The 144179-nt window shown below is 45.9% G+C and overlaps 1 long non-coding RNA gene across 1 annotated transcript; it reads right to left on the reverse strand.

Annotated features, from left to right (window-relative positions):
• Positions 1-24430: 24430 nt before the first annotated feature.
• Positions 24431-99145, reverse strand: LOC135178423 (uncharacterized). Its single transcript, XR_010303521.1, has 3 exons — positions 98935-99145; positions 89596-90270; positions 24431-24568 (listed from the first exon to the last, which is right to left on the reverse strand). It is a non-coding gene; the product is annotated as an uncharacterized LOC135178423 (long non-coding RNA).
• Positions 99146-144179: the final 45034 nt, after the last annotated feature.

A 144179-nucleotide genomic window follows, 5' to 3' on the forward strand; every position in this document is an offset into this window, starting at 1 on the left:
GGATGATCTCATTGCTGTCTACAACTACCTGAAGGGAGGTCAGTCTCAAGTTGTGCCAGGGGAAGTGTAGGCTGGGTGTTAGGAGGAAGTTCTTCACAGAGAGAGTGATTGGCATTGGAATGGGCTGCCCAGGGAGGTGGTGGAGTCACCATCCCTGGAGGTGTTCAGGAAAAGCCTGGCTGAGGCACTTAGTGCCATGGTCTAGCTGACTGGCTAGGGCTGGGTGCCAGGTTGGACTGGATGATCTTAGAGGTCTCTTCCAACTTGGTTGATTCTACTATTTAGTTCTTTTTTTATCTGCTATTGAGCAGTTTTGGTCTCTTTCAATACTGAAAGACACATCAGCAGAGACCTGGAATAGATGTTCCACCAACCTCACAGCAAAAACTTCTTTAGAAGAAGACAGAGGTACTGTTACAAAGTCAAGAAGGCTCTTTACAGAAAATATCAAATATACTTTTACCCCAAATAGCCCCACTGGCAGAAGATAGCCCAAACCTCTACAAGGGGGCTGGGTGAACAGGATGATTTCAGGTGCAGCTAATTTAAAATAAAATCATTCTGAGTGGCAGGACTCCAGCTCAGCTCTTCCAAATTATCAGAGGGAGATTTTGAAGGGAAAATGTTTGAGATTCAGGATGCAAATAAACAAATAAATCCAACATCTTTGCATCAGTAGAAAGAGCAGAGAGCCCCTTCACAGCCTTTACAATTCCAAGAGCTGTGCAACTTTTTCCTCAGGAAAAGCAGGAGGTAGTAAAATCACATTAAGCTTGTTCCTGGTAAATACCAAGATGGAAGCAATGCTTGAAGAATTGCTAAGTGAATACTGGCACAGAACACATTTTCTGACCCCTAAAACCTGCCTATGGTTGATGCTGCAGGTATCTAGTGGTAGCTAGGGAAAACACAGAAAATCAGAATGGTGGCACTGGAAGAGACCTCTACAGACCATCCAGTCTAACCTTCCTGCTAAATTAGAGTGTGATGATTTGTGTTCCCCCCCCACACACACTTTGGAAATCACCCAGACTAGACTCAGCCAGCTCTGGGAATGTGAATGAAGCTTATATTTACAGCTAGCACAATATACAAGCAGATATTTACAGTATATGCAGTTATAGACAGAAATATACAAGGTAAAAGGTAATACAGGAACACAACAGCCCTCCCAGAAACCTGAGTCTCCCCAGGAGGGGCTCCCAACTGCCCTTCCACCTTCTCCCACCCCTCTCAACCCTACCCCAGTCCCAAGGAAGAATGGAGGTTCAGCCAGGGGGTTAGGAAGCAAAGAGGATTAATCAGAGAGATGGCAGAGAGGCTGGAGAGAGGAAAAAAAATGCAGCTTCGAGCCCCCCAGCAGAAGCAGCAGTAGTGCCTTATCTGTGTTTGGATTCTTGTTCTTATACATCTCAGCAAGGCTATGAGTGAAGTAGACATCATTCTGTTTCCTTTTCACAGCCTATGATTTAATCCTTCTCACCAAAACATTCTAACTAGCTTCATATCAGCACATAGGGCCACCCACAGCAGGCTGCCAAGGATCACAATGGCCAGGTGGGTTCTGAAAGTATCCAGAGGAGAAGACTCCACAACCTTTCTGGGCAAACAGCTCCAAGCAAATAATTTTCTCCTTAAGTTCAAGTGACACCTTCTGCATTCCAGTTTGTACTTGCTGGCCCTTGTTCTATCACTGAGCATCACAGAAAAGAGCCCAGCCCCATATTCCTGACCTCCACCCTTTATATATTGATCAGCAGTGAGAAGATCCCTTTTCAAGTGTTCTGCCCTCCAAGTTCAACAGTCCCATGTCTCTCACTGCCTCCTCATCAGAGCACTGTTCCAGTCCCCTCAATATCATAATGGACCTCCACTGCACTCTCTCCAGTAGTTCCCTATTCTCCTTGAACTTGAAATCCAGATACAGCCTCAGCAGGGTAGAGGAGACAAGGAGAAGAACCTCTCCCTCCAGCTGCTGGTCACCTTCTCCCTAATGCAGCCCAGAACACCACTGGCTTTCTTGGCTATGGAGGAACATTGCTGGCCCATGGTGAAACTGTTATCCAGCAGCACAAAGAGTCAGAAGTTACTGAAGGCTTAGGAACTGCGCTTAACACATCTCCTGCTTCAGCTCTGCAGGTCAGATTATATGGACAGAGGAACTTCAGCTTCAGTTCTTATCTTTGAGCTTTTGATGCACTTTATAATGTCAAGATAAAAGTGCCCTGTGCACAGAGTGATTCTTTTCTGTCAGATCTGGGAATTAGTGATAAATTTGGATGCAACACTGTAAATAACTGTTTCTATTTAATGATGCTGAGCATGTTAGGCTATGTCCATCATCCCTTGGAAATGAAGAGGAGATGTGATTGGAAAAGGCAAGCTGTGGGTGTCTAATCAATAATCCCATTATGTGTCAAGCAAACCAAATTTGATTATCACACAGCAGCTCCAGTCCCTCTCAGTGGAGTTGGAATGAAAACAGAGTTGCAGCTTCACAGTCATAAAACCAGCAGGTGAAAAGAGTGGAAGGTTATTTAGCTGCCAAATGTGGAGATATCTAGGAAGGTTTGTGAGACAGCAGTCTTGCAACTGCTTCAAATCACAGGAGGCTGTACATTCTAGTGGGAAAAAGGCAAGAATGCCTGTTTCCCTTCCCCCAAAGACCCCTCACTTCACATGACTCCTTGAGACAACTTATCCATGCCCCTTCCTGGCTCCTTATACTCTGAAGCCTCTGAAGTCCAAGTAGGTACAGCCTTTTTGCAGCCTCTTCCCTTGTCCTGTAAAACCAACAGGCTTATTCAGTCCTTCTGTTTTCACTCTAACTCTGCACAGTTCATCTCAGATTGTTCCTCATCGCTGATCAGCTCACAAAGTGTCATACTCTGCCCTGCCCTACAACCTTGCAACACAGCTACAGGATCTGCACAGGAGGCAAGCTCTAAATCAAAAGATCTTCTGAGAAATGTCTTGCTCTGCACAACTACCTGAAAGAAGCTGGAGCAAGGTGGTGGTTTGGTCCTTCTGCCTAGTAACAAGGAATAGCAAGAGAAGAAATGGCCTCAAATTTCACCAGGGAAGGTTCAGGTTGGCTATTAGAAGAAAACTTATGACCCATTCTTGACCTCCTTCATGTTTATAAAGATGTGAAGAGCAATTGTTGGGAGGATGAAGCCAGTCTCTGCTCAGTGATGTCCAGTGAGAAGATAAGGGGTAATAGGTGCAAGCTGGAACACAAGAGGATCCATGGGAACATAAGGAAAAACTTTTTCACTGTGAAGGTGCTGGATCCCTGGAACAGGCTGCCCAGTGAGGTTGTGGAGTCTCCTTCTCTGGAGACTTTCAAAACTCACCTGGATGCATTCCTGTGTGACTTGCCCTAGGTGATCCTGCTCTGACAGGAGGGTTGGACTAGATGATCTTTTGAGGTCCCTCCTAGCCCCTAACATTCTGTAATGCTGTGTGACTGAAAGGGTTCTCAAAGCCTGCACTGGACTCCTCAGGGAGGTGTTTGAAGCCCCATCCCTGGAGGAGATTCAAAGACACAGAGATACAGAACCGAGGGGCTGGGTTTAGCACCAGACTTGATAGAGTTAGACAATGGTTGGACTCAAAGATGTTAGAGGGTTTTTCCAACCAAAATGATTCTGTGATTCTATGGAGCAGTATATTCCTACTGAGAATATGCAAGACTGTGGCATCAACCAGGACACTCAGCTGTTTCCTTGGTTTGCTCTCCACATTTGCAAGTTCAGAGCTGCATTCTGCTTACTCAGTATCTAAATACATGATAACAACAGTGGATTCTTTCCCAGGTGGACATTAACCAGTTGTGCTCACTCCCCTGTGAAGCATCCATGTACAAGTAGCAGCTCAAACTCATGATCACAGAATCACAGAGTGGTTTGGTTTGGAAGGGACCTTAAAAATCATCTAGCTTCAACCCCTATGACATGGGCAGGGACACCTCCCACTAGACCAGGTTGCTCAAGGCCTCATCCAACCTGGCCTTGAACACTTCCAGGCAGGGGCCATCCACAACCTCCTGGGCAACCTGTTCCAGTGTCTCACCACCCTCACTGTAAAGATCTTCTTCCTAATCTCCAGTCCCAATCTTGCCTCTTCCAGCTCAAAGCCAATGTCCCTATCCTATGACAACAAGCAAGCCCTTGTAAAAAGTCCCATGATGATTCCAAGTCAGTATAAAACCAGGTTCTGCTGCAAGCCATCCTTTGTGGTTGTTCTATAGCTAGAGATACACTTCAAACTGCAGTGAAGAGGACGCCAGTGCTTAGCTGCAGGCTGCTCCCTGTGAACACATGGTCTCTTTGGAAGTGATACTGGAATTATTTTTCTCTTCTGTAGTGGCAACATGGTGAGAGGTTTGTGAAGATCAAGGGATAAAATGGGCTCATTTACATTTCAGAGACTCCAGCTGGAAGTGTTTCCTGTCTGTTTAACAGCAACGCTGTTTACTGCCCTGAGATTAAGTTTTCTTATGCAATATGCAAAGCCTTAAAAAAGGTCTCACCTTGATTTACTAAAATTAATATTCTAATCAACACCAAAAGTTTTAGCCCAAGATAAGGAACTGTCTATTGAATCAGGATTAAGATTTTAAACAGGTGATCATAAAGTCACAGAATAGTTTGGATTGGAAGGATCCTTAAAGATCATCTTAGTTCCAAAATCCTGCTATGGACAGGGACACCTCCTACTAAACTAGCTTGCCCCATCCAACCTGACTCTAGGCCCATTCAGTCTTGGAGCCTCTGCAACTTCTCTGGGCAACCTGTTCCAGTGCCTCATCACCCTCACGGAGAACTTCTTCCTAACGTCTAATCTAAATCCAGCTTCCTCCAGTTTGAAGTAATTATCCCTTCTCCTATCACTCCACACCTTTGTCAAAAGTCCCTCTCCAGGTCTCTTAGAAGTCTCTTCAAATACTGGAATGCTGCTAGAAAGTCTCCCCAGAGCTTTTTCTTCTGCAGGCTGAACAGCCACAACTCTCTCAGCCTCATCATAGGAAAGGTGCTCCAGCCCTCTGACCATTTTTCGTGGCACTCCTCTGGACCTGCTCTAACAGTTCTATATCCTTCTTGAACTGAGGACTCAAGAGTTGGACCAGATACTCCAGATGGAGTCTCCTCACATGATGACTAACAGTACTTTGGGGTACAACAAAGCAATGTTTTTTTCAGTGACAGGTACTAAAGGCTGCTCCATGCTGGATTTTTGTAAACACCATCTGACAGACAATGCTGTAAAGCATCTGCCTTGGGTTAGTATGCAACAGAGGTTGAAGTCAGACTTCACACATTCGCCATACACCAGACAAACCTTTTAGGGAACTCCAGTCCTGGTTAGGTACCTACAAACAAGGTGCAAAGTGTCCAACAGGCAGCAGCTTCTCTGTCTCTTCTCTTTTCAAGGAACAATATTCATAGAATCAACCAGGTTGGAAAAGACCTCCAAGATCATCCAGTCCAATCTAGCACCCAGCCCTATCCACTCATCTAGACCATGGCACTAAGTGATTCATCCAGGCTTTTCTTGAACACCTCCAGGAACAGCGACTCCACCACCTCCCTGGGCAGCCCATTCCAATGCCAATCACTCTCTCTGCCAACAACTTCCTCCTAACATCCAGCCTAGACCTCCCCCGGCACAACTTGAGACTGTGTCCCCTTGTTCTGTTGCTGGTTGCCTGGGAGAAGAGACCAACCCCCACCTGGCTACAGCCTCCCTTCAGGTAGTTGTAGACAGCAGTGAGGTCTGCCCTAAGCCTCCTCTTCTCCAGGCTAAACACCCCCAGCTCCCTCAGCCTCTCCTCATAGGCTTTGTGTTCCAGGCCCCTCACCAGCTTTGTCACCCTTCTCTGGACATGCTCCAGCACCTCAATATCTCTCTTGAATTGAGGGGCCCAGAACTGGACACAGCACTCAAGATGTGGCTTGACCAGTTCTGAGTACAGGGGAAGAAGAACCTCCCTTGTCCTACTGGCCACACTGTTCCTGATCCAGGCCAGGATGCCATTGGCTCTCTTGGCCACCTGGGCACACTGCTGGTTCATCTTCAGCTACTATCCACCAGTACCCCCAGGTCCCTTTCTTTCTGGCTGCTCTCCAGCCACTCTGTCCCCAGCCTGTAGTGCTGCTTGGGGTTGTTGTGGCCAAAGTGCAGAACCCTGCACTTGGCCTTGTTCACTCTCATCCTCTTGGCCTCTGCCCACCCATCCAGCCTGTCCAGGTCCCTCTGCAGGGCTCTCCTACCCTCCAACAGATCAACACCTGCTCCTAGCTTGGTGTCACCTGCAAACTTAGTGACGCTGGACTCAATCCCCTCGTCCAGATCATCAATAAAGATGTTGAACAGAACTGGATCCAGCACTGATCCTTGGGGAACACCATTAGCAACTGGCTGCCAACTGGATGCAGCACCATTCACTACCACTCTCTGCGCTGGGCTTTCCAAACAGTTCTTGACCCATGTCAGAGTGAATCTGTCCAAGCCACGAGCTTCCAGCTTGGCTAGGAGCTTGTTGTGGCAGAGGGTGCCACCATTGCTCATGGATGTGGCTGAAACAGGAACCCTCTGGCACCTTGTAATGGTGTGCAGCCATCCTTCAACAATGATGTGGCCATGGTACCCTTCTTCAGAACCCTCACACACAAATCTCAGAACTACAGCTCTTTTTGTGGCAAGGTGTCAGCCAAAATACCCCTCAGAAAAGACCTCAGGATCTTTTCTCCTCATTTAAATGGACACTTGTTTTCATTACTTGCTGAAATAAGACTCAAGTTTTGCAGAAACTTTAAGTTTCTGGAGGAATCAGCTGCCCTCAGGGAAGTTTTATGACTGTGGGAGGTGATACTGCTTTTATAATGAGGGGTTTATAGAAGGGGTAGGATGTGTTTGTTGCTTCATTCCACAGTTTTCCCTGTAACCCCAGTGGAATTCTGTGCATGTTTCCATTATCCCTTGGCTTAGTTCTACTCCCTAACAGCCTGGCAACAACAGTCACAGTTAAAATCTAGGAGACCAGAGTAGGATGACATTCCTGTGCTTCCAGTTTTGTGACACTGGTGAGGAGAAGAGAGCACACACTGATATGAGACAGGTGAGAGCTTAAGGAGCTATATGTTGTTGTGCACAATCCAAAGAACACTGGTTCTGCTGTGCTTTTTACACTAAATACCCCAGGTACTGGCTTTAGAGAGCCCATGGACATGGCACTTCACAGATGTCCAGGGTCAGGGCTGGGCTGGCCACTAACCAAGTGCCAGAGGCTCTTCTACCAGGTCCTCTCCCTTCCCAAAGGGAGGAGAAAGAGGACAAGGGAGAGACTGATGGGTTTGGAAAGAAACTAAAGCTGCTTTAATGAAAACAATGTCAACAAAAAGAAATAGATACAAATAGATAGGAACAAATGTCAAACCCAAGCCCTGTTGATGGCAGTTGATCACCATCACCACTGATGGTGGCATAGTCCCAGACTGGACTCAGTGGCAGATGAGAACCAAATTCAAAAGCTGGATTCTGGGAGTGGATTCAAGAGCTCACAGATTAGTATCAAAGGCAAAATGGACAGAATTCTCCTTGGACACTAGTCACTGAACAGAAGGAAGAAGCTGACTTGGAGATCCCTCAGTTTTACATCAAGTATGATGTCCAGGGATGGACAATTTAAGGTCACCTGAATTGTCCAATCCTCTCTCCAGGTGTGGCCTTTGACTCTGCAGCCCCGTGTAGCACACAAGACGTAGCAGTGCCCTTTGCACCCCAACTCTTGGAACTAACTGCCCATCAGTGTTCTCACTGCTAGGAGGAGCACTATCTGCAAGAACATTCCTGGAGCTGTAGAAAGGGACTGAGCAGATCCTGAGCTGGGAAGTCACAGCACTGACCAGAATCAGTTCTAATCTAGGTCAGACTAGGACAGAGGCATGTCCATGTCACTCTCTGAGAAAAGCATGTTAGAAAGGACATAGAATCATAGAATCAACCAAGTTGGAAGAGACCTCAAAGATCATCCAGTCCAATCTATCCCCCAGCCCTATCCAGTCAACTAGACCATGGCACTAAGTGCCTCATCCAGTCTTTTCTTGACATGTATGTGCCCTGTAAGGGGTTAGCTCCTTTGCTCTGAAGCCTGTAAAGTTAGGTGAGATGATTCTTCTATGTCATGCACCATAAAAACCCCAAGAAAGCTCTTAAACACCAGCTGCTCCAACTCCCAGTCAGCTCCCATATGTTTGGGTTCTTTACAGTTTTGCCTGGCATGGCAAGACACTGGAGAACCTCTCCAGAATGACTCCAGTTGCATACAGAATCTGTCACATACTCAGCTTGTACCAGCAACTTCAGAACTACCTGCTGTTCTTCAAGAAAACAGAGCCTGAAGCATCAGAAGGGCTAAGCTCAAACCCTGCAGTGCTTCTCCCTGAGCTCTGATCCTATCAGCACCTTCCTCTTGTGTCTCAGCATCAAGCAGATGAGGATAAGGCTGTGAAGTCTTTGCTGAATGCTCTAGGGTAAAGATTATTTTCTGATTGCTCCTTAGCCCATTTCTCTAAGTCAAGGTGCAAGAGAAGTGCTGTACTTCAGGCATGAGGCTCTCTGAGTGCTGGAAAGTGGTTGATGTAAGGTCTGACATCACCTCCCAAGCTAGTAGAGGATTTCAATTGTCAGTTTCCAGGAAAAAATAAATTAAAAATCCAGCACTGGGCAATAAATCATTCTACATCAGTCTTTGAGAAGGGAAATGAAGCTGGTGAAGAGCCTGGAGAATAAGTCTTATGAGGAGCAGCCGAGGGATCTGGAGTTGTTTAGTCTGAAGTAGAGGCTGAGAGGAGACCTCATAGCTCTCTATGACTCCCCTGAAAGGAGGCTGGAATGAAGTGGGAGTTTGTCTCTTATCCCTAATACCAAGTGATAGGGTGAAAGAAAATGCCCTCAAGTTGTGCCAGGGGAGGTTTAGGTTGGGTATCGCAGAAAAATTCTTTTCTGCAAGAATGGTCAGGCATTGGAACAGGCTGCTCAGGGATGTGGTGGAGTCACCATGCCTGGAGGCGTTCAAGAAATGTGTGGACACAGCACTGTGCAATACGAGTCAACATTAACACCACGGCCATCAAACCAAAGATCCTGGAAGTCTTTTTCAGCAGGAACAGTTCTTTCATTCTCTTTTTTTCCCCATTTTTTTCCCCGTGGTGTTTTCCACTCAGCTCTGCCAAAAGGTGCTGGCAACCTTGATTTCCAACAGGACAAGAGTTAACTATTAATATCCTTCTATAATTTAACAGTTCTCTGCTTTTTAAATGCCCATTCTGATACTTCCAAGTGGGAATTAAAATGTGTTCTCAGGCATTTTCATCAAGAGCACTGCAGGTGTAAAGTTTTTACAGCACTGTCTTCAGCACACTTCAGGAACAGAGAATCTCATTCACCTAACTTCCCCTTATTAACTTAAAGATGTTCTCAGGTGTCTTCAGGATTTTAATACTGAAATTACAAAGCACATAAATTATTATTGCTCCTAGGAATAGACTTTCTTAAAGAAGAAGGTGTAAGGTTTCAAGGTGGTGGCACAACTTGCTTTGTACAGCAGCTGAAAAATCTACCAAGGAATCTAAAGGAGGTTGATGCTCCACTGAATAAGCAAAATAGTAAGCTAAAGTTCACAGGACATGGTGGCATCCCAAACCACACTTCACTAAAGCAGCTGCTTTGTAGAGAACTCTGTTAGTCACATCCAAACAAATTGTAGAGGAGCCAGAAGCATGGATGAAACCTCCTCACTCAGATACCTGCTGTTACCTTACACTGGCTAAATCCCACATCCACAAATCTTAACTCTAGCCTACTCTCCAGTGTGAGGGAAGACATCTCCTAAGTGGACATCAAGGCTTGCTGTTGTGCCAGTGGAAAGAAGCTTGGAGCATCTTGACAGCCCCTTATGAAATCGATAGAGGAAGTGGAGTAACAAATTTCTCTTGGAGTCCAAGGCAAGAGCTTCTCATACCTGATGACCTTTGTAACAACAACCAACCCAGTAATTCATTTGATGTTGTAATTCCATCTAACATTGTCACCCACTGTGACTTTGCTGGTCATACAGAATCACAGAATGTTGGAGGTGGGAAAAGACCTCAAAAGATCATCCAGTCCAACCCTCCTGCCAGAGCAGGATCACCTAGAGCAGGTCACACAGGAACGCATACAGGCAGGTTTTGAGTGTCCCCAGAGAAGGAGACTCCACAGATTCTCTGGGCAGTCTGTTCCAGGGTTTTGCCACCCTTACAGTGAAAAAGATTTTTCTTATGTTCCCCTGGCACCATTTCTACTCCAGCTTGCACCCACTACCCCATGTCCTATTATTGGACATCACTAAGCAGAGCCTGGCTCCATCATCCTGACACTCACCCTTCACATCTTTATAAACATGAATGAAGTCACCCCTCAGTCTCCTCTCCTCCAAGCTAAAGTGCCCCAACTCCCTCAGCCTTTCCTCAGCAGGAAGATGTTCCACTGCCTTCAGTACCTCTGTGTCTGTGCAGCCTAAACAAGCTGTTCAGTGAGCAGTGAAAACAGTGAAGGTGGCATCCTGCACCTCAAGGACTGGTGCCTCACACAGAATTACAGAATCACCATAGTTGGAAAAGACCTCTAAGATATTCAAGTCCAACCACTTTCTAGCTCTTTCAGAGCTGCTACTACACCATAAATGATATGCCAAATGATAGTGACTCCTGCACATCCCCTGTATCTCCTTTCCTCTTGGAAAATCCCTCCTGGCAGAAGCTCTTGCACAGTGTGGTTAATGTAGAGCACAGCTTGTGCAGGTGACAATACTCACTCCAAACAAGCCAGCAGTTCAGCTACTTACTGCCTAACAATTTCTAAGTGCTAGGTTTGGTGTCCTGCCTTTAGCAAGGCCACTGATTTGCAGAGCTCACCTGCTCTAGCCATCAGCTCTCATGAATCACTTTGGTTAAATAAGCCTCTTTTCAACTGGGACAGTAGTGTTTAAAAAATTACTGAAGAAATTGTCTAACCACATCATTGCCTGAGTCTCCTTCCCTGGAAAACAGCTTAAAAAAAAGATTACTGAAGAACTAGATTCTATAAATGGGGAGTGACTTTTTACAAGGGCTTGCAGTGATATGGTGAGGAGCAATGGCTTTGAGCTGGAAGAGGGCAGATTTAAACTGGAAATTAGGAAGAAGTTCTTTGCAGTGGGGGTGGTGAGGGGGGTGACCTCATTGCTGTCTACAACTACCTGAAGGGAGGCTGTAGCCAGATGGGGTTGGTCTCTTCTGCCAGGCAACCAGCAACAGAACAAGGGGACACAGTCTCAAGTTGTGCCAGGGTAAGTCTAGGCTGGGTGTTAGGAGGAAGTTCTTCACAGAGAGAGTGATTGGCATTGGAATGGGCTGCCCAGGGAGGTGGTGGAGTCACCATCCCTGGAGGTGTTGAAGAAAAGCCTGGATGAGGCACTTAGTGCCATGGTCTAGATGACTGGATAGGGCTGGGGAATAGCTTGGCCTGGATGATCTTGGAGGTCTCTTCCAACCTGGTTGATTCTATGATTCAAACAAGATGGTTTTTTTTATTATGAGATTGCTTCTGTTATGTTGTTTTTTATTTGGGGTTAGGGCTGCAGGCTAGTGTAGATACACAGAATCATAGAACAGTAAGAGTTGGAAGAGACCTCCTGAGATCACCTAGTCCCACCTTACATGCTAGTCCAACATTCCCTACTAAACCAAGTTCACTTAAATCACAGGAACATGATCAGGTGACTTTTGAAAATACCCAGAGATGGAGACTCCACAACCTCTCTGGGCAGCCTGCTCCAGGATTCCAACACCATTAAACTAAGAAAGTTTTTCCCTAAGTTCAAGTGAAACTTCCTTCATTCTAGTTTATGTTCATTGTCCCTTGTCCTGTGCTGGGCACCACTGAAAAGAGCCCAGCCCCATCCTCTTTACCCCCACCCTTTAGCACTGAGCAGATCCCCCTCTCAGGCTGCTCTTCTCCAGGCTAAACAGCTCCACGTTTCTCAGCCATTCCTATTCACAGAGATGCTTCAGGACCCCAGCACCTCTGTGGCCCTCTGTTGGATGCTCTCCAGTAGCTTTCTTGGACTGAGGATCCTAGAACTTGGCATGAGTGGGAATACAGCAGGATTTTCCAAAGCATCCCACCCACCTCTGTACCTTCCATGTATCCCTTTAGCCATTCATCTGCATCATTTATTTACAAATCTTTCCTTCCAGACTCTACTGGCAGAAGCGGGTCTGAACAGGCTCCCCAGGGAGGTCATGGAGTCTCCTTCTCTGGAGACTTTCAAGGCCTGTCTGGATGTGTTCCTCTGTGATCTGTGTTAGATAGTATTGTCCTGCTCTGGCAGGGGGGTGGGACTCTATGATCTCTTTAGGTCCCTTCCAACCCCTAACCATCCTATCCTATGAAAATAATGAACTCTTACCATGGAGCCAAACAGACTTTGAAATAGACAAATATGGACAAATTCTATCCAGCAAACTCTGGTTGGATTCGATTAGGTTTGGTTGGATTTGATTATGTTTCGTGTGTGTTGCTTGCAAGCAGGGGTTTAAGGAAGCTGGATAGCATCTGACACGCCAATAGCTGACAGCTGGCTCCTGGTTAAACAATCTATCAGGTCCTTGCTTGTGCCCATCTGCAAAAACTGAAGAGATGCTGATGAGTTTGCAAAACACAGCAGGTGTCTTAAAGCCATGAAATCTCCTCTCCTGCTGCACGCTCAGAGTGCTGCAGGCATACAGGTAAGGCAATTACTTACCCCAAGCAGCCTGTAAATCAAACTGTGACCCCTGAACCACTTCTGACACAGGACCTACATGACCCCACCATAGAGAGGGCAGCCAGGAGCATACTGTCACAGAATCATAATGAGGTTTGGGTTGGAAGGGACCTTAAAGATCATCTAGTTCCCACACTCCTGACATGGGCAGGGACACCTCCTACTCAACCAGGTTGCTCAAGGCTCTGTTCAAACTGACCTTCAACAGCTCCAGGGAGGAAGCATCCATCCACAGGCTCCTTGGGCAACCTGTTCCAGTATCTCACCACCTTCTCTGTAAAGAATTTCTTCCTAATCCCCAGTTTAAACCTGCCATCCTTAAGCTTCAATCCGTTCCTTCTTGTCTTGTCAGTAGAAGCTCATGTAAAATGTCCCTCCCCAGCTCTCCTGTAGCCCCCTTCCAGTACTAGAAAGCTGCTCTAAGGTCTCCCCAGAGCCTTCTCCTCTCCAGGCTGAATAGTTCTGACTCTCTCAGCCTGTTCCCACAGGGGAGGTTCTCCAGCCTTCTGATCATCTTTGTGGCTTCCTCTGGACCTGCTCAAACAGTTTCATGTCCTTTTTATTTTGTGTGGCCCAGAACTGTATGTTGTACTACAGCTGGGGTCTCTTGAGAGCAGAGTAGAGAGGGAGAATCCTCTCCCTCATCCTGTTGGTCACACTGCTTTGGATGCAGCCCAGGGTACTGCAAGTCACCTTCCTACACACTGGTTTATTTATAGCATAATTGGCAGAGAACAGCTACTGCAAGAATAAAAATCAAGTGTATGCAAATCAGCTTCTCCCCCCCATACCACCAAAATCTTTTCACAGGCATGGAGGTACCTGCAATGCATTAGATGGTAGATATTCTGAGTGGCACACACCAGTCCAGGGACAGAAACCCCAGTGTCATAATTAGGGATTTGAGAACAAAGAGTATCTGATGCCTGCCCTGCCCACCTGGGAACTAAAAAACACTTTTCCTGCCCCTCTACTCTGCCCTGTTGAGGCCACACCTGGATTATTACGTCTGGTTTTGGGCTCCCAGGTCAAGAAGGACAGGGAATTACTGGAAAGAGCCCAGTGGAGGGCCATGAGGATTGTGAGGGCTATGGAACATCTCTGTTATGAGGAGAGGCTGAGAGAGATGAGGCTGTTGAGGCTGGAGAACAGCAGACTGAGAGAGGGTCTTACCAATGCTGATCAATAGCTAAAGAATGGAGTGCATCAGGCTGTTTTCAGTGGTGGCCAGTGACAGGACAAGGGGCAGTGGGCACAAAGTGGAACACAGGAGGTTTCACTTAAGCATAAGTACAAAGTTCTTTGTAAGGAGGGTGCCAGAACACAGGACCAAGATGCCCAGAGAGGTTGTGGAGTATCTTTCTCTGGAGAGTTTCAAAACCCTCCTGGCTGTGTTCTTGTGCAACCTGCTCTAGGTGACCCTGCTTTAGCAGGGGGTTTAGAACAGATGATCTGCAGAGGTCCCTACCATTCAGTGATTCCATGATTTAAATCCTTGCTTTCTCTAACAAAGCAGACATGTTATGGAAGGGCAGGAGCTACATTACTAAGAATTTCTTTCAATAGCCATGTAACACATTATTTATGGACCTGTGTTTCTCAGGTAGTTTATAAGCAGGATTTAGCTTGTGCTTAAGCCTACAATCTTCAATGCTGTCCCAAAAGGCAAAGGAGCTTGGTCACAATAATGAGAATTTAATTAACAGTGGAGAAAAAACAGGCTGTGATGCCAAGACTTTGTGTAGTGCTCATAGAAGTGCTCTGTTCCAGTGAATTTTCCTCCTCTTGCAAGAGCTGATAAACATACAACAATGCACCATAAAAATGAGCAAATCTCCTTCCCTATCCACTCTGGCATCTACATACAGCTGCAAAGACAGATAGCAACAAGGCTTAGACCCAGCTGGCAGAAATGTCAGCTCTTTCAGCTCTCTATCTCTATTATCTCAAATACAAACAGCATTAGCTCCTAGCTGGGCCAGTCCTTGGGAATGCAAGCGTTTGGATGGAGAAAGACTGGATAAATCTAAGCCTGGACATGACTAGCAGTGGGACAAGGAAGCAGGACAAAAGGAGGACCCAGGAACAGCTTCCAAAGACTTGTATTTCCTACATATCACCAGCTATCAGTTTGTCTGTCCTTTTACATCTGCCTGGTCTCAAGATCACTAGAAGCTTCTTTCTCAGCTCTTTATTGACAAACCCTTCTGTCTGCAGAGAGTGAAAACAACATCCCTACCTTTATGCAAGAAAATCTGCCCACTTATTATCTAAGGGTAGTTTAAAACCAAAAAATTGTGTGATGTTTTTGTTCTTCACAGCTGGTGTTGGAGCCAACACCTTCCTACAGCAAATCATTGAACAGTTTGGGTTGGAAGGGAACACAAAGATCAGCTAGTTCCATCTGCCCTGCCATGTCCTCAGATGGGTCAGGGTGAATAATTTAGGAGGAAATGATCAGATTTTTGCCTTTGTGTTTGGAAGTAGAGTATGCAGGCTTTAACACTCCATTTAGGCCCAAAACTCTTTAGATACTTAACAATACAGGTCAACTCTTTCTTCTCTTGACTTGCCTGCAGTGGCTTCTCAATCAATACAGAAGCCAAGTGAAAACTGCTGTTCAAGAGACAAGTAGTTCAGGGGCTGCTGCTCCCTCAGGGGGACCACTTTACCCCTCATGACCAGAGCCAGTATGTTACCTAAAGAAACTGACACAAATTCTTCATGCACCCACTACTGTTAGGACATAGACTTGCTGAAAACACAAAAGAGCCCAGCCTCATCCTCCTGACTCCTGTCCTTTAGCTCTTGCTGAGCATTGAGAAGATCTGCTTTCATTCTGCTCTTCTCCAGGTTTAACAGCCCCAGCTCTCTCAGCCTCTCCTCCAGTCCCTTCATCATTATTGTGGCTCTCCACTGGACTCTCCCCAGTAGTTCCCTGTCTCTTGACCTGGAGAGTCCAGAGCTGGACACAATACTCCAGGTATGGCCAAACCAGGGCAGAGTAGAGGGGGAGGAGAACTTTCCTCAACTTCCTGGCCACACTCTTCTTAATGCACCCCATCTCAGAGAGTGTGATGCTATGACCAAGCAGCTCATGTTCAGTTCTCTTTTTGTGGCTGTGAAGAGCAGCCTCCTCAGCACAAAATGCCCAGGATGACTGGCTCTGTTTAGACTCACTTCAAAGACTATAAGAGACTCAGCTTTCTCCCACATATGGTCTTTCCAGATTGCAGAAAGGCATGTTCCTCAGATAGCACATGGAGGGTTGCTCATCTGCTGCTTGAGGTATTCTGTAAATTAGCAGTGAGCATCACTGCTCAGAGTAGTAGGAAACTGCTTGGAGAGCAACTTGCTGTTGGTCCAAATTCCTCATCTTGAATGACTGAGACCATGAATACTATGTCATTGCCTTTCAATACTAATTTAAACACTGAGAACCTAGATGCCTTAATAAATGCTCTGCATTCCTTCAACTATGCTGAGAGTAAAGAGACAGACAATAAAGCATCACTGTACTTTGTCATACAATTGTAAATCAAATAAATGAACAAAATTACTTTCTGGGAAGTCATATTGATCTATAAAGTTGCTTAAGGAGCTCCAAGGCATCTTTATCAAACCAATGTTATCAACAGAAGTTCTTTCTGATCCCAAACTTAGCACACAGAATTCCATGTTCTCCAACAAAAGCCATGTCTGACAAAACCACAAGCAGATGTCAATCACATGAGGCTCCAGGATTGGATGAGACCTTTAAAGATCACCAAGTCCAAACCCCACACAGTCAGCAGAGACATCTACAACTAACCCTGACTACCCTCACACTGAATATTTGTCAGGGATGGGCACCCCCCACCTCTCTGGGCAACATAGTCAAGCGTCTCACCAACCTCAGCACCAAAACTGTCTTCCTTCTATCTGGTCTAGATTGCTCTCTTTTAGTTTAAAACCATCACCCCTTGTCCTGTCACAACAGGTCATGCTAAATTAGTTATGCTCATTTTTTCCTGGGGTAGGCATTTCACAAACTAATAATCACAGAACCCATTTTGGTTGGAAAAGACCTTTAAGATCCACCAGTCCAACTATTCTCTAAGTCTGCCAAGGCTAGTGCTGAACAATGGCCCTCAGCACCACATCTCTGAGTCTTTAAAGCACCTCCAGGGTGACAAGCAAATTCTTCCTATCTATCATATCATCATACAGCAGTTTAGATTGGAAAGGACCTTAAAGTTCCAGCCTCCCTGCCACTGGACAAAGGTGCACAAGGCCAGTCCAGGCTGGCCTTGAATACCTCCAGGGAGGGAGCATCTACAACCTCCCTGGGCAACCTGTTCCAGTGTCTCACCATCCTCACTGGAAAAAATTTCTTCCTAGTCCCCAGTCAATATCTTCCCCACTCCAGCTCAAAGCCATTGCTCCTCATCATATCACTACAAGCCCTTGTAAAACAGTCCCTTCCCAGCTTTTTTGCACCTCCTTCGGGTACTGGAAGGCTGCTCTAAGGTCTCCCCAAAGACTTGTACTCTCCAAGCTGAACAGACCCAACCTTGTTCCAATCTACTGTGCTCTATTGAAACAAATGTTAAAGCAGGAGATCTCAAGGCTGTGGATGACTCCTCAGGCTCATTCTAAGGACACAACATAAATCTCATCAGCAGAATCCTTCATAGGCCTCCTGCAATTTACAGTCATCCTATTTTGGTTGGATTTATGGGAGAAACTTGGAATAAGCAGACCTGTGCAAGAAAAGAAGGTGGCCTGGGTCATCTCCATAGCACTTTTCTATTCTCCCCAACTTTTCAAAGCCGTCCCTCTGCATTCTTCAATATGCATTCCTGAAGGAGAGTGCCCAAGATGAATTTCCAATGTGAAATCTCAGATGGGATTAAGAGACTCACTTTGAGAAGTTTGATGAATTTTAAGGCTTTTCTGTAGGACACTCCAATAAGAACTCAGGTATCTCCTAAGTAAACTGCTAGCTTTGCTCTCACAGTATCACAGTATCATCAGGGTTGGAAGAGACCTCACAGATCATCAAGTCTAACCCTTTACCACAGAGCTCAAGGCTAGACCATGGCACCAAGTGCCACGTCCAATCTTGCCTTGAACAGCTCCAGGGATGGTGACTCCACCACCTCCCCGGGCAGCCCATTCCAGTGTCCAATGACTCTCTCAGTGAAGAACTTTCTCCTCACCTCAAGCCTAAATTTCCCCGATGTAGCTTGAGGCTGTGTCCTCTTGTTCTGGTGCTGGCCACCTGAGAGAAGAGAGCAACCTCCTCCTGGCCACAACCACCCTTAAGGTAGTTGCAGACAGCAATAAGGTCACCCCTGAGCCTCCTCTTCTCCAGGTTAAACAATCTCAGCTCCCTCAGCCTGTCCTCAAGGCCTCTCATCAGCCTTGTTGCCCTTCTCTCACTGGTGCTAGCTACTGAATCCCTATGTACATCAGCTTATTGAGAAGTTTCACCTAGGAATAACCTTATGCCAGCTCAGTATGACAGCCAAGGCTAAAGAAATGGCAAAGCCACCTTAGAGGAGTCAAAATAGTGTTCCAGAAGAAACAGAACCAAGTCACATAACCACAGAATCATAGAGTTAATCAGGGTGGAAAAGACCTCAGAGATCATTGAGTCAAATCTATCAACCAACACCATCTAATCAACTAAATCATGGCAACAGGTGCCACATCCAGTCTCTTTTTAAACACTCCCAGAGGCAATGACTCCACCACCTTCCAGGGCAGCCCATTCCACTGCCAATTGCTCTCTCTGTGAAGAACTTCTTCCTAACATCCAGCCTAAACCTCCCCTGGTGCAGCTTGAGACTGTGTCTTCTTGTTTTGTCACCAGTTGACTGGGAGAAGAGACCAACCCCACCTTTCAGATAGTTGTAGAAAGCAGTAGGGTCTGCCCAGAGCCTCCTCTCCTCCAGACCAAACAACCCCAGTTCCTTCAGCCTCTCTTCATAGGGCTTGTGTTCCAGTTTCCCCACCAGCCTTGTTACCCTTCTCTAGACACATTCAAGCATCTCAACAATATTTCTTAAACTGAGGGGCCCAGAACTGGACACAGTACTCAGAGTGTGGCCTTGAGTCCTTACAGCAACCCTCACACACTGTTTGCCAAAAGGACCATCCCTTTCTCATTTACTGAACAAGATGTACCCATCTACTGATCTGCAAACATACAAAAGACAAACCCCCTAATTCTATGTCTCTGGTTGCTCCCAACCCCTAGAAGATGAACTGCATTTCTCTCAATTACAGCTTCTGTGGATTCACAGACGGAAGAAATTTAACAATAAATCCACAATTTTGTGTTCCAATGGTGGTGTGAAACAAGAATTATACCCAAGGAGTCAGAGGTTGATATGAGATCAGACAGTGACTTGAGGTGGTCACTTGAAGAGGTCATGATGTGTTCTTCATCCTTCTATTTTCAACTGATCTGACAAATGCAGCCTTTCCTTCACATCTGTATTTCTAAATGCCTTTCCTTATCATTTGGAAGTCAGAAGACTTTACAGCCTCCCCTGTGGGGACAGGCTGTGACAATTGAGGCTGTTTAGCCTGGAGAAGAGAAGGTTCTGGGGAGACCTTAGAGCAGCCTTCCAGTGCCTGAAGGGGGACTGTAAGAAAGCTGGGGAGGGACTTTTGACAAGGACTTGTAGTGATGGGATGAGAAGCAATGGCTTTGAGTTGGAAGAGATGAGATTTAGACTGGAGATTAAGAAGAAATTCTTTCCAGTGAGGATGCTGAGACACTGGAATAGGTTGCCCAGGCAGGCTGCAGATGCTCCCTCCCTGGAGGTATTCAAGGCCAGAGGAGAAGGGTCCTTGAGCAATTTGGTCTAATGGAAGGCAACCCTGCTCACAGTGAGAGGGTTGGAAGGGATCTTTAAGGCCCCTTCCAAACCAAACCATTGAATGATTCTATGTTTCTATATCCTTAATAACATTCAAAGCAAGGCCTTTTTACAATAGGTGTGCATGTCTATATATAGAAAGGAGAGTTTGTTGTGAGGTGTTTTTCTCCACCACTTAAATGACAGCCTTTGAAGTAGAGATTTTTATCTCTTCTGGTAGAATGAAAGGCTCTCAGGACACATTCATCTCTACTATGTCCACATTTAACCTTCTAACACAAGAATTTTCAGGCTGAAAAGGCTTAAATATAAATGGGTTGAAATGTTTCAAACATCCCTTTCTTCATCTCTAGGCAAGAGGTCTCTGTCTTGATAGGCTACTCAGGCCTATTTTGGGAAGCACTAGAAGGCTCTAACATTGTGAAACATTCCTATTGCAACTGTTTTGGAGGCTTCACTCAGATACTTCAAAGAACAAACCCTTCAGTTCTACTGGGTTTGAAGCTGTCAACATTTTATACCATTGACCTTTCATTCCTTCCTTTTCTTAGTGAGTATTAAATGCTTCCCAAACAGATTTAAATTTACTTCCAATGTCATCTAGACTAGCAAAATTAGCTACCATTGCCTTAACTTGATATCCAAGGATGGAGCTATTCCAATAAATGTCAATGAGCAAATTAAATGTCTGAATTTTTGATCTTGGTTTCCAGAAGCAAAAAGGGATCTAATGCTCATCTAAAGAAATGCATCATTAGCATTCATGTCAGACCTAACCAACTAAACCTGCTGAGCCTTCAAGCTCTGGCACATTGCTAGTGACCTAGTCATAAGGCCTGTTTGCATATAAACAGATGAGACAAAACTGACAAGCCAATCATGTGCAATTTCAATATTTGCAGATGATTACAGCCTGGTTGTCACCCAAGTGGTGACATGAATGTAACTGCTATAGGAGTTGGATTGATGGTTGTATAATGCAGGAGGTATTTACCTACCCTACCATGGGTGAGGTTGTTTTCTAGTAGTCAAGGTTTATACTCATTTGTTTGGGTCAGATTCTGTCCAGGACACTGAAGAAAGCAAGGGTTGACCTCAGCTTGTCTTTGCTCCTCATATGGGCCTTGCAATAGTTTAGCATGGATGCTTGTCCAGTATATAGAATCATAGAATCAACCAGGTTGGAAGAGACCTCCAAGATCATCCAGTCCAAGCCATCACCCAGCCCTATCCGGTCAACCAGACCATGGCACTAAGTGCCTCAGCCAGGCTTTGCTTCAACACCCCCAGAGATGGTGGCTCCCCCACCTTCCTGGGCAGCCCATTACAATGCCAATCACTCTCTCTGCCAACAGCTTCCTCCTAACATTCAGCCCCTGGCACAACTTGAGACTGTGTCCCCTTGTTCTGTTGCTGGTTGCCTGGCAGAAGAGACCAACCCCCACCTGGCTACAGCCTCCCTTCAGGTAGTTGTAGACAGCAATGAGGTCACTCCTGAACCTCCTCTTCTCCAGGCTAAACACCCCCAGCTCCCCCTCAGCCTCTCCTCACAGGGTTTGTGTTCCAGGCCCCTCACCAGCTTCATTGCCCTTCTCCGGACACATTGCAGCACCTCAACATCTCTCTTGAATTGAGGAGTGCAGAACTGGACACAGGACTCAAGGTGTGTCCTGACCAGTGCTGAGTACCGGGGCAGAATAACCACATGGCAACATGTCCTATCCACAAGCTGTCTTTGGCAGTTCTGCTGATGGTATTTTGGCTTAACTGCACCCTCTGACGTCTGACAATGCAGCTACAGACTAGCTGTGTGCATAAATAGTGCCTGTGCTCGGGTTTTGGGAGGGCTGGTCACAAGAGGAGTGGATTGCTGACGTGGCAGAACGCAGGCATGTGCAACATGAAGACAATCTCTGCTGTGAGGGTGCTGGAGCACAGGAGCAAACTGCCCAGAGAGGCTGTGGAGTCATCTTCTCTGGAGAGTACCAAACCCACCTGGATGCACTGCTGTGCAACCTGTTCTAGACAAACCTATGTTAGCAGCAGTGTTGGACGTGAATACCCTCAGAGGTCCCTTCCAACCCCTACCAGTCTGTGATTCTGTGTTCAGCTGCACTGACCCATGCTACCTGCCCTTATTATCATGGACAACACTACAGCACAGAGCTGGCAGGAATGACTAATCCCTGCATGCCAGTGAGCACAGCAGGAAGAAGGGATTCAGCAAGACACTAGCAGAGACAACACGAGAGTCTTTACTTCCTCAAGTCCTATCCAGTAGGCCACCACTGCTCTGAGCAGGGCTCTGAAAATAGAAGTGGGAAAGGTGTGAATGGCTGAACAGGGAATGGCAGGACTTGGACAAAAGCATCTGGGGGAGGGAGTCCAAATCACTTTTGTGCATGCAAATTTCACAGAATGAGCAACCTTTCTACTGAGTTCTCCCACGTTAATCATCAAGCTACACAAAGAGATGCAAATTTTATCTGATCCTTGATTATCACTGATAGAAGAGTGCAAACAAACACACAAGCCCTGAGACAAGGCCAAACAAGGATGTGATTGATACTGTAAACAAACAAATAAGAGACAGTGCACTGCTGATGCAGAATCTCATCTGTGAAGAAGCAAACTAGCTAAAAGAAAGCACTTTTACCTGGAAACCTTCATGATCAAAGCACATAAAGAGAGTAATTTTCATGTTAATAAATTGCACTCTGAAAGTGAAAACCTAGAGAAAAAAGCTGAGTGCAAAATGAGTCCTCCCATCCAGAGGACCATTGTGCAATCCCACACCACCACTATGCCTCATCCTGTGCATCCCAAATTCACAGAAACACAGAATTAATGGTCTGGGGGCTTACTGTTGATTACTGTTGCTCCCTTGTAGTCACTTGGGGTGGCATCATAGAACAGTTTGAGTTGGAAGGAATATGAAAGATTGCCTAGTTCCAAGTCCCCTGCCGTGTGCAAGGATACCTCCCACTAGACCAGCATGCCCAAGGCCCCATCCAACCTGCCGTTGAATGCTTTCAGGCTTGGAGCATCCACGACTTCCCTAAGCAACCTGTTCCAGTGTCTTCCCATCCTCATGGGGAAGAACCACCTCACTGTCTAATCTAAATTCAGCTTCTTACAGCTTGAAGCCATTACCCCTCATCCTGGCACTACGAGCTCTTGTCAGAGGTCCTTCTCCAGCTCTCCTGTAGCTTCCTTCAAATACTGGAAGGCTGCTCTAAGTTCTTTTCAGAGCTTTCTCTTCTCCAGGCTTAACAAATTGAACTCTCTCAGCCTGCCATGGGCAGGGATATCTCCTACTAGACCAGGTTGTTTCAGGTCCCATCCAACTTGGCTTTCAACACTTCCAGGGCTAGAGCTTTGACAGCTTCCCTGGGCAGTTGATATTGTGGAAAGCAGTTTTGATGGTGAGAAGCCACCAGACAAGACACAGACAAGGCCTTGGAAAGACTAGTACTGAAAGAACAAAATAGTCCTGAACTTTGGCCAACATCTCCACTTGAAAGAGGAAAGAAATTAATTCCTTCCAGCAAAAGTACTGTTTTTGAATGCAGCCTCAGTGATGAACATGCTCACCCTGAATCTCAGCCCCTGTAATTTGCCATTGAAACAGATCAGATGTACCCTGAGGAGAAGGGAATGCTATGGCACAGCAAACATTTGCTTTCCATCCTCAGATAATCTGACCACTGTGTCATCGAATTCAGCGCACCAGAAATTCCTGCATTTCCCATTAGAGCTAATATTGTGAGCTCTGGGGTCAACTTGCACTCTCTGTTAAGAGACTGTAAATTCTCAGACTTCAGTGAAGTCATTTCAGATTTATAAAGGCACATTTGGCCTTCTGACTCCTTGAACTTAATGCCAATTGAGATAATTTTGTGCATTAAAAAAAAAGAGAGCGAGAGAGGAGCTATGTTATGATCATTCCAACACCAATTTATTTGAGAAGAAGCCTTGAAGAGGAGTCTTCATAGAAAACTACTTTTAAGAAAGAATTGAAGGAGATGAGAAATGGGGAAAAAGAAAGAAAATAAAGAGCTGAAGGATGCTCTGTTAAGACTTGTTCTGATGCAGGCCTTCTAAAAGCTGCCAGTGACAGAAGCTGTGGTATCTAACTAGTGAGGTGGGAAATGCTACAACCAGAAAATAAAGACAAAGATTTCAACCTCCCAGAGAGATTGTGAAATCTCCTTCTCTAGAGACTTTCAAGACCAGTTTGAGTGTGTTCCTGTGTAACCTGTCCTGGGTGACCCTGCTTTGGCAGGAGGGTTGGACTCAACAATCTCCAGATGTCTCTTTCAACCTCTTACTATTCTATGATTGATTTACTGTGAAGATTCCCAGGTGACTGCAAAGTATTAGCAACAGGGTCTGCTGGCCTTCCAGCAAGAGAACTATCCCAATGCTTCAACCTCACAAATAAATGGAAACAGAAGCTAAGAGAACAGAAAACTACTAAACAGCATGAAGAAAACATGGGCAACTTCTCACGTCACGTCTGATGGCATCAAATCTGTCCCCTCTGAGTAGTGTCACAAAGAGACTCCAACACAAAACTTTTCCTCCACGAAAAGAACAGGTGAAAATCTCTAAAACACAACCCCAGGCTAGGCAAGGAATGCCTTCAGAGCAGTAGAGAAGGAGGACTTGAGGGTGTCAGTTGATGACAAACTCACTGTGATCCAGGAATGTCGCTGGCGGCCCAGGAGGCAGCTGTGTGCTGGGCTGCATCTGAAGAAGTGAACAGCAGGACAGGGAGAGGATTCTGCCGCTCCGCTCTGCTGACACCCCACCTGGGGTACTGCCTCCAGTTTTGGTGCCCCTAAAACAAGAAGGACATGGAACTGTTGGGTGGAGCTCCATCTCTCTGAAGACAGGCAGAGAAAGTTGGGGCTGTTCAGCCTGGAGAAGAGAAGGCTCCAGGAAGACCTTAGAGAAGCCTTCTGATACCTGAAGGGTACCTACAAGAAAGCTAGGGAGGGACTTTTTACAAGGGCTTGTAGTGACAGGACAAGGGGAAAAGGTTTGGAGCTGAAAGAAGGGAGATTTAGATTGGAGATTAGGAAGAAATTCTCTTTAGTGAGGCTGGTGAGACACTGGAACAGGTTGCCCAGGGAGGTTGTGGATGCCCTCTCCTGGGAGTTGCTCAAGGCCAGGCAGAACAAGGCCTTGAGCAATCTGGTCTAGTGGTGGGCTTCCCTGCCCGGGTAGGTTTAGACTGGACATTAGGAAGCATTTTTTTCACAGCAAGAGTGGTCAGACTCCAGAATGAGCTGCCCAAGGAGGTGGTGGAGTCAGCAACCCTGGATGTGTTTAAAGTTCGTTTGGATGTGACACTTGAGGATATGGTTTAGGGTGAACCTTGCAGAGTAGGGATATCGTTTGGACTTGGTGATCCTGAGGGTCTTTTCCAACCAGAATGTTCCTGTGATTCTGTGAAAACACCTTTGCAAAGCTCCTTCCTGCCCATTTTCTCTATTTGGTACTGCACTGGAGACTCCTTGAAGCTCCTGTGTCTTCCCAAATGACTCCAGCACTATAATCACAGGCCAAACATGTCAGTAGCTGGGGAATCTCTGGATGGCCTTTCTATTTTTACTTCTTTTAGCATCCTCACTCATTTAAAATGCCATCATTCACAGTAACATGTTATTCAAATCCAAGCATGAAGAACTCCCTCAGAGGCCAGTATTTGGTACCAACCTGTCATATCCAATTCACTTTAACTGAACAGCAATAATGATTGCTTCCAGGACCAAGGATGTGACAAGCAGAAATTTGAAATGGAGCTCAGCATCCTTGCTGCTTTCATGTTACCAAACAACCATGACCTAGAGCTGGTTTATTTTTTAAACTCATCACATTAAAGTTTGCATCTGAATATTTTCTTGCCAGAGGGAAGCATCCCTGGGCAGCATGTTTAATACAATAGGGTGTGTTGATTTGTGATTTGTTTTCTCCTTCTCTGTCTTCTAAACTTCTCTGTCTGCTGATGCATTACCTCCCCGTGGACAATGCCCACCAAATAAACAAAGCTGTGATTCAAGGTATGTGATAAATATTAGTTTGATCCCAGGATGTTTGAGTGAAACACCTGCCACATGAAAAGCATTTGCATCTTTTGCTGCTGCCAGAATAAATTCTGTTGCTGAACTAGAGCCAGCCTAGATACATCTGCCTCAGATCAAGAAGAGAAAGAATAAGGTTAAAATAACAACTGCTCGCCAGAATTGAGAAGAAAGAAAGACTTAGGACCTACTTTTTCTTGAGTTCTTCTTAGCATATTGTATGTCCCAGATGTGGACAGCAACAGACCCATCCAGCAGACGGTAGCATGGTCTGATGCCAAGACACATTGCAAGGTTAATATTGATCCCTTTGGACTTTAAAATAATGCTAACGGCCCAGGGCAATGCTGTAAATTTAGTGCTTTGGGATAACAGAGTGAGGAGAGCAAATCTGAAGAAGTATTCTTAAATAGTCCATCTCATTCTGGCAGTGTTAGGGATGAGAGGCCAGATTTTAAATGCATCTGAGGAGTCTACAGATGGCATAGAATCATTTTGGTTGAGAAAGACCTCTAAGATTACCAAGTCCATCCACCATCTAACTTTACCAAGTCTAGTGCTAAATTATGACCCTCAGCACCATATCTCTGCTTCTCAGAAACCCCTTCAGGGGCGGGGATCCAACCACCTCCCTGGGGAGCCTGATTCCAGTCTCTGAGAAGCCCCTATGATTCCATTCCTCCAAGTATGAGGATAAGCCTTTGGAGCTTGAACCACATCAATGCACCTACATGGAAACATTATCACAATTCCCCTGCCCCAGTACACTCATCCTGGAAACAAACCTTCCAGGAGATGGTTCTGCCTTCTTCCTTGAGCACTATCTGTAGCACAAAATGTCATTAAAACAACTTAAGAGTTTTGATCTCCAGAGTGAAATTAGCTGTGAACGAATGATAAAGATGGAACACACCAACGCTGTGCTGCATGCAACAGAATTGATGCTGAGAGATGAAACTCAGCATCCCAGCACTTCTCTGTGTTACTAGGTCAGAGGTGTGTGTTTTTCTGATTTTCAGTTATTCCATCCAGCTCTGTCAGGGAGAAAATTCTCAACGTTTGGCACTGTGCATAGGTCAGCATTTACCCATTTCCTAAGGCAAAGCCAATGAATTTGTTTCCTTCCATCTACCTGAAACGCTCTTAGATATTTATTAGCTCAGGCATTAAAAAAAACCAACCACATTCATCACCAAAAAGAACTGCACTGCATAGAGGATGTGAAGAATTAACAGAAGACTGGAGCTGGGGAAGATCCTAGAAAACTTGGGGATTATTTCCTTTTTTCATGGACAGTTCCTAAGCTGAACTGAGATATGAAGGACATGCACCAGCTTCCACATGCCACACAAACTCTTTTTTTCAGCAGATGTTTATGCTGTGATTCTCTGATTCTCACACATCAAGTGGAAGAGCTGGACAGGGAGTAGCACCCACAGTGAAGCACTAGCACCTGATAAAATATTACTGTAAGATGCTGTTTCACTCTCAAGCTTTTTGTTTCAAGAAATTCAAGCACTTAAATCATGGAATCATAGAATCAACCAGGTTGGAAGAGACCTCTAAGATCATCCAGTCCAACCTAGCACCCAGCCCCATCCAATCAACCAGACCATGGCACTAAGTGCCTCATTCAGTCTTGAAAACTCCACCACCTCCCTGGGCAGCCCATTCCAATGCCAATCACTCTCTCTGCCAACAGCTTCCTCCAGACATCCAGCCTAGACCTCCCTCGGCACAACTTGAGACTGTGTCCCCTTGTTCTGTTGCTGGTTGCCTGGCACAAGAGACATGGAATAGTTTGGGTTGGGAGGGACCTTAAAGATCATCTAGTTTCAACCCCCTGCCAAAGACAGGTACATCTTCCACTAGACCAGCTGGCTCAAGGTCCCATCCAACCTGGCCTTGAACACCTTCAAAGAGGGAATATCCACAGCCTCCCTAGGTGACCTGTTCCACTGCCTCGCCACCCTAACTGGACAGAATTTCTTCCTAATCTTCAGTCTAAATCTCCCCTCCTCCAGCTCAAAGCCATTGCTCCTCATCCTCATCATCCATGCTGTGAAGCCCACATCTGATCCTGTGCCCAGCCCACTCAGTTTGCTGAAAAAAACCCAAAACAAACCCAAACCAATCAAATTCTTACAAATGCAAACAAAAATTGCCCCACTTTTCAGCTGGCTCAGCAACAGACTGGGTGTGTGGGAGGTGTCAGAACCATATGGTCAGGAAGAGTGGCTTTGATGTGATTGGACTGAGTTGAGCTGCTATGGATTTCCAGCTTTAGTACACTCTGGTGAATGAATCTTACTGAGGGAAGCAGAAACAGAGTCACTCTCACTACAGGAAAGCCACTAAGATGCTGGAGTGGATCCAGAGAAGGACAACAAAGCTGGTGAAGGGTCTGGAGAAAACATCTGGTGAGGAGCAGCTGAGAGAAATGAGTTGTTTATTGTAGAGAAGAGGTGGCTGAGAGACCTTCTCACTCTTTACAACGTCCTGAAGGAAGGTTGGAGCCCAGGTGGGTGTTGCCCTCTTCTCCCTAATATGCGACATGAGTAGAGGACATGGCCTCAAGTTGCACCAAGGGAGGTCTGATCTGAATATGAGAAGAAACGTCTTGACTGTAAGGGTCCTCAAAGACTGTCAGAGGCTGCTCAGGGAGGTGGCTGCATCCTCGTCTCTGGACATGTTTTGAAAAGGCAGAGACGCAGTGCAGTGGTGCTGAGGGCCCTGGAAGTGTTTCAAAGAGGGAGAGGTGTGGTGCTGAAGGCCATGGCTTAGCATCAGACTAGGTGGAGTTAGATAACAGCAGCAGATTTGGTAGAATTAGAGTATGGTTGGGAGAGATGATCTTAAATGTCTCTTCCAACCAAAGTGATTCTATGATTCTATATCAGGTATGAGACTTGGAGTCTGGTAGGGGAGCATTTGCATGGCTGAGCTGCAGGAATGGCTGTAAACAGACATGTAACCCCCTAGGAGTTTTGTGGACAAAAAAAGTATCACAGCAAACAACAGAAACCAAACAAATCCACTGCATGTCCCAGAAAACTCCTGGACTGGAATAAATGACCTGCCCTGAGAGGGCTCTGTGGACAAATCCGAGATTTACTTTCTGAAATTTCATTTACCTCATCCAACAGTTCTGAGAATTTTAGGGCCAAAGAGGGAAAAAGCATGGAGGAGATGACTAAATCCAAGGAGAATAATCAGTGAAAGAGGGGAAATGGAAAGTATAAGCTAGAGGAAAAAAAGAAAAAGCTCGATGCAAAGCAAGAAAAGAAGCAAGGGAAGGTTCTTGCTGAACTCTACTCAGTTTAGGGAGTCTTCTCTTCCCATTTCCATTCAGTATATCCCCAAATCTCTGTCAAGCATTGGTCAGTGCATGTGTCAGGGGCTCCTGCTGCATGTTATGGGGATCATCACCACCTCTGCAACGTGGCTGCACACCAACAAGTCAGGTGTGACAATGTGCATCCCTGCACCACACTGGCTGAGTTCTTCCTATTCCCACAAAACGCCTCGATATCAAGCTACCAAAATCCAGCTTATCCCAAGCTGCCCAACGGTCCAAGTCAAACAGCCACACATCTGCTGGCTGGGGCATTACTGTGGGATGCAATCACCTCAAACTCACATCACAGCTGAGCCAGAGCAGGAACTGAACCCACATCTCCTGTCCTTGTATGTTCTCCAGGCCCTGAACATGACTGCTTTAGAGTCAAGTCTCACCTTCCAGCCATACCACAAAGTATTCCTCACATTCCCTTTCTCTGCAAAGCATTTCTCCTGCAAAGCATTTCCTGAAAACACTTTAGTCACACGAATTATACACCTACCAAAAAAAAATAGTATCTAGTTGGTTGAGGTCTTCTCTAAGCAGAAATAAACACAGCAATATGATCTGGTCTGTCCAAATAATCAGGCCCCATCTTCTCACCTATTTCATACTGCTGATTTCTGAAAGTCTCTCCTTGTCAGTATTTCTCTTTTCCAGATGGTCAGTAAATAGCATACAAAGAAAATAACCTCTGAATTTCCATGTTTCCCTCTTCACTACACTATTTATCCACTGCATCAAGCCTGCCTTTGGTTACACTCTCAGGGGGACATCGAAAATATTGCAGCTTATTAGAATCTGATGATGCACACAGGAGGGGAAAGGTGACAACTGCACAGTCCAAGAGGAGTGACAAACTCATCTGTGAAGACTTCCAAACAGAGAAAACAATTTCTGAAGGTGGAAAACAGGTTGTAGGTTGCTCTTCAAAGCGTTGTGGCTTGCACCAAGCAGCCTTTATAAGAGTGGTAGGCTACTGAATGTTGATCTTCACCCACAGATTCTGACACTGTGTTCCATCTGGAGCAATAAATCCCTCTTGCCTCAAACACAAAACCATCCTTTAATCCTACAGCCTAAACAGCAGGTGGTAGATTAGTTTTCAGAATTAGCAGCCAACTGCTAGAGCAATTCTCAGCCCCATTACTTTGGCCTGATGTTTGAATTTCATGGCATAGTGGCAGCCTACATTTCTTACCAGTAGATACCTATGTCAATCTACCATCTTGGTATTCCTATTTCCCCAGAGCCTTCAAAGTGAAGACAACTTCATAATCTTACTCACTATAAAAAAAGACATTGAAATGCTGGAGCACATCCAGAGAATGGCAACAAAGCTGGTGAAGGGTCTGGAGAGCAGGTCTGGTGAGGAGCAGTTGAGTGAAAAGAGGGTTAGTGTGGAGACAAAGAGGCTGAGGTGTAACTTTCTCACTCTATACAACTTCCTGAAAGGAGTGAGGTGGGGTTTGGTCTTTTTTTCCTACTATCAGGCGTAAGATGAGAGGAAATGCCCTCAAGTTGCTTCATTCAGGTTGGCTGTAAGAAGAAACTTCTTGACTGAACAAATTTCTTGGCCAGAACAATCCACAGTATCAATACAGGCTGGGGGATGAGGTGATAGAAAGCAGCTCTGTGGAAAAGGACTCGAGGGTGCTGATGGATGACAAGCTGGACACGAGCAGACAGCGTGTGCACTGACCACATCCTGGGCTGCATCAAAAGCAGTGTGGCCAGCAGACCTAGAGAGATGATTCTGCCACTTTACTCTGCTCTGGTGAGACCTCAACTGCAGTACTGTGCCCAGGTCTGGAGCCCTCAACAGAGGAAGGACATGGACCTGACCAAGTGGGTCCACAAAAATGATCAGGGGATTGGAGCACCTCTGCTACAATGACAGGCTGAAGGAGCTGGGGTTGTTTAGCCTGGAGAAGGGGAGGCTTCAGGGAGCCTTCCAGTACCTGCAAGGGGCCTACAAGAAAGATGGAAAGAGACTATTTAGAAAGGCCTGCAGTGACAGGATGAGAGGCAATGGCTTCAAATCAGAGAAGAGCAGAATTAGATTGGATGGTAGGAACAAGTTCTTTACTATGAAATTGGTGGAACACTGGAACATGTTGCCCAGGGAGGTGGTTGGGGCCCCATCCCTGGAGATACTCAAGGTGAGGCTTGACAGAGCACTGGGTAACTTGATCTAGTTGAGGGTGCCCCTGCTGACTGCACAGGGGTTGGACTAGATGACCTTTGGAGGTCCTTTCCAGCCCAAACCATTCTATGATTCTAGGACTGAAGGGTTCTCAAAGCCTAGAACAGACTGTCTAACGAGATGGCTGAATCCCATCCCTGAAGGTGTTCAAACCTGCTGAAATTTGGCCCTGAGGACCATGGTTTCATACCAGGCTTGGCAAAGTTAGAGAATGGTTGAACTGGATTATCTTAAAGGCCCTTTCCAACCAAAACAATCCCATGTTTCTATGATTTTTCTAGGGAAATAAACCTCCTGGCATCAAATCTCCAAAAATAGCAGGAGTCCCATTGCAAAATATAGGAAAATTGCAAAATACAGGAGAGGTTTATCAAAAGCATTTTGGATTTTCCTAACCTGTTCTCTCACTGGCCCTCAAACAGAAATAAATAAAAAAAGAAATCCCCCTCTTTCCAAAATGGAACACATATCTCTGTTGATGATGTGGACCAGGGGATTGAGTCCAGCATCACTAAGTTTGCAGATGACACCAAGCTAGGGGCAGCTGTGGATCTGTTGGAGGGTAGGAGAGCCCTGCAAAGGGACCTTGACAGGCTGAATGGGTGGGCAGAGGCCAAGGGGATGAGAGTGAACAAGGCCAAGTGCAGGGTTCTGCACTTTGGCCACAACAACCCCAAGCAGCGCTACAGGCTGGGGACAGTTATGAGCCAGCAGTGTGCCCAGGTGGCCAAGCGAGCCAGTGGCATCCTGGCCTGAAGTTCTTCACAGAGAGAGTTATTTACCATTGGAATGGGCTGCCCAGGGAGGTGGTGGAGTCACTGTCCCTGGAGGTGTTCAAGAAAAGCCTGGATGAGGCACTTCATGCCATGGTCTAGTTGACTGGCTAGGGCTGGGTGCTAGGTTGGACAGGATGATCTTGGAGGCCTCTTCCAACCTGGTCAGTTCTGTGATTCTATGACTATTTTGTCCAGCAGTCCATAAAGACAGCTAGGATATTTTTACCTGTCTAGAAGAATCAACAAAATACAAAACCAAAATTCCCCCCATCAAGTAGACTCTAAAACTGAAATGGCAACCACACAAAAGCGCAGCTCAGAGCTAAATGCACATTGTCAGCTCGAGTCAGTTTGATGCACCGCCTGGCTTCAATTGTTGTGTTCTAAGTTTGATCAGTGATCAAAATAAAAATCAAGAAAGTCACACATGCTTGTAAAAATCATTTCAGGCTATAAGACAGGAACTTTGAAGCCAGCACATGTTGCCATGGAAAAACAACTTAATTCTGGACTGGTGTATTGGAAATGTTGTAGCTGCCTTCACAAAACCAGACTTTTGTCCCTAAATTTTGTGTGTCAATAAGCTGCCATTTTTCAACTACAAACACTGGAAGAAATCCTGATGAGCTCTAATGGCAACTGCTCCAGAAAAAAAAAAAAACATTCTGGAGTGATTTAAGCTGTTGCCCCAAGGTGTAGAGGTGTGTATTTTCAGAAGCAGCAGTTTCTACACCAACGGTCATTGCTGGTGCTGCCATGGGAACAGGCTAACAGCAGCCCTTCATTAGGGAGTTGAGAGCCCAGACAGCAGTTAAGCCACAGGCATCTTCCCACTTCCACTCGCCCTTTTGTAGCTGACCATTAGGTGACCTGTTAAAGGTAGCTGCCTTGTTCATCCCCAGGGAGAGCAAGCACCTCTGGAGGGCAATTCAGCTCAACTGTCAAACACAGATCTCACGATGGGGCTATTCAACCTCTTCCACATCACCTGGAGAAGGAGGGAAGCTGCCTGGATTTGAACAAAATGCTGTACCACCTCCACAGCTGGCAGCAGAGAGTGTGGATCTCTGTGTGGGTAGTCGGCAGAAGTATCTAATGAAGTCCAATGTAGAGTCATAGAATCATTAAGGTTGGGAAAGATCTCATCAAGTCCAACAATCAACTCAACACCACCATGTCCACTAAACTACATCCCAAAGTGTCACACCTACACTGTTCTTGAACACCTCCAGGGATGGTGGCTCCACCACCTCCCTCAGTAGCCTGTTCCAGTACCTGACCACTCTTGCAGTGAAGACATTTTTCCTATTATCCAACCTAAACCTCCTCTGGCCATTTCCTTTCCTCCTATCACTTGTTTCTAGTGAGAAGACACCAACATTCACCTCACTCCACCCTCCTTCCATGGAGTTTTAGAGAACAATACACCCTGCCCTCTGCCTTGGCTGCAGAGCAAACATCCTCAGTTCCCTCAGACCTGTTCCCCAGGGAACAGATGGGACCTTCTCCAGCACCTCAATATCTTTCATATAGGGAGAGGCCCAAAACTGAATACAGTACTCTAGATCCCTTGCAGACATATTGTCTTGCACAGCAGTTGAAAAGCCTGGATGAGGCACTTGGTGCCATGGTCTAGATGACTGGCTAGGGCTGGGTGCTAGGTTGGACTGGATGATCTTGGAGGTCTCTTCCAACCTGGTTGATTCTATGATTCTATGTTCCCATGGCTAACTAAAGGGCAAGGAGTTGCTTGAAAAAAGCTTGCCTGAGATTGAAGTGAAGAGAAACGGAAGACAGCAGGAAGAGCCAAAGTTATCCAAGACCAAAGTTTTTCAAACCATGATACATTTCCATGAAAATCTCCCTTCAATTTCAATTAAATCTACCTACAGCCTACTCTGGAAAACAGAACCATCTGCCTGGTGAAGTTCACCTCCAGACGTACAGATTTCTTCATGCTATAATTAGACACAAAACATAATTAATGCATCACTGTATATTGAGTGTGTTAATTGAAAAACCAGAGACTATGCACTTAACTAATTAGTAACTTGGGGGTGTTGGGTGATGAAAAAAATCAACATGAGCCAGCAATGGTGGCTTTCAGCCCAGAAGGTGATCACATCCTGGGCTGCATCAAAAGCAGGGGGACCAGCAAGACAGGGAGGTGATTCTGTCCCTCTGCTCTGCTCTCTTGAGACCTCACCTGGAGTACTGTGTGCAGTTCCAGTGAGCCCAGCTCAAGAAGGACATGGAACTGTGGGAGCAGGTCCACAGGAGGCCACTAAGATGATCAGAGGGTTGAAGAACCTCCTCTGTGGGAACATGATGCACAAGTTGAGGTTGTCCAGGCTGGACAAGAGAAGGCTCCAGCGAGATCTTGGAGAGGCCTTCCAGTACCTGAGGAGGCCTGCAAGAAACCTGGGGAGGGACTTTACCAGGGCTTGTAGTGACAGGATGAGAGTGAACAAACTGAAGATGGAAGAGGGGAGATTTAGACTGGAGATTAGGAAGAAATTCTTTCCTGTGAAGGTGGTGAGACATGGGAACAGGTTGCCCAGGGAGGCTGGTGGATGCCCTCTCCCTGCAGGTGTTCAAGGCTGGGTTGGATGAGGCCTTGAGTGACCTGGTCTAGTGGAAGGTTTCTGCTTTGACTCAAATAAATTCAGGTGGGGTGGAACTAGATGATCTTTAAGGTCCCTTCCAGCCCAAACCATTCTATGATTACTCAGGATTAGAACCATAAGAACCTCCACACTGTTAACACTCAGATTAGCAACTCAGGCCTGTATTTATCAGAGCTCTGCTTGTTCCTGTGTCTATAGAAGAGCTTTTTCCCTGCTCTTCAGGGAAAGAAGATGCAGACCTCATCTGATACGATTTCTACCATAATCCAGCAGATAAGACCTGCTTCCTACATAGCAAAGCAAGCTTTAGAAGAAAGAAGTCAGAGTGATTCCTCCCACTACCTGTTCTTGGCAAGGTTTTGCTGCTGAGGATACCAAGGAGCTGCCAATCAGTGGGGTACGACCTCAGGTGGATACCAGCAACGTAAACAGTGAGACCGGGGCCAGAGAATCTGCAGCTCTGCAAGTCAGGTGTGCTGAGCTGACCTCGGCTGGCTGCCAGGTGCCCACCAGAGCTGCTTTACTATTCTCCTTCCTTAGCTGCGCAGGAGTGAGCAAAACATGACTAAAAGCTTGGTGCCACCTGCAAATGCCCTTCTCTTAGGTACCCCGTGTGTACTGTTTACAACCAGAACTGCTGCCAACACACAAGTTACCACCCACTCCTTCAAAAGCCACTGCTTTGCCTCTGAATTTCCAGACAATAGCAATAAACAATTTGAATTTCAACCTTTCCAATAGCCAAAACCCCCACAATGTGCTGAAAATGAAATGCAGACAAAAAAACCCACCAGCACTATTTTCAATTAAATTAAGTGCCGCTTCATTTGTTTTCTTTTGAGTCTTGACAGCTCAGAACTCAATTTGGGGGGAAAGGTTTCTGGATGAACATTTTCAAGAGGTAAATACAATGTGGTAGCTTTTTTATTTATTCCTTTTCAAAGCACTGTTTTCTTACAGCCAGCCCTTGCAAGAGTCTAACTGCGAGCGCTTGCAGTTACTGATGTCTAAGATGGAGAAGGTGAATGCAAATTAAAATTGGTGTTTGCTCAAAAGCAAATAATTATAAAGGGATTTCTACACCTCCAGGAGTGCAAAGACAACAGTCCTTGAGTACAAAGAAGTTGAATGTGGTGTAGAATCATAGAATGTCAGGAGTTGGAAGGCACCTCTGGAGGTCATCAAGTCCAAATCCCTGCCAGAGCAGGATTACCTAGGGCAGCCTGCATCCAGGTGGGTCTTGAAAGTCTCCAGAATCTACAACCTCTCTGGGTGGTCTGCTCCAGTGCTTCTTCCTTAGAGCAAAGACATTTTTCTGCAGAGAAAATCTGGGTGTGGGTAAAATCTGCAGAGCAAAGGTGTGAGGAGAGACTTGCAATGTTTCCTCTTGATCTTTGTGCTCCCAGACATCTTTGCCTGAAGAGCTACTCAGTGCTTGGATGGCAGTCCAGAAAATGCCTCCATTGGGTGCTGTGGGTGAGCCATGACCATATCCAAGAAAAGGGCATGGAAGCCATTATTTACAGGAATGTTTGGAACACTATCTCATCAGGATTTCTCTTCATCTGGCTGCTCATGGCTTCGATGAGCAGACACTTTGCTGTACAAAAAATCTGCCTGGATTGTGGGAAATGGAGTTAACATAGGTGGTGGTAGGTGTGCCCCAGGGCTCAGTGCTGGGGCCAGTTCTCTTTATCAATGATATGGACAAGGGGATTGAGTTACTCTCAGTAAATCTGAAGAACTTGGATGGGAGTGTTGATCTGCTTGAGGGTTGAAAGGCACTGCAGAAGGATCTGGCCAGACTAGATCATGAGGCCAAGCCAATTGTAGGAGATGCAACATGGTCAAGTGCCAGGTCCTCTAGGCCAACTGTATCAGACACAACAGAGTCAGCTGCTGGGTCCTCCCTCTGGGTCACAACAATCCAATGAATAGCCCAGCATCACCTAGTGTCTAATCAATTTGGGTACATTCATTCCCAAAGGGCTACCACAAATCTGCCATACAGCTTAAGCTCTAATAAGCCTACTTAGGGCTCCACCTACCTGAGTACGATTTGCAGGCTTCCACTGCCCTCATGGCAAATAGTCTGTTTGCTACTCACTGCAATTGCCATCTGCATACATTCAGATGTGGGTTTGTAGTGTCATTATACATCTTTATGACAGGAGAAAAGGTATTGGACTTATAATTACCCATTACTGCTACCTGGATACATCTCTCCAGGGAAGCTTTCCACTAATTCCTACTCTTGTCATGTTTGCTACATCACATTTCATGCCATTTTTCTAAATTAGATAAATAAAATATTTATATTTGGTGACCTTGAAGAGGAATGCAGACCACTAGCTCAGAATGAATTTCTTTCAGTTCAATAAATATTAATAGAATACAACAAGCAGCAGAGCAAGAAAAAGAAAGGAACGACTGCTACCCCCCTAATGAATGGGGAAGCATTTATTATTTAAATGACCATTAGCAGCACTCTTAGCCTTTGGAGGAATTCAAGCAGGAGTAGCAGACAGATGCTCCTGTATGTGTGTATGTGGGGGATTAGTCATTCTCTCTGTGCACTGAAGGACCAATTAATTGTGGGGGTTTGTGTGTGTGTCATGGTTGGGTTTTTTCTTATGGATTGAAAAATAAAGAGGAAAAAGAAAGAGCAAATTAAAATTATAACCTGAATTTTCCTAGATGTCTTCTAGGTAGGAGACAACACTTCCTGCACAAACTACTGCACTTTACTTAAATCAATTTTGTTAATCTTTGCAAGCAAACCATAGTCTAAAGGGCAAGTAGACAGGCATATTGTCTTAGAATAAAACATGTTCTGACATGATTGTGTCAGAAATAGCAGTTCAGGTCAGGAATGGAAGCTGATGGGTTTTAGCAGCTCTCCTAAGATGGGTAACAGATCTAGAAGACTGGCTTTAAGACTCAAGTTTCATCATGGTGAGACCTGGATAACAGAAGTTGCCATCTTCTGATTAAAAATCCATAGATTGTAGTAATACACACCAAACAAGACCACAGCAGGCCACTGTAAGAGTTAATAATTACATTATATAGCACATTTTCCCCCTTTATGTCTACAGTGACTACACTCATCATGCAGAAAAGGAGCATCACAAACCAAGGGAAGCTCTGTCCCATCCTTTGGTCAACTTTCCTAGCCCTAGCATAGTCCTGTACCAGCACCAAAAGATAAGGCAAGTTTCTTACAGGAGCTGTGCAGAACTTGCAGGACAACATCAACTACTGTTCAATTGCAGGCTAGAGAAGGTGTGATGCTAGCAATGGCTTCCAAGTTCCATATGGTAGAATTGCTTCTGTTGGAAAAGACCTTTAATATTGAATCCAGACCTTTAATATTGAGTCCAACCATTCCCTAACTCTTCCAAGTGAGGTGCTAAGCCATGGCCCTCAGCCATCTCTGCCTCTGTGAAACACCTCCAGAAATGGGACTTCAACCACCTCTCTGGGGAGCCCTGTCCAGTCTTTGAGAACCCTTTCAGTCGAGTTTCTTCTAAAGTCAACCTAAATCTCCCCTGGTATAACTCAAGGCCATTTCCTCTCCTCCCATCACTTGCTTGTAAGGAGAAGAGACCAATCTTCATCTTGCTCCAATCTCTTTCTAGGTTGTAGAGAGTGTGAAGCTCTCCTCTCGGCCTCCTTTCCTCCAGGCTAAGGCTGAACGAGGAGAGGAGATTTGTCACAATGAAGTTCTGATGCTGGTTTCAATGCAATTCTGGCTATTTCCACAAAAATTTGGCCATTAAGCAGACAACTAAAATAAATCACATCAAATATTGTGCTTACTGTCTACAGAGGACAAACATGAAGGGAAAATAGGTAAATAAATGCACTCGGTTGATATCATCAGTACTGCTTGACATCTCAGAAAGATAGCTTCCAAATGAGACTGCTATTTAAGAGGCATCTCAAAAATCTGAGTGAAAACAGAAAAAAAAAACCCAACAATTTTGTGTATGTAAAGCTGCAGGATTAAAGGCTTAGTACCGCTTCTTCTGGTAAATCTTTGCAAAAGATAAGAGAAAGCTGAAGCTCTTTGTCATCCTTCTCTTGAAGATGAATGCACAACAGGCCCATTTATTATCTCTCTTGCTTCTGCACATCCTTACCTACACATCTTGATTTGCTGCCCTTTAAGCAAAGGCAGCTCTTGCTTTACGGCTGGCTTGGAAGGGCTTGCAAAGGTTGAGCAGTTTTGAGTAGCCTCAATCTGTTTAGATAAGGCCCAGACAAAGGCAGTTTCTCCACTTTCCCCTTCCTCTCTAGAGTTCTGATATGTAAGTACCTCTTTAAAGGTTAGAAACAGGAAAGCTTTTTGTTCCAAGTCTGACCTGAGCCCATGAATATCCACACTCAGGTGTGGACCCACAATCTGGTGAATAGGATTCCTAAGAAGGAAAGTGAGAAACTGATATCTTGATGGATTTTTGGAGTGTTTCTTTCTCTCGGGTAATGAAGGTAAGTTTGTTACAAGCTTCAGACGTTAAAAGGCAGAACTTGATTTGGTGTAAAGAAGCAAAGCAACTCTGGTTTCTGCTGAGCTATTTCAATGAGGATTACACAAAGAAATACAAGTGAGAGGTAGCCTGATTGCAGAGGGATGGAAGCCATAAAAAAAAGATGACATTCAGCTCTGAAGGTTGCTTTCTGTACAAGTCAGGTATCTACACAGTGGTACACTGCACCACACTGGTTAAGGATTAAGTTAGGTCACTACGACCTAGATAACGTCAGGTGCTTACTACAAGGCAGATGACACCAAGCTACTTGAATGTGATGGTGTGCCAGTATGAAGCTAGCTAGAATGTTTTAGTGGGAAGGATTAGATCACAGACTGTGAAAGAGAAACAAGGGTGATGTCTACTTCACTCGTAGGCTTGCTGAGAGGTATAAGAACAAGAATCAAAACATAGATAAGGAAGTTGCTCTTTGCCTGAGCTCTGGGCTGCATTTTTCTCTCTAACCTCACCCTCCAGCTCTCTGATTATTCCACCTGCTTCCTAACTCCCCTGGCTGACTTCCATTCTTCCTTGGGGCACAAGGCAACTTCTGGGGTAAGGTAGAGGGGTGGGAGAAGGTGGAAGGGCAGTTGGGAGCCCCTCCTGGGGATTCAGGTTTCTGGGAAGGCTGTTGTGTTTCTGTATTACCTTTTACCTTGTATATTTCTGTATCTAACTGTATATACTGTAAACATCTGCTTGGGTATTGAGCTAAGCTGTAAACATAAGCTTCATTCAAATTTCCAGAGTTGGCTGGGTCTAGTCTGGGTGATTTCCAAAAGGGGTGTGGGGGTGTGGGGAACACCCAAACCACCACGGATAGAAAAAAACTTACTGTGTGCTGATATATCCCTCAAACAGGAGACTGAATCTGAGATCATAGAATGGTTTGAGTTGAAAGGGACCTTAAAGATCATCTAGCTCCAACTATCACCTGCCAGGGGCAGGGACACCTTCCACTAATCAGACTGCCCAATGCATCATCTAATCTGACCTTGGATACCTCCAGAGGGAGGGAGAATCCACAACCTCCCTGGGAAAATTGTTCCAGTGTCTCACCACCCTCACTGGAAGAATTTCTTCCTAATCTCCAGTCTGTATCTCCCCTCTTCCAGATTAAAGCCATTGCCATTAGTCTCATCACTACAAGCCCTTGCAAAAAGTCCCTCCCCAGCTTTCTTGTTGGCCCACTTCAGGTCTTGCCTCTTCCTTCTCATCCACCCTTCTCCACAAAAGTTTAAGTGAACTTCCTGTTAAAGTTACACACTTAAAATTTCAGACTCATGATCATTAAGTTCATGATGACTGCAAAGAGTACAAATAGGAGCTGGACAGCTTGTCAAGCATACATTCTCAAACCATTCCTGAGAGCACAACACAGGCAAAGCTATGAACAAGAACAGAAAAGGCTGAGGGGAGACCTGATTGCTCACTACAACTCTGTGCAAGGAGGTGGGAGTAAAGTGCAGGTTGGTCTCTTCTCTCTACTATCAGAGGAAATGGTGTGAAATTATGCCAGGAGAGGTTCAGGTTGGAAATGAGGAAAAATTTCTTTGCTGCAAGAGTGGTCAGAGATTGGAACAGGCTGCTCAGGTAGGTGGTGGAGTCACCATCCCTGGAGGTGTTCGAGAAACATGTGGCTCAGGGCACTGGGGGACATGGTTTAATGGCCATAGTGGTGCTAAGTTCACAGTTGGACTCAATCTGGGAGGTCTACAATTCTACAAAACCAGTTACTCCTCCTGGTATTTAAACTTCTTTCTGGTAAGCACAACACTGGAACCTGGCAAGTTTTGCCACCACTCACTGCTGTGCAAGGATACGTTTAAATGCCATGGTTATCACTGAGCTCATGTTTCCCATCACCTGGTTTCATGGCTCACAACCTCCACACCTTCCAGTCAAGCACACTACAGGTTGTGTAGCACTGTGCACAAGAAGTGCACACTAGTCACTGGACAGATCCTCCAAGGCAAAGCAGCACTCCAAACTTTTAGCTATCATCCCCCAAAGAGTGTTGGCATGAGTTCAAGCTCTGCTCAGTCACTCACTTCCCAAGTGATACTGAACAAATGATGCAGAGCATATCTTTTCTTTCTGAATGTTACAAGAGGCATAGATGCAGTGGTGACTGGAGATCTTGCAGCCTCCTACGAAGAGGAGATAGATCATCTCTGCACCTGCAATTAAGAGCAATCCAGGGGGATGTAAGAACGTGAAAGGAAAACACAGCCAACTGCTATTTCCCACACCTAATCTTTTCATAGGATTGAATCACATTGCTATTTTTATGCATCACAAAAGAAAGGCTTGCCAAACACAGACCTATACCCCCATATGAATAGGAGATAAATTCAAATGCCATTCCTTCTGCTGCAAACCAGATGCTCATTTAGGAACTTCTCCATAGATTGGAAGGAGGAGAATTCCTGGCCAAGCATTTCTTTAACTATGAAGTTATGACAACCTCTACACAAGTATGAAGTACTTCCAGCCCACTATCACTGTTGGTAGTATCTTTTGTGTATAATGCACTCTGGTATTTGTGTGCCTTGCAGCAAAAATGTCTATGTATCTTTGTAAGGCCAATGGACCTTGTATCTGTTAACTACTAGTCCTGAAGTGCAACTATGCAGAAACGTGATACTCAGAGGGTAAGCTCTATCACATTCAGAGGTAGTCATTCAATTTGTTCCTCCACAAGTGGCTGGAGCAGATCTGTAGCAGGTTTTGTTTCCAGGCTGGCCTTTTAACTAGATAAGAAGGGACATTCAAGCCCTCTACAGCTCTCATTCAGTTTAGTCAGAGCTAGATGACTCAGAGGTTGAAGCATGTCCACATTAAGCATGATGTTCATTCAACACCAGCAAGCAATGCCCCTAAATTTCCCTGTGATCAAGTCAGAATTTCACTGTTAAGGATTCAGAACCACACAATTCAGTCTCTATACCAACAGCTTCAGCCAGGCAAGGACATATCTGTATATGGGAATTTTCTCTGTAGCATCTCTTGCAAATAAATGCAGGTCAAAATCTCATTCCAGTGAAGCTTATCTGGATGAGAGGATTGAGTGCACACTCAGTCAGTTTGCAGATGACACCAATCTGGGTGGCTGTGTTGATCTGCTGCAGACTTGGGATGTGTAGTTGGAAAGCTGCAGCTTGGAGACGGACCTGGGGGTATTGGTTGACAGTCAACTGAACTTGATTCAGCAGAATGCCAGGTGGGCAAGAAAGCAAATAGCATCCTGACTTTTATCAAAACACAGCAGGAACAGGGAGGTGATCATCCCCCTGTACACAGAACTGGTGAGGTCACAACTCGAGTTATGTGTTCAGTTCTGGGACCCTCATTACAAAAAAGACACTGAGGTGCTGGAGCATGTCCAGAGAAGGGCAATGAGGCCCATGAAAGGCCTGGAGCACATGGCCTGAGAGGAGCATTTGAGGGAGCTGGAGATGCTCAGTCTGGAGAAGAAGAGGCTAAGTGGAAACCTCATTGCTCTCTACAGCTACCTGAAGAGAGGTTGGAGTGAAGGGGAGGCCAGCATCTTCTTGCTGACGAGAGACAGGACCAGAGGAAATGGTTTCAAGCTGCACTGGGGGGATTCAGGATGAATGTTAGGAAATATTTCATCACTGAAATGATTCCAGACATAGAATTATGGAATGGTCTGGGTTGGAATGGACCTCCAAAGGTCATCTAGTCCAACCCCTGTGTGGTCAGCAGGGGCATCCTCAACTAGATCAGGTTGTCCAAAGCCCTGTTGAGCATGACCTTGAATATCTCCAGGGATGGGGCCCCAACCACCTCCCTGGGCAACCTGTTCCAGTGTTCCACTACCCTCATGGTAAAGAACTTGCTCCTAACATCCAACCTAAATCTGCTCTTCTCTAGTGTGAAGTCATTAGCCCTTGTCCTGTCACTGCAGGCCTTTGCAAACAGTCTCTCTCCCTCCTTTTTGTAGACCCTCTGTGGGTACATTAAGGCTGCTCTAAGGTTTCCCTGGAGCCTCTTCTTCTCCAGACTGAACAACCCCAGCTCCTTCAGCCTGTCCTTGTAGCAGATCCTACTCTGGACCCACTCCATGAGGTGCAGGTGCTTCCTCTATTGAGGGCTCCAGAGCTGGATGCAGTACTGCAGGTGAGGTGTCACCAGAGCAGAGCAAAGTGGCAGGATCACCTCTCTGGACCTGCTGGCCACACTGCTTTTGATGTAGCCCAGGAAGCCATTGGCCTCCTGGGCTGCAAGCACACACTGACTGCTCGTGTTCAGCTTCTCAGCCCTCAGCACCCTCAAGTCCTTCTCCACAGAGCTGCTTTCTATCACCTCATCCCCCAGTCTGTATTGACAGTGAAGATTGTCTCAGCCCAGGTGCAGAACCCTGCATTTGCTCTTGTTGAACCTCATGAGGTTCACCTGGGTCCATCTCTCCAGCTTGTCCATGGTCCCTCTGCATGACATCCTGTCCCTTTGGGCTATCAATGGCATCACTCATCTTGGTGTCATCTGCAAACTTGCTGATGGTGCACTGGATCCCACTGTCTATATCCTTGATAAAAACATTAAACAGCACAGGTTCCATCCCGTACAGACCCCTGAGGGACACCACTTGTCACTGCTCTCCATTTGGACTTCATGTGCTGGGGGCACCAGAAGTGGATGCAGTACAATAAACAAAGAGCAACTTCAAAACCCCAAAATAATATAAAGCCCAATTTTTACCTTCATTTAATCTGATTTAAATTAAAAAAGAAATGAAGAAATATACTCTACCTAGAGGGCAGGACAAAAAGTATCTGGAACCTGATTATCAGAATTAGAACAAGTGAAATATTGTTTAAATTCAGATGTTTTCAGTATTCTGTAAAAAAGTCAGGGAATTGTATGTGGATTTTTAATCTTCTCATCATTTCTACATTGCAGAAGCAGCTAATCCTTCTGACACTCCACTGGATAAGGCACTAAATTACAGACAGGCACGTGATTTTGCAGAGTAGGCAACGTAGAGACTTTCTTTCAACAGAGAAAAATCACCATTGACTGAAGATGTCTGTGATTTGGTTTATGCAGGTGATACTCAAGCCAATTTCCCCATGAAGACAGCTTCTGGCACAACTACTTCTTTCAAAGAAGCTGCATGTCTGAGTTGAGTTTCAAAAAGGATTGGGCAAAACCTTTGCCTCCTTTTTAAATGATCACAGAATCATAGAACTCTTTCTGTTGGAAGAGACTTTTAAAATCATTGAGTCCAACCCTCAACCTAACACCACCACAACCATTAAACCATGTCTCTAAGTGTCATGTCCACACGTTTCTTGCACACCTCTAGAACAATGACTCCACCACCTCCCCTGGGCAGCCTGTTCCAATGCCTGATCACTCTTGCAGTGAAAAAAACAACAACCTTTTCCTAATCTCCAGCCTAAGCCTCCCCGGCACAACTCAGGCTATTACCCCTTGTTCTGGAGAGAAGAGATCAGTCTCCACCTCCCTCCAACCTCCTTTCAGGGAGCTGTGGAGATCCAGGTCTCCTCTCAGCCTCCTTTTCTGCAGACTACACAGCCCCAGTTCCCTCAGCTGCTCCTCACCAGCCCTGTTCTCCAGACCCTTCATTAGCTTCACTGCCCTTTTTTAGCTGTAGTGTAGCATCTCAAAGTCTTTTTGACTGAGGGGACCAAAACTGAACCTAGTATTCAAGGCATGGCCTCATCAGTGCCCAGCACAAGGGCGTGATCACTTCCCACTTTCACCTACACTGAATTGAAATGAAGAGGACAAAAGGCATGACTCAATCTAGAAGCACATTGCCTGCTTTAAAGAGGAGAGCAGCAGATCTACTGCACCTCTCGTCTCAATAACTAATTAAGCATGTGTTTAAGTGCTTTGTTTAAAGCCATGCCTGCTTAGTAAAGGCACAAGTGTCCTACTGAATTCAGGAGTGGAATGCCAAGTGCACACTTCAGTGCTCTGCAGACCTTTTGATTTGATGGAAAAGAATTTCTGAGGGGTGTGAAGGGGGAAAGATGGACTCCTTGAGTTCTTATATCAAACTGTACACGTGATTTGGGATTTAGTGGGAAAGACTTTGTCTGCAGCACTTAATTTCTAATGAAGGAGCTCTGTAATTACCTCTTAGAGCTTGCCAGTGTAAACACAACAGAACCCAAGAAGCTGCTTTGCAAATGAAGGTTAACGCAGCACATGATATCTCATATAGGACCAGAGAGCATTAAACAAAGGTTAATCCTCAGCAGCAGAAGATATTAAATGGACTCTGATCTTGAATATCCCTAACAGCAAAGGAAAAGAGAAAGAAAAAACAAAAAAACAACACACCATTGGCTCTCAGATACTAAATTATCTGCAATGTATATGCAAATATCCAGAATTTGATGAGGTCTTTACTTTTCACCTTTAAACACTACATTAGGAATTCATGAAGCCACTACTAATGCTGTTGAGTATAAGCAGCAGTGAAAATTAAGCACTAATGACTTCAAAGGTAGGGTGTCCATAAAAGCAGTAGATACCACTGAGGTCAGCCATACTCTCTGAACATAAGTAATGGAAAACTGTGCACCGGCTCAACAATTCTTCAGCTGCACACTCTTAATAAAGCACCACTTACACCACTACACAGGCAGCAGGTGAGCTGCTACAAATAAAAGTTCACACCACCACTACTGAGAAGATCCTCACACATTTCCTGGCCTCAAAACCCACCAGCTTACAAAACAATTTCCATAAGGCCAGGAAAGCAAAAAAAACCAAACAAACCCAAAACCACACTGACAAGCCACTGTACTGGGAAATTGAGTTGGCAAGTATGAAAACTGTGATCACTTTAGGTTTATAACCTTTCCTGAGAGCAAGAAGATTCAAGAGAGCTGCAGAACTATGTGAATGGGATTTCCAGAGCCATTGATAAAGTCTGAACTCCAACTCTCAGAAGAGTAAATCTGTGACACACCACATTGTAGCAAGTCGGTTAAAAATGAGAATCATAGAATGAGAGAGGCTGGAAGGGACCTCTGGAGATCATCTAATCCAATCTCCTTGCCAGAACAGGTCCCACTCAAGCAGGTTGCACAGGACAGCATACAGGCAGGTTTTGAATGAGACTCCATCACTTCCCAGGGCAGCCTGTTGCAGTGCTCTGCCACCCTCACAGTGACAAAGCTCCTCATCTTGCTGGAACGTCCTGTGTTTCATTTTATGCCCATTACTTTATCCTCTTCTGATGAGTTGCGTTCTCTGGCTCTCTAATTTTGGTGTAGAAAAGTGATGTATCTTGGGTTTTGCTGCTTTGATTTGTGACAGCATCAAGACTTGTGGAAGATCTATTTAGAATCTATGAACTTGGGTCTAAGCATGGATGAGTGATAAAAGCACACAAGCATTAGACATGCACTAGGCATAGAATCACCATAGAATCACAAAGTGGTTTGACTTCAAAGGGACCTTAAAGATCTTCAATTTCCAGCCCCTTACCATGGGCAGAGACACCTTTCACTAGACCACATTGCTCAAGGCCTCATCCAACCTGGCTTCAAACACCTTCCTGGCCAACCTGTTCCAGTGCCTCACCACCCTCACTGAAATGAATTTCTTCATAATCTGCAGTCTAATCTCCCCTCTTCCAGCTCAAAGCCACTGCCCCTCATCCTATCACTACAAAGCCTTGTGAAGAGTCCTTTCCCAGACTTCTTGCAGGTCCCTTATAAGAAGGCTGGGGAAGTATTTGTTGTTTTTTTTCCTTAACATAGGTGAAATCAGCTCATTAAAATTAAAGAGGAACAACAGAGGGGAAATGGTGTTTTTCCAGAGTTGCAATACAGTTATTTAAGTGGCTTCACTATACAGAACAGATGAAATAGCCCAAAAAACATCCTAATTCAGACACTGCACCACTAGATCAAATGGCATATATTTTATCACAGGCAGAAGAAACTGGTAGCTGCACCCTAGCAGCACCCTGACATTAATCATTCATTATGGCTCTGGCAGCAAATGAGAAAGACTGGATAAAAGCCTGCTGCCATCAGTGGCGTTCCCTGAATTTAACAAGGCAAAGCTCCTGCTCAGCTGCAATGAAAAAAACAACTGAGGTCTGGGAAGCACAGGCCTGAGGAAGCAGAAATCATTTATAAGTGACTGAGGACTCCACCTTAGCATGTCTCTCAGAGCTATGTATTCCTCTGCCTCAAACAGGAGAGGAATTCCTAGCAGCAGGAACAGATTTCTTCCATCTCTCCCCAGACCAGGGAAGACATCAAAGGTACATGTCACTCTCAGGGAGGAACATAAACATGGTCCACAGCCAGTCCACTGGGCTTTTAGGGAGTCATTGCCTGCGCTTTCCAGGTGTACTTTTGAGCTGCAAAGACTTGTCTGTTCTCTGCATGAAGACTCCAAGTGCTCCCCACTGCTGCAGTGCCTGGATCTTGTGTATTTGCTACTGTGTCAGTCCAGCTTTCTGTTCCTCCCACAAATCACAGAACTGTAGAATCATTTTGGTTGGAAAAAACCTTTAAGATCATCAAAAGTCCATGGCCCTCAGCATCACATCTCTGAGTCTTTGAAACATCTCCAGGGATGGGGATTCAAAGATTGTCAAAGACTGGAACAGGCTCCCCAGGGAGGTGGTTGAATTGTTATCGCTGGAGGTGTTTCAAAGCTGCAGATACGTGGTGCTGAAGACCGTGGTTTAGCACCAGCCTTGGCAGAGTTAGAGTGGTTGGACTTGATGATCTTAAAGGTCTTTCCTACCTGAAATGATTCTGTGATTCTATGGGTTGTAAACTTGCATGCTACAAGGCTGTCACTTACACTGAGCCTCTTCTGAGCATGTGGACCAAGATTCTAGCTAACAAAACCAGAGTCAGGGGACAATGTTACAAAGACAGTGATATGCCTGGCATAGAAATGCTAGAAAAGAATACTAAGACAATTTGGCAAGGCTGAAATTCTCTGACTTAGCTGTATAAAAGCCAGTCCTTACTTTAAGGGATTGTTATAGGCTGTGCTGGTAGTTCCAGGATTTCTTTTTCTGAAGCAGGGGGCTCTGCCTAGTATCAGTCCCATGTTGTCACTTTGCTCCCAGGCAGCCTTGCTCAGCAGGCACAGGAAGGTGTTTGCCCCATGGATTACCCCACTGCTTTATGGATATTGCCATGCCCATGTGTTTGTTTCCTCACAGAGAGTTGTGACTACTTGCTATGAAAATGCAAACTACTTGCTTTAGGGGATCTTGAGTGAAGGAAAAGTAGTATACATTAACATACACGTTCTCCTTCACCTCTGCTCTGTCCTCATGATGCCAAACCTGGAGTATTGTGTCCAGCTCTGGGCTCCAAGAGAGATGGGAAACTACTGGAGAGTCCAAAGGAGGGCCACTAAAATGCTGAGGGAAATGGACAGCTCTCTTACAAGGAGAGGGTGAAAGATATGTGACTCTTCAGCCTAGAAAAGAGCAGACTGGGAGGGAATCTTCTTAGTGGTTATCAATATCTAAAGGCTGAAGATCACGAGGAGAAGCTTGGGCTCTTCTCAGTGGCACCCAGTGATACGACAAGAGGCAATGGATGCAAAGTAGTTTCACTGTGAGGGTGCTGGAGCACTGGAGCAGACTGCCTTGAGAGGCTGTGGAGTCTCCTTCTCTGGAGACTTTCCAAACCCACCAGGACACTGCGACCCTGGGCAACCTGCCCTAGGCAATCCTGCTTTAGCAGGAGGGTTGGGCTAGATGATCTCTGAAGGTCCCTTCCAAGCCCTACCATTCTGCAGTTCTGTGATATGTAAAACTGAAAGAAAAAGACCCTTTGAGAAATTCATGTAGCCAGTGGAGGAACAACTCTTGAGACAATGGTTATATAGATGTTAGTGAATTACCTTTTCCAGAGTGGCAGCAGCAGCTAAATTATCAATATCCATCAAGTGGCTGCCTTGATTACAGTAAATCCTAAAGGCAATAGAGCCTTTCCAATGGAAGAACCAGCTGCATTCCTATTAGCAGAATCAAATCACTTTATGTCAACCCCTTGATTTCTCTATACAACTTTTTGACAATGAAGGTGACTTTATGCATTAAAACCTGAGTTCCACAAAGTTTTCTCTGCCTTGGAAAGTGAAAGGAGTTTAAACTGTCACAGTAAAGGGGGAAATAATATGAAAATAGGTATGGAAAGTCCTGCAAAACAAGCTGCAACTTAGAATTCTAGGTTGATCTTGGGGACTCAGCAAGGTCAACTTTGTTTTTTATGTATTCAGTGGAATGAAGTACAGTTGGGAGAAGAAAAAGCAGCTAAAAATCCACCCTAACCCATAATGCTGAAGCATGTCATTGTCTACAAAGCTTCATTTAACCTGTTTCAGACATCACACCTAACCTTTTTGATTTATAAGGTTGTCTGCATATCATCATAGAATGGTTGAGTTGGAAGAGACCTTAAAGATCATCTAGTTCAAATCACCTTGCTGTGGGCAGAGACACCTTCCACTAGACAAAGTTGTGTAAGGCCCTATCCAGCTTGGCCTTGAAAAGCTCCAGGGTGGGGTATCTACAGCTTTGCTGGGCAACCTGTTCCAGTTGGAACAGTTTCTTTCCTCACTGGAAAGAATTTCTTCCTAATCTCCAGTCTAAATCTCCCTTCTTCCAGCTCAAAGCCATTGCCCCTCATTCTATCACTGAAAGCCCTTATGAAACAGTCCCTCCCCAGCTTTTTTGCATCCCCTTCAGGTACTGGAAGGCTGCTATAAGGTCTCCCCAGAGACTTCTGCTGTCCAGGCTGAACAGCCCAAATCTCGCTCCAATCTACTGTGTGCTATTGAAACAAATGTTAAAGCAGGAGATCTCAAGGCTGTGGATGACTCAGGTTCATTCCAAGGACACAACTTACATCTCAGCAGCAGCAGCCTTCATAGGCCCCCTACAATTTACAGTCATCCTATTTTGGTTGGATTTATGGGAGAAACTTTGAATAAGCAGACCTGTGCAAGAGAAGAAGGCAGCCTGGGTTTTTTCCATAGCACTTTTCTATTCTCCCCCACTTATAGAAGTCCTTAACTTTAAAGATGATGGTTTTAGATAGACAATAGTTAATAGCTTATAATTGGTCCTTCAGTCTTCTGTGAGACCAGGATGTCTGAGGGCAAATTGCACTTCCAGATTACAGTTCCTTTCCCTAGATGAATGCAGCTTCCTAAGAAACAGCCTACCTTTTGGGATGTGAATCTGAGGGACTCAGAGAGCCCTGTGGAAGCAAGGAGGTTGATGAAAGCAGTGGAACATCTGTCTGATGAGGAAAGGCTCAGAGACCTGGGGCTGGTTAGCCTGGAGAGGAGAAGGCTGGCAGAGGATCCAGTCAATACTTATACATATCTGAAAGGTGGGTGTCAAGAAAAAAGGCCAGGCTCTTCAGTGGTGCCCTGTGATAGGACAAGGGGCAATGGACACAAACTGGAGCACAGGAAGTTCCATCTCAACATGAGGAAAACTTTTGTCCTGTGACAGAGCCTTGGAGCAGGCTGCATAGAGGTTATGGAGTCTCCTTCTCTGGAGACTTTCAAGTCCCATATGGATATATACCTGTGTAACCTGCCATAGGTAATCCTGTTCTGGCCTAGAGGTTGGAGTAGATGATCTCTGGAGATCTCCTCCAACCCCTGCCACTTTGATTCTTTGATTTAGACACTTGGGGCAGCATCATGTGAACTCATGACTCCAAATAGATTTACACAAGGAAGCTAGAGACAAACAGGTCAGAGACCTCAGGACTATTTGGAACTAGATGTTCCTCTCTCCCCCAAAAAATGAAGTGGTAACTCTCCAGCATGGCTCCAGTAGATTCTAGCAGCATGTGGAGCCAGTGACAGATGTCCACAGTGGTCCATCTTTCCTGCACAAAGGCATTGAGATGTGTGCTAACAGAAAACCTGCAACACAGACCTCTGCTAAAAAAGGTAGCAGATGGCAATTCAAAGGAGGAATTACTGGAGAAAGAGAAACAATGAGAAGTAAATCACAAAGAGGCTGGCACAAGAGCTCCACTCCTGACCTTTCTAAAGCCCTCTGTGCTGAAAAAGTCCATATGTACCTTTTTGTTCAGACCAAGCAGTGTTTCCTTATGGCTTTCCTGCGGCTGCAGATGAGTAGACAGAATGCCAGGGACAGCAGCAGCACTCATGGAGTAACCAGAGACTGGTTAAAGCCTCTGACTGTTAACTTCACTTGATGTTTGTGCCTCACGTCATGCTTCCAGCTGTGTGTGGGAAACTCATTATGTAGAGCTGGAAGTCCAAAGCTGGGTGTTTCCAAAAGGTGGAAGGCAGAAGGGCTACGTGCTAGCCTAGTTCCAGCAGCTGAGAAGCCTTGGATAGGTGCCCACCACCTGTGAGCTACAGACCTCAGAGGTGGTGGCACCAGCCAGGTGGTTCTTTAAAAGGTCTGCTCAGAGCATACCTTCTATCCCTTTCAGCAGCCTCAGTCCTCAATCACTCAAAAGGTTTTTTGTAAGGGGCATATAGGTTCACACTGACCCCCTTCAAATCATCATCAAATAGCTGCAAAGGAAGGATTTCTCCTTTTCATCCACCAGACAGCTGCCTCTTCTCCTGGTTTCTCTGCATGCATAGACTGTTTAAGGTCCAAACTGCCTTTGCTCCTGCTTTACTTGCATGCATGGGGAATTTAAGGTTCAGGCTGCCTCTGCTCTTGCTTTGCTTGCTTGCATGCACAGACAGTTTAAGGTTCAAGATGCCTCTGCTCTTGCTTTGCTTGCTTGCATGCATGGATAGTTAAAGTCTCAGAACAAAAATCCAAAGCATGTGGGAAGGACTTGACAATCTTTTGTCACTGCACATGCAGAAATGGCCCTTAAAATTCTGAGCACCAAACCAGCTGGGAAATACTTTCACTTCCCCTTGGAATTGCAAAACAGTCCTTTTCTGACCTGAAGAAAACAGAACAACTCAGCTTTCCTCCTCTCCACCCCCACTCAAACATGCACAGTAGAGCTACAATTACCCAAATGCTTCCCAGGAGACCCGAAATGCCAAGTAGATGGGGGAAGAACCCCCCTGGGGTTTAAAGGCTGCCTCTGACACCCACGGCCCAAGCACACAAACCTCAGCTGCTGCTTGGCAGCCCTCCAGGCTTGCAGGCAGCAAGGCTGTGGTCTGGGACCAGTAAACCCAAGGGGAAGAGAAGAGGATTCCCTGTGGCCATCTGGCTCTGACAAGTGGGTGCTCATGCAAGCAGCTCCAAGACAACAGGAAGGAGACACCAAACATCTGCCTTAGCAGTGCAGCATAAGGAACAGAGATTCCTCCTACATTCATTGTATCCAGTCTATCCAGCTAGGTTAACTGGTGCACATCAGCAAAGTATCTGTCTCCCTCCCCACAGCCTGTGCTCCTTGCTCTCAACCCCCTAGCAAGCCTCACACAATCAGTGCTGTGACTGGCACTGAGTTATCTGTGAACTGGTAACAGAGATCACCACAGACAGAGCCATCAAATCATAGAATGGAGTTGGGTTGGAAGGGACATTAAAAATCAGCTAGATCCAACCCCCCTGCACAGGCAGGGACATCTCCTGCTAGGTTAGCTTGCTCAAGGCTCCATCCAACCCAGCTATGAACAGTTCCATAACACCTCTGGGCAATTTGCTCCAGTGCCTCACTACCCTCATGGGGAAGGATATCCTCCTAATGAGTAATCTAAATGGAGCTTCTTCCAGTTCCAAGCCGCTACCCCTTGTTCTGCCACTACATGTCCTTGCCAAAAGTCCCTCTCCTGATCTCCTGCAGCCTTCTTCAAATAATGGAATGCTGCTGGAGGGTCACCTTTGGAGCCTTCCTTTCTCCAGGCTGAACAACCCAAACTCTCTCAGCCTGTTCACATAGAAGAAGTGCTCCATCCCTCAGGTCATCTTCATGGCCTCCTCTAGTCCCCACACTAACAGCTGCATGTCGTTTTTGAGTTGGATGTTCCAGAGGTGGACACAGCACATCAGGTTGGGTCTCACCAGAGGGAAGTAGAGGGTCAGAATCCCCTCCCTTAACCTGCTGCCCACACTTCTTTGGGTGCAGCTCAGGACCCAGTTGGCTTTCTGGGCTTCAAGCACCCATTAATTACTCCTGAGTTTCTCATCAAACAGAACTGAAAATACCACGTGTCATGGAATCATTTGCTTTGAAAGCATTCAGCTGGCCACAGAACAGCTCTCCAAGCCCAACAGCCCATATTTTGTAATTGATAGGATGTTATTCATCTACCTCCCCTGGCTTTCACTAGCAGGTCTGTTATCAACACCACATTAGGATGATTTAATCTATAGACACAAGCATAAAAAGGATTAATTGTTTCATCAAAACAAGGTCTCTACAGGTAGAACTTTTGTTAAGGAGTCTTTCATTGGGATAAATTGTACGGGTCAGGAAAAATTTGCAGTGAAATTAGTTTTTGGACTACAGGGAACAGTTTGAGGGACCTTTGCCCCTGCTAGAGAGCTAAATGGAGCACCAGATCTGCTCCAGCTGGCACACAGAAAACAGAGGCTGGCAGCCTTCAAGAGAGACTTTGGGGTGATCAGGGCAAGAGATCTGGAGGAGACTGAGAGAGAAACTTATAAATACCTAGAGTAGGGATCATGAGGATGGGGCTGGGCTGTTTTCTGTGGTGCCCAGTGATAGGACAAGGAGCAATGGGAACAAACTAGGACACAGGAGGTGTCACTTACATGTAAGGAAAACATGTCTTTGCTGTGAGGGTGGGTGGAGCCCTGGAGCAGGCTGCTCAGAGAGGTTGTAGAGTCTTCTTCTATAGAGACTTTCAAAATCTGCCTAGACACTGTGTTCCTGTGCATCCTGATCTATGTGACTGTGCTTTAGCAGAGGGGTTGGACCAGAAGATCTCCAGAGGCCCCTTCCAACCCTTATGTGATGGTTTGGGTGTCACCCACTCCCCCACTCTTATGAAATCACCCAGACTAGGCTCAGCTGGCTGAAAATTAAGGGATGAAGCTTTCTATTTACAGCTTAGCACAATATCCAAGCAGATATTTGTAACATATACAGCTATATAGGAGTTAAAAATTATACAGAAACACAATACCCCTTCCAGAAACCAGAGTCCCCAGGAGGGGCTCCCACCACGCTTCCACCTCCTCTCCACCCCTTTACCTTATCCCAGAGTTTGCCTTACATGCAAGGTGAGTTTGGAGGATCAACCAGGGGGGTTAGAAGGCAGAAGGATTAGTTACACAGAAAGCAGAGTAGAGAGAAAAGTACAGGCACCACTTGCAACAGAGAGCCACTGCATTATCTATGTTTATGTTCTTGTTTTTATGCATCTCAGCAAGCCTATGAGTGAAGGAGACATCACCATTGTTTCCTTTTCACTGCCTGTAATCTAATTCTTCTCACTGAAAATTCTAGTTAGCCTCCAGCTATCACACCTTACCATTCTGAAAGTGACCACAGCTAGATAGCTGGGCTGCAGGCACCCTCCTGGCAAGCAGAGGCAGAAGAGAGTGCCTCAAAACACAAGGAATATCCACAGCCCTTGAGGGGCTGGGTTTGTGCCAGTAACTAAATAGTGAGTGGTGACTGTATTAATTTTTCCATGCACCCTGGGGCTGAGTGGACTGTCAGTGAACTCTACAGCTTGGACTGTTTAGGTTTCCCTCTCCCAGAAGCTACTGGTTTTCATTCAAGAATGTCTGCTGAACTTGACAACATTTATTGTCAGAAGAGAAAAGGCATGAAGTATTTAACTGTGTGAAAGAATTTCCTAGTTTGTTCAAAGCAGAACCCAACATCATGGATTTCAAGTGACCCTATAAGTGTAAAGTGGTTTTATTTTAGATGTGTATTCACAGAGAATCTGAAGTAGAATCATAGAATCAGCCAGGTTGGAAGAGACCTCCAAGATCATCCAGTCCAACCTAGCACCCAGCCCTCGCCAGTCAACTAGACCATGGCACTAAGTGCCTCAGCCAGGCTTTTCTTGAACATCTCAATGGACTCCACCACCTCCCTGGGCAGCCCATTCCAATGCCAATCACTCTCTCTGCCAACAGCTTCCTCCAGACATCCAGCCTAGACCTCCCTCGGCACAACTTGAGACTGTGTCCCCTTGTTCTGTTGCTGGTTGCCTGGCAGAAGAGACCAACCCCCACCTAGCTACAACCTCTCTTCAGGTAGTTGTAGACAGCAATGAGATCACCCCTGAGCCTCCTCTTCTCCAGCCTAAACACCCCCAGCTCCCCCTCAGCCTCTCCTCACAGGGCTGTGGTCTAGGCCTCTCTCCAGCTTTGTTGCCCTTCTCTGGACATGTTCCAGTATCTCAAAATCTCTCTTGAATTGAGGAGCCCAGAACTGAACAGAGCACTCAAGGTGTGGCCTGACCAGTGCTGAGTTCAGGGGAAGAATAACCTCCCTTGTCCTACTGGCCACATTGTTCCTGATGCAGGCCAAGATGCCATTGGCTCTCCTGGCCCCCTGGGCACACTGATGGCTCATCTTCAACTACTATCTACCAGTACCCCCAGGTCCCTTTCTGTCTGGCTGCTCTCCAGCCACTCTGTCCCCAGCCTGTAGCACTACTTGGGGTTGTTGTGCCCAAAGTATCACAGTATCACCAAGGTTGGAAGAGACCTCACAGATCATCAAGTCAAACCCTTTACCACAGAGCTCAAGGCTAGACCATGGCACCAAGTGCCACATCCAACCTTGCCTTGAACTGCCCCAGGGACAACGACTCCACCACCTCCCCAGGCAGCCCATTCCAGTGCCCAATGACTCTCTCAGTGAAGAATTTTCTCCTCACCTCGAGACGAAATTTCCCCTGGCGCAGCCTGAGGCTGTGTCCTCTCGTTCTGGAGCTGGCCACCTGAGAGAAGAGAGCAACCTCCTCCTGGCCACAACCACCCCTCAGGTAGTTGTAGACAGCAATAAGGTCTCCCCTGAGCCTCCTCTTCTCCAGGCTAAACAACCTCAGCTCCCTCAGCCTCTCCTCATAGGGCTTGTACTTGAGGCCTCTCCCCAGCCTCGTCGCCCTTCTCTGGACACGCTCGAGCATCTCAATGTCCCTCCTAAACTGGGGGGCCCAGAACTGAATGCAGTACTCGAGGTGTGGTCTGACCAGTGCAGAGTACAGGGGCAGAATGACCTCCCTGCTCCTGCTGACCACACCATTCCTGATGCAGGCCAGGATGCCACTGGCTCTCTTGGCCACCTGGGCACACTGCTGGCTCATGTTCAGGTGGGTATCAATCAGTACCCCCAGATCCCTCTCTGTCTGGCTGCTCTCCAGCCACTCCGACCCCAGCCTGTATCTCTGCATGGGGTTGTTGTGGCCAAAGTGCAGCACCCTGCACTTCGAGCTATTGAATGCCATCCCATGGTGTAGAGTTAATGTCAGAAGGGGACATCCAACAGGCACACCCACAGTGGGACTGGAACCTCTAGGGAATCACTTGGGTGCTGAAGTATTTTCAGTAGCTAATGACAGACATCATCAATATTTGTGTGCACTTTCTGATACTGACAACATTTTAACTTTGTCTCCCAGAAACTCTTTGCCTCTAAAGTCCATCCCTCAAGCCTGGTTACGAAGCATGAAAGATCAGAGGACTATAAATGCCTGCTCTTACACAGGCATAACCACTTGTTTATGAGCCATGTCACAAACCATAATTCCACATTCACAGTCATGGAATGGTGAGGTTTGGAAGTGGCCTCTGAAGATCAGCTAGTCCAAACTGCCCTGTAGAACAGCATCATCCAGATGGAATCACACTGGAACAGGCCAGGGCAGGTTTGGAATGCCTGTAGAGATGGGGACACATCACAGCATCTCTGGACAGTCTGTTCCAAGGCTCTGCCACTCTCAAAGGGAGGATTTTTTTTTCCTCTTCTTTAGGTGGAACCTCCTGGGTTCCAGTTTGTGTCCATTGCCTCTTCTTCTGTTACTGGACACTAACGAGAAGAGTCTGTCCCCACCCTCCTGACACTTGCCCTTTAGCTATTGATCAGCTTTGAGAAAATCCCCTTTCAGTCTCCTCCAGGCTAAGCAGGCTCAGGTCTCTCATCCCTTTGAGCTTTTCTTGCACCTCTGACCCTGCATACAGATGCAAAGCCAACTTTGGTCCTTCACTCCAAAAGCAGAACTCATGAACTGCAGCAGACTGACATTGTTGGTTTCATTGGCTTTTGGGGTTAATTTTGTGTTGGTTGATTTATTTACTCATTTTATCTGTCTGCTTGGGGGAAACACTTAAATGGATCTTGTTCCTCTTCAGTAAGAAGGCAGCAGTAATTGAACAGGAAAATATATTCACCCACCCAGTTGGGAATTCTATGCTAAGAGGAAAATCCCTCAAAGTCTGACATTTGAAAACTGAAAGACAGACTGCAGAAAAGCCTCGCAGGAACCACAGACAGCTCAAGGGACTTGTATGTGCCACCTGAAGCCAGTGCATGCTGGCTGGCTTACATCAGGGGCAATAGTTTCAAACTGGAGCAGGGTAGATTTAGGTTTAACATAGGGAAGGAGTTCCTTACACTGAGAGTAGTGAAATACTGAAACATGTTGTCCAGGGATGTCACTGAGATCTGGTCCCTAGATTCAAGATAAAACTTGACGTGTCCCTAGGCAGACGGATCTAGTTGGAGGTGTCCCTGCTGCCTGCAGGGGGAGTGGACAAGATGAACTTGGAGGGTCCCTTCCAAGTTGATGCAATCTGTAAATCTCCCACAAACTCTCACAAGCTTTATTTCTGAAGCTGTAGCTATTTTTATGTTAAAAAAAAGAAGTTTTGAGGCAAAATATTTCAAGCCCAAACAAACTTCAGCCTGGCTATTGTTTCTCCTTTACCTATTGCAGCAAATATCAGATGAGATGGTAGAGATGTGAAGGTTTCACAAGTGCTGCACACAGTGAAGTCCACCGCTGAGATTGCATTCAGAAAACCTCCCTCATACAGGACAAAAGTCAGAGTGAGAGAAGAGCTAGGAAATGTTAATAGCCTGCCTTTAATGTCATGCTGGCTCTTCATCACTCGGCAAACGGCTTTGCTGGAGCTTCGATTGTACGACAAGGAGAGTTTGCTGAAATGAATGCGGCAGCATTGTTAGCACTGAGCTGCTATTATGTTCTTAAGTGTGCATGACTTAGTTTTCACAGAACAGTTCAGTTCACATTTGTTACCCAGACAATAGCAGCTCTTTGGAAGTGGGTATAAAACTTTCAGATCTCCAGAGACACGTTCAATGTGACAGTAAAATCACGGGTGGCTCAAAGCTCACTTGCAGCAGAAAAGAGTCTCTTGTACCGAGGCGAGACTCACCCCCACTCCTCAATTTGAAAACAGTTGTTCTATTCACAGACTGGGAGCTGGAGGAACAGAAGAAATTCTACAGGCACTCCTAAAAATACACAAAGAAAATCTAAAGCCATCTCAGCATTAATCCACACGAACTTGAATCCCTCTAGGTAGGAAAGCAGAGCATCTCTTAATATGCAGCAGCCCAGCCAGCACCTCTTGATGTGCCCCAGTCCATTGTTTACTGAAGGCAGACAGAGGGAGCTGTTGCTATTCGAACGAGAGATGCTTTTAGACGAGCATACACGATGATCTATAATCAAGCAGTTTGAAAGATGACTGCCACTGAAGACCTCATTTACTGAGGTCAAAGAGAAAATGCATCTGTAATTTCGCCCATTTGCTTGTATAGTTTTCATCATCTCTTGTAAAAAGGAAAAAAAAAGGAAGAAGAAAAAAGCACCAAGAGGGCTGCAGGACAGGGAAAAGAGGCTTTTCAAGCCCACCTCAATTACAGTCCACTAGCAACACCAAGCAGATCGGAAAGCATTTATCCCCAGATGTGCCCTGTTCCTCGTGTAAAGGGACAACTCACCGGAGAATCACAGAACTCTTCAGGCTGGAAAAGACCTTTAAGATTCATTGACTCCAGTTGTTAACCTTACCACAGACCAACAGAGTGGACTGCAAACAGAAAGGACCATGGGGCACATCCCGTGCTGCCTCAAGGCACCATGGATGTAAGTTCAAATTGACTGCTGCAGGCTTGCAACACGACACTGGCCACGTCACTTTGCTCTGGCCTCCCTCCCTGCAATAGCCTCTTTCCTCCTAGCATTGCTGGTAGCACTTCTAGGTGGAACCAAGCTCCAGTTTTCCAGGCTTAGTTTAAGTGCTGTCTGGGCAGACAGTGGATAGAGGGCAGTCCTGAAGAGAAGGACTTGGAGGGGGTGAGAAGCTCAACATGAGCCATCAATGTGTGCTTGCAGCCCAGAAAGCCAACCATGTCCTGGGCTGCATCAAAAGCAGCATGGGCAGCAGGTCAAGGAAGAGGATTCTGACCCTCTGTTCTGCTCTGGTGAGATCCTACCTGGGGTGCTGGAACCACCAACACAAGAAGGACATGGAACTGTTAGAGTGGAGCAGAGAAAGGCCATGCAGGGAACACTTCTGCTATGAAAGCAGGCTGAGAGAGTTTGCATTGTTCATGCTGGAGAAGGCAAGGCTCCAGAGAGACATTTTCTAGTATTTGAAGAGGGCTGGAGAGGGACTTCTTGCAAAGCCATGAAATGATGATACAAGGGCCAATGGTTTCAAACTAGAAGGAGCTGGATTTAGGTTAGACTTCAGGAGAAAATTCTTCCCTGTGAGGGTAGCAAGGCACTGGAACACGTTGCCCAGAAAATTTGTGGAGGCTCCAAGCCTGGAAATGTTCAAACAGGTTAAATGGAGCCTTGAGCAAGCTGGTCTAGTGAGAGATGTCCTTGCCTATGGCAGGAGGATTGCAGTCAGAACTTTGGGGTGCCTTCTAACCCGAACCATCCTGTGATTCTGTTCTAAGTGACCCATCTAAAGGCTGCCACCTACATTGTTGAGGAGCCACAAGTTGTCCTCATAGGCAAGGAACAGGAAGCATTATCCTGTTCTGAATCAGACTGAAATCTAGCTAACTGATGTCTTCCATTTAGCAACTATTTAGAGCAAGGTTCAGTGCAGATCTAGACCCCATTACAACCTTTCACTTTGAAAAGTAAAAGATGAGCATTTCCAAAAAGTTTTTATCTATAGCATTAATTTCATTAATGATCAATGTCTTCATTACTCAAACCTTTCTGAAGCTTTGCTAATACTCTCTAGACCATTCTGTCAATGAGGTCCATACTTGCATTAACAAGATGGTTTAAGATTCTCCTCTCAACATCTTCAGTTGTTACCTTATTTTCTCCTTGTGACAAGTTTCTCAACAGCTCATACTCTCCCCAGCACATACAGAAACAAACTCACAGTCCTGTTATCAGGTGTGGTACTAAACACTACTCATCACTGCTGTCCTACACCACAGAATGGAGAGAGCCAACACTTCAGAGATGCAGCCAGCAGACCCCAACTGAAGTCACCAGAATCCACAACTGCTGTTGGTTAGGTGCACAACTCCATTTCACCTGCACTTCATTTCTGCTTTCTAGCAGCTCCATTTAACACATTAACCAATTCTTCCATGCAGCACAGCAACGTCCTAGGCCTCCAAAATTTGTGGAATCATAGAATGGTAGGGATTGGAAGGGAAGTTCAGAGATCATCGAGTCCAACCTCCCTGCCAGAGCACGGTCACCCAGGGCAGGTCACCCAGGAATACATCCAGAGAGGTTGTGAAAGTCTCCAGAGGAGAAGACTGTGTGATCTCTCTGGGCAGCTGCTCCAGGGGCCTGTCACCCTTATGGGAAAGAAGTTTAGTCTCATGTTGAGAATAAACTTTTTGCATTCCAGTTTGCATCCATTGCCCCCTGTCCTATCACAGGACACCACTGAAAAGAGCCTGGCCCCTTCTTCTTGACACCCACCCCTCAGATGTTTATGAACATCCTCTCATTCTTCTCCTCTCCAGGCTTACCAGCCCCAGGTTTCCTAGCCTTTCCTCATCAGACAGATGTTCCAGTCCCTTCATTGTCCTCATAGACTTTGTTGGATTCTCTCCAGTATATCCATGTCCCTCTTAAGCTATGGAGTCCAGAACAGGACATAGGACTCCAGATGTGGTCTCACCAGGACAGAGTAGAGGGGAAGGAGAACCTTTCTTGACTTGCTGGCCCCAGTCTTCTTACTGCACTCCAGATAAGAGTGGCAACAATTAGCTTAAACTGGGTATCTGAAAACCTTTCATAAGCAGAAACTGTGGCCAACAGCCTGCAGTCTTCTTACAGCAAGGATCTCAGGTCCAAGCAGCAGTTTTTTAGGAATAAGGAAAGTGTGCCAAAGCATTACCCCACCCTGTTGCTCTAGCTTGGGTTGGCAAGAGCATTGTGCACGATGGAGTGAGCTATGGTTCAGCAGTCACTGGAAAAACCCACAAAACAAAACCAAAGCTTCCCCCCAAAAAAAAATGTAGTGGCATTTTAACTAGATCTGCATGAAACACCAAGAAAGCAAAGAAGCACAAGGAAGCCAGCCTGACTTTCTGATCCATTGCCAAGCACCATACTGCAGCTAGACTTTGCTCTGGAACAAGCAGCAAAGCAAAAGAGGCCAAGAGGAGCACAGAAATTGTTTGCTAGGTTTAGAAGTCATCCTTTGGAGGATTTCCAGAGATGATTTATTTGTTTTCACCATATCTAAGCTTGTGCTAGTTTGAAGCTAGCTAAAATGTTTTGGTGAGAAGAACTAGATTACAGGCTGTGAAAGGGAAACAAAGGTGATGTCTACCTCACTCATAGGCTTGCTGAGAGGCATAAAACCAATAATCCAAACATAGATAAGGCACTTCTGCTTCGGAGCTCTGAGCTGCATTTCTCTCTCCAGTCTCTCTGCCATCTCTCTAATTAGTCCACTTTGCTTCCTAACCCCCCTGGTTGAACCTCCATTCTTCCTTGGGACTGGGGTAAGGTTGAGAGGGGTGGGAGAAGGTGAAAGGGTGGTTGGGAGCCCCTCCTGGGGACTTTGGGAGGGCTGCTGTGTTTCTGTATTACCTTTTATCTTGTCTATTTCTGTAAGTTCTTCCCAGAGAGAGTGATTTCCCATTGGAATGGGCTGCCCAGGGAGGTGGTGGAGTCACCATCCCTGGAGGTGTTGAAGCAAAGCCTGGCTGAGGCACTTAGTGCCATGGTCTAGTTGACTGGCTAGGGCTGGGTGCTAGGTTGGACTGGATGATCTTGGAGGTCTCCTCCAACCTGGTTGATTCTATGATATACTGTAAACATCTGCTTGTATATTGTGCTAAGCTGTAAATATAAGCTTCATTCAATTTCCAGAGCCAGCTGAGTCTAGTCTGGGTGATTTCCAAAGTGTGGGGGGTGGGTAGCACCCAAACCAGCACACAGCTTTAATAGAGATAACATCCCAGCAATGAAATGGGGAACTCTGCTGCATGCTCCTAAGACTGTGACCAACAGGATGAGGGAGGTGATTTGACCCCTCTACTCTGCTCTTGTGAAACCCCACCTAGAGTACTATGTCCAGTTCTGGTCTCCCCAGCACTTGAAGGACATGGAACTGTTGGAGTGGGCCCAGAATAGGTCACAATGATCATCAGAGAGCTGGAGCACCTCCCATGTGGTGACAGGCTGCAAGAGTCAGGATTGTTCAGCCTGGAGAAGGCTCTAGGGAGACCTTCCAGCAGCCCTCTAGAACCTGAAGGGGGCTACGAGGAGGCTAGAAAGGGACTTTTGAGAAGGGCTTGTAGTACTAGGATAAGGGACAATATTTTTGAGCAGGAAGAGGGAGATTTAGACTGGATAATAGAAAGAAATTTTTTACAGTGAGTGTGGTGAGACACTGGTACAGGTTGCCCAGGCAGCCTGTGGATGCCTCCTCCCTGAAAGTGTTCAAGGCCAGGCTGGACAAAGTTTTGAGCAAACTGGTCTAGTGGGAGGTGTCCCTACCCATGGAAGAGGGCTTGGAACCAGATGATCTTTAAGGTCTCTTCAAACCATTCTATGAGTCATTCTATGATTTAATGATTGATAACTACTCAATACCAGAGTACAGATGTCTTTGTCCTTCATGGTAAAGACCTTCATGTAAGGTTCTCCAGTATACCCCATTTTGCTGCAGCCAGTGGCCTAAAACCTCACAACTTAAGGACAGAGTTCAGCAGTGCAGCATCCTAGTTGCTCCTCCTCCTGCTTTTGGATTTATCACCCTGATGCCACAGACACTTCAACTGAAGCCAAGCAAGTTGCTAAAGTCCCTCTCGTGTGAGCACAAGGAAAAGACAACACATCATGTTTCTCCTTAAGGCACCCCCTCCACTGGGAGGATTCAATTTCAGCAGACAGTCCAAAACTGTACTTTCTATCATTGTTTAATACTTTGATTGATATCCTCATTAGCATGGGGGAAGAGCTCCTATTAAAATAATATGGAAGGAGCTGAGTAGGTGTAATGATGGTGCTAACGATACAGATTAATAACCACTCATTATTTTTAATCATGTGTGCAGGTGAAAGGAATAATCAGGAAAATAAACAAGACATTTTCTATGAACCTAAAGCAAAGGGGCTTTGAAAACACTTTAAATTGCACTCTGAATTAGCAGTTGCCCACTCCAAGTTTAGTTATTCTGCAGACAGAGCAGAGAGCCAGGAGCTGGTGAGCAGCAGAACATCAAGCTCACACACCTCTTCCAACCATGGGTCTTGATATCTTCCTCATTCTGACACATCAAGGATAGATGTTTAAACCAGAGAAAAAGAGACTGAGGAGAGATCTTCTCACCCCCTACATGATGCTAAGGGACAAGATTTAGCACCAGACTTGGTGGAGTTACTAATGGTTGGACTCAATGATCTCAGAGGTCCTTTCCAAGTGAAACGATTTTGCCATGCTGTTCGTAGACTAGCACCCAGCAAAGAAGAAACTGCACCTTCTGTTCTTGTTTCAGAGCTCTGAAAATGCAGCTGATGCTAAACCTTCAAAGGACATACTTAAATGATACTTGTACCTCTTGGTCCTTAAAGTGGAAAGATCTCTGCTTAGGAGGAGGACTGTCATTCAGCTGGTTTTTATGGACAAAGGGGCAGGTGGGAAATCACACAAGAAATAGACCTCTTAACCGATCAAGTTACTTTCAACAATAGAACTGCAATTTTGGTTTTCATTACAGGTCACCTTATAGGTGACCTTATAGCCTTTGCTAGGTATTAAATTCTCCAGTGTAAGTTTCAATAGCCTCTTGAAAGTGATTTTATCTTCAGAATCAAATCTGAGCCTTGCCACTGTCAAAAGCTCTGTGCTTGTGTCACCTAAAACACATGTCCTGTCTTCATTCTAAAATAACTGCTATGGCTTTTGGTCTGCAGACAAGTTGCATCTTTGAAAGTTTCATTACTCCAGGCCCAATGCAATGTCTGAGGATCAGTCTCTGGGGGAAAAGGCATTTTGGGCACTCTCTTAGTCCAACAGCTGGAGGAGTCATTAACTCATTAGCCCATGTTTAGACAGTGTACAATTATGACAGTTCATACTCTGGTGACAGTGACTGATTTATGACCTTGTCGCCTCCATTGCTCTAATGAGCAGAAGCTGTAATTAGCTTAAGGATGTGCAGGGCTGTCCCCAGCCAGGAGCAGGGCAAGCAGCAGCACTGGCCTCAGCACAGGCAGCCTGGCTTCTTCCTCAGAGATTTAGTAAAGCCAGGGCAGGTCTCTCCCTGTCTTCTTTCAGGAGCAGAAATCATATGTCCCAGCACATGTGTGTTTAGCAGTGTATGGGACAGCCTCACTGGCCCAGTCACTGTCACTTGCTGGAGACAAACCCAGCTCTTCCAACCACGGGGAGAAAGGCAATTTTCAGTGAGAAAGCAGCCAAAAAGCATCTTCAGTTTCACATGCTACCCTTAAATAGCATTTTCTGCATTAATTAAATAATTAAGTGCTTAATAAGCAGAAAATATTTGTAAAGTAATAATTCATTACTAAATACTTGTAAACTGATTATTCAACAGATACTCAACATTAAACTATGGTTCTTATAATCAGGTGGTGGCAGTGATTCATGTCTAACCATGTCTCTTGTGCAGGAGCGAGCAGAAGCTGCACTCCCAGCCCAAGGGAGGTGGCAGGAGCCAGGCAGTGCTCTGGCAGTCTCCCAGCACAGGCCATTGCCCTTGTCATGGGGCAGCAGGGTCCTGAGCAGAGCAGAAGCAGATGTGCATTCATTGTTCTCAAGTCAGGCCCTAGGTGCAGGCCACAGCTGCCAGTCCCTTGCTCCATGCCACAGAGCAGTGCTTTCGATGGCTTAAGGATCAAATCTGAAAGTCCCCAGCTCCCCCCTGGGAAAGTGCCATCACTGAATGGTCTTCTCCATACTGACAGTCACCTGCAACTCATTCACACCCCTGGGAATTCTAACCCAAACCAATTTTATTGCCTCATAACTGAACCAACTCCTTTATCTCCCCAATCCTGGCTTCACTCAGCAGCACCACACAAGCCATTCCTCCTCCTGTCTGCTCCACCTCCTCCTAGGCTTTCGCTCAGGTTCTCTCTGCCCTCCCTCAGCAGGTTTTCCTGTAGTGCTTCCAGCGTGGGGGACTGTCTGCTGAAGCCAGCAGCAGGTGAAGGTGCTGTAGGTCAAGCAAGGCCACTCACCTGGGGGCTACACTGGTGCCACCACTGCCTCTCTGGGAGGCTGGGTGGACACTAGCCTCAGACCCCTCCAGAGGCTCTGGGAAGTCACAGCAAGTGGTTCCTCATCTCACCTGCACCAATCAGCAGCTGGTGGCATTACCAAGAGGGGAACCAGCTGTTTTGGCTAAGATTTTAAGATCCAACCATTCTTTAGCTCTGCCAAGCCTAGTGCTGAACCATGTCCTTTAGCCTCTCTGAAACATCTCCAGGGATAGGTATTCAACCACCTCCCTGAGCAACCCATTCCAATCTTTGAAAACCTTTTCAGCCAACAAGTTTCTTCTATCTGACCTAAATGTTCTCTGGTGCAACTTGAGGCCTTTTCCTCTCCTCACACCACTTGTTACTCTGGAGAAAAGACCACCCCCCACCTGGCTCCAGCCTCCTTTTAGTCATGTCATTTCAACCATAAATGCAGGAGAACTCTCAGAGAGGAAAATACTGAACAGTAAAATGTTGATTCTTCCCAAGTAGAAGTAACACTGATGGAAAATTGTTGTTGTGGTTGCTTAACCATGGCCTGCAGCAAAGCCCCACACAGCTGCTTGCTTAGACTCATAAGGATTAAAGGGGGGAAACTGCTGGTTTGGGATAAAGACAACCTAATACTTGAAGCCAAAGCCATTCCAAAGTGAAACAAGGAATTAATTCCCTACTTCCCATCATTAACAAACAGGTGTTCAGCCTTCCCCAGGAAAGCAGGGCTGTCATGTGTAACAGATTTGGGAAAACAGATTTTGTATGTCCTCCCTCACCTCCTTCTTCCCCCAGGTGTGTATACTGAGCATGATATCACATGGTCTGGAATATTGCTTTGGTCAGTTGGGGCCATCTATCTCATCTGTGTCTCCTGCTAACTTCTCATGCACCCACAGCTTGCTCCTGGTGGAAAGATGTGAGGAGCAGAGGAACCTTGGCTCTGTGTAAGGGCTGTTCAGCTATGACCAAAACATCCCTGCATTACCAGCACAAATCCAAAACGCAGCTCCATGCAAGCTGCTGTAAAAAAATTAACTCTCTTCCAGCCAAAACCAGTAAGGGAGCAAAGGACAATCTTGCCTGTCTGTAACCAAGTTTTCATCTTTCCTGAACTTGACATTTCAAGCCACAGCTCAATACCTTTCCTGTTAAGAAAAAAGTGCTCATAAAAATGCATGTCTAGGAGTAGTGAATGCAACACTGGAGCATAGATTTCATCTCTTTGTTACAGGCAAGAGGTAGAACCAAGAAACAACAAAGCATCTGGTGAATGTCTCCTTAAGAATAACTATTAGTAAACTGAAGAAAAGAAGAAAAGAATTTTTTCCTGACTAGGTGGTGAACATCTGGCTCCTATGAAATGCCTCCCACTAGCTCAAGTTGCTCAAGGGCTCATTCAACTTTGCCTTGAACACCTGCAGGGAGTAAGCATCCACAATCTCTCTGGGCAACCTGTTTGAATGGCTCACCACCCTCACTAGAAAGGATATCTTCCTGCTCTCCAGTCTAAATCTCCCCTTTTCCAGCTCAAAACCATTGTTCCTCATCCTGTCACTACAAGGCCTTGTAAAAAGTCCTTCTCCAGCTGTCTTGTATGGCCCCTTCAGGTACTGGAAGGCTGCTAGCAGGTCTCTCTCAAGCAGCCCCAAGTCTTTCAGCCTGTCCCCATAGGGAAGGTTCTCCAGTCCTCTGATCATCTTTGTGGCCTCCTGTGGACCCACTCTAACAGTTCCAAGTCCTTCTTTTGTTGAGGGCATCAGAACTGGATGCAGTAATGCAGGTGGAGATCTAACAAGAACAGAGTAGATGGGAGCAGAATCACCTCCCTCATTCTGCTGGTCACACTTCTTTCAGTGCTAACCAGGACACAGTGGGCCTTCTGGGCTGCAAGTGCACTTTGTCAAGTAACCTAAACAAGGGACACAAATCCAAGGGTCTCTCAAGAGTCCAAGCAAGAGAAGCTGTGTCCCTCCCACCGTGAAGAATGATCAGAATGACCTGATCATGAATATATTTATGCACAACTTGTGAAGTGTGTATCTAAGTCTGTGCAGATAATTACATGTATTTGCAAGTGATATTTGAGTTGGAAGAAACAAGTGATTCAATTAAGTCCAAATGTTTCCCACGTGCAATCTGGTGCAGTGTAATTTGTTATCATTAAGCTATCTGTGCAGCTTCAGAAGTGAGAACGATGCTTTCATCTCCTTCAGAAAACCATTAGAGAAATTAATGGAAAAAAAAGAGGAGCAGGTAAAAATAGGTTAAAAGTAGCACTTGGCAGATAGAAGAACTTCCTCCATTAGAGATGTCAAAAAGTAAGTCTCTAGTATGCAGGCAGATCACTTCAGTGGGCAGTGTTCTCCGTGACTAAGTGAGCAATTGTAACAATAACAAACCACTACATTCTTTTTCCCCGTTACAAACCTTTGAGCTAGGTACTCATTTAAACATAGAGTGTGGCATCTTTGCAGTAGTGTCACAGGCTGAACCACAGAGTCATTCTGTTTGGAAAAGACTGCCAAGATCATCAAGTCCAACCGTTAGACTAACACCATTATGGCCATTAAACCGTGAGTGCTGTGTCCAGTTCTGGGCCCCTCAATTCAAGAGAGATGTTGAGGTGCTGGAAGGTGTCCAGAGAAGGGCGACAAAGCTGGTGAGAGGCCTGGAACACAAACCCTGTGAGAAGAGGCTGAGGGAGCTGGGGGTGTTCAGCTTGGAGAAGAGGAGGCTCAGGGGTGACCTCATTGCTGTCTAGAACTACCTGAAGGGAGGTTGTAGCCAGGTGGGGCTTGGTCTCTTCTGCCAGGCAACCAGCAACAGAACAAGGCGGGGACAGTCTCAAGTTGTGCCGGGGGCTGGATGTTAGGAGGAAGTTGTAGCCAGAGAGAGTGATTTGCACTGGAATGGGCTGCCCAGGGAGGTGGTGGAGTCACTGTCCCTGAAGGTGTACAAGAAAAGCCTGGATGAGGCACTTAGTGATGATTTTAAAGGTCTCTTCCAATCAAAACAATTCTATGACTCTGTGCTATTCCCAGCAATGCAGCTGCACAAAGCTTAACAGCCAACTAGTGCTGCAATTTTGGTGCCCATCAAGCATTGTTACAGAATCACAGAAGGACAGAAGCTGGAAAAGACCTATGGAGATCATCCAAGTCCAACCCCCCTGCCACAGAAGGTTCACATCAAGCGGGTTGCACAACATAGCATCCAGGCAGGTTTTGTGTGACTCCAGAGATGGAGACTCCACCACTTCTCTGGGCAGCCTGGTCAAGTGCTCCATCACCCTTAAATTAAAGAAGTTCCTCCTCACATTCAGATGGAACTTCCTCTGTTCAAGTTTGTGCCCGTTAGCTCTTGTCCTGTCATTGGGGACCACTAATCCCTCCTGTCTTCCTTGCAGGTGAGATAAACCTGTAAGGAGATTGAGTAGGTCCTGATGAACCTTGAATGCTTTTCAAAAGGAATTTGTCACACTTTGCTCTTTCTAGAGGGATGCCTCTGCAATTTTATGTAGGCCACTGTTTTCCTCTGGGTGAAACCTGCACAGGATGAGCTTTGGTGACAGGTTGCTGCAAAAAGTGTATAGCTTGTAGGGTGTTGTGGCAGTTAAATTCTCAGCATGGAGGGGATTTTCTTTTTTAGCAACACCTGCTTTGTTGTCTGACATGTGTGATCTCTGGACATGCTGCCAAAGACCTGGAATTCCTGTTCTCAAAATGTCTTATGCATTGCTGGTGGGATTTTTTTTCTCCTAGTGATTTAAATGCCTAAAATACATTTTTAACTGACTCAAGTCAGAGCGAGGGAGGTATTTTGTAACCCAGAGTGGTAAAGCAGCTCAGTAAAGGGATTATCAAAACAGGTCATAATGCTTCCAAATCTGCATTTTGTAGAAATGGACTTGCCAGTACCCTTCAGTTTTCAAGAATTCCAGAGCTGCTGTGTGAGGAAGGGGTTGTTTGAGTATGAAGTTAATTGGAAAGTGATGAAAGGAAACTGCAAACTTCCTCTAACAGCAGCAGAATCCCAAGGGCTGGGTAGTTAAGAAGGCAGGATAGCCTCCAAGACCAGGCAGCATGTGACCATCACAGAATCACACAAACATTCCAGTTGGAAAAGATCCTCAGGATCACCAAGTCCAACTGTTATCCCTACTTTACAAAGTTCACCCTTAAACCATATCCTCAAGCACCATATCCAAATGACCTTTAAACACATCCAGGGTTGGTGACTCCACCACCTCCCTGGGCAGCACATTCCAAAGCCTGACAACTCTTGTTGGGAAAAAGTATTGCCTAATGTCCAGTCTAAATCTACCCAGTCACAGCTTGAGGCCATTCCCTCTTCTATCACTCTTTATGTGAGAAGAGACCAGCACCAGCCTCTCCCCAATGTCCTTTCAGGTAGCTGTAGACAGTGATGAGATTTTCCCTCAGCCTCCTCTTTTTCAAACAAACCATCCCCAGCTCCCTCAGTTGCTCTTCGTAAGATTTATTCTCCAGGCCCTTCCCCAGCTTTGTTGTCCTCATCTGCACTCACTCCAGCACCTCCACATCCCTCTTGTACTGAGGTGTCCAAAACTGAACACAATACTTGAGGTGTGGCCTCACTAGAGCTGAGTCCAAGGGGACTATCACCTCCCTGCTCCTGCTGGGCACTGCATTTCTAATCCAAGCCAGGATGCCATTGTTGTTCTTTGCTAACTGGGCACAATGCTGCTCCTATGGAGTTGTTTGTCTATTACAACCCCCAGGTCCCTTTCTGCCAGACAGCTTTCCAGCCATGCTGCCCCAAGTGTCTTGTTATTGCCCAGACCAGACCCATAGCAAACAAAGCCCTGTAGATTCTAGACCTATGCTTCCCCATGAGCACGCAACAGCACTGAGGAGATGTCTTAGCTTGGGATTGCATGGTGGCAGGAGACTCCTGTGCTTTTTAATGCCCCTTGAATTGAATGCTTCCCCAGCACCATCATGTGCCACCATTTGGCCTTGGGATTTAGATGTGACTTTTGTTCCCTGCTTCAGCTCTTCAATCACTACCCTGGATGATCCTGCCTTGGCAGAGAGGTTGGACTCAGTGGTCTTTCGAGGTCCTTTCCAACCTCTAAAGTTCTGTGTAATTCTCTGGTAGCAGCAACTTTTTGAATTGCTTTTGCATGCATTAATCCTAGAAGCCTGGAATTGTTTTGTTTGGAAAAGACTTCTAAGATCACAGAGTCCAATCACCAACTTAAGATCACTATGGCCACTAAACCATGTCCTGTAGTGCCATTGGGACTTAATGATAGTATCTCTCAGTTATGACAGGAAAAAAAATGCTGTGCTTAGTGGCAGAAGAGCCAGCAAAACAAAAATGCATGGCCCTGTATTTTCAGTAACCTTAGGATTCATTCCCAGGCAGGTTTTTGCTGACAGTGCTGTATTGGAGCAGCCATACAGAACAGGGGCAGTCCTGACAGATGCTCTGCATTCCTTCAGAGCAATGGAAACAGAGATTGCTTCAAAATAGCACCTGCTGCATTTATGTCTCCTTCCAAACACCTCCCCAAGTGCAATGGAGGCAGCTCCCCACTGCAACCCCTCTGCTTCTCACAGCTCATGAGGGTCACAGCTGGGGACATGTGTTGCCATCTCCTGCACAGACCTCGACACAGCACAAGGAGAGAATCCCCTAAAATGCTGCAGGTAGTCCAGAGAGGGGACTGATTCCTTTCTGCTGTTGTCAGCTTGCCTTTGCTTCTTGCTGAGGACACAATGCAGAGCTGTATCACCCACAACCACAGGTCAGACCATACAGTTCTGAAAACCTGCCTCAGGAAGGCATTGTCCCCCTGCTTTGGCCAGACAAGCATGGCAAGCCAAGTCTTCATTCTCATTCTAAGAAGGCTGACATCTGACCCTGTTGAAAATTTAACAGTGGCTTTTTTTCCTCCAAGTTACATTGAACTGCATAATAGGGGGAACACTGTCAAAAGTTGCCATAGAAATGGAGAAAGAAAGCAAAAATGATTATAAAGGAAGAGGACATATTCCACCAGGGGCACAAGGGGTCATAAAACCCTGTCCCTTATCCTGCTGAGCAGAATGAAGTCGCCTTAGCCCTCAGAGGGTTTAGGCAACTCAGAGAAATGCAGGACAAACATCTGAAAATCCCTGAGATGCAAGAAGTGATTTTGTCTCTTCAGCAAAGACATCAATATTGTAAATACTCTCAGCCCAGCTGCCTCGAGATAGGCTTTTCACTTCACAGTGGGACTGGAGTGAGTGCAGAGGAGGGCAATGTAGCTGGGGGAGGGCCTGGAGAATAAATCTTATGAAGATCAACTGAGGGAGCTGGGGATGGTTAGTTTGAAAAAGAGAAGCCTGAGGGGAGACCTCTTCACTGTTTACAGCTACCTGAGAGGAGGTTGTGCAGATGTTGGTGCTGGTCTCTTCCCACAAGTAAATAGTGATAGAAGAAGAGGGAATGGCCTCAAGCTGTGACTGGGCAGGTTTAGACTGGACATTAGGAAATATTTTTTTTCCCAGGAAGAGTGGTCAGGCATTGGAATGGGCTGCCCAGAGAAGTGGTGGAGTCACCAAGTCTGGATATGTTTCAAGGTCATTTGGATGTGGTACTTGGGGATATAGTTCAGGGTGAACTGTGTAGAATGGAGGTATCAGTAGGACTTGATGATCCTAAGGGTCTTTTCCAACTGGAATGATTCTGTGTTCCTTCAAGAAACGTTTTTCCTGATTTACCTGCAGGAACCACCACCACTTCCCTTGATTTTTTTTTTCCTGTCCAAGATCAGCAGACCAAATTTCTGCCATCTGGCTACACAGAGAGGTTGGAGAGACTTTTCTGCAGTCTGCCAGGCCTAACTTCACGTGGACCATATAAAGCTTCTGAAACGATTCCTCCCCAGACAATTACAAGAAGCTAAGTACTTAACAAAGGAAATTATTTCTAAGGTGTTCTGCAGGTGACTTTGCAGATGACACAAGTGGTTCTGGCCTGGATTCATAAAACTACTTGGCAGTGGGATTTTCACCTTGTTCCAAGTCACTAAACCGTCAGGACAAACGCCTCTGTCTCTTCCTTTTTGTGCTGCTGTGCCGCCTCTCTGTAGGCACCTTTCTTTAAACACTCACCCAAATTGTCTTCCTCTCCTTGAAATGTGAAGGGAAAGAAAGTATTTTCTGGGAGTCAATTCAGCCTGCAGGCAGATCTTTGACCTTCTGGATTATTTGGGTTGTGGAAAACAGAAGGGAAGGCTTACTGCAAACAGAGAAACAGTATACAGGAACTCTGGAGTTCCATCACAGCACTTCCTATACTGTGGCAGTGACTCAGCACACCAGTGGGACTTCTGAAGGTCACGTTTGCAGTGTCAGGTTACAAAAGAATCACAGGAAAGGTTTGGCTGGAAGACACCTTTATGATCATCGAGTTCAGCTGTTATCAAATTCTATCAAGTCTGGTATTACACCATACCCCTCAGCACCACATCTCTGCCTCTTTGAGACACCTCCAGGGGTGGGAATTTAACTACCTCTCTGGGCAGCCTCTTCCAGTATTTCAGAGCCCTTTGAGTTAACAAATTTCTTCTAATATCCAACCTAAAGCTCTCCTGTTGTGTCTTGAGGCCAGATGAAAGAGTGAAACAGTAGGGTGATTAGCTAGACTGGACCATTTGGTACTTCTAACTAGTCTGGGTTTGAATATACCCTGCCAAATGATGGATTAAAATACATTTTCCCTCAGCAAAAAAGCCCACAGAAGCACCTTCATCATTTTCACCTCCACTGCCATTAAGAGCAACTAGGGCTGTGTCATAGCAGCCTTGGATGTGTGGCTTTCAGGTAATCCATGGACAGAAGCAAGGCTTCAACAGTCAGAGAAGCAGCTGGTCCAACCCTATTGCACTAAGCATGGACATCCCCAATAAATCAGGTTGATTACAGCCCCATCAGACCTGACCTTGAATGTTTCCAGGGATGAGGCTACCACCACCTCTGTGGGCAGCCTGTTCCAGTGTTCCACTACCCTCACAGTAAAGAGCTTCTCACTAATGTCCCATCTAAATCTACTCTGCTCTACTTTGAAACCACTGTGTCTTCCACTGTTGCTACACTCTCTTGCAAACAGCCCTTCCCCAGCTTTCTTGTAGTCTCCCTTCAGGTAGTGGAAGTCAGAAAATCATAGAATTCTCCAGGTTGGAAAAGACCTTTGTGATCATCCAGTCCAACCATCAACCTAGCACTCCCACAGCCATTAAACTGCGTCCTCAAGTGCCATGTCCTTTGAACACCCATAGGGACAGTGACTCCACTCTGAGCAGCCTGTTCCAATGGCTGACTGCTCTTGCAGCTAAAGATTTTTTTCCCAGTCTCCAATCTAAACCTCCTTTGGCACAATTTCAGGTCATTTCCTCCTGTTGTTCCTCCCACCTGATGCTAGGGAGAAGAGACTAACACTCACCTGGATCAACCTCCCTTAAGAGAGTTATAGAGAACAATGAGGTCTCCCCCCAGTCTCTTCTTCTCCAGACAGAACAACCCCAGTTCCCTCAGCTGCTCCTCACCAGACCTGTTCTCCAGACCCTGCACCATCTTTACTGCCCTTCTCTGGACCTGCTCCTGCAGCTCAATGTCCTTCCTGCAGTGAGAGCCCCAAAAGTGGATGCAAGACTCAAGGTATGTTCTCTCCAGTGCCAACTCACTCATACACAGCTCACCTTCATTTCTCATTTTCTTGCCCTACTTCAGTTGACAATTTCTGTGCAGTGCCATGTTTCAGAAAGCATCTCAAGCTACTCCAAACCCACCTCGAACATTCAAGTGATGCTGAGAAACTCTAAGCGCTGTTGCTCCCAATGGTGCTTTCCATGCACAGATTGCACTGCTGTAAGCACTGTATGCATGAATTCCAGCCATGTGATTGCAGAAATGCCCCACAGATTGTTTTCAGCTTGCCTGGTTTACTTAGAAAGGAGTTGGCTGCTGCTGCCTTCAGTGGAAGGAGATTTCAGTAATTCCAGTGCAATCATTTACAAGTAGATGAAAGCAGATTCAAAAACACAGACCAAAGAAACTGGTTTTCATTTGGGAAGCCACTAAGACTCTGAGGATGCAACTATTTGGGGAACACATCTATGTGCTATGCTCTTTGCTATGCATTGGCCTTTGGCTGGTATAAAATGGAGGATACTGGGTGAAACAGAATCTCTGAAGGAGTTCTTATTCCAACCCATTATTGCAATTTTTGTTCTCTGTTCTTTTTACACCAGTAGAAATGTCCATCGTGTGCACAAGTTCAGTGAAGTGAAGCCCTCATTTCACTCTGTGCTTCCAGCAAGCCAGGCAGAAATTTGATTTTATTGGATAGTCCTTCTAGTTAATCTTCAGCAGCTCTCTCTCTAGTCCCAGTACCAGCTGCTGTGCCTCTACCATTTTCCAAGCTGAACTGGTTAAACAGCTCACAAGATCACATGTGAATTAACAGGCTCTGCCAAAGGATTAGGAGATGAATTGCCCTGCTTGCAATTAGTTGTTAGGGTTTTTTTTAATCCCTCCTGTTTACTGGAAGAACAAGGTGGGATACATGGCACATTGAGGTTGGACCCCTCACAATAATCATCCAAAGTTGCACACAGAAGAAAACTTTGGAACCAAACACCCTACTAACAGACTGCTCTGATGCCAGATCCTTTAAATTGGTTCTGATCTCTCATCTAAGCAGCTGAGATTTTCAGATGAAAAAAAACCCTGATGGGCAGTTGGAAATACAGCAACATGATGTTCAGTAGTTCTATCCCAATCATACAAGCAAGACTGAGCCTTAAATGGCCAAAACCTATCAGCCAAGAGCAAGAAACAAAGCTGAATTTCCCAGGAAACCAAATGAGACTGAGAATCATAGGATCATTAAAATTGGAAAAGACCATTATGATCATGGAGACCATTCCTGGAGACCCAACTAATAGAATCACTAAATTATATCCTGAAACACTACACCTACACATTTCTTGAACACCTCCAGGGATGGTGACTCTACCACCTCCCTGAGCAGCCTGTTCTGACATCTAACCACCCTTGTAGCAAAGCAGTATTTTGTGGTACCCAACCTAAACCTCCCCTGACACAATTTCAGGCCATTTCCTCTCACCCTATCACTTCTTTTTAAGAAAAGACCAACACTGGCCTCACCTCTACCTCCTTTCAGGAGCAATGAGGCCTCCCCTTCGTCTCCCCCTCTCCAGACTAAACAACCCCAGTTCCCTCAGCCATTCCTCATATGGTGCCCTCCAAACTCCTCACCAGCCTCACTGCTCTTCTCTGGACAGTCTTTCCTGTGATTTGGTGCCCAGAACTGAATGCAGTACTCAAGATGTGGTACCATCAAGGCCAAGCACAGGGGCACAGCCAGTTCCCTTCTCCTGCTAGGCACACCGAGTTTGATCCTTTCTGCCCCCTGAGCACACTACTGGTTTGTGTTCAGCCAACCAGCATGCTCAGATCCTTTTCCACCAGGCAGCTTTCCAGGCACTCTGGTCCAGGTGGTACCTGGGGTTATGACCAAAATCTTGGTCGTGTTACACCTCATCCCAATGGCCTCAGCCTGCTGGTGTAACATGTCCAGATCTGTCTGCAGCGCCTTCCTGCCCTCAAGCAGACCAACAGCAGACCTTGCCCTCAAGAGTAAGAGAGGTTCAGGAGGGCATGTGGGCATTCAGCAAGAAGAGGATGAGCCAGTCTTAGCTGAGTGGAATACATTTCACTGCCTGCATTTGACACTGGCACTTTGGTCACCTTTGACAGAACTTTTTTTCCCCCCCAGATTTCCTCAAGCCAGTGCCAAACTAATTCAGTTTCTCTTTTGCAGAGGCCCAATCTCAAGTGCACACAACTGTTTCCATCCATGGCATTCAAGAAACGTTAACCAAAGGTTTTTTAGAAACATCTGTGGGAAACAGTGCTGAAAAGCAAAAATATCTGCCCAAGAAACAAAGCACTGAGAAATTTCAATCTAGAGTGGTGACATCAGTACTAAATTGGGAGAGGCAATAGATTGTAATTTTAGAGGGGAAGGCAAAAAAGATGAATATCCCCATCATCTGCACCAGTTTCCTGCTGTTCAGAGCAGACACATACCACATTCTTTTCCTCCCAAAGTTAAAATTAACAGAGCCATACATCTCTGCCCTTAAACCTTGGCTTCAGACACCAAGAAATACCTAAATCCAGTCAGCAGCTGTTGCTTATGTCTCTCCTTCCCTGGGCAGTCTGTTCCTGCCTTCGAGAACCCCTTTGAAGTCAACAGTGTAGGATTCCCAGGTCTACATTTGCTGTAAGTGCAGATTAGTTTAATCCAGGTGAAGAGAAAGGAAGCACAAGGGGACAAATTCTCAACTTCTTGCTCAGAGAGAGATATTTTGTACCCATCTTGGGTAGGCAGCTGGCAATCTTCTCCCTCCTGGGACTGAGGAGTGTAGTGCTCCTGCCTTGTGGGGAGCCTTTTGCTTGCAAATCCTCCTGAGTTCTTTGGGAAAATTGCCTACAGAAACACTAAGCCTGTGCTTTTGAAACTGCTTCTTAAGAGATCTGAATCTTTGCTTCCTATTAATTTTTCTTGTTTTCAAAGCCCCTGGAAAGCCAGAAAACCCACTTCCCAAGAGATTCCACCAGCAGAAACAAGTTTGCCCAAGCGATTTGTCAGCTGCAACAGACCTCCCAAACCAACCCACGCTGCCATGGGCAGCTTGCTTTTACAGAGGTCCTGGGTGCTACAGAAACAAGTTACCCAATACTGATTATTAACTCATTAACTATCCATTAACTAATGACTATTGAGAGATTTGCCTTTTGGTGGTTTCCCTCCAGTTTTGGGCACCAAACTCTTGCGAAACCACTGCTGGAGTAACTCAGAAATGGTTATCCCCTGCACAGGTGTGCAGCATCCTCCTAGCTGGATGTACAGCCTCACCTTCATGCTGACACAAGCTGTGCTCTGCAAATTCACCTTTCAGAGCAGAGCCTCTAATAACCTGACTCTAACTCTGCAAGCAGTACTCTAGCAAGTCTGGTGCCATGTCCCTCAGCACCACATCTCTGCCTCTTTAGAATACCTCCAGGAACAGGAACTCAGCTACCTGCCTGGGGAGCCTATACCAGTCTGAGAATCCTGTCAGGCAAAAAGTTCCTTCTAATGTCCAATGTAAACCTTCCCTCACGCAATTGAGTCCATATCCTCTCTTAATAGGAAGTGAGTAGGGAGAAGAGACCAACACCCACTTCACTCCAACCTCCCTTCAGAGCCAGAAGCTCTCCATTCAGCCTCCTTTTCTCCAGACTAAACAACCCCAGTTTCTCCTGCTGCTCCTCACCAGACCTGTTCCCCAGACCTTTCAGCAGGCTTTTTACCCTTCTCTGGACCTGCTGCAGCATCTCAACGTTTTTGTGTAGCAAGAAGCCCAAAACTGAACACGGGACTCAAGCTGTGGCCTCACCAGTGTTGGGTGCAGAGGAACAATTATTTCCCTGGTTCTGTTGGCCACTCTATTGCCGATGCAGGCCAGGATGCTGTTGGCCTTGATCACCTGAGCACATGCTGGCTCACCTTCAGCTGGCTGTTGACCAGCACCTCTAGGTCCTTCTCTGCTGGGCAGCTTTCCAGCCACTCTGCCCCAAGCCTAGAGTATTCACGGTTTTGCTGTGACCCTGGTGCAGGACCTGGCACTTGGTCTTGTTGACTCTCATACAATTGATCCTGGCTCATTGACTCAGCCTGTCACTTCCCTGGTCCTGCTGGCCATGCCATTCCTGATGCAGGGCAGGAATGCTTCTCAAAGAGAAAAAGGCCCAGTCTGCTTAGCTAAATAGTAGAAGTAAGGTAATATAGAACTGTCCACAGTTCCTCAATAAAGGTTCCAACACAGTATCCAAGGTTAGAGAGAGCTACTTTGTGTGGTGTTGAATTATGTGGAAAGAGCAAGAATGCTGCAGGGACTCTTACAGCAACCATTACAGAAAATGCAGGACTTAATAAAAGCAAGGTCAAGACTTTGGATATCTTAGAGCCTGACAGAAGTGAAATTGAAGAAGGTACTTTTGATGTCTTGTATGGGTAAAGAAAATAAGCAAATGTTCAGTAATACTAATAGTTAATGAGCAAGGCTCAACCATCTAAACACTTGCCAAACTGACACAGGTTACCCTTTAACCTTTCAGATGCTTTATAACTGTAATTTGTAGCACCAGTGCAGTAGATAAAGCTGTGCTGTATTTGAAACACAGTGTTATCAGTAGCTAAAACACATTCAAAAGGAGTCAATTAAGAGTTTCAGAAACAGTACCCCAAAATTAAAGCTATCTAAACACCTTCTGTTACAGACCACTTCAATTTGAGACATTTTGTTGCCTAGGCAACCAGGTCATGATGCATCTCAGACAGCTCAGACCATAGAAGCACCATCTATGGCTGGTTTTAGGCAGAAGGTATGTACAAGTAATACCTTCCAACAGATTACAGATTTGTTTTGGGTTAAGAAGCCAATATGATCCTATAGGACTTGCAGAGGCTGCTGGGAGGTGTAAATCTAAGACTGAGTGAATAAAAACACAAGAGCAGCAAAACAGCAGCTAAACCTGTGATTTATAGGATAATCTATGTGATTATCTGAGTGGGATTGGCAGCTACATAGAGAGCCCACATGTATGAAATGATCCTGCTGATCTTATCCTAGAGATGAAGGAAATAACCAAGCAGTGGTAGAAGGGGTGCAGACACCCAAATCATTCCATGAATCTATGATGGATATTTTGTATTGCTTAGAATCATGGAATCCCTGAATGGCAGGATTACGTAAGCAGGTCACCCAGGAGCACAGTCAGACTGGTCTTGGAAGTCTCTAGAGACTCTAGATCATATCCAGTTAGGAACTGGCCAAGCAAGTGAAACAAATTACTTCAGTTTGGCACTTGAAGATCTACTTGCTAAAGACAGACCCATGCAGGTGCATGAAGAGGCTCCCCCACTAAAAAATACTTCTCCAGTTCTGGACCCAATGCTTTCCTTCAGGAGTCAGAAGTGCTACCAAATGCTGTGGGGTTACACACTGTTGGATCCCTTGGGGAAGGCATTACTGGAAAACATCCTGGCAGTGGCCACATGCAGTAAAATCTAGGAGGTGTTTGGATCAGGACTCAGAACCTTTTGTATAGGTGGTTATGGCAGGGGATGATTTCTGTGAAAACATTAAAATTTCATGGACAAAGCTGCCCCAAAAACGCTGAGCAGCCACACTGCCTTGCTACAAGGTGGTGGGGAAGTACACAACAGTCAGTTCTAGCTAGTCCAGAGAGAGGCAACAAGGCTGGTGAGGGAGCTGCAGCATGACCCTATGAGGAGAGGCTGAAGGAGCAGAGGTTGCTCATCCTGGAGAGTTGCTCTCTACAACTACCTGAAAGGAGGTTGTAGCCAGGTGGGAGATGGTCTCTTCTGCCATACAGCCAGTGACAGAACAAGAGAACACAGTCTCAAGCTGTTCCAGGGCAGTTTTAGACTGGATGTCAGGAAGAAATTCTTCACAGAAGGAGTGATTGACATTGGAATGGGCTGCCTGGAGAGGTGGTGGAGCCATCATCCCTGGAGATGTTTAAAAGGAGACTGGATGAGGGACTTAGTGCCATGGTTTAGTTAATTAGGAGGTGTTAGGTTGGACTCTATGATCTCAAAGTTCTTTTCCAACCTGATTAATTCTGTGATTCTGGAATTTGAAATGTTTACAACCTGAAACAAGAGGTACTTCTGTCCGATCCATGATGACCATGTCAGAAAGAGGAGGGAGGCTCAACAAAAGACATATAGGAGGCTTCAGTCATCTGGATGGCATGTTTGGTGTTACATTACCAGATAAAAAACACCCCCAAAACCACAACCCAGCAACAAACCACACTCGCTGCTTGGTTGCAGTCTTGTCATTGCTAAGTATCAGAGAGTTCACCTTGGAACAGACGGAACTATGAGAAGAGGCTGAGCTATAATTAACAAAGTGCCAGGTCCTGTGCTTGGATCACAAAAACTCCATGCAAGGCCATGGACCTGGGGCAGAGTTGTTGGAAAGCTGCCCAGCAGAGAAGGAACTGGGGGTGATGATTGACAGCTGGCTGAAGATGAGCCAGAATATACCCAGGTGGCTAGGAAAGACAACAGAATTCTGGCCTGCGTGAGGAATAATGTGGCCAGCAGGAGCAGAGAAGTGATTGTCACAGAACCACAGATTGTTAGGGGTTGGAAGTGACCTTGAAAGATCGAGACAAACTCACCTGCCAGAGCAGGATCACCTATGGTAGTTCAAACAGGAACGTGTCTGGGTGGGTTTTGAGTGTCTCCAAAGACTGAAACTCCACAACCTCTCTGGGCAGCCTGTGCCACTGTTCTGTCACTCTCACAGTGAAGAGGTTTTTCTTTATGTTCCCATGGAACCTTCTCTGCCCAAGCTTGCACACAATATTCCAGATGTTGTCCCTATATACTCAGCATTGGTGGGGCTGCACCTTGAGTCCTTGGCCTCTCACTACAAGAGGGTAATTTAAGTGCTGAAGCATGTCCAGAGAAGGGCAGCAAAGCTGATGAAAGGTCTGGAAAACAGGTCTGGTGAGGAGTGGCTGAAGGAACTGGACTTGTCTGGAGAAGAGGAAGATGAAGAACTTCTAGCTTCTCTCCACATGAAGACAGCAAGAAATGGTTAGCCCCAAGGCAAGTGAAAATCCTTAACCTAACTCTGCCTGGCATAGTTTTTACACTATAAATTCTGCTTTTATACAGCTTTAGGTTAGTAGTGGGAAGCCTTTTTGTATCTTAAAAGATGTCTGGAGAGTCAAGGCTGTTGCAGGCAGAATGAGTGAGGAACTTCAAAGACTGCAGCCCTGGGTGAGCATTAGGTAAATGCAGTAGAAGACCTCACAAAATCGGTGACATTCCAGAGACACTTCCATTATTTTCCAGTTACTTTTATGTACTGTTAGATGCTTTATGCCTGATACTTGGATAAGGTACAGTGGTCATGCAAGTTTAAGTGGTTGGGTTTAGCTGCAAGCCTCATTGCAGCAATTAAGCCATTTCCCCAAATCTATATATCCTACTTCAGAGCTGTTTGGGTGACAGGGCACCATCGATCCTCCCTTCTACAGAAAGCTTGCAAAGCAAATCGATAGAACTGCATATTTGAGGGGCCTGGCACCAAAAAAATCAAGTGAAAATCACCTGCCATAAGCACCACCATGCTAAGAGAAAACTTTGCTTCCGAGCAAGATGCTGCTAAGACACTGAACTGATTTATTACAAAGGTAGTAAATGATGGTGACCTCAGCTTTTGTGCCCACAAATACCATACTCCATAGACTGGGGAACAGCCTGTTGGAGAGCAGTGCAGATGAGAGGGATCTGAGGGTCCTGGTGAACAGAAGGATGCCCATGAGCCAGCAATGTGCCCTTCTGGCCAAGAAGGACAATGGCTTCCTGGAGTGTATTAGAAGGGGTGGGGTAAGTAGGTCAAGAGACATTCTCCTGTCTCTGTACTCTGCCATGGTGAGGCCACATCTGGAATATTGTGCCCAGTTCTGGGCCCCTCAGGTCAAGCAGGACCTCAGGGAACTGCTTGAAAGAGTCCAGCACAGAGCCACAAAGATGCTGAAGGGAGTGGAATATGTCCCTGCTGAGGAAAGGCTGAGGGAGCTGGGGCTCTTTAGCCTGGAGAAGAGAAGCCTGAGGAGTGACCTCATTCATGTTTATAATGATGTGAAAGGTGAATGTCAGGAGGATGGAGCCAGGCTCTGCTCAGAGATGCCCAGTGACAAGACCAGGGTCAGTGGATGCAAACTGAAGCAGAGGAGGTTCCACAGGAAAATAATGGAAAAACTTTTTCACTGTGAGGGTGACAAAATTTGGAACAGGCTGCCCAGAGAGCTTGGGGAGTCTCCTTCTCTGGAGACATTCAAAACCCACTTGGGTGTTTTCCTGTATGATCTACTCTAAGTGATCCTGTTGCGGCAGGGGGTTAGACTCAGTCTTTTGAGGATCCTTCCACCCCCTAACATTCTGTGATCCTGTATTTCTCTGGCCATCTTAATTTACCTCCTTGTGCTTTTTTGGGGTTGTTTTTGTTTTATTTTAACCTTTTGTTTCAAAGCATTATATGCTAATAGACTTCTTACATTTATAATACTTCCAAACCTCATACATTTATAGCATATATATACTTGAAGGGAGGTTGTAGCCAGGTGGGGGTTGGTCTCTTCTGCCAGACAACCAGCAACAGAACAATGGGACAGTCTCAAGTTGTGCTGGGGGAGGTATAGTCTGGATGTTAGGAGGAAGTTCTTGCCAGAGAGAGTGATTAGCATGGGCTGCCCAGGGAGGTGGGGGAGTCACCATCCCTGGAGGTGTTCAAGCAAAGCCTGGATGAGGCACTTAGTGCCATGGTCTAGTTGACTGGTTAGGGCTGGGTGCTAGGTTGGACTGGGTGATCTTGGAGGTCTCTTCCAACCTGATTGATTCTATGATTCAATCGTCCCCAACCTGCACTACAAGTAAGGAACACAGGTACAAGGAATGTTGAGATATTTAGTAGAGGTAAGTGACTAATTGGATTCTGACATCCACATTGGTTAAATAATTTATGATCCTCAGGCTACAGCTAAGCAAACTGTTCATTTCAAATAGAGAAGATTTAACTTTCATTCCTCCTTTGATCTGAACAGGATCTTACCACAGATTATTTATCAGTTGATTGAATCTTGTAGAGAGATGGGGGTCCTGACCTCTGCCTATTTATTCCATTTTGCTGTTTAACTTCATTTCACTAGGAAAAACAAGGACAAGGCTGTGACAGTTCACAGAGATGCAATTTGTCTGTTGAACTTAGCTTGGCATCTGTTAGACACACAGAGAAACAAAAGAAACGGCATAAATATTCATCAGCAAAGAAGTCACCCACAATGCAGGATTTGAAACATTAGATGTTATTTTGGTAATGATAATAGTGATTCATCAACCCTAATGATCTCTCAGTACATTGCCTGACTGATCTTTCACTCGTGTGAGTGTAATTTATTTTTTCTCATTTGGTGTCCTGCCTATCATTTGTTCCCAAAATATGGAAGCACATTTACATAATAGAATTCTGCTCGCTGGAACCGGATGGGATGGAGGTTTTTCTTTCAGGTAATGACAGTGGTACCAGCTCCATCTTCCCTTTGCATCTCATTTGAATAAAGCCTCTAATGTGACAAGTGGAAGATGGCACTGCCTCACAACCGGCTAATTGGGGGAGGAATGATGGTGCAGGCATCAGGTAACACCAAAACCTTTCATAACCTTTTGAGTTATAACTCTGCTTATCCTTGTAAATGAATCTTCTAATGACTTGTTTTTCTGGATTGTAAATCTGCCAGAACACAGAGTGGGGAAAAAAAACCAAACAAACTATCCTGTCTTAACAAAAAGGCACAGCTCAACATAAAACCTCAGCACTACAGCTATCCCAGCTGAGATTTTTAACTCATTGGAAGAAAGTTTTACTATTAAAAGCATAGTAAGGTCCCCTGTCCTCGAGTCCAGTATACCCCAAAATTCCTCTCCTTCTGCGGTTTGAATGGGAGAAGAAAGGCATGAAAAACCTGTTCCCCTGCCCTACTCTGCAGGCTTGAAGGGGGGGGAGCAAAGGGCCCCTCCAGCATGAGGGGTGCCCCTTGCAGATGCCCATGATGAAATTGGGCTGGGGATTGGCTGTGCCCTTCACACCTCGGCAGTGGTAACTCTACTCTTTGTCTAGGAAGAATATAAATATTGGGGTACTTTCCACCTTGGGGTTCCCACCTTAGAGTTCTCCCCTGCCTGGATAGTTCCTGCAGAAAGAATCCCCTGCACTCCAAAGGACAAGCTCCTGAGGGACAGGACCGTCCCTGCTTTGGACAGCTTCCCATCATAAGCACTCCTTTTATGCAGGCTTGATAGGCCTTAACAAGCCTCGGAGGTCTTTTGAGAGGAGGGGACAAGCATCTGGAGCCCCCTTTCTCTCAGCCAGCCTGGCTCACCTGCGAGTAAACTTTTGGCTCAGCCTGATTAATAGTGGGGAATGCTATATTTAGTAGCTCAGCCTTTTCCAACTTCTGACTTCCAAAACAGTCAAATTTACCTATGGTGTCCTTGTAGATCTTCTCAGTCTGACTGAATCTGCTAATTAAAACTAAATTAATTTCTGTCTGTAGTTTTGGGAGCGGGATTTTGGGAAAATAAAGTAACTCTATTTTTCTATATGTTCCTGACTCGGCCACTTTAATTCCCTGCCTGCACAATGACTGACTTACAGTAGGCACCTGAAAAATCTCTGGGTCCTTTGCATGTGGTGCCTGAAACCCCACAGAAGTAGACAGGGGAAGGTTATCTAATTCTTTTAGACACAAAGAAATTACAACTCAGGCTCATAAACCCACAAATATTCTACAAAGCGTAACAAAAATCATCTGGGTTCCATTTAAAAGCGTGAGCTGAGAGCTTGCTTGATTTGTTGGAAGGCAGCCAAGGGAGGAACACACAAATACACTGTGGTAGCTTCCTTCTAGTCAAAGCATTGTGGAACGACTAAGACAGGCATTAACCAAAAGAAAAGGGCCACTTCCTTCTCATTCCAAAAGGAAGTGGAGATACTTCTTGAAACGACTGAATATGCACAAAAAAAAAATCTCCTCAAGGCAAGCTGCAAGAGGCTAGTGGAGATGACAGGTGAAGCTCTGAAAGGTCTGCAAACAGCTGATCTACTGCTGTAGTCTCACCCTGCCAAGCTCAGCAAACCTCTGACAAGCCCAGTCCTGAGAGCAGATAAAGGATCTGACTTAGGCCTGGCCCTTTATGATTCACCTCCTTTAGGACTGAATTATGGTCACTGTGAGGACAGTCAAGTGTGGAGCAAAGGCTCAGAGGGGCTGCAGGATTTCAGACCTCAGAGATTTTCCAAGTCACAACTGGACAAAGTCCCAGGCAAACCTGGCTGAATGTGACATTGGTTTTGCTTTGAGTGGGAGCTCAACCTCTCCTTCCAGACTTAGACTTTCTAAAGGATCACAGCACAGAGAAATCCCCTCAGTTTCTATGACTGTGCCTCAAATCCCCTGTACTTACTGTACGAGTTGGGTGATTTTGGTATTCACTGCATGATAGCACTTCTGGACAGAGAGAAATGAGGTTTTGATGAGCCATGGTGGTAAGGTCTGTTGGTTTTAGCCTCCCAGCTCCTGGGAGATGCTTCCTTTGGCAGTTTGCTCCTGCTCAAACTCACTTCTTCAAAACTCATTCTTTATGCTCTTTTGGCTTGTCCACAAGGTACCTTCAGCAATATTGGGTGTTGCAGGGGTCTCTAGCAAGCATCATCCTTGTGGCTGCTTTCTCCTGACCATTGCAGAACTGTGATCAGCTCTAGCTAGGTTGCTTTGACCTGTACCAAGTATCTCCATAGCTAAGACAGATCCCTTTCCCTCTGTCATTTCAGAAATCGTTTTCTGCTTCTTCCTTGGTTAGGAACAATGAAACCAAATGAAATAGGTCTAGAAAAGACCTTGTGGGATCATCTCATCCATTAACCTTTCCCCAAGGCCTTCAGAGTGAATAATAGAAAGATAAGTTGGCAAACTCCAGCTGCCATGCTTTCAAAGTTTGGCTTCTCCTAAAGAAGTATGTCCCTCTTGTAAACATGGGAGAGCCTGTGTTTGATTGCTGAGCTGTGCAGGGATTAATTTTCAAGTGCTTGTTGTGCTTAGGCAGCCCACTGCTGCCATGATGTGCTTCAGGAAGCTCCAGATTCTGCAACTGTCAGCACTAAGGCTCAAAGAAAGCTCATGGCAAAGGGCGGTTGCTGTCCTCTCCTTAAAAGACAAAAACATGACTGACTGCACCTTGTGCAGCAGCATTGGTTAAAAACAAACACCACATAATAAAATCCTAAGTAAAATTATTGATTCTCTAAAGAAATCCATCCTTACATTTCTGAATCTCTCTCGTGCAATGCATCTGGTTTCTAAAGCACATCTTTATTGGGTTTGACTGTTCAGGGAGTTTGAGCGACTGACAAGCACTCTCCTCACTGGTGTCAAGTGACAGGACAAAGGACAGCGAATACAAACTGGAACACAAAAGGTTCCACATAAACATAAGGAACAGATTTGTTTCAATTGGAAAAGCTCTCTAAGATCATCAAGTCCAGATATTGGCCTGACACCACCATAGCCATTAAATCATGTCTCCAGGTGCCATGTTCACATGTTTCTTGAGCACTTCCAGGGATGGTGACTCCACTGTCTCCCTGGGAAGCCTGTTCCAATGTCTGATCACTCTTGTAAGAAAGAAATTATTCCTCATATCCAGCCTCCCCTGGCACAATTCCAGGCCATTTCCTCTTGTCCTATCACCTGATACTAGGGAGAAGAGACCAATCCCCACCTCACTCTAACCTCCTTTCAGGGAGTTGTAGAGAGCAGTGAGGTCTCTCCTCAGCCTCTTGTTCTGCAGACTAAACAGCCTCAGTTCCCTCAGCTGCTCCTCACCAGACCTGTTCTCCAGACCCTTCCCCAGCTTCATTGCCCTTCTCTAGATAAGCTCCCGCACATCAGTGTCCCTCCTGTCAGTGAGGGCCTAAAACTGTACACAGCCTCACCAATGCCAAGTACAAGGTCATGGTCACTTCTCTGGTCAGAATATTCCTCAACCAGGTCAGGATGCTGGCAGCCTTCTTGGTCACCTGAGCACATGCTGGCTTGTCTTCACTAGGTTATCACTTAACACCCCAAGGTCTTTCTCTGCTGGGCAACTTTCCAGCCACTCTGCCCCAAGCCATGCTTGGGATTGTTGTGACCGAAGATGAGCACCTGGCACTTGACCTTGTTGAATCTCACACAGTTGGCCTCAGCCCATAGATCCAGCCTCTCCAGGTCTCATTTCAAAGCCTTCCTACCTTTGAGCAAATCAACACTCCCACCAGTTTGGTATCATCTGCAGGCTTACTGATGGTGCAATAAGTAACTGAAGTAACTAGGATTAGACTACACATCTAAGCAGTTGATGGAGAAGAACCCAGGAAAAATAACTTTTCCAGGCATTCAGCATCAGCAGACTACCAGCCTTGAAAGCAGTGATGAAGCAGTGGAAAGCCTCACAGCCAGCAAAACAAATGAAGATCAGCATATTGATGAAACAGTTAATACATATTCCTTCCCCATATTCCCTATGGAGATGGAGAGCTGCTCTGTGAACCTGCATAGACTGCTCTATCTGAAAGAAAAGGTATCTGACATTGCTAGAGAAATTTGTTGTAGTAGATTCTAGCTGACTGTGATGTAGAAAACAACCTTTCTTTGAGTTTTACTACAGCTGAAGTAACTGATGTGGAGACACAGGCTTCATTGTGCTTTGATGAGCAGGATGCATACAGTATTATCTCTTTTTCCTCACTCTCCATATAACAAGAGAATGTAAATTCAGTCACACCCCTGATTGCTGTGGCTGGAAAACTGCAATCATGGGTGTGTGAGAACATAAAATGAAACTGGGAGAGATACCATAACAAATGGCAGACAGTGTGTGTCAGAGACACCACTTCTCAGGAAAGAAATGACAAGAAGGAAGCTGTCCTCCCTTGCAGTCCTCTATGGTGAGGTATTGAAACAGTCAGTTCGTTGTGGACAATGTTTATAGAATCACAGAATCATTTCAGTCAGAAAAAACCTTTGAGATCATGCAGTCCAACCAGTATCTAGCTCTACCAAGTCTGCTGCTAAATCTAACCTAAAGCTCCCCTGGTGCAACCTGAGGCCAATTCCTCTCTTCCTATCACTTGTTAATAAGGAGAAGAGACCAACACCCAGCTGGCTCCAAACTGCTTTCAGAGGGCTGTAGAGAGCAATGAGGTCTCCCCTCAACCTCCTTTTTTCCAGGCTGAACACTCCCAGTTCCCTCAGCTGCTCCTCACCAGACCTGCTCTCCAGGTTTATTGCCCTTTTCTGTACCTGCTCTGGCATCTCAATGTCCATTAGCTGGACCAATTAGGAACATTTGCAATGAACCATCTAAAGAGATGAGCTCCTGTTAACCACTTAAACTGCTGTATCTAAATCACAAGTGCCACCCATCAACAACAACTGGCAGCCTGATGGATTCAGTGTGATGAAGCAGCCACATTACATTCCCAGATTAAACACAGCGTGTTGATCCAAAGTGCAGGGTCACTCGCCACACAGTCATTAACCTAGGAGGTTATCAGTAGTGATTTGTCTCAGCACCCTATCATGTAGAGTTGTAAGCTGCCCCACACAACAGCACCAAAACATCCATGATGCACTGTCAAACAGGCTAAACACCAAAACAATAAAATCATGAAGTTATTTTCCCACAGCAGGGGACAGAGTGATCCCATACATTTTAGTTTCCTGAGGAATTGAGTTTAAAAGAACATTAGCAGCACAGGATGAGAAAATGAACTATGGGGAAAAAAATGGACTGGATTGAAAAAGAAGTTCTTCCATGAACTGGAAGACAAAGCAAGACTCACCAACTGGAAACAAAGAGAAGAAAGAACTGTACTTGGATAAACAGCTCAACCTTACCGTTTACTCTTCAGTAGTTACTCTGCACAGCCATCTGGAAGTTCCTCTGTGGTAATTCCTTTTTAACAGTTCCATAATCACATCTTAATTTGGTGTTTCTTAGAAGGATTAAAAGAAATGCTTTGCTTCTGCCAGCCCCATCTGTGCAGACACAGACCACGCACGGGCAAGGCACACGCGAGGGCTGGGGATGAGCAGGCCACCTGCCAAAGCCACTGCTGTCCGAGAGCAGCTCTCCTGAGAGTCTGCTTGATGCACCTGCAATCTCTTGCTAGGCTCTTTCCAGATCAGCCATGTTTGTTCAGCTCTCAAGATCAGAAAATCCCAAGGCCTTAGGCAGGATGAGTCTTTTCCATTATTCTGAAGGTGTTCATCCTCAAGAAAAAGTTCAGGATGTGCTGATGGAGATTCGCAGTCAGCTTTCTCCAAGAACTATGGCTTTACCAGTAGAAAGTTTTCCTAATGATTAGCTTGATGGTTCTTTTTTAACTGATCTGCACTTTGAGTCCCATTACTTTTCCTTGTATCCACTGTGAGCACAGAGAGCAGATTTATTGCCTGCCTCACCGCAGCAGCTTTTTATTTATTCGGAGAGATGTCCTCCATCATGTTCTCTGCTTTAGACTGAATAATCCAGTTTCTGCTCTCCTCCAAACTAGATGAACCCTTTCCTCGCTGTAAAAAGGAAAGAAAAAAAAAAATCTTGAAATGTTTTGCATCTTAGCATCTCAGTTGAGTTTAAATAACAAACCCAAATCCCACATATTGGCATGAAAAGTCATTTTCAAAGTGAAAGTTCAGACATTTCAGCTAAAAAAAAAAAGCCCTAAAATTCAATGTCTCAGATCAAATTCCAGATATTTTAATGCATAAAAACTAAAAGGATGCACCCACAAAAAAGAAATCAAGCAGGTGTTGATAGATCTATAGCATTGGTCACAAAGATGGTGCTATGAAAGCTTCTCTCAGCTTTGTCACTTGAAGCAAGCTGAACTAACTTAAAACAGCATTAAGAGCTTTGAGTGTGAGTACAGAATCAGGGAATTGTTTTGGTTGGAGAACCAAGATCATCGAGGTGACTGTCAGCCTAACACCACAATGGTCACTAAACCATATCCCAAAGTGCCCTGTCCACATGTTTCTTGAAGACCTCAGTTAGAATTAAAGAAAAAACACCATCAAGAAGGTGCATCTTCATCACTTTCTACCTCCACTGCCATCAAGAGCAACTAGGTCTGTGCCCTAGCAGCATTGGATGTGTGGCTTTCAGGTAAGCCACGGACAGAAGCAAGGTTTCAACGGTCAGAGAGGCAGCTAGTCCAACCCTACTGCACTAAGCATGGACATCTCCAACTAGATCAGGTTGATCACAGCCCCATCAAACCTGACCTTGAATGTTTCCAGGGATGAGGCTGCCACCACCTCTGTGGGCAGCCTACACCAGTGTTCCACTACTCTCACAGTAAAGAACGTCTCCCTAATGTCCCATCTAAATCTACTCTGCTCTACTTTCAAACCACTGTCTCTTGTACTGTTGTTACACACTCTTGCAAGCAGCCCTTCCCCAGCTTTCTTGTAGCCTCCCTTCAGGTAGTGGAAGTCAGAGAATCATAGAATTGTCTTGGAAGAAACCTTTAATATCACAAAATCCACCCATCAACCTAGCACTCCCACAGCCATTAAACCATGTCCTCAAGTACCATGTCCATATGTCTTTTGAACACCTCCAGGCATGGTGACTCCACCACCTCTCTGGGCAGCCTGTTCCAATGTCTGACCACTGTGGCACATCAGGAGAACAGCAGTACATTTCCAAGGGAAAGCAGGACAGTGCAGGTGTTACACAGTTCTCCCTCTAATTCCTTATCTAAACTGCAGCTACACTGTCTGAAGTGGTTGGATCTTAAGGGACTTTATTTCCATTGTTGCAAGGTCCCAATGCACACAAACTTGCACTTCATAACTGGAAACTACACACCTCAGATGTCCATTAGAAATGTCATGCAGATCTTTTTTGTCCCAGGCTTTCCCTCATTTATCTGGTACTAACTTTGCTGCTTTCATAATTGGTTCCTAATCACTGTAATTAAATGTATTGACTGCTTCAGACCAAGGGCGTGCAGGGCATGGGAATGGTTTTCAACTTCTTTCTCCCTATCTCTCAACTCTGTAAACAGAATTTCCTCAGAAGCATGTTTACCCTTTTAATTACTTGCATTAAAAGTCAGGTATGGCCTAGAGATAGATGTTAGCTGACTGTAACAGCAGATGTGCCAGTATAGGTTGGGCACTGACCTGTTGGAGAGCAGTGCAGAGGAGAGGCATCTCAAGGTCTTGGTGGTCAGAAGGGTCCCCATGAGCCAGCAATGTGCCCTTCTGGCCAAGAAGGACAATGGCATCCTGGGATGTGTTGGAAAGGGTGGGGCAAGTCAAGAGAGGTTCTCCTGCTCCTCTACTCTGCCATGGCAAGGCCACATCTGGAATATTCTGTCCAGTTCTAGGACCCTCAGGGAACTGCTTGAAAAAGTCCAGCACAGAATCACAAAGATACTGAAGGGAGTGGAACATCTCCCTGATGAGGAAAGGCTGAGGGAGCTGGGGCTCTTTAGCCTGGAGAAGAGGAGCCTGAGGAGTGACCTCATTCATGTTTATAAAGATGTGAAAGGTGAGTGTCAGGAGGATGGAGCCAGGCTCTGCTCAGAGATGTCCACTGGCAGGGACCAGGGGCAATGGATGCAAGGTGCAGCAGAGGATATTCCATGGGAACATAAGGAAAAACTTCTTCACTGTGAGGGTGACAAAACTTTGAAATAGGCCGTCCAGAAAGGTTGTGAAAACTTTCAGAACTCAATTGGATGCATTCATGTGTGAGTTACTCTAGGTGATCCTGCTCTGGGTGTGGGGGTTGGACCAGATGATCTTTTGAGGTCCCTTCCAATTTCTAACTTTCTGTGATTCTGTATGCATTCATGGGATGTCACAGTCAAATAGAAGATGCTTGAGAAGCTGTGTGGAAGGAGCTGGCCTGCAGCTCAGCACAGATATCTGGGCTACTATAGGTTGATCAGAGGCTGCAGAGCCCTCCCAGGGATTTGGAAGGTCTGTGAGGATCAGCTTAGGCTCAGCCATAGTCGGTCACAGGTAGACAGGAGGACAAGGTGTGTACACAAAGTCTCTTCTTCCTTATATCTCCTCAGGAAGTTCACATGGACAGTTTTCCATATACATCACCACAAGCATTGCCTCCCTGCACCTTCTTAGACTCAGAGAATTGTTTTGGCAGGAAAAGATCTTTAAGATTGAGTTTATCCATTATGTAACTCTACCAAGGCTGGAGCTAAACCCTGCTCCTCAGCACAATATCTCTACCTCTTTGAAACACCTCCAAGGATCGGGATTCAACCACCTCCCTGGGGAAGCTGCTCCAGTGTTTAATAACTTTTTCACTGCAGAAGTTTCCTCTAATTTGCAACCTAAATCACCCCTGGTTTGTGGCCATTTCCTCTCATTCTATCACTTCATACTAAAGAAGCTGACCCACATCTGTCTACAGCTTCCTCCAAGCCAAAGTCCTATCCCACCTGGGGACACATCCCGAGCCTCACTGCCACCTGCATCATGGCTGTACCTTAGCTTTGCTCCCCCATCTGTCTGCCAGCATGCTCCCAAAACACAGATCAGGGCAGATGGGTTGCCTTAGCATGGCAGAGTTGAGCCACGGCATTGAATAACGTGGCCAGCACAGACTACAGTTCCTAACTGGTCCTTATCCAGATGGGCAGGATGAGTGAGGTGATTCTGCCCCTTTATTCTGCTCTTGTGAGACCCCTGCTTGGAGTACTTCATCCATGTCTAATGCCTCCAGCACAAGCAGGACATGGAATTGTTGGAGTGGGTTCAGAGGAGGCCACAAAGATGATCAGAGAGCTGGAGAATCTCTCCTATAGGGACAGGCTGAAGTAGTTGGGACTGTTCAGCCTAGTGAAGACTCTCAGGAGACCTTAGAGCAGCCTTCCAGTACTTGAAGGGGGCCTACCAGAAAGCTGAAGAGGGACTTTTTGCAAGGACTGGTAGTGATGGGACGAGAGACAATGGTTTTAAGCTGGAAAAAGTGAGATTTAGACTGGAGATTAGGAAGAAATTATTTAGAGAGAGGGTGGTGAGACACTGGAACAGGATGTCCAGGGATGCTTCCTCTCTGAGGGTGTTCAAGACCAGGTTCGACAGGGTCTTAAGAAATCTGGTCTAGTGGGAGGTGTCCTTGCCCATGGCAGGAGGTTAGAACTGAATGATCTTGAAGGTCCCTTCCAACCCAAACTATTTTGTGTTTCTGTGATTACTAATAGATGGTGACAGGACATGTTAGTACTTTGATAGGGAAGAATTACAGAAGAGGAAAAGGAGTACCCAAAGATAGGAAGTAAGGAGAAGGAAAACCTCTCATTTGAAAATGGGAAGCCCAAAGGAGAAAGAATGTATTTCAGTGCACGTATATCCCAGTTTAAAGCTAACATATCCTCCCTGAAATAGCTGCAGCTTAACACTGAGCTATATTGTTTCATATTCTTTGACAAAACAGAATCCAGGTATTTATGTATGGCTGTAAAATTGCATTATTTTTAAAAGTTACTTCACTGAAGGGGTTGACCTTTCATGTCTCCCGGGTACATTTCTTATACAGCAATAGAAAAATCAACTGCAAACTCTTTTAACATATCTGCTTATTAGAATATGACAACTGGAATGATTAAATAGAGGCAACTGTGTTTCATTTAAGGCTGCAGAGATAAAGAAACAGTCCATAAAAAAAAAAAAGAGCTGAAGAAAATCTGAAGCCACTACTTAAATTCTTCTGTTATTTCTTTGCACTTAAATTTTATTTTCTGGGGTTTAATTTTACACACAATGCTCAGCAAGTATCTGATTTGTAGCTACAACTGCAGCATGTTTACCTGTAAAAGGTCTTTCAAATTAAGACCATTTTTGGTCCTTTTAGACTTTCCCTTCACTGTGAAGCTGAACCAAGAAGCAGCCGCAATTCTTGTGGTCCAAATGGCTTTGATGCCAAAGCTCTTTGCAGATTTAGCATCTGGTTCTGCAGTGTAGAGAAAAAAAAACAGCCTAGTAATTGTCAGCAAGCAGAAAATCAACAGCTCTCGTTTTTCAAAAGGGATTTCTATAGCTCTGTCAAGGATGTACAAAGGAAAGGCAATCAAATTCAGCCATTGATTTGGCTTCCAGAGATGAGAGCCTGATACACACCTTCTGCAATCTGAAATGCCAAATAATGGGAAGCCTTAAGTTGGTTGAGAACCTTGAACACAAGATGTAGTGTCTCAAGTGCCTGAATCACTTTTGGCTCAAATATTCAATAACACAGAATCATAGAGGGGACCTAAAAGATCATCCAGTTTCAACCCCGTGCCAATCCTTCTCTAGCCCAGGTAGCTCAGGGCCCCATCCAACCTGGTCTTGAACACTGCTAGGTGGGGTGGATCTATGCCTTCCTTGGGTGACCTGTTCCAGTGTCTCACCACCTTCATTGGAAATAATTTCTTCCTAATCTCCAGTCTAAATCTCCCCTCTTCCAGATCAAGCCGTTGTCCCTCATTGTCACTGTCCTCACCACAAGCCTTTGCAAGAAGTCCCTCCCCGGCATTCCTGTAGGCCCCCTCAAGTACTGAATGGCTGCTCCGAGGTGTCTCTGGAGCCTTCTTTCCAGGCTGAACAATTCCTGTCCCCCAGCCTGTCCCCATAGTGGAGGCTTTCCAGTCCTCTGATCATCTTTGTGGCCCTCTCTGAACCCACTCCAACAGTTCCATGTCCTTCTTATGCTGGGGGCACAACAACTGGATGTGTTGTTGAGTACTCCTGGGAGTACTCCACTGATAGAGGAGATTCTCCAATCCCCTGATCATCTTTGTGGCCTCCTCTGGACCCTCTCAAACAGTTAAATTTCTTTATTGTGTTGAGGGCATGTAAGAGTTACTGCCACATTTAAAATCACAGAATGGTTTGGGTTGGTAAGGACCTACAAGATCATTTAGTTCCAACCATCCTGCTGTGTGCAGGCACACCTCCTGGTAGATTAGATGACTCAAGGCCCCATCCAACCAGGATAGCTGCCATCAATGTCTCTCTATGTCTGTACTCCTGTTTCTAGAAAACTGTCTCAGAAGGCCTAAGCAGACTGAGAAGTTCACCCATGCTATAGTCCAGCCAGTATCTGCACCTCTCTAAACACAAGAGCCTCACCACAGATCTCCTGGCACTACAGATGCCTGCTTGTACTGTGGCAGTGCTGGGTACTTAGGCTTCAGTGTGATAAGCAGGACTAGGGAAAGGATTGTCCCCGTCTTCAGCACTGGGGAGGCCATGCCATGTGATCTGAGTTCAGTTTTGGGCCTCACACTACAAGAAAGACATTGAGATTCTGGAGTGTGCCCAGAAATGGGCAACAAAGCTGTTGAAGGGTCTGGAGAACAGGTCTGGTGAAGAGCAGCTGAGGGAACTGGGGCTGTTTAGGCTTGAGGAGTCAGAGGGGAGACCTCACTGCTCTCTCCAGCTCCCTGAAAGGAGGTTGGAGTGAGATGGGGGTTGGTCTCTTATCCCTAGTAAAAAGAGATAGGATGAGACAAGAGATCTCAAGTGGCACCAAGTGAAGTTGAGGTTGGTTATTAGGACAAGTTTCTTTTCTGCAAGAGTGGTCAGGTATTGGAACCGGCTGCCCAGGGAGGTGTCTCAAAGAGACAGAGGTGTGGCCCCAGGTGTGCTGGTGGACAGTAGGCTGGTCATTAGCCAACGACATGGCCTTGCAGTTAAGAAGGCCAGTGACATCTTGGGGTGTGCTGAAAAGAGTGTGGCCAGAAGGTCAAGGGATATTCTCCTCTCTTCTATTCTCCCTGGTGAGCTCTGCTGTGTCCTGTTCAAGGAGGACAAGAGACCCCAGCAAGGACAGATGATGTGGGGACTGAAACAACTACCTTTTGTGGAAACACTGAGACACCTGGGGCTCTTTAGCCTGGAGAAGGGGAGGCTGAGGGGGGATTGTGTTATTGCTGATCAATAGCTAGAGTGTCAGGGTGATGGAGCCAGACCCTTCTCAGTGGTGTCCGGGGACAAGGGACAATAGACACAACCTGGAACACAAAAGGTTCTTCACTTTGAGGGTGGCAGAGCACTGGACCAGGCTGCCTAGACAGGTTGTGGAGTCTCCATCTCTGAAGACATTCAAAATCTGCCTGAATATGTTCTGTGCAAGCTGCTCTGGCACAGGGTTTGGGCTAGACGATCATTAGAGGATCCTTCCAACCCCCACTGTTCTGTGATTCTGTGTGAGGGACATGGTTTGACAGCAGACATGGCAAAGTTGTTTGGACCTGATGATCACAAAAGTCTTCCCCAACTAAAACAGTTCTGTGGTTCGGTGCTGATGTTGCACCTGTGGATGGCAGCGTGCACATGGGTGCAGGGAAAGAGACACTGAACCAGTACAACCCAAATCTAAAGCACAGTTGTAAGCACAAGTATCTGAGCTCTCGGCTGTGAGCAGATCCACATGCACAGAGGACACTGTAATCCACAATAAAAGTCAGCAGTTAGGTAAAATCATTTCAACACAGGTTCTCAGGATTCTAATCTTTCACTGAAGCTTACAGTGGATGCTCAGGGTCAGACTCACAGTCACTACACGCAGCAGCTGCTGTGGCTACTCCGAGAGCAGCATGGGGCAAGGTTTGTGGTTGTGCACATGACCAGAATGCCAATGTGGTTGGAGCCCTCACACCAGAACCAAAAGGGATCACACCAGCAGCTCTCCATATCTGAACAGCTGCTCTACCAAATGCCTCCTGGGACCTGTTATCTCCCAGGGGAGCTGCAAAGCTTCAGCAAGCTCCACCCTTTAATAGATCTGGTTTAGAGAAAAATAATTGGGAACCCTCCCAAGTTTTTTCTAAAGCAACACTCATTTGGGAAGGGGAGTGTCACTGAAAGCTGTGGAAGTGGTCAGCCAAATCAGCCTGGGGCTGCACCTCCCCACGACCTGCACTGCTGTGATGCCAGAACAGACCTGCAAGCTCAGCCTACCTGAACAGACAAAATAAGGGACGGGCTGTGTCTCACCTGCCCTAGTAATCTAAAAGCAGTCAGGACTAATGAATGTGACTAAGAAGGTCTCCTGTAGTTGTGGGACACTTTAGCCAGCTGCAGACCTGTCTCACACACAGAATGGGAGGGATTGGAAAGGACTTCTGAAGATCAAGTCCAACTCCTCTGCCAGAGCAGGATCATCTGAAGCTTATCATGAAGGAACGTGTCAGGCACACCTTGGAAGTCTCACCAACACTCTGGGCAGTCTGTTACAGTGCTCTGCTACCCTCAAAGTAAAGAAGTGCCTTCTAATGTTTAGATGGAACTTCCTAAAGTCAAGTTTATGTCCTGTCATGGGAATAATTGAGAAGAGTCTGGCCCCATCTCCCTGTCACCCAGCCCTCCAACCCCTAGACTCACACACATTTGTTTTTCTTGTTCCAGAAATAAACCCAGCAAGACACCGAGTGCCATCAGATGTATTCCAACCCCCTCTTCAAAACCAAACCAAACAAAAACTCTGCTTTTAAATAGTGTTGCTAGTGTAGACTGATGAAACACGTCCCACCCCCACCACACCACCTTCTGACATCCATCCATTGGCTCGACAAAGCAGGTAGTCACACGCACTCCACATGAATGCACTCGTGGCCAGGTTGCCTTGGAAACCTTCCCTGCTACCTAATATTGTTATAATTGTCAAGAAAGGAGAGGCTCTCTCCAGTGACTTGCAGTGTGCTTCCATTTTGCATGCGTGCAAGCTTCCCATCTGCAGGTTTCTGGAGGTTTGCATTGCTTTCTCCCTGGAAATCTGAGACATTTTCTCCCCAGAAAAATTAAACCTGTTGCTTAAATGTTTGGAATGCTGCTGCAATTCAGGCTTCCCCGTGTCTGTTGAGACTTCTAACACTCAGGAGAAGGAGTCCTGCAATCCTCTCAGGTGCATTCCATTCTATGCACAGCTCAGAGGCTAGATTTCAGCTCCCCCAGAAGTCATCCCAAGGGTCCCCACAGCCTTGCTCAGACTACACACATTCCACAAACACCATCTACCTTCCAGTGACGTGCCAAGCACAACCAGTACAAAACTCAATAGCTTTTACTACATGAACATTGCCAGCATGTACTAAAACTGTAATGTAAAACTGAGACACAGACTCAAAGAAATCCCAGAAGAAGCCCTTTAGATGATTAGCTAAAGGAGGTCTATAGAAAAGCTATGGATGGCTCCACATTGCATGTACTTACCAGAAAGAGGTAGATGAACTCTTGATGCTGTGGTATAGGTAGAGTCTAAATCCTGTGTTTCTTTGGAGAGCAGCAGCCTGCAACTACTTTTCCAGCCCTAGCCCGAGCTTGTAATGGATGGAAACAGGAAGTTCTCGGTGTCCAATGAGCAGTTTTGCCTAGCAAAAGGGCAGGCAGAAGTCAGATGTGTTGAAGCAGCACATGGGAGAGAACTTTGGAGGTGGCATTTGAAAAAGGCACAACCTGAAAGCAATTATCCCTGAAAGGAGCCACCTGAAAACACCTGGTGGTGATTGAGCAGAGTGCCTTAAATCAAGCTGAAATGAAATTGTGCTTGGAAAAGAAAAAAGAAAATGGAGCATTCCCAGTTATGTGAAAGTGAATGCTGTGCCTCTCCACAATAACTGCCATACCACAGTGCAATCTGGCAACTTGGAAGCCCTGCAGCCCCTTAAGAAGCTCCTCCAAAGGCAGATTTGCCATCCCCAAGCAAGTCCTGGGGTAGACATTAAGCTCCTTTTGCAGCTGCAGCTTGGCTAGTTGATGAAGTGCCCCAAAACACCCTTTCCTGGGGCTGCTGCCTCAGCTGGGCACCAAGCCAGAGCTGTGAAGCTCCTCACCATGCCCTCCTGCTTTGGAGGAAACACTGAATCCAACATCAGCTGGCACCAAGCTGCATAAGAGACAGATTTTTGATGAAGCTAAAGCAATGTAGGCCTCTGACACATGACTTTCGTTTGCCAAGTTAAAACTACTATGTTGATGATAAAGACTTTCTTTCCTGCACCTCATACAACAGTTCTCCACTTCTCTTTCCAGCCTCAAAAATCCCTCTTGAAACTGAGCTGATGTTTTCAAGATGTAAAACACAGACCTGCATTTTAGAAGAGGAAAAAAGTTCCCAAAAGTAATTTTAACTTTTTTTTTTTTTTTTTATTGTATCTGCATTGTATCTTTTGGAGGATGTGTTGGAAAAGTCCTCCGAGATCAGCAGATCATCAGATCCAACCTTTAACCCAACACTGCCATGGCAATTAACCATACCCCACAGTGCCATATCTACATGTTTCTGCAGCACCTCCAGGGATGATGACTCCACTGCCTCCCTGGGCAGCCTGTTCCAATACCTGACCACTCTTGCAGCAAAGAAATGTTCACTAATCTCCAACCTAAACCTCCCCTGGCACATTTTCAGGCCGTTTCCTCTGGTTCTATTGCCTGATACTAGGGAGAAGGGACCAACCCCCACTTCACTGCAGCCTCCTCTCAGGGGTTGGAGAAAGCAATGAGATCTGCCCTCAGGCTCCTCTTCTCCAAACTAAACAACCCTAGTTCCCTGTGAGAGTCTAAATCCTCTCTCTTGTTCATCACCAAAGATAAAGATTGCATGGTCCCTCCCTAACCATCATCAAGGACAAAGATTGCCTTTGTTGCCTTGCGGGCCTCAGACCGGGTGCTTGGCCGACAGCTCAGGGATGCAAATCAACAGACAACGCCTGGGAAACTGCTGGACCTCAGCCTGGCTGGAATGCCCAGGATGCCTACATCTTATCTCAGCTGCCCTGAAGAGAAAAGGCTTCTGTGTATTCAGGGTAGGGCCAGGTACGGCCAGGGAGGGGGCGGCGGTGGCGCCGGCCCCCTGCCAGTGCAGGAGAGTACACAGGCAGGGGTTCGGGGGCTGAGGCAGACACCCAGCAGAAAAAGGCGGGAAGGATGCCTGCCAGAGGGGACGCTTCCACCAGCCACCAAGGGCAGACCTCCGCCAGGCTACCAGAGCTGCACCAGCACCACAAGGAGCCCTGACGAAAGATCGTCCCTGGGCCACGCACCTGCCTCTCTCTCCCCCAGCTGCGAGTGAGGGCAGTGTGATCCCAGCTCTTTGCCTTCCCTCCTGCTTCTCTTCTTCTCCGTCCTCTCCTCTCTCTCTCTCTCCCCCTTCTCTCTCTCTCCCCCTCTGTTTTGTCCAACTTTGTCCTTTAATAAACAGTTTTGTGGTGATCTATGGTCTCGTTTGCACCTTAATGTGGCCTGGATGATCTTGGAGGTCTCTCCCAACCTGGTTGATTCTATGATTCTGATTTCACAACACGGACATCCATCCCAACAGATCTTGCTTCTCTGGACAGAGATACTGTTAACCTCTGTTCTCTGGACCTTGACATTCCCTCAGCTGCTCCTCACTAGATCTGTTCTCCAGACCCTTCACCAGCTTAGTTATCCCTATCTGGAATTGCTCCAGCACCTCAATGTCCTTCTTAGAGTGAGGTGTCCCAAAACTAAACGCATCACTTGATGAGTGCTGAGTACAGAAGGGACAACCACTTCCCTGATCCTGCTGGTCACACTATTGCTGATCCAGGCCAGGATGCTGTTGGCCTTCCTGGCCACCTGGGCACACACTGGCTCATCTTCAGCTGCATGTCAATCAATACCCTTCTGCTACTCGACAGCTACTGATAGCTTGTACCAGATGCATAGATATGTATGTATGTGTTTGCAGGGTTTGATACTAGAACAAGAGGGTTCTTTCTACAAGGAATATTTCCAGATTTGCTCTTTCTGAGTTTTACAAAATCCCTTGGAAATCTCATGTGAGGCCCAGGGGTGACCTCATTGCTGTCTACAACTACCTGAAGGGAGGCTGTAGCCCGGTGGGGGTTGGTCTCTTCTGCCAGGCAACCAGCAACAGAACAAGGGGACACAGTCTCAAGTTATGCCAGGGGAAGTACAGGCTGGCTGTTAGGAGGAAGTTGTTGGCAGAGAGAGTGATTGGCATTGGAATGGGCTGCCCAGGGAGGTGGCGGAGTCACGATCCCTGGAGGTGTTCAAGAAAAGCCTGGATGAGGCACTTAGTGCTGTGGTTTAGTTGACTGGCTAGGGCTGGGTGCTAGGTTGGACTGGATGATCTTGGAGGTCTCTTCCAACCTGGTTAATTCTATGATTCTATGTGCCATGGAAAACCAGATGGGTTTACAGTGATCTCAGACACTCTTTTGAAGTACTCATGATCTGGCCTCATAAAACCTGAAGGAAGTTAGGAGAGCTTGGGCTTGCTTTCTCCTGCTGCAAATGTCAATGCTTTATTTATCAGTGAATTTATTTTCTTCTGCTAAGGCTGTGCTTGGAGCTCCTGCACTTTTGTTTAGGGGCATGGGAATGTTCTTCCTTCAACCTTCACTTCGTGCTCAGGCTCTTTCCTGTTCTGATCAGAGCAAAATGCTGGGCTGATGATACACAGCAGAGGGAAAACAACATTCTGATGGAGCAGCTGTTTCCTTAAACAATATTGTTTTAGGAAACAGGCCAGGTTAGATGGAAGAGAAACCGTCTGACAGAGAAGAAAATACTGAGTGTATCAATACTATGTTTTTGGGAGCCTCAGCTTCTTATTTCATTCTCAATTTCACGTGGCAGCCCATCATTTTGAGTCCTGCCTCTCATAATATATACAGTAGGTTTTGATTTACTGCTCTCCTTCACAGGATCACAGGATGTTAGGGGCTGGGAGGGACCTCCATAGATCATTGAGTCACACAGGAACACATCCAGACAGGGCTGGAAAGGCTCCAGAGAAGGAGACTCCACAACCTCTCTGGGCAGCCTGTGCCAGGGCTCTGAGACCCTTACATGAAGAAGTTCTTCCTCATGTTGAGGTGGAACTTCCTAAACTGCACTTTCCATCCATTGCCTCTTGTTCTATCACAGGGTGCAAGTGAGCAGAGGCTGTCCCTTCCCTCCTGACCCCCAGCTCTCACATGCAGTCACCTATCCATCTCCTGATCCCATAGAGCAGGGACTCTGTCAGCACACCATGACTCCATCTCTTGCTTGGCTGAAGGTCATCAGGGCAGCAGAGCCAACATTACTGACCACATTATAACCCACTGACCACCTCAGTGAGTCACAGAATCACAGAATGGTAGCAGCTGGAAGTGACCTCTGGAGGACATCTGGTCCAATCCCCATATTAAGGTAGGATCACCTAAAGAAGGTCACACAAGAACAGGTCCAGGCAGGTTTTGAATGTCTCCAGAGGTAGAAACTCCACCACCCTCTCTGGGCAGTCTCAGTGCTTCACCATCTTTAAATTAAAGAAGGTCCTCCCTAGGTTTAGATGGAACTTCTTTTGTTCAAGTTTGTGAACTACTCCTTGTCCTGTTGCTGGGCACCACTGCAAAAAGCCTGGTCCCATCCTCCTGACACCCATCCTGTAAAGATTCATAAACATTGATGAGATCCCCCCTCAGTCTTCTCTTTTCCAGACTAAAAAGCCCAAACTCTCACTGTCTTTCCTCATGAAAGAGATGCTCCAGTGCCCTCATCACCTCTGTAGCCCTTTTCTGTACCCTCTCCAGCGAGTCCCTGTCTCTCTTGAACGGGACAGTCCAGAACTGAACATAGTACTCCAGACAAGGCCTCACCAGAGCAGAGTAAAGGGGAAGGAGAACCTCTCTCCACCTGCCTGCCACACTCTTCTTGAGGCATCCCAGAATACCATTGGCCTTCTTGGCCACTGTCCTGGAGTCCTGTACCCCTAAATTCCTCTCCTGCCCGGACTTCGGGGGGGAAGGGGAAAAGCCGCCTGGTTTCCCCCCCCCTCGCCTGCCCTGCAGCCGAGAAGGGGGTGGCGACTGCCCCGTGAGTTCCCGCGCTGGAGCCAGGCTGGGATTGGCCGTGCGCTTTCGCGCCTAAAGTGTGGTAACTCTGCCCTTTGTCTAGCGAAGGGTATAAATATTGGGGGTCTTCCCGCCTTTGGGGGTTCCCGCTTTGGATTTTACCTGTGCCTGGACGAGTTCGCTCACTCTCCTGTGCCTGGACTGCAGAGAGATCAAAGGATTCGCGTTACTGTTAGGCACACACCTTTGTCTGCCTAACGACCCTTAACGACCCTTAACGACTCCTGTAGCCGCTGGAGGAGGAAGACCGACTGCACGAGCCAGCCTGAGTGAGTTATTTGGCTTAGCTTAATTTAGTAAGAAACCGCTATTAATTAATAGCAGACTCCTTTTCCAAAAACTGACTTCCAAATATATATAGTCAGATTATTAATGGTATCCTCGTAGAATTCTCATGCAACTTAACCTGTTTATCAAACGAAATTAATCTTTGTATATATAGTTGTGGGGGCGGGTTTTGTAAAAATAAAAAATATCTATTTTTGATAAATTTCCGACTCGGCCACGAATTATTACTGCCCCTCCGCAACAGCCACAGGGGCCAAGTGTGGCTGTTCCACACTGTCTGGCTTCCATCTAAAGTAGTGATCAGCAAGCAAAGCCAGTCAAACAGAGAATTGTAGCATAGTTTTGTTTGAAAAAGCTCCCTAAGCTCATCAGGTCCACATTTCCAGTCAGATGGCATATAGCAATCATGGAATCATAAAATGGTTTGAATTGGAAGAGCCCTTAAAGATCTTCTAATTCCAATTCCCCAGCCATGAGCAGAGACACCTTCTACTAGACTGGGTTTCTCAAGGCCTTGTCCGTCATGGCCTTGAATGCCTCTAAGGAAGCAAGGCTCCTGCCCCAGCCTATCATAAATAGCTGGAGAAATGTGCTATTACACCTCCAAATTCCATAACACAGACTGCAACTGCAAGAATGCCAAGCTAGGATGCACCCCAACTGTCCTTTTATTTTTGGTAGTGAACCCTCTCGAGCTTCTCACCTGGGCTGGATGCCTGCCGCAGTGATTGCAGCAGAGAAGCAGCACCTGGCTGCAGAAGTTCTGCAGGATGGGAAGCAGAAGATGGTTTGAAATCTAACAGATGGCACAGGTGGGCACCGTGCCAGCCCAGCAGCACTACCTGGCGTGCCTAGGAGGTCGCTTGCTGCATTCATTATGGAGCTGGAAATGAGAGGCATCTTTCCTTTATTATCCTTTTCTCTATCCTTTTTATGCCATCTCCCTTTTAGCCACCAGACAACAGCAGTGCTCTTCTGCAAGATGGGGAAGATTCAACAGCAAAGCAGCCCAGGAGGAAAAAAAAAGGGAAAAAAAGAAAATAGAAAAAAAAAAAGGAACAAAAAAAAGGGGCAGCAAAAAAAAGAGAGAAGCAGAAATCTGTTGTTTTTCTGCGCCTACTGGTCAGCTCCAACCTGCAACCTGTTGGCCTCTTGTGATTGTTAATAACTCTGTTTACTCAGAGCCAGGCCACAGTGGTGCTTCTGGCTCACAGGCTGGGCTGGCACTGCAAGAGCCTGCAAACCAGCAGCATTTGTCACTGTCGTGCTTTTGTTGCTTTCCCTCACATTTGTAAGAGCTGATAACCAGTGACTCAGAGACAGCACAGCTGGCCTGTGAGATGGTTCTGCATGAGCAAAGGAATGGCTCTACTTACAGAGCAGGGGCATCTCATTCCTCCCAGTGCTCTGACAACAGAAAAATAGCACTGGCCCTCCCACCCTGTCCCTCTGTCTCAGCTCATGACGTTGCCTTGCTATATGTCCCATGGAGCAGAACTGAGATGCTCAAGATGGTATCACAGAATCATAGGATTGTTTCAATGGACAAACATCTCTAAGATCAAGCCCAGCTGTTGACCTAATACCACCACAACCACTAAACCATGTCCCACAGTGCCATGTCCACACATATCTTGAACACTTTATGGATGGTGACTCCACCACATCTCTGGGTAGCCTGTTCCAATGCCTGACCACCCTTTCAGAAAAGAGATTTATTCCTGATATCCAACCTAAATCTCCCCTGGTGCAACTTGAGGCCATTTCCTCTCCTCCTGTCACTCATTACTTGGAAGAAGAAATTAACACCCACCCACTAAAGAGCAAGAAGGTCTCCCCTCAGCCTCTCCTCAGCAGCCCAGTTCTCCAGACACCTCTCCAGCTTTGTTGTCCTTCTCTGGACATGTTCCAGCACCTCAATGCCCTTCTTGCAGTGAGGATGCAAAATGGGAACCCAGGGCTCAAGGGGGGGTGCGATCCCTCCTCTGGTCCTGCTGTTCACACTGTTCCTGGTTCAAACCAGTGTGCTGGTGGCCTTCTGTCCACCTGGGCACATGCTCACTCACCTTCAGCCAGCTGTTGATCTACAGCTCCAGGGCTATATCTGCTGGGTAGTTTCCAGCCAGTCTGCCCCAAGCCTGGAGCATTCACAGGGTTGCTGTGACCCAAGTGCAGGACCTGGCACTTAGCCTTGTTGAATCTCATACCACTGACCTTGGCCCATTGATCCAGCCTGCCCAGATCCCTCTGCAGAGCCCTCCTACCCTCAAGCACATCAACATACTCTCTCAATTTGGTGTCGTCTGCAAACACACTGAAGGTGCACTCAATCCCCTCAAGCAGAACACTGATACAGATGTGTGGTGGGAGGTCCAACTTATGCCTAGAACACATATCCATCACATACCCTAAACACCTGCCCAAATACCCACCTTGCCTCCCCCTTCCCACTTCTTCTTCCCAGGTGGAAGAAGCAGGAAAGCAGACCAAAGCTCTGCTGCCTCTCAGTCTATCACAGGCTCCATATTTGGCCTTGGTTTTCAGTTTGCTTTGTTTTGTGATAAACACAGGTGAGGATGCCAGGCCTGTGTACCTGCCTTTTCTGGAGAAATAACTCAGGAGTGGGTCTAGAGCTGGTTTTCCCTCTTGCTATTGCTCAAAGAAGCTCACCAAAGTGCTTCAAACCCTAGCAAACTGCTGCTTTGCTGCTGCTGCTTTTTTTCTGTTCGCTGCCTGTTTGCCTTACATGCCTCTGTGTGCCACCACACTTTGCATCACGCCTGGGTGGGGACTTGCCTACGACCGGCAGCCTGACCCTGCCTGATGGAGCCCCAATATAGGTAACGACCCAGCAACCACCTAGCGATGAGATTCAACACTGGGGCTTGCCAGCCTGCTGCTCCTGCCCGCCGTGCCAGCCCGAGGGCCGACTCCTTGCTATACACAGCACCCAATCAGCCTGCTCCAGCCCACAAGCCTGCACCCTGCTGTGCCCAGAGCACCCAATCGGCCTGCTCCAGCCCACAAACCTGCACCCTGCTGTGCCCAGAGCACCCAATCGGCCTGCTCCAGCCTGCAAACCTGGGCCCTGCTGTGCCCAGGTGGCTGCTGACCACCGATGACTTCCTGAGAGCCACGGAAGACCTCTCTCGTGTCCGTGAGCCATCTCAGACGGTGTGCTCAGTTTGGACTGAACAGGCAGCAAAGCCCCATCACAACGTTACCACCGAAGTCCCCCAGCTGGCTTTTACTCTCTGTATTTTCCTGTGTATGCTTTTGGAGGGCAAATATTGAGACTTTAGACCAGGGAGTGCCCTAACTCTCTTCACTCAACATTGTACAGGTTTGTGCTTAACCCTTCAGAGGCAGTTTGTGCTGCAAGGCTCTCCAGTTATAAACCTTTCTGAAGACCTCTCCTAAGTCATTTAATTTGACTGTATATAGATAGACATGCTGCAAAACAGTTTTACCAACCACATCACAGAATCTGTCTGTGCTGATTGGAAAGAAGTTAGGGGAAGTTTCCTTTGTGTAATTAATAAACTATGTTATATTTTTTTACATTGGCCTCATTACAATTCGCTCCTAACCCAGATTCAAACCCCTCCTTAACAAGATGCAATATAGTTTGAAGGGCAGGCAGAGAAGATAAGTGGTTGGGTTTTTCTTCCATTTTCATGTTTGGACCTTCCCAATCTAGGTCTGAGCAGAGGGCTGGACATTCATCCCACTGATGTGTCAGCTGATATAGAGTCATAGATTCATGGAAGGCTTCATTATCTACAGTCCAGTGGTCACAGAAAAGCATCCAGTGCATGCACTGTCAAAATGAGACAATCTTGGAAAGCTAGCAAGAAGAGGATCTGGAATGAGAACATCCTTATGGATCTTTTGGCTGAGTCAGCTCTGAATTTTCTTTAAACTGACATCCATCACCCCTAGGTTGAAGATGTGGACAAAAAAGAATTAAACCTTTTCTCCCCCACACTGATGTCGTTCCCTCAGTGTAGCATTTCCCTCTCCTCTTTTCTTCAGCCAAACTCTGGGACCCCAGCAAAGGCAGCCTCTACTTCAATACAGCTCAGCAAGCGTAAATCTTGTCTTTTGGGGAAGGTTTGTAGCAAAGCAATAGAGAATTTAATGGCAAATCTAAAGTAAAATGACTCAAACTGCCTCAGAGACACTTACCTAAATCACACTTCTTGTAGTGCAGGCACAACTATTCTTCATTTTCACAAGCACTAAAAAGAAAACAGAAGCATTCAATTCATTTCTTCCCAAATAAAGAGATGTTGGAAAGAAAATTCAAGTTAACCACTTGAAAAATACTTTCCTAAGTGCTGTAATTCAAAATAAAGGGCAAAGAAAGGAAAGATTTTCTATTGAATTGCATTAGCCAATGATCTAATAACCAGTTGATTGAATTTCTTTGTGAACAACTCCTGCCATATAATGGCAGACCCCATACAGCACCTTGATTTTTTGTGGTAACTGGATCTTTGTACTCACATCACACAATAAAACACAGGTACTATAATACAAAGGGCAATGTCAGCTTCAATGACATCAGGCAGTTAGTAGCTACAGTTTAAGATTGTGAAGCATCATTCAAGGTTTCCTCTCTTGATGAGAAGTAAATTCTTTATGTCATGCAAGGAAATAGTCATTGTTTCAAGACTGTTGTGAGAAAAATGGTACCAACGTTTGTCAGAGACATTGAAGATTATTCAGATTCAACTTTAGAAGCAGGCACTTCCAAAATATTCTCTTTCAATTTGCATTTCTTTTAATCCCCTAGACTTCGGCTGAGACAAGAAAGGAAATTAAGTCAAAGGCAGATTCCCTTCCAATTAAAATCTAGTGGACACAGAAGAATTAATCCTCTCCTGTTCTGTCCAAGCTGTGTGTCCTGTGGCTCCCAGGGGAAAAAGAGTCATCAAATAGTCTGGGTTAGAAGAGACTTTAAAGATCATCTAGTTCCAAGCCCCTGCCATGGACAGGGACACATCCTACCAGACTAGTTTCTTCAAGGCCCATCCAGCCAACATGGCCAGGCTAGGAGCCTCCACAACCTCTCTGGGCAACCTGGCCCAGTGCCTCACCATCTTTATGAGGAAGACTTTCCTCCTAATATCTAATTTAAATCACGTTTCTTACAATTTGAAGCCATTACCTGTTGTCGTGTTATTGCATGCCTTTATAATAAGTCCCTCTCCAGCTATTCTGGAAACTCTCTCCAAAATCTTTTCCATTCTGAACAACCCCAACTCTCTCAGCTTGACTCTCTCCAAAACCTTTTCCATTCTGAAAACCCCCAACTCCCTCAGCTTGACTCTCTCCAAAATCCTTTCCATTCTGAAAACCCCCAACTCTCTCAGCTTGACTCTCTCCAAAATCTTTTCCATTCTGAAAACCCCCAACTCTCTCAGCTTGACTTCATAGCAGAAGCTGCAGCTCTTTAATCATCTTCATGGTCCTCCTCTGGAACCACTGTAAAAGATCCATGTTCTTCTTGTGTTGGGGTCTTAAGACCTGCTGTCCATGCTGCTTTAGATGCAGCCCAGGACATAGTTTACTTCCTGAGCTGTAAGCAACCACTGCTGGATCATGTTGAGTTTCTCATCATTCAGCATCCCATTCTTCTCAGGACTGCTCTCTATCCATTCTACATTCAGCCTGTATTTGTGCTTGGGATTGCCCCAGCTCAGGTGCAGGACCTTGCACTTGACTCAGTTGACTTCTGTTGACGTTCATGAGGCCAGCATTGGCCCACCTCTCCAGTCTGTGAAGGTCCCTCTGGATCACATCCCTTTCTTCCAGTGTGTTGACCTCACCACACAGCTCAGTGTTGTCAGCAAACTTGCCGAGGGTGCCTCAATGCCACTGTCCATGTCTAACAAAGTAACAACAGTAACAGTCCCTGAACTGACCTCTTATGGACATTTTAGCACCTATCTCCACTCAGATATTGTGTGGTTGACTATCAGTCTTTAAGTGCAATTATCCAGCCAATTCACTGTCTTGTCTGCCCATCAAAGCCATGTCTTTCCAATCTGGAGACCAGGATGTTGCAGAGCACAGTGCCAAAGGCTTTGCACAAGTCCTGGTAGATGACACATACAATGTACAAATGTTATGGGGTGGTGGATTTCTCCCCATAGGTTTAGAGTGAGAAGGTCCCCGTTATGGTTATGCCTCCAGCCACACCTTCTGGATGACAGAATCACAGGACCTTAGAGGTTGGAAGGGACCTCCAGAGATCATTGAGTCCAACGTTGCTGCCAAGGCAAGATCACATAGGGTAGTTTGCACAGCAATGCATCCAGGTGGGTTTTGAAAGTCTCCAGAGAAGGAGACTCCACAACCTCTCTGGGCAACCTGTTCCAGTTCTCTGTCACCCTCACTGTAAGAAGTTTCTCCTTGTGTTGAGGTGAAACCTTCTGTGTTCCAGTTTGTAATCATTGCTCCTTGTCCTACTGCTGCTGACCACCAAAAAGAGATTGGCCCCATCCACTTGACACTCACCCCTCAGATATTTGTAGATATTGATCAGATCTCCCCTCAGTCTTCTCTTCTTCAGACTAAACAGACCCAAGTTTCTCAGTCTCTCTTTGTAGGGGAGACACTCAAGACCCCCAGTCATCCTCATGCCTCTCCACTGGACTCTTTCCAGCAGGTCTCTGTCTCACCTGAACTGGGGAGCCCAAAACTGGACACAGTATTCCAGATGTAGTGTCACCAGGGCAGAGTAGAGAGGAAGAAGAACCTCTCTAGGCCTGCTGGACACTTCCTGATGCACCCTAGGATGCCACTGGCTCTCTTGGCCACAAGGGCGTATTGCTGTGCCTGTAGGTCACCAGTGATGAATTCAGCTGCAGCAGAATGAGATGCTCCTCACCCTGGCATACAAGCCATTACTGTCCAAAATGTCCCCTAGGTGCAGCAATGGGGGATGCAAAAGTTGGGCTAGAGCTCAGATAATGTGGTCTTCACTCCAGCCTTTGCTGAAGGGGCATCAGGGAGGGGGAATGAAGAGTTTACAACTGTGTTGCTTTGGGTAGGAGTATTTGATGCAGCTGCCAGTGCCAGCAAGCTGTGGGATAAGGGCTCTGAGACTTCTATCCAGCTCTCCTCCAGCAACCAAACTTGGTTCATCTTTTATTATCTGCCTTAGCTAATCTGGGGTGAGGGGGGGCTTGTTAGAACAGGAAGACAAGGACAGTTATTGGCAGACCTCTGAGCTTTGTGTGACAAAGTGTAGGCCATGGGTTTTTTTTGCCCAAGACCTATGGTCTTCTGCTAGAGCAAGAAGGGGTTAAGCTGTTTGTGCAACTGATACATGGTGGGATTTAAACTGTCAGCAGTGAACCCCACAATGTGTGAGCATTTGGAGTGGAATCTGAATGCCAAAAATGAAACTGAAGAAAGGGAGAACACAAACATTTCCTAATATAGATGAATTTTCCCATTTCTGGGAGAAATTGGAGAAACAGCAGCACCTGCAAAGGCAGAAAGACAAGAGAAGCAAAAGAATCATGGATAATTAATACTCCAAAGGCAGAGACATCGTTCAAGGGAAAACATAATGGGCCAGAAATTCAGCTGCTGTGCATGAGCTGATTTACATCAGCTGAGGAAAGCGTTGCAGTGTGATTTAACCTCTTCTTGCCTTACATAGGAGATTCAAAACACAGAGGGAGCTTAACAGGCGTTATCTGTCACCTCTGTCTGATTAATAATTGCAGATGTTGTTAGGAATATTTAATAGAGTAAATTAAAATACCACAACACATTAAATACAGCAAAGTATCACTTATTGGTATCACAAAATCATCAAGGTTGGAAAAGACCTCCAAGATATCAAGCTGGCTCCTGGTGAACTTCTAGTCAATCACCACTCCCAAGTCTCTTTCTTCAGGGCTACTCTCAACCCACTCTGCACCCAGCCTGAATTTCTGCCTGTTGGTAGGTGTCTTCTCACTACTATCTGGCTATAGAAGGAGATGAAATGGTCTGAAATTGTGTCAGGGGAGGGTTAGGTTGGAGATTAAGGAAAATGTCTTTGCTGTAAGAGTGGTCAGGGATTGGAACAGACTGCTCAGGATGGTGATGGAGTCAACATCCCTGGAGGTGTTCAAGACATGTGTGGACATGGCATTTTGGGGCATGATTTAATGGCCATGGTGGTACTAGGTTGACAGTTGGACTTGAGGATCTTGGAGGTGTCTTCCAAGCAAAACAATTCCATCATTCTATGATTCTACATCTCTTGCAGTAAGGGTCAAAATTACATTAAGAAAATAATTATCCCAACTCTACCCTAGTGCATCTCCCACACAGAATTGCTTTCTACTTGAAGGAATAAATGAAAGGGTTAGGTGAAAGGGAAAACAAGGAATCTTTATGTCTGATCTTGTAACAAACCATCACTAGGTAACAATCTTTTTGCTTTCCCAGCAGAGCAGCTGTGGACACTGGCAGACAACAGCTGATTGTATACCTCATTTTTTGGAGTCAAAAATCATGTAGACAAGGCACTCTGGGACATGATTTAATGGCTGTGGTGGTGTCAGCTTGACATCTGGACTCGACCTCGAATGTCTTTGCCAGCTGAAACAATTCTATGATTCTACAAAATGAGCAGTTATCTATTAGCCTTTATGGTCACAGAGTCTTTATTTCTCAAGTAGGTTCAAGCCCTCACAAAGATGTCTCTGTCCTCAGGAGGGCTGAAAAGAAAGGCTGAAGAGTTGAGGACAAAAGGCTAGTGACAAGGGATCTTGGGATGCTGAACAGCTATTGCAAGTTTCTTCTTTCACAGTGTGAAATACTACAACACAGGCAGGAGCCACACTCAGCTGTGGATATTGATAAATCCCAGAAGTCTGCAGCTTCATTTGGAGAACAGATTTTTGTACACAGTGGAGCTACAGCACCCTGAAAGACAAGCTTGATACTAAGCTAATGACAAACGAGATGAAGTTAAGACTCTGTAAACCTTGGCTCAATCTGTTTGTGCTATTTATTCATTGCCTTTTTGATCTGAAACCTTTGAAATAAGAATTCTGGCCTGCTCACAATTATTGCTTAATTAATCTCCCAAAGATTTATGAATAATGATATAAAAGTAACAATTCCTGTTGTAGAAAGAAGAAATGTAAATAGAGATGAAATATTTTGTCTGGAGCAGGCACTTGTAGAACAAATATCTCTACTTGTCCTCCTTTAGCAGAAGTAATAAAAGTCTCTCTAAATAAATGAAGAGGTTATGAATGTGAGTGCCAGCCAGAACCAAGCTGATCATCATCTACTCCAGAAAAAATAATGTCTTATAGCTCATGTAGGAATAACTTGGATGACAGGAGCTGCTGGCCACCTCCAATGGCCTCCCCACAGCTTGTGCAGTAGGCAAGATCATCAAGGTTGGAGGGAAACTGCCCAGCAGAGAAAGACCTGGTGATGTTTGTTAACAGATGGCCAAAGTGAGATCAGGTGGCCAAGAAGGCCAACAACATCCTGTCCTGTGTGACCAGCAGGACCAGGGAAGAGATTGTCCCCAGTACTTGGCACTGGTAAGGCCACACATTGAGTCTTGGGTTCAGTTTCGGGGCCCTCACTACAAGAAAGACATTGAGGTGCTGGAGCAGGTCCAGAGAATGGTAACTAAGCTGGCAAAGGGTCTGAAGAACAGGTCTGACAAGGAGCTGCTGAGGGAACTGAGGCTGTTTAGTCTGGAGAAGAGGAGGCTGAGGGAAGACCTCATTGCTCTCTACAACTACCTGAAAAGAGGTTGTAGCCAGGTTTTGGACTCTTCTCTTCAGTAACAAATCATAGGAGGAGAGGAAATTACCTCAAGTTGCAATGGGGCAGCTTTAGGTTGGATATGAGAAGAAACTTCTTTCTTGCAAGAGTGCTCAGGCATTAAAGCAGACTGCCCAGGGAGGTGGTCGAGGCACCATCCTTGGAGATGGGCAATGGCTTGAAGGTTGGACTTGATCTCAGAGGGCTTTTCTAACCTTAATCATTCCATGAATTTTTGACACAGGGAACAGCCTAAGCAGATCTTCAGCCTGGTGCAGGATGGAATCAAAAGGACCAGGATGCTTTGGGATTGAGTTCCCTTTACAGCTTCAGACTCCTTGGCTGGAGAGAAAAGGATAGGGCACACTGTCTCACAGTTCAAGTGAAGCAGCTTCTCTGTGTTTCAGACTGCAAACAGAGATCAAAGTGTCAGAAGACACCTTCTAAGGACCTATGCATTAAGGGCCTTTAGATCTTACTAGAGGATCTAAAGACCTTCACACTGAGACCGTTGGCTGTTAAGAAATACTGAAGTGAGCTGTCCAAGGGAGAACAAAATGTCATCATTCCCTCAATCACTCTGAGGATTTCCCTGTCTCTTGCCATTCCTCAGAACTGGAACTGCTTTTGTGCTCCACCACAGCTCTTTCTATTGCAGCCAAAACCCACTGCACAAGCAGATGTCCCATTGGTACAGAGAGGTACAAGAGGTACCCTCTGGGATACAGATGCAGATCAGGAGCACCCACAAGAAGTGGCATGACCTCAAAGCCACTTCAGTATCTCTTAACACCTGCCTTAAACACCACTGGAGTATGGAATTAAACCAGCTACTTGGTAGACAGCTCAGTGTTTCAGCTCCAGAGCTGGCCTGTTGAACACTCAGAGTAGGCAAACCATCATTAATAGTCACTCTTCTATGCCACGGGGAAGAATCGGTGCTACATGGCTGCTGAGGATGTATTTGACAGCTAGCCCCATCTCAGTAAAACACACACATCTCCCATGTAAGAAAGGCAGCCTTCAGGGAGGCTTAGCACAAGTCTCACAGAGCTGCAGTATCTGCTGGTATGTGCTCCGTGCTGGTCAGCTCTTGCATCAAGCAAGAGTGTCTGACTGCCCCCCAGACCACAATTTAAGCCTTAAACTAATTAGCACTGTGCTTGTGCTTTTCTACACCGCCTGCACCCAGCAGGAGGGAAGATAAAGAAGTTGTTAGCCTCTCCTAAGGGCTTCCAGACTATTTATTTATAGACTCATTTATAGGTGCCCTTCACAGAAGCATCTGACCTTTTCATAATGATTACTGAACCTCTCCCATAAAGTCCATGCATAATGAGACAGCATTATAGTGCCCATGTTAAAGAGATGAGGACATGGACTGAAAGCAAGTAAATTAAATGATCTGGTTGCAGAAGCAAGCTGTTCCACAGATTTGTGCCAAACTAAGATCCTCTTACTCTACCACATCTCCTTTGAAAACTGCTCAGACTGCTCTGGTGCTGCTGGAAGAGCTTTGCAAGACTAACAGCTGTGGATCAGCACTGCACCCAGAAAAAGCCCGAGTAAGATACCTGGAGTCCAGCTGTCCCAGCAAACACTAGCGCCACCTTATGCTTGCTGTTCCTTTTTTCAGGATGGACCTGTGGGTCACCAAACTGCAGACTGGAAGGTGACTTTCCTTCTAGTCTCTTAAGTTGCTCCTGGCACACATCTCCAGGTGGACAAAGATTTCTTCTGCTTTGAAATTAAAGAGCGTTGGAGAGCCAAAGCAAAGCTTTGTTTCAAGCCCATAACTCAGTGTTTGCCTTTCATTTGCTGTCAGGGAGATGAAGCTTGCTGTGCTGACACTTGTCCATCAGAACAAAACACAATTTTTCTTCCTTTTTGCAGTACCAGGAGGAAAAGTGGCATCCTCCCTGCCACTATCAGCTTGCTCAAGGCCTCATCCAACCTGATCTTGAACATCTCCAGGGAGGAGGCATCCACAGCATCCCTGGGCAACTTGTTCTGGTGTCTTACTACCCTCACTAGACAGAATTCCTTCCTAAATTCCAGTCTAAATCTCCCCCTTTCCAGCTTAAAGACACCTTCTCATCTTGTCACTACAAGCCTTTGTAAGAAGTTTCTCCCCGGTATTCTTGCAGACTCCTTCAGCTATTGGAATGCTACTCTAAGGGCTCCCTAGAGCCTTCTCTAGGCTGAACAGCCCTAACTCACCCAGCCTATCCCCACAGGGGAAGTTCTCCAGCCCTCCAATGACCCTTGTGGCCTCCTCTGGACCTGCTGTATTAGTTCCATGTCCTTTTCATGCTGGGGGAACCAGAACTGGTTGCAGTACCCTAGGTGGGGTCTCAGCAGAGCAGAGGGGCAGAATCCCTTCCCTGTCCTGCTGCTCTCATTGCTTTGGATGCAGCCCAGAACACAGCTGCCTTCTGCAGTGCCAGCAACCATTGCTGGCTCATGCTGAGTTTATCATCAACTGACACCCCCAAGTCCTTCTCCTCCAGACTGCTCTCCAGCCACTCCTTGCCCAGCATGTATTTGAGATTGCCCTGGCCCAGGGGCAGGACTTTGCACTGGGCCTTGTTGAACTTCAGGAGCTGGGCACAAGCCTACCTGTCAAGCCTATCCAAGTCCCTCTGAGTATGTGAAACCATACTGATGCCATGCCCACCTAAAGTCAGATGCAAAGCACTATTGCCATGTCCTGATTTTGTGCTTTTCGCCACAGAGGCAGCTGACATCTCTGCAAAAATTTGGAGGGAAATATAAGAAATGTAAGATATGAGCCCTAGAAGTCTCCCTAGGTTGGCATTTATACCAAAAGTGGTTTTTTCGGTCCAAGATCAGTTTAAAAAAAGAAAAAATCATGCTTGAAAGGTTTCTCCACTGATGAGAAACAGCAGAGGGCATAACATGTCCCTCTCCTGCAAGTCACCTGTTAGCAAGTGCCTGAAAATGTCCTCAAACCTACACTTGTCCAACCTGGAATATTGCATCCATTTCCAGGCCCCTCAGTTCAAGCAGGACCTCAGGGAGCTGCTTGAAAGAGTCCAGTGCAGAGCCACAATGATGCTGTGAGGAAAGACTTAGGGAGCTGGGCTTGTAGCCTGGAGAAGAAGAGTCTGAGGGGTGACCTCATTCATGTTTATAAAGATGTGAAGGTCAGTGTCAGAAGGATGGAGCCAGGCTCTGCTCATAGATGCCCAATATTAGGACAAGGGGCAAGGTATGCAAGGTGGAGCAGAGGAAGTTGCATGGGAACTGTGAGGGTGACAAAACACTGGCGCAGGCTGTCCAGAGAGGTTGTGGAGTCTCCTTCTCTGAAGACATTCAAAACCTGCTTGGATGCATTCCTGTATGACCTGCTTTAGGTGATCTTTTGAGGTCACTTCCAACCTCTAACGTTCTGGGATTCTGTGATATTGAAGGACTGCACTTCTGAGGAGCATATTTAGCTATTATGCTGGGCTGTCAACAGCCCTTTCCTCCTATAGGCATGATCACAAAATACTGGGGACAGGTAAATATGGTCCCTTTCTTTTCATGTGAAAACAGGTCCCAGAAAAGTGTGAACTATCTTCTCACCTCTTATGTCCCTGAGTGTCATGTCTGAGGAGCCCTGAGGTCAGGGGTTCAGCAGTAATGATAACATAGAAACTTGTCCAGAGAGCAAAGAAGAATCCCAGCAAAGCACATACAACACCTTGGAGGGAAACTCTTTCCTGAAGGATTCCATGGCCTCCTGGGAAGCTGCTGTTTTGTCCCTACACAGTGTGCACAAACGATTCATCAGTATTTATCTTGCAAATGAAAGAACAAAGAGAACCAATGTACAGTTGAGGAAAATGAGAGAAGAAAGATTTTATGTCTGACCAGGGGATGAGAATCACTTCTGAGATGATATCTTCTCAGATATGCCATGCTTCATCTAAAAAGAGCTAGGGTCTCCTGGGTGCCCCACACAGCCAGTGTGGCATAGTCATGATAATGCTGACAAAAACAAAGGGGGAGAAGGGAAAGTAAAAAAGGAATCAGTGAGCAGTGCAAGTGCCTACTTTGCTTAGGGATAGTAAAAAGAGTCAGGAGGTTGTTTTGCAATCAATGCTTTTTCCATTAGTAAGGAAATGTTCTCAAGTTGCTTCAGGGGAGCTTTAGATTGGATGTTAGGAGAAACTTCTTAACTACAAGGGTTCTTAAAGACTGGAACAGCCTCCTCAAGGTGGTGGCTGAATCCCCATCTCTGGAGGTGTTTAAAAGATGCAGAGATCACACAATAATTTTGGTTGGAAAAACTCTTTAAGTGCACAGAGTAGTCCAACCATTACCCAAATACACCACTATCTAAAGCCACCAAGCCTGAAGTGAAACCATGGCCCTCAGCACCACATCTCTGCCTCTTTTAAACACTTCAGAGATGGGGATTTAATCATATCCCTGGACAACCTATTCCAGTTTGTCAGAATCCTTTCAGTCAAAAACCTCCCTAACCCTCCCCTCAGACAACCTGAGGCCATTTCCTCCCATCCTGTCACTTGTTACTATGAAGAGGCCAACACCAACTTGGCTCCAACCTCCTTTCAAGGAGTTGTAAAAAGCCAGAAGGTCTTCCCTCAGCCTCCTTTTCTCCAGACTAAATAAACCCAGTTCTTCAGCTGCTCTTCACTAAACCTGTTCTTCAGACCCTTCACCAGGTTCTTTGCTCTCCTTTGGACCAGGATATGGTGCTGAGGGGCATGGTTTGGTACCAGCCTTGGTAAAGTTAATGATTGAGACATTGAGGTGCTGGAACATGTCCAGAGAAGGGCAACAAAGCTGGTGAAAGCTCTGGAGAACAGGTCTGGTGAGGAGCAGCTGAGGGAGCTGTGGTTGTTTAGTCTGGTGAAGAGAAGGCTGAAGCAAGACCCCATTGCTCTCTGTAACATCCTGAAAGGAGGTTCAAGCTAGATAGGAATTGGTCTCTTTTCTCTAGTAAGGACTGACAGGACAAGAGGAAATGGCCTTGAGTTGCCCCAGGGGGAGGTTTGAGATGGCTATGAGAAGAATCTTACTGACTGAAAGGGTTCTCAAAGAGGAATGGGCTGCACAGGGAGGTGGTTGAATCCCCATCCCTGGAGGTGTTTCAAGAAGCAGAGATGTGGTGCTGAGGGATTTGGTAGGTAGATAATGGTTGGCATAAAATATCTTACAGGTCTTTTCCAACCAGCATGATTCTATGAATCCAACTTTGTTCTTTTTGATGATTTTCTCCCCCTTAAAGATGTTGTATTTCACTCCAAGGAAAGAGCCTTTCATGTGGAAAGTGATAGGTAGCAGTGGAAAATGCAAAGCAGGTCAATCCTTTGTCTACTTCCAGGATTTCCAGTAAAAACCATTGAACAGCACTAGCTGGTTTCTTGACCTAAGGGAGTCCAGGCTAAATCTTTGCTGATTGGGTATGACCCAAGGCAAGGCAGCACTGCAAGCAGCACATCTAACGATGGCCATATCTAAATTCACTCCAACTGGTTGCATTTCTTGGTGACCATACCCTTACCTCCATTTCAGCTGGCATCACACTAAGGTGTTTTTGAGAGTTGTGCTCCTGCTCTTAGTTCTTGGAAGTGCTGGCTGAAAGAGCTGGAGATATTTAGTCTCAGCTTATGAAATACAGACCTGTGTCACACAAACCCACAGTTTTAAGACCTGGTGATGGCACAATGTAGGACACACACCTCTTGAATTCAACGTGTGGGACTTAAAAGGTGAGGGAAGCTTCAGCTGCAGTTCCACAGCACAGCATCAGACACCTCCCTCTCAGCCTAAAGTGCTGACCTGCTGAATCAGTAACCCTTGCTAAAAGGCTGGATGGATAATCCCAGGCTCACTGATGTGTTACTATGCATATTCTTAAGTTTTAAGCAGCATTTAAGTGATCAACAAGGTTCATTCTAGACTTTGTTTCACCCATGCCAGAGCAGTGCAGTATTTCATGCTTATACGCTTGCTCACATTTTAGTGTGATTGACTTTTGGTAGTAGGGAGCTGAAGTCATGCCAGATTTGTTTAATTCTGGCATTTATTTGTGTAATGAAATCCAAGGAAATCCAAAGATCTCTTCTCTTGTGTTGTTGTTTTTTTTTTCTTCCCTGTGCTTCACTTAGTCCTCTGTCTGTGACACTAAAATCCATCACACTGCTAGTCCTGGTGTACCCATTAGATTTTACGTGCCAACATAAATGAGTGATGAGGAAAAGACAGCAGAAAAAAACCTTCACAAATACATGTGGCCTGATTTAGGGCAAGATTCTGTTGTCCTTAATCATGCTGCAGTGCACTCACCTCCCTCTCAAGGAGGAAGCAATGAATAAATGCTGTGCAGCCAGAGGTGCTTTTCCTCCTGTTCATTCCAGCACTGCACAAGATGCCCAAAGCAGCTTTTGGTAGTGTTAATCTGCTCATCAGAAAGACGAATCACCCCCCCAAAAAAGCAATTTCCTCAATTAAAAGAAATTTGATGGATAATTAGAGGGCACTTGTTCTTCCCCCCCCAATCCTGATTGCCAGCAGACACACAAAGCTGCACAGTTCCTGGGTCTGGAGTAGAAGTCATCTGATCCTCTAACATTTCCCATACAAACTCCTGCACTTTTTCTTCACCCCCATTTCACCCCTCACATCCAAAAGTGGCTTGAAATTGAGTCCTATAGGTGATGCCTGTAATTTTAGAGCCCTCCTGTGTTGCTGATGAGTAGCCAGTGGAACAAGCCTTCCTCCTGTGTGAAAGTCACCTGAAGGACAGTGCAGAAGACCCTCCCCATCACTATCTGCATGCCTCTGGAGTCAGAACAAACATCAGTCCCCGCTGTCACAAGTCCTACTAACCTTCATCAGTTGCCCAGTGTGCTCACAGAATGTCACACAGAAAAGGAATCCATAGAGACAGCCTCTGGGCCCACGGTGGCAATCAAGCTTTGCCCAGGAGATGTGCTCTCAAGTGTAAAGCAGCACTGAGACAGGAGGAGCAGTATCGACATTTAGGGGTAGATATGCAGTAATGGCTCATTTGAGCTGCATGAGGCTAGCAGCTCTGCTGCTAATTTCATCTGAGACCTTTTACATGCACTTTCAGGTGATTTGTGTTCAATTTGGCTTGAACTTCGTTCATAGCCAGTGGTCAAAAATAATAGCAAACTGAAATGGCTGAGAGCAAGTGCTCATTTTCATCATGCCTCTTGGATGGGAGCACCATTAGCATTCCTGGGTTCACCTCACTGCAAAGACAACCTGAGTGTGTGTCAGATTTGATACTGGGTAGCCAGAGCCCTGCTCTGACAGAGCTCTGCTCTGTTATTTCCAGTTAGAGACAAATGGTCCTAATGGCAGCCAATTCTCCACACCCCTTAGGGCCTGTAGAAAAGTCAGGCTGTGATCAGGGAAAGGTGTGACATTGTTTTAGTTAGAAGATCATGCTCACGTTGTTGATCCCCATCAAATGAAGGGTGTTTTCAGCACCCAGGGAAGTCTGCTGTCCACCAGAGTCACAATGCTTGAGTTCAGGCAGTATCAGTTCAAACAAAGGTGACAAAACACAGGGGAGATGGGGAGGGGGGCAGGGGAACCAGAAGGAAATGTCTCAGTAAAGAGGTGAGTGGAGCAAGAAGGCTCAAACCAGATAAAGAATATTTTTCTGGAATACCAAAGTAATGTAGAAAGAGAGGAGGAAAAATACAAAGTGAGCAGCCAAGGAGTTCAGAGAAGACAGAAATGGTAGCTGGAAGGTACTGAGAAAGCTGAGATGTATGAGGGAAGGGAAAAAAAGAAGAAAAAATTGAGTAACAACTTGAAAACAAAGCTTACATCTGCCTGCTGCCTTCCCCTGCTGAAGCTGTCTGAGGTGTGGTGTGCAGCTCTGCTACTCTGGCCTTGCATTTTGTCTGACACTCAAAGATGGAAAGTCACAGAAATGACAGGACACATTCTAAATGGTGTCTTAAAACATCCTATTCTGGGCAAAATACACAGCTCTGTTCACGCCTGTTTGAGCTGCAAACAAGCTGCAGTGCAAAGAGGTTCCTGAGCATGCAGCATTTTGCAGGACCAGGCAGCAGGATCTCTGCAGTTTGCTATGTCACAGAAACATAGAACTGTTTTGGTTGGGAAAGACCTCCAAGACCATCAAGTCCAACTGTCAATCTAACACCACCATGGCTGCTAAACTGTGTCCCAACGTGCCATGCCCATATGTTCCCTGGACACCTGCTGGGACAGCAACTCCACTACTCCCTGGGCAGCCTGTTCCAATGCCTGAACACTCTTGCAGCAAAGAATTTTTTCCCTAATCTCCAACCTAAACCTCCTCTGACACAATTTCAGGCCATCTCCTCTCATTCTATAACCTGCTACTAGGGAGAAGAGACCAACTCCCACCTCACTGCAACCTCCTTTCAGGGAATTGTAGAGAGCAATGTGGTCTCCCACCAGCTTCCTCTTCTCCAGGCTAAACACCACAGCTCCCTCAGCTGCTCCTCAGCAGGCCTGTTCTGTAGGCCCTTCACTAGCTTCCTAGCCTTTCTCTGCACAATCTCCAGCCCCTCAATGTCATTCTTGGAGTGAGTGACCCAAAATTGAATCTAGAATTTGAGTTTGTAACCTCACCAATGATGAGCACAGGGAAATGATCACTTCCCTGGCCCTGCTGATTCAGGTTGGCCACCTGAGCACACTGCTGGCTCCTGTTCAACTGGCTGCCAACCAGGAATCCAGGTCCCTTTCTGCCCTCAAGTGTCGAACGTTGCTACTGCTAGATAGGAAAGCCTGCGGGATGCCACACTCCTCTTTCAGCAACTGCTGCTCTTATCTTCCAAGGCAGAGTGGCAAGCACCAGTATTCACCTTCCCAAGCTGTTCTATTTACTTTGTCCCATTTTTAACATGTTCCCACTGGAAAAAAAAAGAAAAGATGGAGATGTGATGGAGAGTACTCGAAAGGTAGTTTCAGAGTCCTGTTTTCTTACAGATCGTAGTTGATGGAGAAACTCAAGATCAAGCTCTTCCTCCAGCTTTTAAGTCACACAGCAGCTTATCTGTGATGGTTTGGGTGTTACCCCCATGCACACACTTTGGAAATCACCCAGACTAGGGTCAGCTGGCTCTAGAAATTGAATGAAGCTTTTATATTTACAGCTTAGCTCAATATCCAAGCAGATAGTTACAGTATATATACAGTTATAGACAGAAATAGACAAGGTAAAAGGTAATACAGAAACACAACAGCCCTCCCAGAAACCCGAGTCCCCAGGAGGGGCTCCCAACTGCCCTTCTACCTTCTCCCACCCCTCTCTACCTTACCCCAGACATTGCCTTGTGCCCAAAGAAGAATGGAGGGTCAGCCAGGGGGGTTAGGAAGCAGGTGGATTAATCAGGTTAGGTTAGAAAGAGAAACGCATCTCAAAGCCCAGGCAGTGACTGAATGCCTAATCTATAGTTACAGTCTTGCTCTTATACCTCTCAGCAAGCCTATGAGTGAAGTAGACATCACCATTGTTTCTCTTTCACAGCCTGTAATCTAGTTCTTCTCACCAAAACATTCTAGCTAGCTTCAAACTAGCACATCATGCCATGGAAAACATGAGTTTTCCAATTCTCCATAGCAGGAGACTCCACAACCTCTCTGGGCAACCCATTTCAGTGCTCCATCAGCTTCAGGGTACAGGAGTTTTCCCTCATGTCCAAGTGAAACCTCCTGTGTTCTAGTTTGTATCCACTTGTCCTATCACTTGGCACCAATGAGAAGAGACTGCCCCCTACTCCTTACACCCACTGTTACAAACATGGATCAGATCCCCTATCAGGCTGCTCTTTTCTGGGTTCAACAGCCCCAGGTCCTCACCAGAGAGGTGCTCCCATCCCCTCAGCATCTCGGTGGCCTCCACTGAACTCTTTCCCATAGTTCCCTGTCTCTCTTGAAACGTAGAGCCCAGATTTGGACACAATACTCCAGATGAGGCCTCACCAGGGTAGAGTAGAAAGGGAGAAGCACCTCCCTTGACCTACTGGTCACACTCTTCTTAATGCACCCCAGAAGACCATTTGCCTTCTTGGCCATGAGGGCACATTGCTGGTTTGTGGCTGCACTTGTCTACCAGGTCCTTCTCTCCAGAGTTACTTTCAAGCAGGTCACCTGTCACCTGTAGTGGTACACGGGGTTAATCTTGCCAAGGTGCAGGACTCTACACTTGCCCTGGTTGAACTTCATGAGATTTCTCTCTGCCCAATGCTCCAGCCTATCAAGACCTCACTTGAGTGTCAGCACAGGCTAAGGGGTGTCAGCCACTGCTCCCAGTTTGGTAGCATCAGCAAACTTGCTGAGAGTACACTCTGCTCCTTTGTCTAAGTCTTTGATGAAGATACTGACAAGGCTGGACCCAGAACTGAACCCTGTGGAACACCACTAGCTCCAGGCCTCCAACTGGACTCTGCACTGCTGATCACATCCCCAAGCTAAGGCTAAGCTGAGCTTCAAGACTGACTTTTCTCACTGAGAACACTGACAGTGACTTTTTACAAAACTTGTAAGAATTGGCATACTTGTCAGCTTTGGTTGGAGTAGGAATTACTGGGAAAGAAAAAAAGAGGGCAGGATTAGTGTCTGTGCCTCATTTCCTTTGGGAACCCCTGCAAAAGCATCATAGGGAGGCTTAGGAAATAGTTACACCCATTAATCTTTGATTGACCTTCCTGATTCTATCCAAACAGAGAGCAGTGAACCATGCATTTCCCATTTAATTTGCTGTGTTCTTGTTCAATAGGTTAAACCCCAGGCTACATCTTGAAAGACAACTCTCTGACTGGGGCAACTAGAAACCATCTGCTTGATGAGGCTCTTCCCAACTACCTCTAGTTTTCGATAAAGCATTTGCCGTTTCCTGATGGCGCAGGAGCTGCCAGCTCCAAGAAGGTCACAGCTGAAGTGACAGAAGTCTGGCTCCTATAACAGGAGCTGTCACTATTGCAAAGCAAATTCCCAGCTCCATTGACATCTCCTGTCATCAACAGGGCTAATGAGGATTTGCTTAAGTCAGGTTCAGTAAGTCGGGGGAAGAATATAAGGTGTTTGCAAATGCTAAGTGCTGCTCACGCAACACCGAATTTCCCAAGGTACCACAGAATCACAGAGTGGCAGGGGCTGGAAGGCACATCTGGAGGTCATCTAGTCCAACCTCCCTGCTAAAGCAGGCTCACCTAGTTCAGGTTGCACAAGTTTGTATCCAGGTGAGTTTTGACACTCTCCAGAGGAGACTCCACAACGTCTCAAGGCAGCCTAGTCTAAGGCTTCAGCAGCATCCTCACAGCAAAGATTTTTCTCCTTAAGCTCTAATGAAATCTCCTGTGTTCTAGTTTGTGCCTGTTGCCACTTGTCCTATCACTGGGCATCATTAAAATGAGCCCAGACCCATCCTCTTGGCCCCTACCCTTTAGCTATTGGTCAACATTAAGAAGATCCTCTCCCAGGCTCCTCTTCTCCAGACTAAAGTGCTCCAGGTCTCTCAGCCTCTCCTTATAAGGCTTCCAGCCCCTCAGCATCAATTGTGACCCTCCATTGGATTTCCTCCAGCAGTTCCCTATCTTGAACTGGAGAGCCCAAAACAGCACACAGTACTCCAGGTGTGGCCTTACCAGGCCAGAGTAGAGGGGCAGAAGAATTCTCCCTGAATCTGCTGGCTACAAACTTCTTAATGCACCCCAGCATATCATTGGCCTCCTTGGCCATGAGGGCACATTGCTAGTTCACAGTGAACCTGCTGTCTACCAGCACTCCCAGGTCATTCTCTGCAGAGCTGTGGAATGTGACCATCCTAAGCTCTGCACTAACAGATTGGTAAATACAAATACCTGAAGGCAGACAGGAGGGCTGAAGCTGCACGAGTCAGAAACAGTGACAGAAACCACTTCTGGACACTGGAGCCTGACAATACATCTGCAGATCAACTCTGTTGTGCTTCAGCCTGCACCAAAAAGGTATTTCCCAAATGCTGCCACTAGCACAGCCCAAGAACTCCATCCAACAGGCAGTTTCCCTGTGGACATGTGGCTCAGCAGAAGGAGCTGAATGGAATGGACAAGGTCAAGATCTGCCAGCTGGTGTGAAAACCAAAACCTGCTCTCTGCTACAGTTTAATCTACTAGCGCAGATGTAGCTCACTGCTGATGGGAGCTCTGATGGGGCTCTCTTACCCACATCCATCCATCATTTACCTTCTCCAATGTGAATCTTTGAAAAGATATCCCATTCTTTAGGATCATCATCCTGTAGTGTCCTACCCATCCAACACCTACAGAAACCCACAATACAACACAGATCTGACTGAAAAATTAATCTCTCTAGATGGTTGTTACCAACACTTTAGCAAGTCATCTCTTTCCAGACAAGGTGGGTAACACTGCAGAGATGCTGCTGTTCTCTTTGCTATCATGCCTCTCTAGGTGCCTCCATAGCATATGACATTAAATTGGGTGGGAGCACTGATCTGCTTGAGGGTAGGAAGGCTCCTCAAAGGATGGGACAGGCTGCATCGATGGGCTGGGGTCAGTTATACGAGGTTTAACAAAGCCAAGTGCTGGGTCCTGCACCTGGGTCACAACAACCCCATGCAATGCTGCAGGCTTGAGACAGAATGGCTTGGAAAGCTGTTCAGCAGAAAAAAAGACTTAGGGTGCTTATTGACAGCTTAATGAAGACAAGCCAGTGTGTGCTAAGATGGCCAAGAAGGCCACCAGCATCCTGGCCTGGATCAGCAATAGTGTGGCCAACAGGACCTTGAGTGCTGTTTTCAGTTTTGGAGCCTTCACTACATAAGAACATTGAGGTGTTGGAGCATGTCCAGAGAAAAGCAAGGAAGCTGATAAAGGGTCTAGAGAACAAGTTTAGTGAAGGGCAGATGAGGGAACTGGGCTTGTTTTGTCTGCAGAAAAGGAGGCTGAGGGGAGATCTCACTGCTCTCTACAACTCCCTGAAAGGAGGTTGGAGTTAGGTGGGGGTTGGTCTCTTTTTGCTAGTATTAAGTGATGGAACTAGAGCTGGACACAGTCTCATGAGAGGGGAGCAAAGAGTCAAAATTCTCTCTTTGATATGCTGACCACAGTTACAATGTTTAATATCCACTCAGGCAAGACTGGATAAGACTATGACTGGCTTAACCAAAAAGTGCTACTCAACAACAACAAAAAAAACCAACTAAACAACAAAAATCCCCACAAACCAAACAAAACTTCAACCAAACAAGAAACCAACCAAAATCACCAAACACCCTTAGATATCCTTTGATTTCAACCACTTCACTGAAAAAGTCTGTTCTAGGTTGGGGATTACACCAGATTCCATAAGATCCCCTACTAAAAAAAGAAGAGTATTTGGGAAGGCAGAGAAATACTGTTTATTTGCTCTCCTTTTGCTCCTAACAAGATTATCAGGTGATAGAATGAGTGGAAACAGCCTGGAATTCTGCCAGGGGAGGTTTAGGTTGGAGATTAGGAAAAAAAAATTCTTTGCTGCAAGAGTGATCAGGCATTGGAACAGGCTGCCCAGGGAGGCGGTGGGCAAGGATACCTTTCACTAGACCAGGTTGCTCATGGCTTCATCCAGATTGGCCTTGAACATTTCTAGGGAGTGGGCATCCATGACCATCCTGAGCAGTCTATTCTAGTGTCTCCTCATCTTCACTGGAAAGAAGTGATATTAGTTATATTTCTTCCTAATCTCCAGTCTAATTCTCCCCTTTTCCAGCTCAAAAGCATTGCCCCTCGTCCTGTTGTGGGAATACAAAGTGCAGAAAAGCTGTGGGAATGGAGTGAAGAGGATAATAACAGGCAGATGCTGACCTTGGTTCTCACAAGCAGCTGGTTAACTTATCTCAGAAGGGATAGATAGTGGACACCTCGTTAAAGAGAAAACCAAGGCGTGGTTTATGCTGATGGAGTGGGTTGCCCTTGACTAATTATGCAAATGTGTAGGCATGTGCCTTGTGCCCTGAGGGATATATGATCAATAAACATCTCTGGCATAATTCATACTGAATCATCTGGAATCCTTGTGGCCTTGCCTTTGATCACACTGATCTGTGAGGCCTTGGCCATGGTTCCCACAGCAAGCAAGCATACAAGCAGCAAATTCTGCCACATCCTCTCACTGCAAGCCCTTGTAAAAGGTCCCTCCATGAATTTCTTGTAGCTCCCTTCAAGTACTGGGAGGCTGCTCTAAAGTGTCCCTGGAGCCTTCTCTTTGCTGGGCTGACTGGCCCCAACTCTCTCAGCCTATCCCTACAGGGGAGGTTCTCCAGCCCTCTGATCATCTTTGTGGCACCTTCTGGACCTTCTTCAACAGTTCCTTATCCTCCTTGTGCCAGGGCACCACAACTGGATGCAGCGCTCCAGGCGGGGCTCTTAAAAGAGCAGAGGAGCAGAATCACCCCATTGGTCCTGCTGGCCATGTGTCTTTGAATGCAAGCCAGCACACAGCTGTCTTCTGGGCTGCAAATCAGACAGAGCCTAATTAGAAGCCTTTTTTTTTTCTTCCTGGGCACTTTGCTTCACTTTATAATGCAAGACTCATGTTGAAGTCCAGACATTACATTTCAGCAGATCTACTTCCGTGGCAAGGCTTGTGGCATAGCCTGTATGTCATCTTGCTAATGGTGCAAAACCATCATCCAGAGAAATTTAAGCCATTTAGGGCAGCCAAGTTCAACAATACAGCAATGACTGGGATCAAGGCCCCAGCTGAAGAAATTGCAGTCAAAACCTTATTGCCTCTTTTGCCAAGGGAGAGGCAGAGTTGCCAGACTGCAAACCTGGAGCTGCTCTGGATCTCATGGCTCTCTCTAAGGCTCGAGGAAGAAGTTATGGTGCTTGATTAAAGCACTCTAATGAAGTATGAGACTAAAATGGATGGGCAATGCCCTCTGGCTTTAGAAAGCTCAAGGATCTTCATGCTTATCATCCTGACGAGAGGGGCTGGAGCTTGCTTGGCCAGGGACAGTTAACACTGATCATCTCAGAACTGTGGCTGTGCTTTTCTATACATCACCAGGGTGCAGTCTTACACTCACATAAGGAATTCTAGAGCAATAATTTTGTAGTCTTCATTAATAAATAGCAGAAGGCAACGTGCTGGGTAATGCTACAGACAGTTGCAGCTTGTCACTGGTTGAGTAGGATGTAGATTGTAGAATCATTCTAGTTGGAAAAGACCAACCATTCTCTAACTCTATCAAGGCTCTTGCTAAGCCATGTCTCTCAGCACCACATCTCTGCCTCTTGCAAAATCCTCTAGGGATGGTGACTCAACCACCTCCCCAGGCAACCTGTTCCAGTCTTTGAGAAACCTTTCAGTGAAGGTGCTTCAAGTTTCATTCTTTCTTTGCATGTCTTCCAAAACAGAGAACAACTCATGGTCAGCACTGTTTAAGGTGGTAGGGATCAGCTCTGCTAGCAGCACCTGTTCCAATTTTCTGCCTTCTCTGGTATTTTTTCTAAGAGGCCAGGTAATTACTCAAGACTGAAAAATCTATGTCAAAGCCATCTGTAGTGTCACCTCACTGACTTTAGAGGAATTACTGCAGGAATTAATTGGACTTCATAATTCTTCCTTCCCCTGCAACAAATGGAGTAACCTAGGTAGATTCTCCCTGAAGGCAGCATCTCATCTACTAGCATTCTCACAGGGGTATAGAGTACCACAGAATATGTCTGTTTGAAAGAGACCTCAGAGCTCATCCAGTACAACTCTCCACTCAGCACTGAAGGGTCTACACTAAACCATGTCCCTAAGCATCAAGTCAACACACTGCTTAAACACCTCCAGGAATCAGGGAGCTCCCACTACCCTAGGCAGATCATTCCAATGTTTGAGAAACCCTTCAGTGAAGAAATATTTCCTAATATCCATCATGAACCTCTCCTCTGGTCTTGTTTCTTGTCACTGAGGTGAAGAGGCTGCCCCCTCCTTGATACAACCTACATTCAGGTAGATGTAGGGAGCAATGAGGTCTCCCAACAGCCTCCTTTTCGCTAGACTTCAAGAAGCTATTCACAAATTGCATTGGGTTGGAGGGGATCCCCAAAGGTCATCTTGTTCAAGCCCCCTGCAGTCAGCAAGGACACCTCCAACTAGGTCAGGCTGCCCAGGGCCACATCAGGTCTGACCTTGACTGTCTCCAAGGATGATGCCTCAACTGCATTCCTGGGCAACCCGTTTCACTATTTCACCACTCTCCTTGTGCAGACCTTCCTGCTGACATCCAACCTAAAATCTGCCCTGCTCCAGTTTCTGCCCCTCATCATAGCACTACAAGCCCTTCCAAACAGTCCCTTCTCAGCCTTCCTGTTATTCCAGATATTGAAATGTAGCTCTAATTGTCTACCCAGAACCTTCTTTTTGCCAGGTTGAGCAGCTCAAATTCTTTCAACCACTCCAGCCATATCTGTCAGGATTTAATCCCCCTGAAACACACTTTTTCTTGATGAATCTTCCCATGTCTGGCAGCTAACGTTTGTGGTTGGACTGAAGTAGCAATGCACTGGGATATACCCCATCTCTGCTGAGAGACTAGAAGGGAGACCCTACAGGTTCCCTGTTCATTCTCCTCCTTCCCTGTTCACATGCTGAGGTGGGTGTCAAGGGTCAGCTGCTGGAGGGAGAAAAGACAAACACAACAAAAGTTCTATTTCTGGAGCTGTGGACAGTAGGAAGAAGTTCTTTGCTATGAGCGTGGTGGAACATTGGAACAGGTTGCCAAAGAATGTGATTGAGACCCCATCCCTCAATACATTCAAGACTAAGCTTGATGCAGCTGTGAGCAAGCTGATCTAAGTAAAGATGTGCCTGCTGACCGCATGGGGGTTGAACTAGATGACCTTAAAGGTCCCTGCCAACCCACACCATTCTGTGACTATGAGATGCATCTGGTTCACTCTGCTGCCTAGCCTACATGAGGAAGGGTGGGGAGGGAGTTCTGTAGTGAGCTTTGCAAGACAAGTAAATAGATCTTTATCCTTGCTTTAAATGCTACTTCAATTCATGCTTTCCTTTGCCCAGAGCTCCTTGTAGTCCAACCAAAACCAGTCTATGGAAGAAAGGGAAGGACAGAAATGGAAGTGTGTTGGTAGATGTTAGTTTGTCAAACAAAGTGCCAGAGTGTGGCATTTTTTTCCCTCCTGGAGCAGGAGGGCTTGTTCATCATTTACCTCATGTGTTTACCCTTGGGCTATCATTATATTAGCAGCATTTCCCAACTGAGCTGGAGCACCTGGTAACTATGGTAACCACATTATCATATCTGCCCAGAAATTCCCTGGGTTCTAATTAGGGCACTCCTTTATAATAGCAACAACAACATAGCAGAAAGAACAGCAGACTTAGCCCAGATGCTGTCACCTCTCTCTCCTGCATGCCACAGAAATGACCCATATCTGAGCTGTTCTTTAGATGTGGCTTATGACAAAGGACTGCCTTGTCTGTCATGTCAGCTGCTGTAGAACCATAGCATAGAATCACAGAATCATTTAGGTTGGGAAAGACCTTCAAGAGGATGGAGTCCAACCACTATTTAATTCTACCATGGCTCTAAGCACCACATCTCTGCTTTCTCTCTACCCACCCAGAGATGGCATTCAACCACCTCACTGGACAGCCTGTGCCAGTCACAGAGAAACCTTTGAGCCAACCAGTTTCTCCTAACATCCAAACGAAACCTCTCCTGATGCAACTTGAGACCATTTCCTCCTCCCCTACCACTTGCTCTTGGGGAGAAGAGATCAACCTCCACTTAGCTCCAAACTCCTTTCAGAGAGTTGTAAAGAGCAAGAAAATCTTCCCTCAGCCTCCTCTTCTCCAGACTAATAACTCCAGTTCCTTCAGCTGCTCCTCACCAGACCCGTTCTCCAGACCCTCCACCAGCTGTGTTGCCTTTCTCTGGACACACTCCATCAGCTCAATGTTCTTTTTGCACTGAAAGCCCAAAACTGACCCCAGTACTCCAGATATGGCCTCACCAGTGCTGAGTGCAAGGGGATTCTCATTGGATCCATCTGCTACATTGTCTCCTTTTAAATATTCTATTTATCATCCTTTCAGTTCAATCAAAAGCCTGGATCATACCCTTACCAGCAAGCTTCACACTAGGCTTCATAAACTTGTTTTTTTTTCTTGATAAAAGGAAGAATTCACACCTAGCCTAACACCAAACTGCCCACCCAGCACTACTCCAGATCTTAGAGGCTGTAGGTGGATGTTGTTAGCAGCAGATACACACACAAATTTACCTATGCAGACTGGAGAGCTGTGAAGAAAGGAGAGACTGCAGCATTCAGAACAAGCAATGGGTAAATGATGAAGCTGCAAAGTGCAAGAAATCAAGTCCAAGTAATAAACAATTGCAAAGTTCAATGACTCACTCTATTTCACCACAAATTATTTCCTTCTCTGTGAAGCAATAAAACTTGGTGAATAGTTTGAAGTCTGCTGACATGATTTAAAAAGATGGATGGGCTGGTAGGTAGTTGGGAGTGTTTGCTTTATTGTTCAAGGAGTCTCTGCTCAGAAGTACATTTGTTTTGGAGTCGGTGTGAATTATTGTCCAAAAAAAATGACAAATCTATTCCTCACTTTAGGCTACATGGGGCAGGCCTGACATGATTTTCTTTTGTTAGAACAAAGAAAGACATCATGCCTCTGTATTGGCATAGACAAGACAGCAAAGCCCATCTCTGTGCAGCTCAAGTGAGCAGAGCTGCTCTGGCTTCAGATTTTGGGGGACTTACTGGCCTCAGCAAAATTTCCCTTGGTAGAGAAGCATGTCAATTAGTAAAGCTGTGGTGGTTTAACCACAGCCACCAACTAAGAACACATAGCTTGCTCACTTTTCCCTGCTGGGATGAGGGAGAGTAGGGAAAGTAAATTAAGAAAGCTTATGGGTTGAGATAAAGACAGTTTAATAGGTAAAGCTAAAGCAAAGCAAAGCAAGGAATTAATAAAGCAAGGAATTCATTCCCCACTTCCCATCTACAGGCAGGTGCTCAGCCATCTCCAGGAGTTGGCCTCCATCACGTGTAACAGTTAACTTGGGAAGACAAATGGCAGCACTCTGAACATCTCCCCTTTTTGTTCTTCTTCCCTCCAATTTTAGAATATCACAGAATCAGCCAGGTTGGAAGAGACCTCCAAGATCATCCAGTCCAACCTAGCACCCAGCCCTGTCCAATCAACTAGGCCATGGCACTAAGTGCCTCATCCAGGCTTTTTTTGAACACTCCTCTGCCACTCCTGCTTTAGGCTGTCAATTCCCTCAGCATACCCTGGTTTTGGATACTGGAATAGCAGACTGGCCTTCAGCCTGGAATGGGAACTGTTGTAAATTGCCAGTCTGGGGCTCAGAATGTGCAGCCAAACATCGAAAGCTGCAGCTCTGTGCAGAATAGTCTAGAAGACTAATTTTGATTCTAAGTAAAGGGATCCCACAGTGGATTAAAATCAGACTGCTCCAGGGTTCTTTTCCAGACACATCCCTCCTGGCCCTAGAATGCCCTTTAGTCAGCTGGGGTCAGCTGTCCCAGCTGCGTTCCCACCCAACTCTTTGTATGCACATACCAGTGGGGCGGTGTGAGAAGCAGAGAAGTCTTGACTCCAGGTAAGGGCTGCTCAGCAGCAGCAAGAATATCCCTGTGTTATCAACACTGTTTCCAGCACAAACCCAAAGCACAGACCCATGCCAGCTACCATGAAGAAATTTAACTTCATCCCAGCCTAAACCACAGCAATAACTTAATGACGACTGCCAACAGGAATATCTCTCCTTCAACCTTCATCCACTTTCCCTCCACATCCCCTTGCAGCTGAGGGAACTGGGTAAAAACTAAGCCGTACCAGAGCTTTTGCTGACTCTGCTGGTGATTTCCACTTTGGAATATTTGACTTCCCATCAGTTATGATCCTTGCTTTCCCAGAGTAGCCACACTTTACCACAAGGAAAGAGACAGCAAGCCCAGTAAAGATTTCATCTAAACAGGTTTCAGTCCAAATCTGTGATGGTTTGGGTGTTCCCTGCCCCCCCACACTTTGGAAATCACCCAGACTAGACTCAGCCAGCTCTGGGAATGCGAATGAAGCTTATATTTACAGCTTAGCTCAATACACAAGCAGATATTTACAGTATATACAGTTATATACAGAAATAAACAAGGTAAAAGGTAATACAGAAACACAACAGCTCTACCAGAAACCTGAGTCCCCAGGAGGGGCTCTCAAGCACGTCTTCACCTTCCCCCTACTCCTCTCAACCTTACCCCAGTGCCAAGGAAGAATGGAGGTTCGGCCAGGGGGTTAGGAAGCAAAGTGGATTAGTGCAAAATGGAGGGTGAGGTTAGAGAGAGAGATGCAACTCAGCCAGTTCCCCAGCAGCAGCCCAAGTGACAGTGGTTATCTATGTTTTTATTTCTTGTCCCTATACATTTCAGCAAGCCTATGAGTGAAGTAGACATCACCACTGTTTTCCTTTCCCAGCCTGTAATCTAGTTCTTCTCACCAAAACATTCTAGCCTGCCTCAAACTAGCACAAAGTGTGACCTCAGCCAGGGTTTTGGGGAACAGATGGCCCTCAGCATAAAACAATATTTTCATTACCATCAGGCAAATTCAGAGGCACATTTAGGTTCCCTTTGATCAGAAAAGAAGAAAGATGTTTTACTGATTTATTTAACTCTGTGATCCACTGGCATAAGGGATGTTGTGGCCATTCTCCATAAAGATTCCCCATCCCACTGCACTGCTTCCAGAACAAGTACCCACCAAGTGAAATGGCACCTTATGGCCTGGTGAAGTGGTATCTGGAACACAAACCCTATGAGGAGAAGCTGAGGGAGCTGGGGGTGTTTAGCCTGGAGAAGAGGAGGCTCAGGGGGGACCTCATTGCTTTCTACAGCTACCTGAAGGGAGGCTGTAGCCAGGTGGGGGTTGGTCTCTTCTCTCAGGCAACCAGCAACAGAACAAGGGGACACAAGTTGTGCCAGGGGAAGTACTGGCTGGATGTTAGGAGGAAGTTGTTGGCAGAGAGAGTGATTGGCATTGGAATGGGCTGCCCAGGGAGGTAGTGGAGTCACCATCCCTGGGGGTGTTCAAGCAAAGCCTGGGTGAGGCACTTAGTGCCATGGTCTAGTTGACTGGACAGGGCTGGGTGCTAGGTTGAGCTGTGGCTGTAAAATGCAGGTAGGCTTTGTTCACTGCACATCATCTTCTGGCCTTATCAGCTCTTTACACCACATAATAAGAGCTTTGGAATTGATTGGAAAATGCAAACTCTGGTGAATTGCCAAAGAAAGGCTAAATTTATTTGCCAATTTAGTCATCAAGCACCACTTAGAAGTGTGGATAGAAAACATGTTGATGATCAAATTCTAATAGAAGCACAAAAATTGATTTAAGAGGCTGCCAAACTTGAAGCACAGTAAGTTCAATACCACATATATGTTTGGGGTTTTTTTCCTTAAATGAGGGAAAACTAATTTCAGTCACTGACAGACTGGATTAATTTTTGAAGCTTTCCTCAGCTCATGGGATGCACTTTGGGACTTGGAGGAGAGTAGTCTGTTGCAAGTGTGTCACTCATTACTGTACTCTCATTTCTCCATCAATGTCTTATTTATTCAGGCTGTAGTCTGTTAAGAGAGATGGGCATTTGCAGTATGCATGATGCATAATGAGGCACCAGTCTCGATGGAAGCCTCTAAAATTGACCATCATCTTTTGCCTATTGGCTTTTCCCAGTTCTATTCTGAGGGAACACTCTCAAACTGTCCATTTTTTTTTTCCAAATGATCCCAGGGTAACCACTGTAGCCTAAAGTACTTCTTGGCTTATTAAATATGATAACCAGAAAGTGAAAAATGTAATGTTTTACTTGCTTCTACTAGTTCAGGAAAGGAAGTCTTTGTCAGAGAAATAATTGCTCAGGAAAAAAACAGGCATAATGCTAATTAACAGACACTTAAATAACCAGTTCCTACATGATCTCTTGAGCTGCATTCATTGCAAATGTATCCTTTACCTGGCATAATGGGTGGCTTGTGAGACCCCTATGTAAGGTTAAGCATTCCTTGGTAGTTGCCTGGAAACAATGTCAATGACAGTTTGTTCTCATTGAGAGCAAATAATGCAGCAAGGCTGTTCCAGTTGTACAGCTGAATGTGGAATTCAATTCCTTTTGGTCTTTTTTGGGATTGTTTGTTGCCATTTGTTTGTTTGTTTGTTTTGTTTTTGTCTTTTTTCTCTCTAAAGAGGCAAGTTCTGAAATCTTACCAGAAATGTTAGGAAATAAGATTCCAATCCCCCCCCCACACACAGAGAAATTAATTGGAAATTACCACCACTACTGCACAGGGTTAACCCTCCAGGGGGAGTAACCTTGAACCTGACCCTAGGTGGTCTTGACCTCTCCCCAGGGGTGGGTCTGAACACCACCAGTGTGCTAGTTTGAAGCAGGGTAGAATGTTTTGGTGAGAAAAAGTAGATCATAGGCTGTGAAAGGAAAACAATGGTGATGTCTACTCCCCTCACAGTCTTGCTGAGATGTATGGGAACAAGAAAGAAAAACATTAGATAACACTCACCATTTTGTCTTCACTCTCTGGCTGGGCTCTGGCTGAGCTGCATCTCCCTAACCTCACCTTCCACTCACCTTTGCTTGTTAACCTCTTGGCTGAACCTCTATTCTTCCTTAGGACTGGGGTAAGGTTGAGAGGGGCAGGGGGAAGGTGCAGGGGTGGTTGAGAGCCCCTCCTGGGGACTCAGGTTTCTGGGAGGGCTGTTGTGTTTCTGTATTACCTTTTACCTTGTATATTTCTGTATATAACTGTGTATACTGTAAATATCTGCTTGTATATTGTGCTAAGCTGTAAATAAATAGCTACATTTATATTCCCAGAGCTGGCTGAGTCTAGTTGGGTATTTCTAAAGTGTGGGGGGGCGGGGTACACCCAAACCATCACAAGCAGGTGATGGTTAGCCCACTCCCCCTTCCTCTCTACAGATCCATAAAAGCAGGGGGACTTCTTGTTCTCTCTCTCTCTGTGCTCCCTGCCTCCCTGCTTACCAGCATCACCATCCAGTTCCTGGTTCTTACCACGCGGCCATCGCCCACGAGGCAGACAAACCCCTTACCATCAAAATCTGGTTGTATGTACACATGTTGTGTTTGTTTTCCCTTCCCTATACCTTTGTAGCTTCCCTACCTCAGAGACCTTTTTAATTTATTGTTAAACTTTTCTTCTTTTAACTTCCAAATTGCAGTGAGATTATTTATTTGGGTGTGCTTATCTTTTCCCCTCTCTACATCTAATCCCTTTCTTTTGGGAAAGAAGGGGGAAGAGGGAAGGGCACACTATAAATTGTTATTGGTTCTATCAAATATATTTGAGTCTCAGGGAATTTAAATTAGAACCCAGACAACTACTATTTTTATTCTTTAGCCTAATTAATGCTGGACAAGAAACAATTGTCAGGATTTTGGAGAGGTTTTGAGGTTTTTAATGGAATTTTTTCTTTCTCATTCTTTACTATGAAACTAGAAGACCTCTGATAAGTAGAAGATACACCCTTCAAAGTTGCTGATTGGGAAGTGAGGAAGAAGAGGAGAAATCCACTCTAAAATATCTGTTTCGAAAAGGAAAGCACATTTTGGAAAGGAAAGCCCACAAGTTAAGTCCTTTTTTCATGGTTGTTGAAACCACGGTGCTGAACTGGGCACAAATCAGCGATGGGATGCAAATCACCTGCAGACATAGAATCACAGAATTGCCTCTGCTGGAAAAGACCTTTGAGATCATTGAGTCCAACCATTCTCTATCTCTACCAAGTCTGGTGCTAAACCATGTCCCTGAGCACCACATCTCTGCCACTTTACTCCTCCAGGGATGGGGATTCAACCACCGCTCTGGGCACCCTGCTCCAGTCTTTGAGTGCCCTTTCAGTCAAGAGGCTTATTGTAATCTCCAATCTAAACCTCCCCTGCAGCAACTTGAGGCCATTTCCTCTCATAACTTGTTACTAGGTAGAAGAGACTCATCCCCACCCCAATTCCACCTCTTTCAGGGTCTCCTCGCAGTCTCCTTTACATCACAGCTACCCAGGCAGCTTTCCAACACGTTTTTACCCCATTAAGAGTCAGCTACTGAAGGCTTTTATCTTCCAACTTAATTCAGAATCCCCCAAACCAAACACAAAGCCAATCCACACACATTTCACCGGTTTAGTCATCCAAAGAGCACCACATCGACTTTAGTTTTGCCAGTTAACAACTCCCCCCAAGACAGCTGTGTGAGATTGAAGTGCCACAGCTGGCACTCCTGGCTTCTGACATCTCATTTTATCTACAGCTTGCCTCTGACATTGAATTTGCCTTAGATTCATAGAATCAATTTGGAATGGATCTGATGGAGGGGAAGACTGCAGTGTTATAAGTAGCAGACATCTATGGTGGCCCGAGTCAGAAAGTACCTGTTCCTATCAAGAGATCCACATGCTTTCAGTTGGAAGATACCAGGCTATTTAGCAGCTATACCCAGTGTAACATCATTTGCTGATATGAAGATAAGTCAATGAGCTGTATTTCTGCAAAAGAGGAGAGTTTATCAATGTTCTTTCCTAAACCAATGTAAACTCTACAGAGAAGCTTGCAAACAGCTGGATCAGCCAGCTAGATACCACCAGATAGCAAAGAGATTTTATAAACAACTAAAGAGGTTTGCCATCTGGCAATGCTGGGAAGAAGGCATGAGGGCAAACTCCACCCCATTAAGGGAAATGAAGACAAAGCCCTAGGCCAGACTGTGTAATATGCAGACAAGAAAACCAGTGAGTGACAGTACTTCCCAGAGTTGTTTCTCTTCTCCACCACTGCAAACTCAGCTTACAAACCAAACCAAAAGAAAGTGGAGAAAGAGTGCAAGGTATCTTCCCTGCCCTCAGAAGCTTTATGCTTCCTAAAAGCAAGCGGTATGAGGGGAAATCTTTGGAAGAAAGTGTGTTTTTCTTGGATAATGACCATCCAAAAGCTAAAATGGTAGAACATGTTAGGTGGGAAGGGACCTTTAAAGGTCACAGAACTACAGATATTTCTGGATTGGAAAAGACCTCTAAGCTCATTAAGTCCAACTGTCAACCTAAGACAACAGAGGCCATCAAACCAGGTCTTGAAGTGCCACATCCACACAGTTCTTGAACACCTTCAGGGATGGTGAATCCACCACCTCTCTGGGCAGCCTTTTCCAATGGCAGCAAATACGTTTTTCCTGGTATCCAACCTAAACAACCCCAGTTCCCTCAGCTGCTCCTCACCAGACCTGTTCTCCAGACTCTTCACCAGCTTCATAGCCCTGCTGTGGACCCACTCTAGCAACTCAATGTATTTGCTGTAGTGAGATGCCCAGAACTGAACCCAGGTGTTCAAGACATAGTTTCACCAGTGGTCATTGAGTTCAACTCCATCTGTGCTTCTGATCAGTTGTTCCCTTGAAGAACTGAAGTTGAATCAGAGACACATGTATGAAAGCTTTACAGAAATTAACCACCACATCCAGCAAACTGACTCATGTTTGTGGCATCTCAAGCTGCTGGAAGAAACAGCAGTTGATATAGACAATCTGGAATTGTTAATAGAAAATAAGACTAACTGTAAATTTGTTTCCTTTCTCTCACTGACCAGTGGAAATCAGAACATATTTGCATGCCTAATTCCACACATGGTCATCAGATGGCTGTAAGGAAGATTTTTCACACAGTGTAGAATCAGAGACATTTTCAAAGCAATCATTTGCTACTCACAATATGTTACATCCAAGTTGCATCTGTCTTACATGCCTGCATCTCCTCCCTCTGACTGGAAGACTGAAACTTCCTAAAGAGAGAAATAGTAAGAAAGGAATAAACAACACATGCCCACGGCAGTAACTCTTCCTTACCAAGGGAAGTACTCACATTCTTCCCACTGCAGCAGTATCTCTTTACTTATCATTCTAGTCTTGGCAAAAAGACTTAGAGCAAACTCCTACTAAGATTTGGATCTGCATCATCTCATGTTGGCTTCCTGCCAAAAGGGAGATTTTTACCTGTGGCAAGTCAAATGTAGCCCTAGGTATAGACAAAACTAACTGCAGCTGAATTGCAATAAGAATATGCAAATGCTGTTTTGTAGCATAGAATTAGTGCATCTTTTCAGTTGCAAGAAACTTTTGTTGAGTGCAACCTTCACCTAAGACCACCATGGCCATTAAACTATGCCCTGAAGTGCCATGTCCAAACACTGAGAGTATTCCACTGCCTTGTACAAGACAGACAAATCTGCTTAAGGAAATAGTTCTTTGGCCAATCTAAATGGTGATACAAATGTGAATTGTAAGATAGATTGAGAACAAAATGAAAGTGAAAAAGGACATGTCCATAATTAACCTCATCAAGTTCAGCCAGGGCAAGTGTAGAGCCACTGATTCTGTGATTCTTGCACATGGGGAGAAATAGCCCCCTGCACCTGTACAGCTGAGGGGAGACCTGCTAGAAAGCAGCTCTGTGAAGAAGGACCTGTGAGTGCAAGTGGACAAATTCACCATAAGCCAGCAATGTGCCCTCATGACCACTTCAGAAGGCCTATGGTCTTCTGGGGTGCACTAAGAGGAGTGTGACCAGCTGGTTGAGGGAGTTTAGTCTCCTCCACTACTCTGCCCTGGATCTGCTCTGACTTCTTGTATCTCTGTTTTCTGCTCTAAAGAGGGAACAGTGACCACATGCCACTATATTTTTTTGTGTGTGAAGACAAATCTATAGCTGTTTTGAGGGTCTTGTCTGTTATGGTAAGAGGGATCATTTATTATGATTGTCAAGGGAGGTTTTCCTCCCCCTATACTCTCATCTGCTGAAGCTGCACTTGGAGTATCCTGTCCAGTTCTGGTCTCCCCAGTTCAAGAGAGAGAAGGAACTACTGGCCAGAGTTCAACAGAAGGCCACAGATCTGCTGAGGATCTGTCTTACAAGGACAGGCTGAGCTCTTCAACCTGGAAAAAGTAGACTGAAAGGGGATCTTTCCAGTACTGATCAATAGCTAAAGGGTGGAGGTATAGCAGATGGAGTGGAACACTTTCCAGTGGTGCTGAAAGTGACAGAACCAGGGCACGAACTAGAACACAGGAGATCTCACTTCAACTTAAGGAAGAACATGATTGTTATGAGGGTGTTGAAGCCCTGGACCAGGCTGTCTAGGCACATTGTGGAGTATCCTCTGAAGACTCTCAAATCCCATCAGGATGTGCTCCTATGCAACTTAGAATCAGCCAGGTTGGAAGAGACTTCCAAGATCATCCAGTCCAACCTAGCACCCAGCCCTAGCCAATCAACTAGACCATGGCACTAAGTGCCTCAGCCAGGCTTTTCTTCAACACCTCCAGGGACAGTGACTCCACCACCTCTCTGGGCAGCCCATTCCAATGCCAATCACTCTCTCTGCCAACAACTTCCTCCTCACATCCAGCCTATACCTCTCCCAGCACAACTTGAGACTGAAGCTGCTTTAGGAACACAGTGGGACCAGAGAACCTCCAGAGGTCCTTCCCAACCTCCACCATATTAGGATTCTGTGAAAATTCCATTGCATCCATTTTATGGCCTGAACTTTAAGCCAGGTTCCTTCCATCCAGATGCAAGTATGTTTTAGGAATCAGCTTAACCTAGCCACCAATGAGTGATGCTAGCTGTTGTGATGGTTTGGGTGTTCCTTGCCTCCCCCCCTCTCCTTTGGAAATCACCCAGACTAGACTCAGCCAGCTCTGGAAATTGAATGAAGATCATATTTACAGCTTAGCTCAATATACAATCAGATATGTACAGTATATACAGTTATAGACAGAAATATACAAGGTAAAAGGTAATACAGAAACACAGCAGCCCTCCCAGAAACCTGAGTCACCAGGAGGGGCACTCAAGCACCCCTTCACCTTCCCCCTACACCTCTCAACCTTACCCCAGTGCCAAGGAAGAATGGAGGTTTGGCCAGGGGGTTAGGAAGCAAAGTGGATTAGCTAAAAAAATGGAGGGCAAGGTTAGAGAGTAAGATGCAGTTTGCAGCTCCCCAGAAAGAGAACTGCCTGTTTTGATTCTTCTTCTTGTATCTCTCAGCCAGCCTATGAGTGAAGTAGACATCACCACTGTTTTCCTTTCCCAGCCTGTAATCTAGTCCTTCTCACCAAAACATTCTAGCTACCTTCAAACTAGCACACCAGCCCAGTGCCTCACCACTGCCTTTACACACATCAAAACCAGAATTTCCCATTGAGTAACTAACACACAGCACCTTCCTCACGTACAAAGTCACCAGGCAGATGGATGGACATATGTACAAGCACAGCTAGCTGCTAATGTAGCCATTAGCATTCCACAACATGACACCAGTTCAGGACATTTTCTGGAAGAATGTATTTTTATAAATACAAAAACCCCTTTGCAGCCTAAGTCTGCTATGATCCTATTTGCTGAGACACTTAGAGACACTGACCTCGTTCTTCTTTCTCCCCTCCCTGCTGAAATTTCACTAATGCCCTTTTCTTCTACCATAAAAATATTAAATTGATATAAAAATATTAAATTGACATGACTATATTGAGTTGGAATGAAAATACTAAATGTAAATGAAAGTATTAAACTGGCATGAAAATTCACTGTGGCCTGCTTTGCTTAACTTCAATTTCCTTTCTTCTCTTTTTTTTTCTTTCTTTTTTTGTTTCTTTTTTAAAGCTCCTGATGATTTAGGTTTTACTCCAGAAAATTCCTTCACTTGCCTTAAAAGATGACAACAGAATGAGAGCAGATGAGAAAATACACTGAAAGACTGCAACAGTAGCAATCTTCTTCCAAAATCTGTCTCTGTGTCAGGAGCAGACATGACTACATAACCACTCACGTATTTAGTTGAGGCCCTTTGCTGTGGATAATAGTTTTCCATATGTGGAAGGACTATGAATTCAGAGCTTTGGTAACAACAACTAAGTCACCTTTACACAATGACAGACAGCTTGGTCCTGGGCACCTTCCACACCTCAGCTAAGCAAGTGCTGAAGTGATGCTGCAAGAATGTTATAAAGATCCTCACTGACTCAGAGCATGAATGAATAAGGTAATTCTTGAGTAGGCAGGATGACAGATTTAGTTCTCCTGCTCTGCTCTCATGAGAACCTACTTGGAGTGCTGCATCCAGTTCTGCAGCTCCCAACACAAGAAGGACACGGAAATGTTGGAGTGGGTCCAGAAGATGCCACAAAGATGATCAGAGGACTGGAGAACCTTCCCTATGGGGACAGGCTAGAGAAGAGAAGACTTCTGGGAGAATGTGTAGCAGATTTCCAGTACCTGAAAGGGACCTATAAGAAGCCTGAGAAGGGACTAGGGCTTGTTGTGATAGGATATGTGGCAATAGCTTTGAGCTGGAAGAGAACAGATTTAGACTGCAGATTAGGAAGAAGTTCTTTCCACTGAGGGGGGTGAAACATTGGAACAGGTTGCCATGGGAGGTTGTGGATGCTCCCTCCCTGGAGGTGTTCAAGGCCAAGTTGGATGACCCCTTGAGTAACCTAGTCTCTAGGTCTAGTGGAAGGTGTCCCTGCATGGGGGTTGCAGCTAGGTGATCTTTAAGGTCCCTTCCAACACAAACTATTCTATGGCATGATAAGATATGATTCTAAAGTGGCTGCTGGTTTCTGAGTTTTGGTGATGGTGATGAGGACTTCCCTAAATGGTTACTTGTAAAAAAACAGCTAGGTTGAGGTTGTCAGTGCCTTAGCAAATCTCAGAGGAGCTCTGTTTCCTTCCACTTATAAAGCCTTCCATTTAATGCAATAACTCCAATCACAGATTGCTGTTCATACACACACACACATACATTCAGAACAACTAAGAGCTCTTTTCCAGGCTCCCATGTAAACACATAAAGCCAGAGTACTCCTGAAGAAACAACAAAAACAGTAAAAAAAAAAAATCAAAACCCAAACAGAAAAAAACCAACCCCCAAACACTCATTTATTACTATTTTGATTCTTTTTTAAACATTTAACTAAACACCATTAATAAGGACCTCAGTAAAATGGCTTTTCTCCACACAAGCAGCAGTGTGCCCAGGTAGCACAAGGAGAAGGTTATTCTTCCCCTGTGCTCAGCACTGGTCAGGCCACACCTTGAGTACTGTGCCCAGTTCTGGGCCCCTCAATTCAAGAGAGATGTTGAGGTGCTGGTAGGTGTCCAGAGAAGGGCAACAAAGCTGGTGAGGGGCCTGGAGCACAAACCCTATGATGAGAGGTTGAGGGAGCTGGGGGTGTGCAGCCTGGAGAAAAGGAGGCTCAGGGCAGACCTCATTGCTGTGTACAACTACCTGAAGGGAGGTTGTAGCCAGGTGGGGTTGGGCTCCTCTGTCAGGCA

The sequence above is a fragment of the Pogoniulus pusillus genome, chromosome 9 (genome assembly GCF_015220805.1).
Source record: "Pogoniulus pusillus isolate bPogPus1 chromosome 9, bPogPus1.pri, whole genome shotgun sequence".
In the NCBI taxonomy this organism is placed as follows: Eukaryota; Metazoa; Chordata; class Aves; order Piciformes; family Lybiidae; genus Pogoniulus; species Pogoniulus pusillus.